At 40.0% G+C, this 121,961-nt stretch overlaps 3 protein-coding genes across 5 annotated transcripts; all 3 read left to right on the forward strand.

The window, feature by feature from the left end:
* Positions 1-32,572: 32,572 nt before the first annotated feature.
* RAP1B (RAP1B, member of RAS oncogene family) lies at positions 32,573-63,805 on the forward strand. 2 transcript variants are annotated; one of them, XM_030445777.1, is made up of 8 exons: positions 32,573-32,737; positions 50,533-50,617; positions 52,006-52,074; positions 54,841-54,897; positions 56,338-56,478; positions 59,275-59,418; positions 61,193-61,308; positions 62,564-63,805. In XM_030445777.1, exons 2-7 carry the CDS (start codon positions 50,561-50,563, stop codon positions 61,277-61,279), a joined length of 555 nt encoding a protein of 184 aa, XP_030301637.1. In that variant the 5' UTR covers positions 32,573-32,737; positions 50,533-50,560; the 3' UTR covers positions 61,280-61,308; positions 62,564-63,805. The 2 variants fall into 2 exon arrangements, with proteins under 2 accessions (XP_030301637.1, XP_030301645.1); XM_030445785.1 differs by lacking the exon at positions 32,573-32,737 and adding an exon at positions 33,260-33,352.
* Positions 63,806-69,617: 5,812 nt separating this feature from the next.
* NUP107 (nucleoporin 107) lies at positions 69,618-100,159 on the forward strand. The gene is made up of 28 exons (XM_030450464.1): positions 69,618-69,729; positions 71,058-71,143; positions 72,379-72,468; positions 76,752-76,867; positions 77,423-77,558; positions 78,098-78,201; positions 80,073-80,200; positions 80,505-80,553; positions 81,883-81,954; positions 82,419-82,507; positions 83,401-83,479; positions 84,420-84,533; positions 86,634-86,724; positions 87,790-87,866; positions 88,378-88,437; positions 89,890-90,035; positions 90,143-90,191; positions 91,277-91,346; positions 91,769-91,887; positions 94,031-94,069; positions 94,437-94,587; positions 95,626-95,732; positions 96,724-96,826; positions 97,000-97,160; positions 97,368-97,493; positions 98,182-98,295; positions 98,567-98,734; positions 99,828-100,159. Exons 1-28 carry the CDS (start codon positions 69,722-69,724, stop codon positions 99,933-99,935), a joined length of 2,760 nt encoding a protein of 919 aa, XP_030306324.1. The 5' UTR covers positions 69,618-69,721; the 3' UTR covers positions 99,936-100,159.
* A 1,128-nt stretch (positions 100,160-101,287) lies between these two features.
* SLC35E3 (solute carrier family 35 member E3) lies at positions 101,288-107,930 on the forward strand. Of its 2 annotated transcripts, XM_030469142.1 has the most exons (5): positions 101,288-101,725; positions 101,900-102,010; positions 103,811-103,969; positions 104,918-105,000; positions 105,455-105,923. In XM_030469142.1, exons 1-5 carry the CDS (start codon positions 101,336-101,338, stop codon positions 105,639-105,641), a joined length of 930 nt encoding a protein of 309 aa, XP_030325002.1. In that variant the 5' UTR covers positions 101,288-101,335; the 3' UTR covers positions 105,642-105,923. The 2 variants fall into 2 exon arrangements, with proteins under 2 accessions (XP_030325002.1, XP_030325003.1); XM_030469143.1 differs by lacking the exons at positions 104,918-105,000; positions 105,455-105,923 and adding an exon at positions 105,936-107,930.
* The last annotated feature ends 14,031 nt before the right edge of the window (positions 107,931-121,961 follow it).

Here is a 121,961-nt window from a genome sequence, read left to right on the forward strand (position 1 = left end):
GTTAACCCTCACCTAATTCAACACAGTAACAGTTCTGGAAATTGAACAGGGGTCCTAATCCAGAGTGAAGAGTACAGAGCAAGATGCTCTACAGCCTAGGAAACAGGTTTTGCTTTAGCACATGATGTATGAGAGTCTCTCAAACGTACACTTGATACTTGCATGCCATAATGGTAATGGGACTAAAAGCATAAGTGAGGGTTACAAGATAATCCCTGACATAATTTTACTAATGCCACACACTCATTTTTTCTGACTCTTGAGGCTGTCATATAACTAAGTATTAAAAACTACTGGGGGATTCCTTGTGATTCAGCTTTAAAAGCTGGTTTATGAATCTTGTGAGCTGACAAGCTTAAAAGGCCAGTTGTTCCTTGACATGTAAACAACATTTTAACAACAATAAGCAGCAAATCATCTCATCTTCAGATAATTCCCATGCATTTACTATTGCTCAATTGATGTGAGTTTTGTTAGCAAAAAAACCAACTACTTGCCATGGTGTATTCCTTTCCAACCATTCATATTGTGGTTCCTGCTGTTCTTCTTCATTATTTTTATCCTCTATGGGCCATGCACCACTTTGCTGAATCCAACGTCTTTTTCTTAAAAGCCAGTTTTTCTTGCTAAGTTGTTAATTTTTTCCCTGCTGGCTTTGATGTCTTTATTCAGTTTCCCAGTGCATCTTCAGAACGCAGATTCATTTCAGGCTTTTATTTCTGTTGATGCCTGCTCTTTAATTTACTACTACATATACCAGCAATTTACAACTGTCTGATTTCTTTAATTTGAATTTTTCACACAATAATAAACAAGACACAAAGTCGATGTCGTGCTAGCAACCTTATGTGAAAAAAACACCCCAAAACAACAAAAAAAAGGGAATGTACAAAACAACATCTTCAGTTGTTTTGTGATTCTAGGCCTTCATGGCATTTTTGGTCTTCTAATCTAAAGGGAAGGACAAAGATATGCAAATTACAAACAACAACAAGAGTAACCCTGAAGGAGAATGCAGTGTATTTGAAAACATAATTGAGTTTAGCAATGAAGCTAATACGCTCACTTTTTTTCAAAAGGTATTCTAAATTTCAAGCCAGAATGCCCAAAGCCATTTGAAAATCCCTTTCAAGAATTGTTTGAAGGTGAAGTGCTCTATTGGGGTAAAAAAAACCAAGCCAACCATGCAGCCCTTGCACAGAGCCAGTGTTACACACTTCATGGGAGCTACAGGAGGGGGAGATGGAGGAGAAAAAGGTAGAGCATGGAGGAAGGAGAAAACAAAGGTTTACAGAATTATCCTGTGGCCTCTTAGATGCCCCCCAGAGTACAGGCTGCATCCCACTGTTCCTATTTTATTTCTTTATAGGGCACAAAAGTATAATGTCTTTGTAGCTCCCCTTTAAGCCCTTGCACTCCTGAAGTTAACCTTCCCATAAAGCTCTGACATAAAGAATCATTCTGCTCAGATCACAAGGAACAGGCTTCTATAAAGACAATTTTTGTCTACATGGTTAAAACAACAGACAGAGAATTTAGCATGGTTAATTCACAATGAGAAAACCTGAACATACTTCTTACAGAAAAAAAATGTCAGAAACCATTCTCCTTGTCAAGTTCAGAAAACTACCAGTTCTGTGTGATCCTTTCTAAGTTCAAAGCACTGGGTTTTTTTAGTAAATAAGATGAGGAGGAAATAATGAAAGGAGTTTCCCCCAAGGAAATCTATTCCCCAGTTCTTAAAAAGTTTGAACATATTGGAACCTTAGGGAGATGAAAGCATTTTCCATTACTTTTGGTGCTTTTCTTCTTGTTTTTTGTTTGGGGTTTTTGTTGTTAGGGGAGAGGGGAGGTGCTGAGGTTTTTTTCTTTTGAAATTTCTTACTATTTTTGCAGAATGAAGCATGGCAAGAAAGACAGGAACAGATCCTTCAGATCCATAAACCAGCTCTTTCTCTGGCTGACACCAGACTTTTCCTTTCACAATGTTTTGAAAGGTTTCCTACCATTTTCAGTGGTGTGGTGTGATGTGATGTGGTGTGCTATGGTACCTCGTGCTATCCTCACACCGGGCCCTCATTCAGCTGCTTCAGGGCTTTGTAGGTGTTTTGTACCTGAAAGAAAATTCAGCACAAAAAAGAGCTAAGAGAAGTAGTCTCAGTTATGTCCCATTTTTTAAAAAATATATTTTCTTCTGAAATACCCTGGAAATCTTTATGTAGAGCATATATCAGGCAGGAATATGCATTGGGATATCCTCTAGTCCATCACACTGCCCACAGTAGGATGTACCAAACCTATGCCACTTCTCACCAATGTTTTACCAGCTTTCTCTTAAAGATCTCTAGAAAAGAGATCTGCTTCTTGGCACATATACTGTCGTTCTTCACTATCCTTACCATTAATGATCTTCACTAATACCCAAATTGCATCTTGCACTTGCATTATCCCCCCTAGCACATTTTTTTTGCTCTTATCTGACATGAACACAGAGGTCAGACCATTTCCCATCCTCTCCCTGTCAGGCCTCAATGCATCTCAAAAAATGTGTTTGAAGGCTGACATCTTGTCACTCCTTTCTCTTGACATCTCCACAGAAAATAAACTTGGTTCTTCCTGCCTTTCCTCTGTGTCTCTGCCCTCATGATTATTTCTTGAGCTCTGAGCATTCTTGCTGCTTTTCTTATGAAACTCTGCCATTAGTCCCCCCCTCCTCTGAAGTAAGATATTAAAAAAATGGATTCTGTATGGATGAGAAAAAGATTACACCCTTGTCAGCCCCTGCCTCTGCAACTTAGTATGGAATATCATCATGGAAAAGCAGTTGAAACAAATAGTGTTTAAGGGTCTGTTAAGCTCAGCTTTCAGGAAATTGCAAGTTGGCCTCATTGTGTCATTTGCAAGCATTAACAGGCATTAAGGCTAACACCACACACACGAGGTATATGTGAAAACACACCCAGAGGGAGGGAAAGTTATAGATGCTGATGGATCCAGACGTGGAGTTCCCCTTACCATCCTAAGGGCCTCCATCCCAGCCTCCCGCTGCTAAAGGTCATTTGCCTTCCTCACACAGGAAAAAAAGGGATCTAGAAAATCCACAGTGAGAGGGAGAAAGCGCTGAGCTGCTGTAACTCGATCGGTGTCGCTGCAAAGTGATGCTTGAATAGCAGGATTGGATCTTCATTCTTTCCTTCTTTTACACAACTCAATCTGGTTCACACTCAATTAGCACTAAGTTTGCTGGAGACGAACTTTCAGTGTTAATCTCCCAAGAGACTGGTCAGTAGCTTTAATAACAAGAAACCTTGTGCTGTGTAGCTGCTCAGGGCTTCTCTTGTGTGGTGTTTAGGATTCCATTCAAGAGCAGTTCCCCTTTGTCTGCTGCCTTCATAAATAATGGATACATCTTGCATTAGAGATTAGCAAACATTGATAAGCTTCCTTTTTTGCATGTGCAAGGTTTGGCAGCTTTTGAAATATTGATATAGTTGTGTAATTTAGTGCACCTATTATATTTTTAAGCAAAAATTAAAAGAACAAAAACAGAAACAGAAACAAAGTGAAACATAGCATAAAAAATGCAGAGAGGAGGAAGATGATGGTAAACCCAAAAAAGCAGATCTGCCAGGCTGGAAAACATCAGAAAACATGATCCTGCCATTTTTATAGTTGTTTTAATAACTGTGTTACTGAATTTTGTAATACTGTTTTAAGAAGACTCTACAGAGATTGCTGTAGGTTTCAAAGCAATTGCAGTAGGAGGTTATGAGAAGCCTTCAGGAAATGCTGCCAAGGTACTGCACCATCTAAAAGGAAGAACAGAGTGCTGGAAACTTTTCAAATCTGATTGAGAATAGACAAAAGTAGACAAATTTTCAAAGCCATCTTTATTCATTTCATTTATTTTATTTTTAATGTTAAAGTTACATCTTTTATCTGAAAACACTTTCATGCTTAGCATTAGTGTTCGGTTTTGGAAAAAAACACAGATAAATCACCGCATGTTTTGGTAGGAACAAGCTTTATCAAGACTGGTGACTTCTGTTTTTCTTCTTGTCTGCATGCTACAGAGTTTAACTATCTAAGCAGTGGCATTGTACTTGTTATTGTGGTTCTTTATATGCAATGAAATCCTATTTCCAGCTCCCTGGCCCTTCCCTTCCGCATATCCCACAGACAAGACGCTTAAGTGCAGTTTATTACAGGGAGAAGTTAACCAGTAATTTCATTGTGCTCCGTGGCTAGGATTCTGAAATGCAAGCTGCCTAGCCAAAAAAAAAAAAAAAAAAAGGTGGACAAAAATTGAAAGACTGCATTAAATAACCATAACAGCTACAGGGTCTGATAATACATCCAGTTATGGCAAAATCATTGCTTTCATGCTGTGGCCAGCTTGCCATTATCCAGAGCTACGGGAGAGGAGGAGAGGAATAAAGGTCTGAAATAACCAAGCTAATGGAAAATTGCAGGCAGTATGGTACAGAGCAACTTGGTGCCAAGGCATTTGAATGGTTTGCTGTGAAGTCAGCCAGGATGGCTGGTGCCACATTAGTGCTAATATGCTCTTCTGGAGCATGTTGATTCCTTCAGGACCACACAAATGTGGCCTTCTGTCCACACTCCATGTTGCAGGGATGCTCAGAGATGGATGAGGAGCACAATGCAGTTGTATTCAGGGCTCTGCAGGAGTTAGCTCAGGTCCAGATGGACTTAATACCTCTAGCTCTGTGCCAGACGTGCTAAACTGAGGCTGGCTTCATGCAAAGCCACCTTGAGCCATGGGGTGCTTGAACACCCAATTTGCCTCTGTGCAGACCAAGCTTCATTCTGATGGGATTAAATGGTTCTGTGTAAAAAATGTACAAAATTGGCCAGGCTTCCTCAGAGACAAATTTACTCCAGGTATGCTACAGCTGTCTGTGCAACACTGCCTAAACTACTGACTCTGGCCAGATCCAAACTCTGTTATCAAAATATAATTTAGCCTGGAACCACCGATCACTGAGAATAGACTCATTTAGAGACAGATCATCTGAAGCATGCAAAAGATAAGAGATATACACAAAGATTCTCCCCATTTCAGTAAGAAATCAAAAGCTGCTAACAGTCTCAAACATTTTAGTCCAGGCTACTTGGTGAAAAAGAAGGATGGAGTCCCTGCCCTTAGCTTCCCCAACAGCAGGGATTGGCAGGGTGAGGAACTCCTAAATTGTGAAATAGAAATTGCAGAACTGATCATTTAGCAGACAGGGAGTGAAAACAACAGGACTGAATTAAAGAGGTCTGAAAAATTCAGCCCTCATGACCACACAGGGATCCTATGGAAATGATCAAGGAGGAAAAGCTATTTGGAAAGCAGAGAGCAGGGGACTGGTACTCTATATCCATATGGATTAACTATGGCATGACTGACTAGAATTGCTTTTTTAAATTACCCATTTAACAGCACTAGGGATGTGAAAAGGGCAAGAGAGACTGACCATGTTGGGGTTTTTTGACTCTGAAGCAGACTTTTGGACTGGAAGAGGATCAGAACAAGCTCTTTACTCTTCTAAGATTTATCAGGTTACCAGCAATGCACCCAAAAGTGGCTGAGCCTCTCCTCACACCATAAATATGTTATGGAGGAAAATACAAAGAGAAATTTCAGTATTTGGAGCAGTTTATGTTCTTCTATGAGTTGCCATTTGATTCCTCTTTGCCTCCAACTTTTCCAATGAGAAAATGAAGAATAATCCACATAAATCTTTAAAAGCTTAGAAACAAGGATACCAAGTCAGGGATCATCATCACAGCCACATATCCTGTCTCTAACAGTGGGCAGCAGTAAAGGCCTAGGAGAGAATTTAGGAACAAAGCAAGTACATGATGATGTTCCCAGAATATCTATTGAACACACAGCAATTAGTGGTTCAGAGGATTCCTGAACCAGACGTGGTGATTTTGCATTTAATAGTCCCCAATGGATTCATCTTTCATGAAATTGTCTAGTCACTCTGGAACCCATGCTAATTTTACTCATCTACAGCATTTTGTGGTTAAGGGGATGGTCATACCTCAGCATTCTGCCCTCTATTTTGTTGCTTAAGGTTCTCAGTTTTGATATTTGGATGAGATATTTCAGGAAATATTTCAAGAATTGACAAAACTAGGGTTGATCTTTGTCCTTGAGATGAAGAGAGGAGATGTGATCCTCTTTCAGAAGATCAGACAAATGTACCTCTATCTTTAAACAGAACCCCCCCCCAACTGAGCACAACAGTAGCATATGTTTTTACACAGTGAAAGTACTTGTCTCAGGTTTTAGGTGCAAGGTTTTTGGCAAGCACAGTTTAATCCATTAGAAAAGTTCTCAAGAAGTAATCTAAACTTGGCTGTACAGTGGAACTGTGAAGATGTATTGCTTTCTGATAAGTATTGAACTGAATTTATGCTGCAGTGTGTTTAGCCATATTCACTCCCGTGGAGTTTCATAAGCAGCATCTTCTATTTTCCACCCTTCCTTCTTACCAAAGGAGACAGTTCCCTGTGTAACTCTGCATCACGTTCAAAGGAATTCACAACAGAAGTGTGAATTCTATTGTGTACTGAGAAAAAAAAAGATCCTATGTGCCATAAGGTAATGGAGCATATCTAAAATAATACAGCACAAGCATTAAGCTCAGCAAGAAAAATTCTGTTCTGTCACCACTAGCTTATTGCCAGCAAATGAAGCTGAAAAATTTGGCCAAGCATACTTCTGTATTTTCTTCACGCCTGGTTGTTGTGTTCAAACAAAGGCCTTCTCTTTTCCACACAATATAAGTGGTCCTTGTTCAAATCTAGAGTTCATAACTTCAGAATTTCTTTTCCTAAGCAAATCATTTTATTGCTGTTTCTAGTGCTAGTGAGAAGAAGAAATAAAAAAGAAGTTTTGCTGAAGCATTTAGGATTCTAATTAGTGAGATGCTAATACAGACAGAAAGAGGAGAAACACTTGAGCAGTGAGATGACTTTGGACAGCCTGGCTGACAGCAGCCACTGCATCCTCCTGGAGGTGCAGAAATCCCACTTTGACCTGACATCAGCTGGGAATTGCCACAGAGCCAGGTGCTGAGATTGGGACAGAAAGCTCTGGAAGAGAGAAGGAGATCTGAGATACCCACAAGGATGTGTCGTTTGATTACGTATACATGGATGAGATTATGTTGGGCCAAAGGTGGACAGGGAGAAGGGAAGACCAGGGAAAATTTGCCCACAGGATCTGTACAGAAACCTGGAAAGGGGAAAGAAAGAACTTCAAACAAAAAAATGTTAGAGAGGAGCTGGGAAGAGCAGAAGGAGAAATCAGTGTGATGGGAGACATTCAGTATGACATGACCCAGCATGGGACTAAATTGGGACAGAAAATAGTGGGAAAGGAATGCAAAATCCTTTCTGAACACCCAAATGCCTTCTCTGAAGATGTGGGTCAAGAAATATAATAGTAAATGAAAGGGTCAAAACCTCATACTTTTGATTCTAATATGTGCAAGTATCTTCCCCTGTACAGAAGTCTGTCTTTCCAGTTTATTGCTGTTTGCTGCAGCTTTTGCAGTAGAGGGAGGGTGAGATCTGCTTTCTCCTGAGGACACCAAGGGCCCAAAACAGCGGTGGCACACACTGGAGAAAGGACAGGACGGCTCCATAGATAACAATGATCCAGCAAGCAGGAATTTGCTGAGGAAGAGTGGGCAACCACAGCAGAGGGATGTCGTTCAGCTGACTGACTGATTCTCAATGAGGCAAAACAAGGTGGGAGCTGCAAACAGCCATGGGGCCTCCAGTTCTCTGGAGGAAGAACCAGAACATCCCATGCCTCTGTGAAGCAAACACTGAAAGGAGAAAAAATGTCTTCAACTGCTGCACCCCCATGGATCCCACCTAAGTTCCTGCACCCCAGGACTGAGTGGATAAAGATTTTGCCCTGAGGAATGGCCAAAAGATGTTCTTCAGCCACTACTATGTCATGCTGTGCTGTTTGTTGTAAACTCACATTCAAAACAGAGCTGGACTTTTGAACTGGAGGCCCCTGGGGAGGCAGAGCTATGTACCATTACTAAATTTAGATGCTTCTGAAGTGGAAAATGGCAAAATGTTTTGCAAATAGCAAACTTTTCAGGATGTGGTGCACAAGAACTCTTCCATGCAGCCTGGCTGCTACGAACAGATGATTGGAAAATGGGCAATCATTAATCTCCTTCTGGAAAGACATATAGATTCCTGAACTGTTCACAGATGATTTCAGATACATCCAAAATGAACGGCCTGATTTTTCTTCCTGGCTCCAGTCACACAGAGCATTTCACACTTGACTCTTCTGCCTAGGAATTGCTGTTCCCCAAGGAGGCATTTGAAGCCTCTACAGAAACAGATGAGTCAATGTAAAAGCTGCTGCATTTCCTGACAATATTTGGAAAGGGTGTTGTTAGCCTGTATTTGGTACTTTTTTTTTTTTTTTAATAAGCTTTCTAGGTATTATAAAAGCCTATAATCTACTATGGTCAAATAATTGTGGTATTCATGGCCTTTATCACCATCAGCTCAGTTCAGAGTATTTAATTATACTTCAGACAGAACCCACCGTTCTGTACAGTCTTCAAAGTCATTATTTCAACAACAACACACAGCCTCCTCCTCAAATAAGTTATTATTCCTTAATGTTGGGATACATAGTGTTACTTAGGATGCCTTGCTGCTTTGTGTCTTGTGGCGTGTTTACAAAGTTCTGTAAGAAATCTGGCTTCAGATGTCTTGACTCTTCTGCAAAAGCTCATCCACTGCACTGCATCACAACATCTGTTTCATGTAAGCTCCCTGAAGTTCACTGGGACGCAGCATGATGAGCAGCAACTGAGGGTTGGCTTGGCTGGTGGAGGCAAGCAAAGGTTCATCTGTAGAACCTTTCTGACAAGCACTGAGGTCACAAGTGATATGTGTATTTCCATGGATATTCAAAACAGCAAGTCCAAGGGGCTCCTGGGATCTACAAACTGGAATAGATAAAGAGAAACAGAAAAAGCCCAGAGCTATGTTTCCTCCTTCAGTTTTTATTCATTAATAGAGCAGCCAGATGCAGTGAAATAAAATGTGTGTGCATAGACCAGAATGCTTTACTGTTTAGATAGCAAAATTATTTAATAACAAGAGGTAAAATACTATAAAAATTTGCATTTTGCCTCTTTAATGTGGGAGATATTATGCAGACTGGTGGCTTAGAGTATAACTAGGATAATACGGTTGCCTGAATTATGAGACAATATAATTTAAGAGAAAATGTAATTCTGTTGCAACACCACCTCTTGGTTTAAGTTGCACAGCAGGCCAAGGATTTCCTAAGACAAATTTGATTACCACTACAGAGGTTTTTTTCTCTTATTTTTAGTTGCCTGGTTACAGAGTTTGTAAGCATATATTACAGGGTTAGCCCATTCGCAAGGTGTCTTAAATATGTTAGGCCTGAAACTATAGCCTTAGCTGGGTACCAGAGGCCCAAAGGTTTCTTTCAGGAGACTCTGATATGCATCAGTTTCCAAGAAAACCTACAGATTAAGATAATTTTTGGCATACAAAAAGGTCCAGGAGAGATCCAGTCGGACAATGACCCAGTGTTTCTCCATGGATTAGTCATTAGGCTTCTTTGTGATTCAATACTCTTGATAGCTCTAATATGCAAACTAAAAGTATATTTCCTTCATTTCTATAAAGAATTTTAGGATCTACAAAATAGCAGAGTTGTATGACAGAGCAAAGGACTATTAATCCTAAGTAACTCTACTGCTGTATCTAAATTAATATACCTATATTCTATGATTCATAGATTTGCTCTCTTTTTAGTAGTAGTTTACACAGGTTTTGAGAGGCTTTTATATGACTTGAAGAATTTTCTGATGTCAGTTTCTAGAATTTTAAAGTATTTACCTGCCTCAGGACTCAGGAGCCATGCTATCTGCTCCTCTCCTGCATGGCTGCAGAGGTAACTTTGAAACTGTGATGGCATCATCAGCCAGTGTGGTAATGGCTTCCTGAGGCTGCAAACAGTCTGAATTTAGCATAATAAATCACCTGTTCATATTCCAGGTGACTCTACATACACTCTGAATCTGTGGCTAGGGTATTAAATTGTCAAAGAAAAACCAGGCAGTGCCTTTTTTACATGAAGTATTTCACCTTCTCCAGCCTCTTCTCTCCATCACTTTGTTTCCTCTTTTTCTGTCCTACCATGACCTCTCTGAATCTGCCCTTTTTTCAACCCTCCACGAGCAAATTAATTGGATTAAGTGATTCCTCCCTCAGCCACCATGGAAGGAAGCAGGGTGTAAGAGGTTCTGTCTGCAGCTCTCCAGACATGCAGGAGGCAGAACTGGGCAGCCCAAGGACCAACTGGGGTGCTGGGACCAGCCGAGTCCCATCACCAAACTGCTGAAGCCACCAAAAAGCAGCCTCTGTCCTTTGAACAAATGGAAGAGAAAGAAGGTGCTGAATAAACATCAGCAGAGCTAAGACCCAAGGAGCAGAGCCCAGCCAAATGAGAGGTGTAATGTAATAAACTCCTCCTCTGACATAACCTGTCTTGAGAAAAATCACCTCTTAGTTTCACTGTCAGCTTCACCAGCAGTCAGCTCTCAACCAGTCATCACTGATTATCCAACCTGCTATTGGTAACTCCTAAGACAGCTCTGTGCAAGCCCAGGTCAGGTCTAGAAACAGTTTGAGCCCTTCTTGTAGTACTGTGCCTGCTCATGCTATAGCCTAATAGAGCTGGTTTGTGTCGCTCTTTTTATCTTCAAGCCAAGCATTCACCTCTGTCTTCCCTGCCTGCGTTTTGCTAGATAATTAGCAGCTGTGTGAACCATACTAATGGGATGAAGCTGGGCAGGGAGAACTGGGAGCAAAGATTAGGGTCCCATTCTTTCACCTTAGAAACAGCATTTAATTTCAGAGGAGCCCATGAGTGTTGTCATGGCACTTGGGGATTGTTTTTGTGTGTTGGGTTCCACTATATGGTAGCTTACCTAGAGCTTCTTTTAATTTGCTGACATTTTCAGTGATGCTGCTAAACTATAAATTCTCAGATTCCTGAACTTTGCTCCTGTTTTATGGTTTGAGCGCGTTTTATTGACTGATAATGGTTTTATAATAAGAGAATTGTTTCATTCATTAGCAGTGCAGTGACTGCTGGAGGTCAGTGCCCAGCATAGATTACTTAATCCAAACTGCCCAGATACTTAAATCAACCATGCATTTTAGCTGTTTCAGATGAAGACTGTTTTCATTGAACTGGTTTCTATCAATTTGCACTGCCCCCTGATAGCTGCTACATCAGTTTCTGCAATTAGTTACTGCAAATTTGTATATTTGAAATTTTTAAATACGAAAGGTGGCTGACACTGGTGCTGTTTGCATTGCCAATGCCCAGTGGGAAAACGAGTGTATACCAAGAAGAAGAGAGGGGACCTTATAGCAGTGAGCTCCTGCAATATGAAATGTCATCTGATGTAGTGAAAGGCCCCAAAGCCACACATCAATCACACAGTGAGCAACAAACCCTGCATGGACAAAACATGCATGGACCACCCCAGCTAACCCATGTTCCTCAGAAGCACCTCCCTTGCATTCTCCTGGAGCTCTCTGTCACAAAGTTAACACAGCTGCCATGCATTTAGCAGACGCACTACAGGTTGCAATGAGTAGTTGACATGAAATGCTAGCTGCAAGGAGTAAGACTAAGAAGAAGTGAGGCTGCCCACCAGAACTCTCTCTACCAAAACACCTCCAATGGACAAGCTGCTCCTCCCCCACTAGCACAGCAAATGGGCAGCTTTTCCATGGACAGTGACCAGATATTGCTGGGTTTTTTTAGCCACTCATTTCTGCCCTCACAATATTCCCTCAGCGTGACTCTATGTGGCCACTCTGTGACCACCAGATCAAATGACCAAGGTGGGCTAACAGGAGTCTTCTTGGATTTTCTGACACGATTCATTGCGCTCCTCCAACAGGAGCTTCACCAGCACCAGTACTACCGTAGTGCAAAGGAGACAAGAAGCTGCAATTTAATGAAAGCCATTGCTGACAGCAAAGGAAACATTTGTGGAGCCACCACATCCACACCGACTGTGAAAGGACTGAGCCTGGTACTTGTCTCTCTCTGCTAGCTGCCAACAGAGCATAGGAGACCTCCTCAGGCTGAACACCTAACTTTGAGATGGTTATAGTCAAATTAAAAACCTCCATGCAAAACCTCTGTGGGTCTTTGGTGTGAAAGATCACATCCTGATATCTTGTTTGCTAAGCATTTTTCAGACTAACAGACATTTAATTTCTGATCTTGGTGCCTCCTCACTACCTACTCTTTTTTTTTTTTCTCCCCATCCTTTCCAGTTGTATTTTGACCTTTACATATGCTTTTGCTTCTTTTCCACTTTCTTTCATGTTTTTTATCTTTTCTCTTTTTCTCCTCTGGTTTCAGCTCTACATTTCCGTGCTTTGTTTTCACTGTGCTGCAGCCCCGTGGGCTGTCACAGGAACACCTCCATACATAATCAGCTCCTGTGCTCTTCATCATACTGTTGGGCAGAGATCTAAATGCCTTCTCAGTTCTCCCCCTACAACTCCATGGCCATGGTTGCCTTGGTTGCCCCTTCCCCTTTGTGCTGATGTGGCCCCAGTGCCTGCCAGCTCCATGATTTGGTGGCTCTTCAAACGTCTGCATTCCTCAAATAATAAATTTGGAGTTGGCAAGTCCAAAGCCAAGCATCAGCAGGTGGGTGAGCTTGTGATCTCAGGCTGATGTCACTGAATTTGGGGAGCTGCATGTGCCAGAACCGCCCTTGGGCCCTCGGCACCAAAACCTCTGGAAGATAGAATTAGAAATAATTCTGAGAATTGAAGCAAGGGGTGGCTGGGGAGGAGGGGATAGGAGGAACAGGCATGTTCCTTGGTGTTTGCCAAGAGACAGCTTGCTGTTCAATCTGGTTTATAACCATTAGCTTATAAAGAGGTACTTCTCAGCTCTGCTGTGCAGTAACACCAAAGAGTCGATGCTCTCCAAGTTGTCAAAGGCTCATGCACAGCCTGCAGTAATCAAACAATGCACTTGCTACGTTTCTTCCAGGTATTGCCAGACATAAAAAATATCCCAGATTGTTTAGTTCCATTAAAGAAAGCAATTACACTTCCTTCGTTCAGCTGGACTGGCAGGCCAGTGCCACTGTAAAGGAAATTCATCTCCAGGACCTGGTAATGACAGAGCTGGCTCCCCCATACAATAAAGCTTACAGCAGCACCATTAGCTGCAGTACCTTTTGTTGCATTCTGCTTACACAGTACAATATTGGGTAACTTGATATTTCGCCAAGTGACACTAAAATTCAGGTTCAGAAGAAAGCTGATTGATTGTCATCTTTTGTGAAAACATTACGTGAGCATTTTATATCCCTAAGTCACCTGATGTAAATCAGGTCTGTATATAAAAAGCTATTAATCTACCCTCAGACCTTGCTAGGGCTATAATTTTCACATAATTTTGCTTTGATTGTTGTTCAACCTTTTATGTGTGACTGTGATAAACATACTCCCTTGGAATTACTCCATTTAAAAACATATTTCCATGATCGGCTTGCTCTTCTTAGCCCTTCTTGACCCCCACTTGGTAATTTCTTCTAAGTCATTTTTATCATGTTTTATCATTACAAGGCTTCTTAATAGGCCAGTCTAGCCTTTCCTTCTCACTGCATGAAACACTGCTGCTGGAGCTTGATTTGCATGACCTAAATGATTTCTGCAATCACTGCTCTCCAGTTGTTTGTCCTGGAGGGACAGTGAAGGATTATACTCTTTTAAAAGCATTTCTGTTTAGCAAATATCTCATTTGCAATAAGACATCAGCATTTACCACATTCATAATGCAGCTTGTCCTGCTAATAAATTTCATTTCTGTTTCAATTTTCTTGCTTTGCAGAAGACCAGAGAGAAAGATTGTGTAAGATCCAAGAGCAGGTAATAATTCCTTACCCATTAGCCCTCCAACTGCAGAGCTGAAAGCTCATACAAAACAGTTAATCAGCAGTTTGCACCATCCATCCTATCACAAGGACCCCACATAAGGTCCATCATATCCCTCTGCATAAAAAGGGAGTAAGATCACCCTGCTGAAGTACTGAAGTTCTGCCCCTCACACTACCATTCCTTTCTGCCTCAGTTTCCCTTAATCTAAAAATATCTTTTTTTAATAATAAAAAAAAAAATTAAAGCCAGACACTTTTAGTCCCAAAAATACTTTGAAACTAAAAGATAATATTTCTTCTATTCGAGGGACTGTCAAAAAATAAGAATTTCATAATGGAGTTTAATCACTCCTAGCTCAAGCCTGGTTTGGGAAATGAGGTGAGGTGAAGGGATGGTGTTTCAAGCCTTTTCCAGATGCTCGACCAAATGGGCTGTTCTCAGCACCAACAGCTGATGTAGGGAATACTCCCTGGGCCAGGAGCTATTAAGCTCATTTCCTTTGCTGCCACTACACAGATGCACTGAGGAAGAATTAGGGGAGAGGAAGAAGGGCCTGAAGTTTCCCCATCATGCTGCATCTATGAAATACAAGGGGCATGATTTTCTTCATAACAGTAAGCTAAATGAAACTTTGAGCTGATTAATGACTGTGGCTGAAAAAGAACCAATAGTGAAAGCATTTATAAGTCACTCTGTACTTTCCAGTCCAGCAAAGGGTTCTTAAACAAACTACTTGATGCTGTGGTTGCTGCTAAAGGGAGGTATTCATCTTGCACTATTGATTTTGTTTATTCATAATACAGCTCTTCACAATAACCACCAATGTCATGTCAAAAAGCAGCAATAATGGAATTCCACATTTTGAAACAGCCTATGTCTTTCTTAAGGCAGGGTATGTCTGTGTCATGTTTCTGTAATGCCTAGGACATTGATATCAGACCCATTAGACCTCATCATAGTACAAGGGGTAATTACTTTATAATTATTGTGAGAACAATATAACTCAATAAAACATCCTTTTCTCAGCTTCCATATCTGGACTATGCAACAGCATCCAGCTCCATAGTTCTTTAATAAAACATGTCTGTTTCTGGCAAAGGGTCAGAATCACAGAATGGTTTGGGTCAGAAGAGACCCTAAAGATCCTCTAGTTCCAACATCCCTACTGTGGGCAGGGACCCTTAGACCAGGTTGCTCAGAGCTACGTTCTTTTGGGAAACGTGGGGTTTTTCCTTCCAATCTGTCAGTGACTCCGAAACCCTCAAGCCCACCAGCAACCCAGAATATTGCTGCTGGGAGCAGAGCACACTTTTCTCTGCACTGCAGGCCTGCCCTTTGTAGGGGATAAAAAAGCAGCTGAGCCAGCAGACACTTGTTGAATTCTGAGCATTCTCCATCACCCACCACAAGCAGTGAAGGCAGCTCGGCTGCTGGCTGGAGCAGGAGCAACACAGAAGGCATATTAACAGAATATACCCTCAGGCATCTTACCAGGTTACACAAACACTTACACACAAGTACATACACACAGAGAAATAACAATGGCCCAAGAGAGATAAAAGCAATTTAAAAGGTTTCCAACTTGCAGCACCACGGCAAGTATGGAGACAGACAGCTCCCTAAAATGTGGCAAATGGCCATAACTGGAAGTCTCACTGTTAGGAGTCTGTTTCTCTGCTGAATTTGGATGAAAAGGAGAATCACCAAGTCTGTTTTTGAAAAGAGCAGAATCCCTTATCGAGCCAATAACACTCTCAGAGCAGGTGAGGCTCATGGTGCATTGATACAGCTCACGCAACATCAGGCAACATGAGGTGTCATTTACAAAAAAATGAATACTTGGCAGATAACTTTGGGCCCGTCGCCTGAAGCAGAAAAAACAATCAATACACATTGGCAATATTTACCCACTTACACTTCTGCCAAATGTGAATTTGCAGGAATGTATCAGCTGTTTTGAACTCATCTTTGACTTTGTCTCTTCACAGATGATTGTGGGCTGAAACTAGAATAATCCACATTATAGAGAAAGAGATGTGGCAGGAATGCAGAGGGTCACCCCTATTATTTGTTCTTACTGTACGAGTCACAGCTGAAAAAATTAGGTCAGATACAATTTCCAAAGGGATTAAGTGAGGTAGATCAGATTGATAGCAGAATCTCTGGAAAAATTCACTATGCAAAGCTTGATCATCTTTTTGCCTGGAATAAAACCTAGATTTAAAAAAAAAAAAAATGAGAACAGAAATTCTGGATTTTAAAAGACAGAGACTACATCTAGGATATTATCTGTTTCCAGCTCTATCTCTCCCCTTCTCCCTCCCTTAAGAGCAGTGGCTCTTGATGTACCCTCCCAGAAATAAAGACTGAGACACCACTAGTTACATGTTGTGTTGCAAGTTGTTGGTAAAGAAGAACAAGTACAAGATAGAAGAGCCTCCTATGGAAATAAAAACTAGGATAAATGTGACTTCTGCTCATTTAACTTGATTCATGTATCACTATCTAAGTGCTATGAAATTTTCACTGGAAAACAATAATAATTCCAAATATAAATCCTAATTAAGAGCAGCAAAAACATCCCTCTAAGTCTAAGTAATGATACAACTCATCCAGATTCTGTCTTCAACCCTGACAGTGGAAGATGTTATTCATGGAGAGCATGTGAGTCTACATCTTGCAGACCCCTCTTCTCAGACTCCCAACAAGCAGAATTGCTTTTCGAGGGATGTCAGATGGTACATTGCTGACTAGTGCTGTTAGCACATTTGCTGACTTTTTATCTGCTAATTTGTCTTGTCTTTTTTGTCCTGCAGATATTATCTGCCTCCCCAGCCATCACTTGTGTAACACAACAGAGCCTTTCCACTCTCCATGCCAGGTCTTTGCAAGGAAGGCCCAGCTGACTCAGAGGGACAGACCTTGAGCTATGAATGTCAACAAGTGGGTCCCTTCCTGGAACAACATCTTCCTTCTTTTTCTGTAAAGGCCAAGAAATATCTTGGAACTGAAGAGCTGGTTTCTGTGGGAGAGAAAAGTCAGGAGAGGAAAGTGAGCAATTTGCAACTCACCAACAGAAATAGGGCTCTCCTATGGTCATACAAAATTTTAAAAAAATTAAGCAAGAAGCCTGAGATATGGACTAAATCAAAGGGAAAGCCAACTATTGTTCTAGGGCTTTTGCTAGCATTTCTAATTGTGGAAAGAAATGAGAAAACTGTCAAGTGGAATCTCTTTGATATGACTGCATTAAAGGATAATTTCCATTCCCCAGATGCATGATCTAACTGCTAATGAAAGGTGTGTCCTGAAGGACAGAATTTGGACTTATGTGAATCTAATGACCCCAACATCTTTAGCTGGATTCTCAAATACCCCTTTGTTCTGCAAAGTGCTTCACTGTGCTGTTTATGTGAAAGAAGCTGTACAAAAAAATGAGTCAGATTAAATGCTCTGGGGCCAGATTTCATCTGACCTTGCCATGATACTCTGGTAAAAAATTAAAGGAGGATCTTGTACAGGGTGTAGAGACTAATTTATTTCTTTTTACTACATGAAGCAGCTGGTCTGCTCCCTCACTGGGAAGGAAACAGGGTCTCGGATCTAACTTCCCTCTGCAATGGAAGAGATACAGAGAAGTGGGGACAATCTGCATATTTCCCTCATGTAGTAAAGGTAGGGAAGAATAGTGCCCAAACTGTAGCCTTACCTTATCTAGCTTATAAAAGGACTGTGGCCCTTCCAAAAACTGTGTCTGCAGGGCAGAGCTGCTTACAGACCAGTGTTGAAAGGTGTATATAGTAGGTCGATATAAATGTACAAAGCTGGAAAAAGAATTCTAAGTAAAACAAAGCTTTTAATGAATCACAAAGCTAGGTGATGAATTCTGAATAATTAAGAGCTTAATTTCTCTTAAAATGCAGGTGTGCTTATTTTTTAAATCCCCTGCAATTGTACTGATATCACCTTATACTCCATCTACTTCTTAATGACAAATCTGCTTAGGTCCCTGGACTAAGCTCAAGACAAACAGAGTCACAGACACCAGGTCTAGGAGGATCTGGAGTTCACATGGAAAAACTGCTGCTAGGTAGGAGCTCTGTTCAGCAACAGTGCAAAAGAGAGTGGGAGAATAATACTAAAACAGACTATGATCCCGAGGGAATAGAAAGTATTTCGGGATATTTGTTTATCTTATTGGTAGAACTCTTTAAACGTGGATGGTAGAGAAAGAGATATGTTTTCTACAGCTCCATTAACAAATTAAGGTTCTGGTTTATGTGAACATTCATTAAGGACTGCTAACCTGTAGGTAGGGCCAGATTCTATCAGATGCAAACCTGATGAGGACTGAAGTAAGAGCTCCGTGCCCCCAACTCCTCATGCCCACTACCAGCCAGCTTTAAAGCAGCTTTGAAACTACTGACTGTATCTCAGGAGCAGAGCAGGAGTGACCATAAGGCCAGGCAGAAGGAAATGCTGTAGCACAGCACACCCTGTAGCTGCTGGCTCTGAGCCAGCTGGGCTACTGAAGCTAGCTCATGCCTGGCTTTGGGGGCCCAGCCTGGGAAACCATCTGCTGTGCCTTGCCTGGGCACTGAGCAAAGAACCCAAGTGGACCTCCATGGCCTTATGGCCACCACAGCAATATCCCTGGACAAGTCTTGCACAGTGCCCTGGGTCTTGCTAGAGAGGTCCTGGTAGGATCTCTAGCAGGACAGCAGGAGCAAAGGTCTCAGCAGCCTCATCTTGCAGTGAACCAGTGAGAGGCAGATGTGTGGCATTAAATCCTGAAACTAACTCAGGCATCAGATCAGGCCCAAGGCTGATCGAGTGCCTCTCATCTGGCCACGGAGAGGCTTGGAAAATTGGAAAAAAATTGGACAATTTTAAATGTCCAAAATTGATTAGAGTGCCAGATGAGGATCTATAGATTGCCCCTCAGTTTTGCCTTTGCCCTTCCCCATAACTCTGTATCTTGCATGATGCTTTTACTGACAACTGTAACAGAGATGTAGGCGAAACACATCTCAACTCTTATATATTAGAAGCCACCACTCTTTGTTTGTGAATGCTTTCCCACGCCTTTCAGTTGAGAAAACCACATAAGAAGCCACATATGATATCAAGTTTAAACACGAAGGGTCATGGACTTTTTTTTTCGAGAACAGCTTTGAAAACTCTTTGTAACATAAATGAAGTATAATGCAATGAGGTAGATGACACTGGGCTGTTTGCTTTACAAGATGTATGTGCAGTATGACAGGAAATGTGAGTACAAGGATGGGAAAAGAACAGAAAAGAAGCAGTGAAAATCTTATACACAAAAAACCATCCAGGAACTGGACAGAAGAAAATGTGAAAAAAGAGGTGGATTGGGAATCTTGCAGGACACAACCAGCAACACCAATCTAGTGAAGTGCTATAAATAAGACATGGAATCAAGGAATTCAAAGGGAAAAGATATAGTCCACAAAGAAAGATAGAGAAACTGATGTGTCTTTTTCTGTGACTTGTCTTCATGCTGACAAAACTGCAACTATTTAGTGCACAGCATTAGTGGCAAATCTTACTCTGAGTGTTCAAGTAAGTTCAGACAGGTAGCCAGATTTCAGCTTAACTGCAGTTGAACAACTTCCAAAACACACAGAGACAACAGTCCAGAGATTAGTATCAAAGCCACCAGGTATTCTCCAACATTCCCAGGGCAGCAGTTCTGGGTGCTGGCAGTATATGCGAGGAATGGAGCACAGAAAGCATCAGGGTTCAGTACTTGGTCATCTGCCTGTATGATGTCTCCCTTCTGTGTCAAAGGTAGAACACAGGACCAGACAGATTGCTGGTCTGATCTTGTAGGGCATTTTTTGTTTGCTTTTGCTCTTAAGTCCTTTCAGAAACATTATACTGGGTGACAGAGCAAACTTCCATTTAAGCTCACTACCCCACTTTCTGCTGTGGTGTTCCATGCTATAAATGCACTGAGGACAGTCAGGAAAGCTTCTGTTGCACTTGAGAAAAAGATATGCAGGATGGTCACAGGCCATGTTGCCAAGGTGTTTCCTGGTCCAGAGGAATCCTTTCAGCAGACTGATTGTAGGGAAAACCTCATGGGTCTAATACATAACACATGGACTGGAGAAACTCAGAAGAAGAAATTCTAGATTACTGTGACAGGACAGGAGAAAGGGATAAAGTTTTCATTCCTTGAAATCCAACAGCCAGTTTCTTGTACACCTTTGGGCTATTAGTATAAATCTGGAAATTCCTGCTCTGCAGACAAGAGCTTCTGGTTAATAAATGTGCCATTTTCACATAAGGCTTTTCTCTTAGAATTGATGAGCATCTTTGATTCTCATGTTAATTCTTTATCAGCCAGTAGGAAAGGAGCCAGCACCATTTTACACTTGGCCCACAGGTTCCAGTGTGAGTAAAGAGTACTCATCATCTCCTACCATTGCACCCAGTAATTACCCTCAGGATAATTAGCATATGTATCCTAGAGATCTTCATCAAAAGCCCTTTTTCTATTGTGGACTATAACTATTAGGTTGGATCTCTGGCTGCTATGAACTGGCATAACACCCTTAATGAATATCTTCTTCTCCCTCCAAGCTGAGAAGAAGCCTTAGGAATAGATTTTTTTAAGGGATATTCAAGGCAGCTGTGAGCAGAAGATCTGAGTCTCTTAAAATCTGATTATGCATTCCTTGTGAACTCAGAGCTCTGAAAGTTTTAGCTTGGTCGTAAATATGAGATCATCCCCTCGATTTGTTAAAAAGGAGGAATATGTGTTGTGTTGAATGCAGCTATAATTAAACTGCTAAACTTTGCACTGATAGAAATATTTTTTTAAAGACTGAACAAATGACTTTCAGACCTTAAAGCCTCAGAGCCAATCTATGATGCAAAAGTGCTTGGTCAGCCATCCTTCTCGGTTTAATCAGCGTAATTATATAAAGGGTTGCTTTGTATCATTTACACAAGTTTGAATATCATCATCTTGCAACCGAAATACCAGTGGCACTTCATGCATCTATCTCAGCTGGAGAACAGACAAGGTAATTACTATTATTCCTGTTTCTCTGCTTGTTGTAGCTATGGCCTGTTTTGTGTTTGCTGCTGAAAGATGACTACAGCCTATTGTGGCAGCAGACCTGTGCACAACTTGGGGAGATGAGAGTGGGAAAAAGTCACATCCCCAGTGAAAAAAAGCCCCAGGATAAAATGTCTGTAACGCTGATTGCTTCTCAATGAGCTGTTCAGAGGAGTGGAAGAAGGCTGGGACTGAAGTCTAGCTATTTATCTCTTCCTACAGCAGATCTGTGAGTGTTCACTCTGGGAAGAGCAGAGGCCTCAGGAGCCATCAGTGTTCACCAACCACAGCATCAGAGCAGAAGCATTTACACCTTGCTGTGGCAATCAGTTGTCTTTGTACAGTAACTTCTGCCTACAGATGAATGTTCACAACATGCATCTCTCAACTTGTGGGGAATCTGATAGTAATTATCTGCTAACGGGCTTTCTGTACCTTGTAATGTTTCTTTGGATTAAAGGAAGGTATGGATTTTAATTATAAGGACAATTCCAACCAGCTGCTTTTTCAGGCATCCATAATCCACTGCTGTTATTTTGGTTAATGTTCTCTCTGCAAGTAAGTACCACTAACAATAACTAGCATGTAGTTAGAATCCTCTTATGACCTTTCTCATAACATACGTTTATACACAACTGTAATTATTACTATTACATAGCCATATCTAATACTTATATAGGCTATAGGTATGTGTAAGTATATGCATTATATTGTTGAATCAGTGTGTGTTGGATAAAAAAAATGGCATCTATTAGTGTATATGTATGTACTTTTAAACATACATGCACGCAGGAGAGGTGGATATTGTGACATAAATTATAATATTTTGAGTCACATTTGAATGAAAACTTGAGAAATACAAAAAAAATAGCTATGTTAGTTCAAATTTAATTCCCTGGAGATGAGAGAGGATCTTAATAAAAGCAGTGTGTAAAAACATAGCCTAAACATAAACACTGATGGAAAGATAGATATTACAGAATCACAGAATCACAGAATAGTCATGGTTGGAAAGGACCTCTGAGATATTCAATCACTATACACATTGTTAGTGATAAATTATTTCTGAGGAGAGATTAACATAAAACCACTCAAAAAGGAAAAAAAATATAAATCAACACTCAAATTATATATTCTTTTCTTTCCCTCATAGAATTACTTTGATTTTTACTGTATTCAGATAGATCTCAACATCCAAGAACTGCCATCAGGCCACTTGTTATTCATGGGGAAATATAATAGAGCTTGTCTTTCAGTAAATGAAACAGGAACATCTGACATTGCCAGTATAATGTCAACACCTTCTCTTTCATTTGCATGCAATTTATCTGGAAGTATGGGAAGGTCCCAGAAAACCAATCTTGCCCTAGTTTTACACAGCAGAAATAGATGATGTTCACTGGAAAAGTGGCCTCACTTCTTTGGGACAGACCTTCTGGCTGGAGTTTACAAGCACCCCAAGACTTCTACTTTGCTGAGCTTCCAGTTGGATATATATCCTTTTTCTGTGCTGGCAGTTCCATGAGCTGTGATCTCCTGGTGTAGTGACACAGGGTGCACAGCCCCTGCACTTGAGCAGGGAGGGAACTGGAAGACATTTATATGAAGATATGCAGGAGGACAAAATGGTGGGTGTGCAGAAAAGAGCAGACACACACTGCAGACACAAAGCTGAGAGGCAATGAGTGTGATCTTCAGAGAACTCACTGCCAGCAATACACAGAGAGGACAATTTGAGGACAACCACAAGGTTTCGTGCTCTGGTGTTGTGGGTGGCCCTGTAAATTTCAAAAAACTCCTTGCTCCCTAGATGTGTCCTCTTGCCACAACTGCAAGCATGAGGGTGGCAGATTGTTTAGAGAAGCTGCTTCATCAGGGAGTGAAGCCCTGTTGAGTGCTGCATCTTCCCAGTGTCACCCCCAGCTGCTAGCAGCTGCTGCTGGCACTTGGCAATATCGAGGTAGAAATAAATGTCCTGGACTGTCTTGGGATGAGTTATTCAACTACAAAAGAAAGCAGGTAACCCCCTAGCCTATAAAGCCACAATGAATATGTTGACATTTAACTACTGTGACTTAATCAAGATTTGCAAATATGTTGGAATGACTAAGTGATACACTCACTGCCAATTAGAACAAGGGGATGACACAGCACTGAGTTGATAGTAGCCCAAGATATTTCTTGATAATCTGAAAACCACACCTTTCTACTCCTGATGCTCGGGGCAAATTATTTCTGTAGGCTAATACAATTAGAGATATCCTTCTGAATGATGTTTATCTAACTCTGCTTTCTTCACAGTAAAGGCTGTTAATGCAGCAGTTGAGCAACTCCAGGAAGGCACAGTTATCCTGAGATAATCAGGAGCCTGAGGGCTCAGAGGCAGTCATCTGTGTTCTCTGCCCCAATTTCATTGGTATATTAAATTAAAAAAAAAATTCTGTATGTTAATACATCATGAAGGTCAAATATTTCATTTCAAAGAAGCAAGGAAATTCAAAAATAGGATTCCCAGAGCAATCCTAACCATATGTTTACATGTATATAGGTAGGGTACATTTTCCCAAATATTACTGTTGTCACTCAGAATCTATTAGAAACATGGACAAATTACAAGGAAATGGATGGCTGAACTATTTGCCTTCACGTATGGGTTTATATAGTGTGTGGGTATGTGAATAACCAATCAGTTCAGTTTCACTTTGGACACATATTTAACAATATTCTCTGATAAATTTTGTCATTTGTGTATATGTACACAATTATATATGTGCATATATAGGAGAGTGGAATTATGGCTGATATGTCCATCTTACAAAGGAATGGAAATATTTCTGTGTAACTACACGGAATCTATTTTATGTGATACTGATACCGAACCACAGGGCACTGGGCATATAATATATTTTTAACTGTCCTTTAGGGAAATGACAGTTTCCATACAGGTTCAGCTGGCAAGCTTTTTACCACTGATAAAATCTAAAAGCGAATGGGGTTGAGATTTATTAGTGTTGGGTTCCTAATTATGGGCCAAACCTCATTGGGAATGTATTAACAAACCTGAAATGAGCTGGAAAAAAGCTGACAGGCATCTATATGACAGAATGGTTCATAACCCTGCTGTGAATAGGTAGCTTACACAGCATTCAAAAATTACATCTCCTGAGTGGAACTTGGTCAAGTACATGCCTAGCTTTTCAACATGGGTGTCACTAATGTGTGTGTGTGACAAGGAGGTATGACTGATGGTCCTCCTTACCTGCAACCTGAAAGAGCAACCTAATCACACTGGCTAGAGGAGTACTAATTCCAAGATTGGAAAACGCTGAGAATTCCTGTCCCAGTGAATTGATGACACTTGGTGTTCTCTCTACATTAAATGATGTGGGCAGCTCTGTTCACTTTCTGGAATTCCTGTGTCCTTATACTACAATGCCCACTACAATGCAGCCTTCACAAGCAGCCTACGAGATGGACAGAATGTTCCTGGGAACTAAAATACAGTGTTATGCCTGAAACAGGGCAGATCCAGGGAGAGCAGGACATGGGGCAACCTGGGAAAGCCCAAAATGGCTCAGAACTTCTGTTAAAGGAAGGATTCTCTCCTGAGGGCTTTTCCTTCACTACTGAATGCCCAAAGACAGAAAAAAAAATGCTTAAATGATAAAAAGCTATTCATAAGAACTGGCTGTAATATGACCACTATCTCCAAGGCATTGCTCTTTCTCTGAATCCACTGTATCAATGTATCAAAACTGCTAAATAACATGGTGTTAACCTAAGAGTGTTTTCAGGAAGAAAAACCCCACAGTTCTCTCTTTTTATATCACCAAAGGAACATAAAGACTAAATGCTGATCTCTGAGAACAAATTTCAGTATTGTAGTGGATGAAAGGAAATGTAAAGACTATCTTGAAGTTGATTGTATCACACAACCCCACCCCAGCACTAACTTGCAATCTTTAAACTGCTGTATTAAAGCAAAAAGGGAGACAAGATAAAAGATAAAGAGGAGAAGAAGAAGGGGGGAGGGAAAGCTTCTCTTTTGTAAAATAATGGAATTATATATACTAAAGCTTATACAAAGTTATAGGAGTTAGATAGCATAAAATTGATAAATGCAATTCATTGTGTCCTCACTAGAGTCTGAAACTCCTGAAATTTGTTCATATTATCAGGAAAAGAAACAAGGAGAAAATAAAAGAAATAAAGAAATAAAGAATATAATATAAATATAAAAGAAATGAAAAATATAGAAAACAACAAGAGTTAGGAAAAGGAGGGTGCAAAAACTCAAGCAGCAGTACCATTAAGAAAACACACAAATTCTTTTATGTTATATCATCAAAATCATGTCCCTCTTCCTTCTTTCACTTGAACTGAGTATGGGAATGCTGCATGGAACCAGCTGCACAAAGAGCAGAGGCAGTGCAGGATCACCTTAGCATGTGAAACACAGCACCAGGGCAACAGCAGTATCACCTTCACACCAGGAAATGCAACACCAGGGCAACCATCCCATCCCATCCCTGTCTTTGGTAGTGATTCACAGGGCTCCTCTTCACTCCATCTCCTCTGAATGTTAAAACACTGTCTCGAGCTCAAATTAGAATAAATTTTATACTGCTTGAGGTTGTAACAGAAGATTCTGTACAGTGAATGCAGAGGTAGTTTTAAAGGCTTGGGACCTTGAAGTGATTCTGAATTTGTAAGAAAGGTATGGAGAGGACAGCATTTTCATTTCAAATCCTTATTTTTATTTATAAATAAAATGAATGTAACAACACACACCTCATAGAAACAGGATATTATGACTATGAAATCTTCAAGTTGAAGTTCAGCAGAACTGCACAGTACAGCAGTAGTAAAATGAAAGAGTTCATAAAATAAACCTATTTCACAAAGAATCTATTCAGAACCTCAGGCCAGTAAAAGAACAAGATGAGATTTGATCCTTGAGTCCTTCTGTACTTGACAGCAGGAATGGGCAAACAGGTTGTAGCTGATAAACATCCCTGAGAGATGGGGTAAAGTGAACCAAACAATCTGCAAAGAGTATGGTGAGAGGGAGGGAGAGGAGGTAGAGTGGGGCAGAAACACACAGCTCCACCCATATGACCCAAAAAGTGTCTGAACTTCCAGATCAGAGTGTGAGGCACGGCCTGTGGCAGATGTAGGAATTTACTTGGAGATGACTTAAATATATGCACTCATCCAAAATCAGCAAGCTTGTAAACATTTTCCTGTTTTTAAATCGGGTATTTGGGGGCTACAAAGTTTCAGTAAAATCCTACCTTCTGAGAAAAATGCCCAGTTGGATTAGTAGTAAACACTTTATTGAAACCTTTTGTTTGAGGAGTTGGCCATTCCTGGGCTTGTTAAGGAATAAGAAAAACAAAGAATTTTTGGCTAGCTTTAAAAAGCAAGGAATATGTGTATTCCTTGGTGTAAGCTTCAACAATCCTCATTAAGACACCTCTCCTAATGGTAGCTGCAGCAACTGCTTCCATGGCCAGAGGAAAGATATGGCAGAACATGGCCACATCTACAAAGAAAGCTAAGGAGAAAATGATCTAGCAAAGTTATGAAATACATTCTCCCTTCTGTGCTGTACATTTTGTTCTTCTAGCCAAACTAAGTACCAAAACTAATGAACTGCTAATGTAACTAATGACTTCTCTGTGAATGCTTTTAGCCCATTGTGTTGATTAAGGGTTGATTCTGAAGTGGACAGAAATGAAGGGAAGCAAAGAAAAATCATATCTATATCTGTATTTCAGTGTAAATTGGCATGTTAATTGGGATGTAATTCTGCTGCTGGGGAAGCAGGACAAAAAACACTGAGTATTTTTAAACCTGGCACCATTAAATATACTTGCTCCTCTCTTAATATTGACATAAACCAGAAATGAACGTATCTTTTAAATGCAAGTATTGCTAAATGTTGCACATCCTCAAGGGTTGAATTTAAGGCCTGGTATAAAGCTCATTAAAATCAACAGTGAGTTTTCCTCTGTCTCCATCAGAGTCTGAAGCTGGACAGAAATGAGTATTCTAGAAAAGTATAGCAATGAAAAAGAAAAAAAATAAACATCAAAGAACAAAGCAAAGGTACAATAGTTAAAATGTTGGTACTGACATTCAGTGTAATTATGAACACTCTTTTCCCAAGTCACAGTTCTGTGCTTTTATGTTCTGGTAAAAAGAGTCAAAAGTACCTTTTTTCCATATACTTGGTTAGGACTACCACTACTGTCCTTGTGCTGCCTTTGGTCAAGCTACTCTCCTCTCCTCAATGCATTATTCTAAAATATCTAATAGCAGGGTGAAGAAGGATGTTCTCAGGAGTGCAGAATTATAAATGGGGGAAACTAAATGTTACTTTAAACCTTTATATGGCCATGGTATTCACATGAACTGTGAATGCATCAGTCATCATCAGTTAACTGGGGCTGCACCTACTCCTTTTATGGGCGACTGAAGAACTCTCCAGGTTTCACAGAAGATGGTGATTCAGAGGGCAGTAGTAACCTCCTCTGGCATCATGTACTGCTAAAAGTGTTCTCCTGGGAAAGCAGAGAGGTAAAACTTCTGAAGCTGTAAAATCGTGGAAACATGTGCCTTTTTTTTATTTTCTAGGGTTTTTTTAAGAGAAGCGTTCAGTCATATCTTGGCCAGATTCTGCTCCAGGTAATCACATTCCCTCACTAGTTCCAATTGGATACATTATTCTTCATTTGCTCTCTTAAAACCCTTATGTTCCTGTGACAATCTTGTTCCTTATCTCATCAGTTGGTTGTCCAATGCAATTTGAAAGATCTTTTAAACACAGGGAAAATTAAAGGAGGCTTTTCTTTTTACCGTTTAATTTTTTAAATTTTTTTTTTTTTTTTTTTGTAAGGAGTTTGAATTCCAGAGCTCAGGGCATTTTCCAGAATCTCCCTGCAATTCAAGAGAACTGTGCTTTCACAACAGCCATGTTGTGAAACAGCTGTTCCTGGCTTTATCTAACTACAGTGATAATAGTCTCTTAAAGACAGGAGAAAATAGATTAAAAACTGAGACCCTTGTAAATAAATGTTGAGTTTACAATTTAAGTGGCAGCAATGTCCACTGCAGGCTTTTTTCCCAGCTTAGAAAAACAAAGGCAAATTTTGGTCCTCAAAGCAGTTATACTGGGGTGGGAATAGAGACAAATCACAAGATAAAAGGAGGAATATACTATATGAACAAATAGTAGGATTTGGGCCAACAGGCAGGGAAAAGGGTTAGGTCAGTAGGAGATACTGGTAGATAAATTGGAGGAGTCATGGAAGATCCCTAAGAGATGGGAAAAAGCATTGATTCAAGATAGGCTGGAGGGAAAGAGGAGCAGAAAAGGTACTGGGGATTTTCATCAACAGTGAAACAAACACACAGAAAGTGTAAAAGATTTGGGGAAAAAATACTCGAGTTAAGTTTCAGTCAAGTTTGTGATTACAGCCCTGTTTAAACAACTTTGATTAGTAAATGGCAATACATCAAGAAGATGCAACAAAGAATGATTAAGATGCAGAATTTGCACATAGGAAGTTATGTCAGAAATTAAGATGGTGAACTGGTTAGGGTTGATAATTATCAGTGTAAAAATCTCAGGCTGAAGCTGCATCAACAGATGCAAAGACATGGAGAAACTGCATTGAGTTTGCAGTGGAAGACACGTCTGTGAAATGTCTGAAGGAGCTATTCAGGCAAGTATTCACACACTATGTGACTAAAGGATAATGATAAAGGTATGTCACATGTCTGTCTTAAAAATAACAGATATTTTTCTTTAGTGTTGGAGATGTTCTTTCCTTATTGATTGCACATTCTAGTAAACATTTTCTTGCTGGAACAACTGAGTCTCCAAGCTAAGGATCAACTCCTTTTAGTCAATTTACCAGAAAAGCCAAGAACTTTGCTTCCTCTCTGGATGCAAAGCATCTTCCTAGATTAACCAAATTATTTTTTTTTTTTTTTTTTTTTTCCCTTCAGGAAAAATTTCTAGAAAAGTTCACAGCTAGCTGGCATGCAGCCAGCACAGCATTCCCTGGCACCACACACCCATTAAGCTACAGAGAGTTTGCTGGCACAAGCCAGCTCTGCATTCTGTCCCAGAGATAGCTGTACTTCAGCAGTATTGAAACTGCAAGACACATAGAGCCACATTCTTTGCTCCAACACCCATGCAGCCCCAGTGAAAACAATGCAAGCAAAACTGGAAAAAATTATAGGGAGGTGACCAAATGCCACCCTGTCATGCTTTTATTAAAGCATCACTTAAAAAATATTCCTTTGTTTGCTACTAACTCCTCTTTGCCCCCCACTAATTCCACAGAACTTTTTAACAAGATCGGTCAGTATTTTCCTCCTCTTCTTCCATCAGAGGATATCTTCTATGTTCCCTTGTAGCTGTTCCTCATAACAGCCACGACCTTATCAGACAGCTCACTGTATTAGTGATGAGTGGGCTGAATTAGCTCCAGCTAAGCACCAGTCATTGAAACAAGAGGTTTTTGAAGTACAGACAGGCAACTGCTAAAACGGGAGACAGAACTTATAACCCAAAGGAGAAGTAGTGCTTTGGAATGATCTATTTGTCATTAGGGTTTATGGGCACAGGCAGGTCTCTCCTGGCTTTTTTTTGTTCTGTGAGCAGGCAGCTGGATACTTGACCTCCTTCTTTTAAAAACTCCAGATCAATGCTGGGCACAGGCAAGCCCACTAAGCAGGAAAGCTGATGCAGCTCTCTTGTTCCTCTTCAACACAACAGCACTATGGGCCCATCTCTCCCATTTCTTCCATATTCCTGGCTCTCTGAGGAGTTGTTCTCTCTCAAGGACAATTCTGGACTGCCACAGTGGCTTGAGAGACCACCAAGGAGCAGCAGGGGCACATCTGAAACATTTAACAAGCTGAGCAGAACAAGTCAAGTGGAGTTTGGGGTGAGTGTGCTCAACAAGCACACCCATTTCTACTCGCCAGTCACACTGATATGAGTAAAGCTGGTTTAAGAATTGCACTGAGGATTAGCTAGATGATTCATTGGAAAACCCAAACTTAAGGGCCTGATCTACATTTGAAGTATGTGGGTGAGAGAGCTGGGAAAAGGGAACGCTCCATCTCTTTCTCAAAGTGGGTTCCCATTGTCTATTTCTTCTAGTTTCATTGACCAATCTCCAAGCATGTCTATATTAAATAAACCATAGGTGTATATACACTTCTTTTAAAATACCGAGTTTCAGGTTCCCCTGTATGAAACTCAAAACTCAAAACATAAGATCTGCTCACCCGAGATTCGCTTGGACCCCCAAAGGCCCCTTCTTGTTTTCTCCTGGTAGAGCAAAGAGCTGTATTTGCCCCACTGTCTAGAAAACACAGGGCAATTAAAGGCACACTGTAAAATATTATTACATTAATGGCACACATCTCTTCCCGGAATAACGCTTGTTATTTGTGATTAATCTGGTTGACTGAAGAAAGTTGTGACAGCAGAGGATGTATCTTACATTTGTTCTTTTCCTCTGTACAATGAGTATTTCTGGGAGCTGATAATAATGCCCACTGACAGGAAAAAGAGACACATTTTTCTGTCTGATGAGCAAACGTACCATACAGCTCATAACTGCATGAGATGCTCTTATAATTTTTACTTGGGAGACTGTGTTTTATGTATTTTGACATCTCTCATTAATGATTTTTGCCCTGCATAGGATGCTTTATGAGAAAGCAGTAGTAACAACTTGAGCTCTCTTGCATTACCCATCACTTACAGGGATTCATCATCAAAGTACTACACAAGGGTTTAAGCTGTACAGTACGGAGAGATGTCTGGACTTTGAAAGAGATTTTAGGATGCTGAGGATTCAGATGTAACACTCTAAAGAAAAATATTTTTGAAATGCATCACTTTCTGGATGCATTGAATCTAGATGAAGTTTCTCTTAGCAAGGGCACTTATTTTCTCCAGTCATTTGTTGTATTTGATCTAAGATCTCCCACACATTCATTTGAAGCTGTATTGTCTCCAAACATTTATAGTAAGAAACTCTCCATCATACGACTCATAGAAATGTAATCTCTTTTCTATTTTGTTTTTTTTTTTTTTGGATCCCTGTTCTATCTCTGTGCTACAAACAGCAAGCCTCTGCTTCCTCCACACCCACTCTCCTTGCCAGAAGCCTCACTGCAACTTCCTGTCAGTTTTACACACTCTGCTGTGGACTTCCTCTGAGCAAAAGTTTTATCTGAACACACCACATTAACTATTTGCTTACTAAGTGTTTCCTAGAAACATAAATGCTCATTTATTTTTAACCTTTATCAGTTGAATCCTTTGTAACTGGAAAATATTAGTTACACTCAGGGAAAAAAAAACACAAAAGAAGAAAAAAAAAACAACCCAAGTGACTTAGACTTATTCAGGACAAAGTGAGAGAAAATTTAAGAAATAATGTAATTATTTGCAGGGAATGGGTATCCTGCTTCTGATCATCAGGGCTATGGATAGGCTGCCCACATCCAGAACCACAATAATCCACAGAAAACAGTACGTTGCACTCCTAAAACATCCTCAATCAATGGATCTCAAACGCCTTTCGGAAATGGAACACTGCCCTGGCATTTACATTCCCAGCTCCTGATGTTCTGAGTCAGCTTAAAGCAACCATAATGTGCTTTCAGGCCACCTTTGAACTGTAACTAACCCATGGCTTCTGTTCAGGGCTTACAAGAACTCTGGCAGAGAGGGACCACGTTATCCCAATGAGAACTTTGGAAGCCAAGGACCGAGTTATCCTGATGGACATGCTCCTGGGGAGCATAAACTGCCTCCAGAATGCCTGACAGGGCTTGAGGCAGAGCAGAGGTCACACGCCTGGTACTCGAAGGTGACCCTCCGGCTTTTAGCACTCTTTTCCAGCCCCTGCCCACCAAAACGGCGTTATTTTGTTCGTGCTCCATCCCCAGGAAATATCAACACCAGAGCGGGACCGTGTAGATGACGACGGTCCCCAAGTCCTGCCCCCCCCTCCCAACACCCGGCCCGGGGAAAGGCCTCCCCATCTCCCTCCCTGGTGGTCACCACAGGCGGGGCCGCAGATCCCCCCCGCCTCACGGGGGCTTCCACTCAGGGCAGCGCCGCCGGAGCGGCCGCCATCCCTCCCGCGATGCTGCCCTCGGTCGCTCCGCACCGGGGCTGCGTACCCGCGGTTGGGTGACGGTGTCAGTGCTCCGGGGAGGCCACGCCGCCCCCACGCCACCACCATGGGGCCCGCCGGGCCGGGGAGGGGAGGCGAGGGGAGGCGGGGAGGGGGACAGGGGGATGGGCGGCCGCTGGGCGCCGCGGGGCCCGGCCCTGCGCCTGCGCAAGGGGGAGAGGAGCGGCGGGGTCAGCCCTTCCCTCCCCTCCCCTTCGCGCCGCCCCCGCCCCTGCCGCGCCAGAGCGAGGCTGGGCGTGCGGCGTCACGGCGACGGCCTCAAGCCGCGCCCCGGCAGAGGCAGCGAGAGGCAGCGCAGCGGAGAGGAGCTGGGCGGCGGGCGGAGCGCAGCGGGCTCGGCCGGCGAGGCGGCGGGGAGCGGAGGCGCTGTCCGGTAGGTCGTGGCGGAGGGTCGGCGGGGCCGGGCCGCTGTGTCGGTGGGGTGGGGAGCGGTGTGTCTGGTACAGGTGGCGCGGCGGGGCGGGGACGGGCCGGTGGGGGCGGCGGCGATGGGGGTGAGGCGGGGGGAGAGGCGGCGGCGGGGAGCGGCGGGCTGTGAGGGAAGGGGCAGGAGCCTGAAACATGGCGGAGGAGGAACTGGGAGCCGCCGCCTCGTCCGGCCTGAGGCGCGGGGGACACTGCGGGGGGGTGGGGAGGGTAGAGCGGGGCGGTGAGGGGCAGTCGCTGCCAGCCGGGCCCAGGGCCCGGCCCTGCCCTTGGCCACCGCCGCTACCTTCCCCCCCTCCCCTCCCTTCCCTGCCCTCCCCTCCCGCCGGTCCCCGGAGCAGAAGTTGGAGCGGAAGCGGAAAGTTGTAACCCCCGCTGCTCGGGGGCCGCGACGTGGGGCCCGGCCGGGTGCGGGGAGGGGCGGGTAACGCCCGGGTTCGGCCCCGCCGCGGGCGGGGAAGGGGACGGTCCCCGGCAGCCGCCGTCGTTGTCAGCGGGAAGTCCGAGCCGGAGCCCCACCTAGTCCGGTCGTCGGAGGGAAGCTGCTCGCTCTTTCCGGCCGGTGTGTGGGGGCGAAGCGAGGGGGGGAAGCGGGACACGAACCGGGTGCGGTCGGCGGGTTGGCCGGCCGGTCTCCCCTCTGACCGCCGGTACTTGATCCTGGGTTAACCACGGGAGGGGACGAGCCCGCAACGTCGTGGTCAGCGAGTTCCCCTCCTGCTTGTCACAAAATAAAACAGGAAAAAAGGGGATGACAAGGATGCTCGTCTCGCTTAAACACCCCCGCAGATAACGCACCCGTGTCAAAGCAAATGGCAGGATTTTTGACTGAGAGTTTTCCTGCGCCAGAGCCGTCTAAATAATTTGTCTGAGATGTCTTGTACCCTTCTGCGTTGTGTCGGTGAAGAAGTGGTGGGAGGAAAGCAAAGTTTGCAGAGGGGAAAATAAACCCAAACCCTAGTGGGTTTGTGCTGACCTCGGATTACTAAAAGAGGATAACAGACCATGCTTTCCTGAAAAAAAAAAAAAAATCAGCGTGCTTCTGTTCCCTTTCCATCTTAAAAGGGAGGGGTTGTCCTTTTCAGGAGTTATAAAAAAAACACAGCCTTTTTTTAGGCTGCTTTGGAGTATGAGGTAGTGCAGTTCTAACAGGGTATTTCAGAGGTGCCCATCTTGAAAATCACACGGGTCCTGTGTGTGTCCTTGCATTTAGATGTTTTGATTAGTGTAATTTGTTATTTCCAGCATATGACAGCTACATCTTACCCCAGCATGACATGTGTAGACAGTGTGTGACAAACGGTTGTTCAGTGTTCTTTCATGGTTAAATATACATTGAAATTGCTATTACAGAAGGAAAAAAGGCAAGAAACTCTTTTCATTAACTGTAATTAAAAGGCAGAGAAAAAATCATGTTGTCTAATTCAATAACCATTAAAAGCCAAGTTCATTTTCTTTTGGAAAGAGTCCCTTCTCCTCTATAACTTGAAAAAATAAATTATCTTTTGGATGACTTGCCTCTGTGTTAAAATTGCAAGCTTTAGGAAAAATAAACAAAACAACAAACTTGCTACAGTCAGGTGTTTTCACTTTCTTAATTTATTGCATCTTGTTTTGTTCAGAGCCAGTCCTATAGACTTCATTCTATCTAAAAATGAGCTGAGTGAATAGTAAAAATTGCCTTGGCTGTTCATATCAAAGGCTTTGTAAATAAACATTCTAGTCATATGAAGAGTTTTATTCCTTGGTACCTGCCTATTTTCAGGGATGCTTCTTGTAGTAGTGTCAAGTACTTCAAGTTCAGCTTGCAGCCGTAGTCTAAAGCTTTATGGTTATCTGTAGCTAAATAACTGAGCTTTAGTTGCACTGCACAGTATAAATGTCATGTATCTCTTTTGCAGTAAAGCTCATAATACTTGGAGCACCTGTCTGGGAGTGAAATAATTTGCAGAGCAGAATGGAAAGACTCTAAGTGTAAAAACAGAACTTGTATATGAGGGGAAAAAAACACCTAGTCTTTTTATTGTCTGTAACTGTGTCTCATGCTTCTATTACTACATATGTGCACCAGATAAGTTTTGGAGTGGAACTAAAGTTGTGCTGTTTTGTTCCAAAGAGCTGCTGTAGGACAGTTCATCAAAAATAAATCTGAAGTGAGCCATGACAGTTCCCTTTGTGCTGTGCCACTTTTGCAGAGTAAAACTGGCTGCCTTTTTAATTGAGCGCCTTTCTGGAGCAGAGGCAAACAGATGGAAATCTAGGTGAGGGCCTGCAAAAGGAGAAAGAGATTACTTGTATGGCTGAGGAAGGAAGTGTGCTGAAGACGACGCTGAAGCTTATGATCTAACAGTGAATGTGACTGGGAACTCAGTTCCCACCTTTCCTTTGGAATGTGGGAAGTGCAAGAGTCACAGAAGTACTTGAGTGCTTGATGCTTACTGCCATAGAGCCAACCCTGTTGTCCACAGAGCTCTGCTAGATGCTCTGAGTTAGATATGGGGAGGTGTTGCTAAAGGGTAAGAGTATCTTCTAGATGAGAGCAGGCACGCTGTTGACCTTGGGTGTATGGTAAGAGGGTAGGCAGGTCTATTAATTGGCCTAAGTAATACTTGGATGCTTTGGGGTACCTAGCTGACACTTAGGAGTGTTCTGCAGGGTAAGCTCAATGTGTTGCAAATTCTAATCAAGATTGCTCTCTTAATAAACAGACCACTAAGCCTATCCCTGCAGAACAGAAGTTCATGTCTAGCTTGTTGTTGTTGTAAGCACTGCCTCAGAAGGAGTGCAAGAGCAGACTGAAGTGCACAGTGTGACATCGGTGTGTTGAATCCCTGCTGAGTTGGGGCAGGCTTCTGCTGTGTTCTATTACATCTAGGTCAGGTAAAGGGATATTTTAGACAGCCTCCTTGTTCAGAGTGACTGAAGGAATATCTCCAGTAACCACACCTTCCTATTTGAAGGGCAACTTTGTTTTCCTGCTCGGATGCTGTTAAGGTGGTCCAAATCTATTCTTCTTGAATAAAGCAAGGAAGAAGGAAGTTTCTTTGCTGCTTGAATGCTGTTGATAGGGGACCTGTTTTCAGGTTTGACCGAGTGTTCAAAATTGTTCAGCAGTTGGCTGCCAAGGAGCTTTGGTATCTCACTTAAGGCATCACTTTCTCCTTAGGACCTGTCAGCCATGAGAAACAGAGTGGCACAGATGTAGTAGAAGCAATGTTCAGAGGAAGCTGTGGCAGTCTGTAGTAGGCAAGCACTTGTTGGAGAAAGTCAAAGAGTTTGTCTGCTGGCACAAACCATTTCTTCATGGAGCAGGTGAATGAGGCTAACTTCAAAAGCAGCAGCAGGTTCTGGCTTACAGCTCTCATCTCTTGAGCTTTAGAATGCCTAAAGCAGCACTGGACACAAAAGCAAAAGGGTTTTTTTAATTATTGTGTGTGTCTGTTTATGTATGCTGCTGTGAACTCCTGATGTGCTGCCTTTTCCTCTCCTCTAGCAGAAAGGAAAGGGAGAAGGAAGGTTGTAAACGCGAGGTTGGAAACCTGCCTATTAGGCAACTTTTGAAATATCAAGTGATTTGGGGGCCCTCTAGCTATTCAGTATGCTCTTTTCAAGAGCAGTATTTTAACAGTAATTTTTATTATTGAACCAATACAGTGAAAGTTACTTTAAGACCATACAGGAATGTGTATAGCAGAGTTAAATGAACTTTTTAGAGCTGAACCAGGAAGAGGAGGACAGCATCTTGTTCACTGTCCCACTTAGCTTTCTAGCTGTTAATCTAAGGACTTGGTGTTATTTGAAGTCAGTCCTTGATATGCAGCTAGGAGACGAGACTGCCAAATCCAGAACACATGGTTAGATCATTCTTGACCAAGGGAGGAAGGCCAGACCATAGTGCAGGAGTGGGACAGCCTAGTGCTTCAGAGAAGCAGCATCTCATGTTTCTCTGCAGCCTGAGATTCTCTTCAGGGAATGCTTAATTTCTTAGATCACTTTGTATCATTCCTGCAGCTGTTGCAACACAGGAAGGTATCCTAATTCTGAATGGTTTGACCAGGTCTTCTGAAAAAAGGATATTCTGCGCAACTGTTAATAATTCATGAAATAATTTCAATATAATTTTTAATTGTAGAGCTGTGAGAAACTTTATATCATTAAGTTTCTGGACAGTACTGAAGAACTTGAACAGAAAAATGGTTTATTTTCATAACTTCATAAGGCAAACTTAAAACAAGAAACTGTAGTTACAACTTTTTTTTTCCATAGAAACTTTAAGGATGCTCTTTGCATCAAAATTTATTGACACTGGGGTGAGCGTTATTCTTTCTTTAATTGCAACGTTTTAACGTCCTGATTTCATTAAGTAATCTGCATTAAAGGAAAAGATGTAGTTCAACAATATTTTCTTTCATGTGGCTTTGTTTGTAACTTAATGCAATGGTCAAAGTGTTTTCTGTAAAAGCATTCACTATCACATCTCAAATGATGTATGTTGGCTGGTCCCCTCTTCAGTTAATCTAAAATAACGTGTGAACACAGTCCCTGCAACTACTTCTTTTTGTTTCTCTATTAGTTTTCTTCCCTTTTGAAGTCTTGCCCTATTTTTTCCACTCCCAGTCTGTTTCTGCAACCTATTTGTGCCTTTTTTTTTTCATATCTGCAGTGAAGGGAAATTTCTTAAAAACAGTCTTCATATGTCAGAAAGAAGCAAAAAGAGTACATCCATGTGTTTGAAAAAGTATGTTAAAAACTGCAAATATATGCAACTTACCTGTGTGAAGTTTAATTGGGGAAGTGCAGGAGGCAGAAGGAGGAGGACCTTTATGTTGCTAGGTGTGGCACTTCAGCACTACTGAAATCAAAGTGTTTTTCAGTAGTCGCAGGGCCAGACCAGCTACTTGTGTTTTTTCCAGAGGTTTCATGTAGGGTCAGTATTTTTTATTTAAGATGAAGCTAGTATGTTGAGCAGTTTTTGGACTGCATCAAAAGCCAGACAGTACTCATAGTGTGAAGTTATACAACTCTTGCTTGGAATTAATAAAACTTGCCTAACATCTGGTGTGATATTTCCCCCAGAAGTGATTCATTAGAAGACTGGTGGAAAGTTGTTTTTTTTTTATCTATTTTGTCTTTCCTGAATGTGGAGAAGGCTAAACTGGAACATGGAATGCTAGTTATCTATTAAGTGGAAGTTATCAAAGAATCTTACTTTCTGCAATACAGTATTTCAGACTAGATTATTTCTTTATAATGTGACATTTATGGTTGAGATTGAGCTATGCATGGCTGTGTGTCCAGGCTAATGTGCTTAGTTAAGTGTGGGGGCAGCCCAGCAACATACAGTGCAGGAACATCTTTCATTAATCATGGCAACATGAAGTGGTTAAAGTGAATTCTTAGATGTTGTAAGATGCAGTCAGTAACCTCCTGACTTTCATTGGGAAGCTACTAACAAAATGATATTCTGAAAGCTTAATTTACAATATGACCCATAAGCATAGCCTAGTTGTCTTCATGTCACTACTTTTTTGAATACAATATTGTAGAAGGATTTTCTTGAGGTTGAGAGGGTGTATAAATTAATACTGCATATGAAATCTTGACTCTTAAGCTTCTAAAATTATATTTATATAGTTAGTGTGTATAAGGTTATAATGTACTGTCTTTCTGTGACTTTTCTGGCTTGTTTAAAATTTAGAATTGATGGGCAGTAAGCATTCTGTGAGTGTGGTAGGTTAATTCCCATTCAGGGAACAGTCCTTTTTCTGTTTAGTGCCTACTTCTTTATATTGGTGCAAGTACACAGAAAATGCTGTTTTCATGGATCTTATGATGAGCAACATCAGAAATGAGTTCTTGGCAAATGCCAATTCACTTGCAGAGTTCTTACACATATCATACCAATCCATTGATTAATTTGCAAGGTTGCTTTTATTCAGTGAATACTGTTGGTGTAAAACTTAAATTTTGGGATGTCCTGAAGTTGTGTTCTTAGTGGGATGTGAAATACTGTGTTCAAAATCCTACTTCTGCTGACATTAGTTATTTCAGAATATGCCATGCTTTTAGAAATTGATGTCAAATCATCATCTTAGTGCTTGGTGGAACATAAGAGACTGTAATAGTCATGTGACATCAAGAGGGAGCAGTGTAAGAGGCAAGAATAGCTGACTGTCACACTGGAGAATCACTTTTTCATTTTTATGATGCATCTTTTTTGACTTAAATAGCAGATTAGGTGAGATGTCACCAAAGAAGAGACACCCTGTTACTTGATATAGATCGTTCAGGGCACTGAGTAAGCTTGGGGACCAGTAGAGAGAAGTCTTTGATAATGTAATAAACAGGCATTCATAGCTGTAATTTAACAGGATGCTTGGCCTTTAGGATTCTTCTGGTAAATTTTCTACTTGCTTTTTATATCTTAATACTAGAAAGAAACAAGCATTTCTGAATTATACCAGTTTCTGCTCATTGTATGTTCTTACATTTTATTATTACCTTTTCACCTTTGCTTATATTTGAACAACTCCACTGCTTTTTTTAGATGATGTTTTTTTTTTTCTGATCTCCCTAAACATTTTATTTCAGGAAACGCCCTAGGCTAAATTGAGGTTCAGCCAGAGATTTTGCATAGAAAATTCGAGTGGTGTAGCTGAAGATCTGCAAAAACTGAGTAGCTGAAAACAAGGTTTTACAATTAAGTGCCTTAGGCCAATGTGAGTCCTAGAGTTTGGCAACCTTTTGATCTGTGTATTGCTTTTTATCAAACTCTTAAGAGTAATCTCATGTTAAAAGTGCTTCATCTATGTGAGTAGGAATTAGAGTGGGAAAAGAAGAATATTTCCTGTGAAGCCTAGAAAGAAAAGATCAAGTAGGTTGTATAGTTTTATCGGTGATGAACAAAGAAGTCCTGATGCTATCTCTTCCCTTTCTGCTAGAGATCTGGGTCCTGTCTAGCCAGGAAACTGTTGGAGAAGTAACATTAAGTGCACATTAGTTTGTACTTAACAGTAACCAATATTTTGAGCAGTGTGCAGTCTTGCTGAGAGTACATCCTGCTTCTAGCCAAAAGCAAGGTCTTAAGATGCAGTTTGCACATAGTTTTTTTCAAAGATACCAACTTTAAAATGCTTGTATTGTACTGTAAGTCTTCCATTACTTATTTTGGAGTATGTTTTAAATGGAATTTGCTTCTGTAAGTTTCACAGAGAGAAGCTGAAACCTTTTTTCCAAGCGGAATCAGCTGTGGTAGTAGAAGTGAAAATAAGGAACCGTTCACAGCCTTATCTATAGAAGGTTGCAGTCATGGATCCAGAGAACACACTGGGTAAACTGGGAGCACTCTAAGCAATGTGGTAATAAAAGACTGGTTTCATGAAGGATAAACTTCCTCCACTGGAACAGCCATTGTAGACTGCAGAGTTAGTCTTCCACTCAGGCCTTGCCTAAAATACATAGTTTGGTTTGAGGTGCATATATTTAAGGTGCATATACTTGCTGGAAGTAAAGCTGCTCTTCACTAAAAAGTTAGGATATAGAGGTAACACTTCAGCAAGTGCTGTGGTGATTGTTGTAGTCTAAATAACAGATGACTCTTAGAAGATCAGACATGCAGATTTGTATTTGGAAAGGTATTCTCATCCAAAACTCTAGAGCTGATTTTAAATTTCAGTATGCATTGGACTTCTGCTACCTTATCAAAGTATGTGTTTGATTTGACTTAATAGCAAAGTGTGTCATAGTACAACAGGTTTCTCTAGAAAATAGCAAGCTTTGAAGATGCAGAGGAACCAAAAATATGGTCTAAACAACAACTAGAATGATCTTTAGAAGATTCAAATAGATTCTTGTGGAAACTTGTTTAATCAAGTAAATGCTCATTAATTTGGTAACTCACTACTAAAGATCTACTCTATATAGTAGAAAGTGTGGGGAGGAGTGTTCCTTTTAACCAGACTCATTTGGTTAAAATTATTCAGGTTTTGTGTAGGAGTCTTGTTTGAGCTCAGGCTTGCAACTATGAATTGCTTACCTTTAGGTTCCTTCTCTTGACTGTCAGATTTTTGCCTCTCTTGGAGACTTCTGACCCATTAAATGAGACTTTCTTGGGGGTTTAGGATGCGTCAGCAGCTCACAGAGGAGATGCAGAGCTACAGCAGGTCACAGCTTGGTATAAAATAAGCCAGCATTTGTTTTAGTGATTTTTGTTTGTTTTTGTTTAAAATACCCTCATCTGAAGCTTGTGACAACTTAGCAGTTGTCTCAGAAGTGACTGAGTTGTATGTGCGTCTGCATTTGGGCAGAGGTGTTGGGGTCATCTTCTGCAGTTGTCATCTTCTTGTCAGAACGTGTTTGTCGGCTGACTGTACCCTGAGAAGCTACCATCACTAGATACCAAATGCTGTAGCCTCACTGCCAGAAATGGAATAGGATGTTCTGCCCAAGTTTCTGCCACTTAAGTGTGTCAAACCTTTTAAAAACCCACTTTCATCAGTGGATCCAGATACTGAAAAGTAGCAGTTAAGGTTGCACCTCCATTACTCCAGAGGTAGCAAAACCAGGTGACAGAAGATGGTACTTACTGTTTGGTGTTGGTGTATGCTTTTTTCAACTTAAGCTCAAGACAGGTGTCTCAAACTTTAACAAAAGAACTGTTTGTGAATTTATGTATAATTTAAGTGACTTTGAGTGACATTTGCAGCCCACATTCAAAAGCTGTGTTTCTATTAGGGAAGTATTGATTGGGAGGTCAAAGCAGACATGACTTGCAATTACTTGGGATTTGGCTCATATGGTTCATTTATCATGGAAGAGCAAATTTTATTCCTGTTAATAAATGCTAATAGCTAGTATTCTCAATTTGCATAGAATCAGTGTCCTTTTAACAGATAAAATTTTGAATCTTAATTAAAATGGTGTATGGGCATCTGTAAGACTGCACTCAGGCTACCAACCTGATTTTTAATGGAATTACTGTAAATCATACTAAGGAAGGATACTTTATATGTAAAGGGCCAGTCTTACATGGCCAGTAGGAAAAGATCTGCTAATGAAGGAAATCCATATTTTTGTACCTTGACAATGTGTTGGTAATCTAAACAAGCCTGAACTGAAACAAAAGTTTTAACAGTGAAGATAATGAAAACAGTGAAAACAATGCTACTTTTTCATGCAAGCTCTGACGTTGCGAGGAGCTGTGTATGATATATGAGTTACAGAGAACAGTAGACAGGAAAGGCAAAAAAATCCAGTGGTACCAGTATTCCAGTTGAACTGAGCATTGCCTTATGTTGGTAGAAGGAAACCTGATTCAAGGCTTCACTGCTTCAGCAGCCAGTGTCACAACCAGAGGAGAGAGCTGGGGTTGCCAGATGTTAAGCACATAACACATGGAATTTGAGGCTAAGTCTTCTTTCTGCAACAGAAGTTAAGCTGCCCTTTTCCAAAGAAGAGTATCTTAAGCCAACTGGCAAGTTTATTCTTCAAGTAACTTTCAAACTGCACGAGTGTGTTTTTACAAGAAAAGTATCTTGACTCTGAAAATTTCCATGCCTTACTTGTAGTCCTGCTTGTTTTTAACTTTTTTTTTTTTTTTTTTAGCTTGAGAGGTAGAATTTACCACAACAGTTATGGGGAGAAATAAATGCTTTTTAATCACAGGGATGCATATCAGGTAAAGCCTGTTGGGTATACCATGATGTGACAATCCAATAATGGATAAAATTTTGGAGCTAAATCCTTCCCTGTTATGACAGTAGAGCCAAACCCACAGCAGTAAATTGCTGACTCAGGTCTCAAAACTTTGTGTATGGTTGAATATTTAGCTTATGCCTAGCAAAATACCATCATGTGGCAATAATGTATTCCCTTAATTTAATGTACTTGTACTAGAATTTTTTTAAATGTATGTATTCTTTCTGTTGTCTGCTTGGGTTTTCATTGCAAGCATAAAAAGCATTTGCAATTCAGTTCCTCCAGGAATTCCAAGATCATAGTTATAGCTGGGTGTTTGACTGGTAGAACATGCACAAACTTACATAGGGGAGAAAATGAAAAATCAGGAAGAACATTCACCAAAAAGAAGAATAAATTTGATAAATTTTATGAAGGCTAATTGAGGCTTAAATTGACCCTGTAGCTTACATTTTATAAGGAACTCTAAATTTGTATTGACTTATTTGATTTTTTGCTCAGAGTTGAAACTTGAACTCAGTAAGAGCTGAAGCATAGTGTATTTTTTTGTAGCTTAAGAATGTTCATTACATCACTTGCTTTGAAATGACCTTGTTTACTTTTGTAAAAACTACTGCAAGCTGCACATGCTTGTTAGACCCTTACATTAGGAAGCTTTTATCTGGAGATATCTCGAATCAAGCAGGCTAGTTTTCATCTTCAGAATATCCATGAAGTTTAAGATCTAGCTGGGAGTTAACTTTGACTTCAGGAAAAACATATTTTATTCAGTTATACTAATGATGGAACTAGTCTCACAAGGTAAGCTCATGGTAGCTGCTTTGCAGGCATTGTTGCTGTGGGCAGTTCAAGGAGCAACTTTACACTGGGTGCCCTGTTGGTGCTGCAGTAACTTTTGTTCTCAGGTCTCTGCCTCTGTCTCAGGTGATTAGTTATGATTTCATGTCACTGGATAAGCTTAATTACCCAGACACCTTTTTGAAAATCCTCTGAAGATTCTCTGGCATCAGTTAAAATATTTGGACATAATTGAAGAAATATTTTTGTCCAAGAAAACTTACTGTATTGGTGCCCAGAAGAACCAACTGACAGTATACTGACAGTATACTTGTTTGTCAAGACAAAAAGCTATAAAAAACAGGTAAAAACTAGAAATAAGAATTGCTTTTAGGTTTGTTTACATAACAGTTGATTGACTTCTGAAGAGTCTGCATTAGTAATGAAATAGCTCTGCTTCCAGGAGTCTTGCTTATAGAGTTCTTTGATGAGACTCGATCAGCTTTTCAATGTATCTTGTCTTCAGAATTGATTTCTGATTAATGTTTTCTGTAAATAAGTGTCAAAGACAGCTCTGGAGTATTTTAATTTCTCTCTTACATACTGCTTATCCTGTTTAGTAAGGATTATATCTAAGTTGCTTTAGTTCCTAAAATGTATAAAATTTGGAGAAATGAACAGGCTTCTACTTTGGGTTGTATTGTCAAGGTCCTACTCAGGCAATGAAATTATTCTGGGGGAAAACCAACAAAAACAATAACAAAAAAACCCCAAACAAACAAACAAAAAAACCCAAACAACCCCAAAAAAACCAAAACAACCAAAAAAACCCAAAGCCAGACCGAACCAAACAAAAAAGAAACCCAAACTCCTTGGAGCTGAGGGTTAAGAATTTCGGGCTTCCCCTTATGTGTAAGTATTTGGGGAATATTAAGAGAAGTACACATCCCTGTAGAAGAGTTTCTGAACCAAGAAACTCAAAACTTTGTGGAATCTGGATGGTGCAGACTGTTAGAAAGATTTAGGTTTGGCCAGCTGAGGCTGCTTCAGTAGGTGGGAAACATCTTGTCTGGGAAGACTTAATCCTCTGACCTTGGTTGGTCTTGTGACTTAACTTGAGCTATTTTTCCAGGTGTCTTAAACATTGCCACCTTGTTCCATCTCAGGGCTGTTAAGCCTCCTCTGAGAAGCTGGGTTTTTTACCTTGGCTTTTTTCCTCTCAGCTGCTAATTATAAGCAGGTAAACCAGTTGGTTAATTTGCTTCATCTGTGATACTGATGTTTGAAACTTTTTTTTTTTCTCATGCAAACTGTTGAGGTTAATTTAGGAGTTCTATTCCCAAGGTGATTCTAACAAAGTGTCTCTTCCTAAGAGATAAATGTGCTGGGGCAGAAGCATTATGAAAATTTTAGTGAACACACTGCATCTTCACAATGCAACCAGAATGTCAGGGTCTGAACAAGAATCATGGTGTCTGTAAAGTGCTGAATAATCATGATCCGTTCTGAAAATGATAATGTCACTGGGAGGGGCTGTTTGTTTAATTCCATACCTGAACAGCTAGTTCACATAAGCAAGTCTCAGGGATGTCTTCTAATAGTGATTCTATTTAGTTCATCTCTTTGGCCTGGGGCTGAGCTGCAGTTAACAGCTTGATTTCATTTCATATCACTTGGAAAGACTGAATTACTAGCTTTCCCATTCCTCAAGTAAGACAGTTGAATCAAGAATCATAATTTGAAGCTGAAGGAGTTGAAAGAAAACTATATTCTACATAAACAAAGCCACCACTTTCATAGCTGTCATATCAAGCCCAATTACAGTGGCATTTGAACTTTCCTGATTTTTTGATAGTTTGATTGCTTTTTAGGACATTTTATAAGCAGTAAGTTTGCTGTTTCTTCATTGACTGCTGAAGTAGGTTTTCTTATTCCTCAACTTTCTCAGCATCATCACTTTACTTTGCCTTCTCTTGGAGACATCCTTCAAGAAGTTGTTCAAGAAAATGTCTAGGAGGCACTTTTCCCCAGTTTATCTGAGAATGGCAGAAGCAGAAAGCAAGTTTCATGCTCACAGACCTTGTTAGATGTCAAGCTTTTAAGATACTTCATTTCCAGTGAGTTGTCTTGGGTCATCTTTCTTCCTTCTGTTCAGATGAATTTATTCAAGTACCTGCTCCTCCTTCAAAGAGAATCTTTATTGGAAGAAGAGTCCATGTGCATATAAAGCTCTTACCCCTCTAGCTTATCAAGTACTTTAATTTTAAGAAGCATTCCATAAAGAAGTAGAATTAAGCAGCTACATTAGTACACTACAGTAATGCATTAATACATGAATTAATTAGAAAAAGTAGTCTGAACAGACTGGTGAGAGTCTGCCCAGGCACAGTGGTTTTATGGACTGTTAAGTTTCAGGAGGCAGGCAAGGCAGCTGCTCAAGTGCTGCTTGCAGTTAATGGAGGCAATCTCAAACTGAGCTCTGTACTTTCAAGAGATTGTATGCTTGGGACCTCATTGGCATCTGTTTTATGTGAAAATTTGATCTCTAAGAAGAGTAGCTTCCCTCATTTTTTCTCTTCTGTGCTAAATCTTGCATTAGACATATCCAGAGTTCACAGTTATGTCAGATATCTGTGCATATAAATACTTGACCCAGCTGTTCAAAGCCAATGCCCGTCCCAGTTATGAGGAAAAAAAAAACAACCTTCCTTTGTGGATGCTTCTTGTTCTCTAGTGCCTGCATAGAGATCTCAGTTGGCAGTATTTTCCTACCTGAAGATGTATGAGCAGAAAAATAAGAAAGCAAACTTTTCATTGCTCTCACTTCTTGCGAGTTTGCTGCTTTAAAGGTAGCCAGGCTTCAAAACAAAACTTATTAAAACAGACTCCACTAGATGAAGAGGGATTCAAACCATTTACTTAATTTTTTTTGTAGGAATAAGTTTAAGCTTACTTGTATCTAATGGTTGGGTGATTCTCATCAACTGTCTGAATCTAGGGAGGGAGTAGGCGTTGCTTATCTGTTACTCAGTTCTCATAGTCTACTCATTTCTTTTGTGGTTTTTTGAATATATCCATTTTACAGCTCTGAGACTGGGTGATCTAGGAAGTACAAACTCTCAAAGGATCCTTTTTCTCCCTTTCCAGTTAATGCAATTGCTTTCTGGTAGCTTCAGAAGCAAAGGGTATCATCAAAATGACTGGCTAGTGCAGACTGCTGAAAATTATTCCTGAGGTGCTACATTGAGGTCTTGTCTTGAATGTAAAAATGGTTTCTTAATTACACATTCTTCCAAAGGTCTTCTAGTAATTTCTTTTTTTGAGGGGTGGGAGTGGATGATATGTGAAATGGAAGGCACAGACTTTATAAAGAGGTGTTGAGTGCACTACATCCAGTATCTGTTGTAGAATGGCTAGAAAAGTGGGTTGTTGGTTTTTTTTCAGGCAGAAAAGGAAATCTAACAAAAGCTTAAGTTTCCATCTCAGGTTTTTTAGTTTGCATCTCTTTCAACAGCTGAACTTTAATGTCTTGCTTTGCGCTTTGTGGTTTCTGTTGTTTCAAATGATGTCAGGTAACTGAAAGATAAGGTGACTTAAACCTCTTCTTTTATACTTTGTCTTCTTCCTCCTCCACATCCACTTGTTTGTCATCAGTGAATCAAAAGGAAATTGTTCTGGCAGTGGATGGAGCTGAACACAATAGTGGTTCTAGAGTCAGGTCTTGTGTCCGTCTAAAAAGTAACGTAAGAGACAGATTGATGTTTAGAATGCAAGCAGCCTGTACAACATGTGATAAAGGAATAATAGATTTGAGCTAGAGTAGAGGCAGGTCAGGCTAGTTGAGAATCACAGAAAAGTCAAGTTCAGACGGGATCAGAGCCCTCACTCAGTGTTGGACACACTTGTAGCCATCAGGCATACTGGTGAGTGGCAAAGTGTGTGCTAGGCTTTTACACCAAATAGTGTGTCAGACCAGAGCAGCTCCCAGCTTCACAGGCTGAACTTCCAAATATTTAATATTTAAGGATGAACTTCCAAGTCTGGATGCTGAAAGAAGATTTGGCTTGCATTAAGTTCCTGAATCCCTGTTTGAGAATCAAAATGGAATTTGAAGTCTTTCACTAGAAGTAAGTTGTTAGCTTCTTATTTCAGGATTTAGAATTCTCTTTGAGGGGTAGTAGGTAATGCAGGAGAAAAGTTACAAATGACTCAACATACTAGGTAAAACAGATACTCAGTAGCTTCTGCTTAAGTTCTGTTATTTCAGAATTACTGTCAGCTTTTGTTATTGGAATATCCATATTTAGGCTGAAGACTGAAAAATTCAGCTTAAACACTTCCAAGACAGTAAAATTGCTGCAGTTCACCCAGATTACTGTTCTAGGATTTCCTCTACACCCACCAAGTTTATGCCATTCTAGTAACACCCTTCAGAAAATAAAGGCATAACTGAATGTTTGTTTTAAAGAGAGGACAGGTAAAGTAGTTACAGACTTAACTTGTCCTGAGTTTGGAAGGTGTGTTTCAATGCAGTTAGAGAATCCTTTTTTCTACCATGTGCAGAAAGTCTGGATAATTTATGGGTTTGTGGATCTAATTGAACATTTACAGTGGTGCCGAAGAGATTAAAGTGGTGGTGTGTATGGTTCTAGTGGCCCGTGTTTGCAAAAAAGTCTTTATAGGGAAGGAAACAGTTTTTAATGTCAGGAGTGAAAAGATGTGTTCTATTAGACGTGAAAGTCCCTGAAGAGTCTCAAAAGCCATGGGTAAGGGAAGCCTGTGGAGGAATCTGCAGGCATCAGGTCAATATTATTTGCTTATGGCTTTCTCCTAGCGTTCCTAATGCTTGCTTAAGGTTCAAGAAATGGCTTGGGTAAGTGAAAGATGGCTCATTCAGTGTTTGCAAGATGAAAATGAAATAGGACCTGGCCTGTTGATTTCTCAAGATGCTTCTGACAATGTGGAGTTAATCAGTGATGGTAAAGATGGACACTAACATAGAGGTGCTCTAATTTTCATGTCAATCATCTTAGTATTTTGTGGGGTGTTTAGCACCCAAAGATGCTATGTGATTAGTGCAGATGAGAGGGGGCTTTCTTACCTTGCTTCTGCTTGCTTTGCACAAGTTGCCTGTGTTGGAGTCCCTGCACTTCCCTTCTTACCCAAGCCCCGAATTACTCATGGGCTGGGGAGGCTTTCATCTTCCTGAGGGGGCAGAGAGGGGAGCAAACGAGTCATTTAATATAAAGTGCTAGAGGAGAGGAATGGAGATTTCCCTCCCAGGGTAGCTTAGCACAGTTTCTAGCAGGAATATTAAAAGGCGTGTTTTCTTGAGCAGTATGATCCAAAGATGTGTCTCAAAATCTGTAGTTTTGTTCTGGTTTTGCTTGGTCAGTTCTCAGCCAAGATGATACAGCAGATCTGGCAGACTGAATGGAACAGGGGAACTGTTCTAGCTTGTGGGAGAGGAGTGGGCTCAGGAATATTTTAGTTGCCTCCAGTTATTCATGAAACTACAATGATTATAAGTGTTCTTAGGTATCTAGCAAAATACTAATCAACTTTCAGACTTGAGCAGGGATTTTTTTGAAAACTGAGTGAAAAGACTTGCTGTTCTTTTTGAGAAATGTTTGTTTGCTGGGAAGAGTCAGGCTTAATTCTCTTGTAATAAGTCTGTCTCTGTGATTCTTTATCATGTGTTTCAGAAGGAGAAAATGGATTCTATTTCCTCTCTGATTATTGTTTCTTATAATCAGCAACTGTTAACTTTACATGGTAGGGTTTATTGAGTATTTCTTTGTGAGAACAGTAATGAGGTAGTGGAAATACTGTATCGGATGGTTTGCAGCATTTTATTGTAGCTGCATTGAGCTGATATCTTGAAAATGACCAAATTAAAAAAGTAACTGAATCATTTTACCAGATCCTGCTTATTAGTGAACTGGATTTTGGTGTCACGGTTGTACTTTCAGCATTGAGATCAAACTTTGGGTCAGTAGATACAATCTCTGGATGTTGTTTGGAGTAAATGACAATACAAATAAAGAGATGCTGTTGCCTAAGGAAGTTTTCTGTGTGTTTCTTTTGGTTTTTTGATATTTTTTTTTTGTCAGCATCCTGACAAAAGGATTTCAGAGTTCTTCAGAGAAGACTGGATAGCACAGATACATCTCATGCATGCCAGCTCTTATGAGCGAAATAATTTACACTTTGTGTATATATAGGAAATCACAAAAACTTGTGTGATAGGTAATAAATTTGGGGGATAGATGAGAGGATGTGGTAGCTGTGAAATTTGAGGCACATTTTTAGAATGACTGTACCAGTGCCACAGGTAACAAACACTAGCAGCTCTTTACCCAATAAACCTCTTCAGTAATCTGAATGTAATGGTTGTAAAACTGCAAGCACTTAAGGCATCTGTGTGGCTCTTGGGAATAATGGTTTTAATCTGTTGTTGCAAAACATAGTGCAAGCAGATTCTTGTGAGTGAATAAAAGATCTTGGGAAACCTGTGAACTACCTTAATGCTTGCTGTGACCTTAGCTGAGAGGTGCTACAGGGTTGTTTGCATGATTAGAAGAGATTTTGTAGGCTACTGGAAAATATTGACATGAGCACACCTCATTGAATGATACATTGTAATCCAAGTAATTAGTCTATCAATTGGAGTAAATTAATTTCTGCTTCTTCTTGATTGTAAGTAAAGGAGATTAATCCATCCTGAGGCTTCTGAGGAAGTGGTTCATAGGTATGAACAGTTCTTCCAGATACTTGTGCACTTTCTTTGAGACACCTCTGATATTTTTGTAAGATTATGATACTGAGCTTGTTAATACAGAGTCTTAATATGTTCTTGCCTTTCTAAATTGCTGTTTCATGGGATATAAAAATCTCATTTTTTAAAAACTTAACCAAATCTGTGCTATCTTGACTATGTAATTAGGCTAGATAACACACAAATAATGATTCAAGTGTTAAAATCCAAGTAACAAGAAAACTTTGGAGGTACTTATTTTTTGTGCTAGATGAAAAAGTAGCATAGTTCATCAGTTACCAAGTCTTGAATAAATGTCCATAGTTTCTATATTGTGTAATAACTAAAGTGACCTCCTACTTAGGTTGTGCCTAGTTATAATAATGATATATCTCTTGCATTTATCAGTTGATTTCAGTATTTAACTATTCATTTCTATGCCATCTTAGAGTGTAATAATGCTAAAATAGTCCTGTTGATCAAAATGGTGAATAATTTATTGTGTATTTTAGGTATTGAGGGTGATTTATCTCTTGCATCATGCGTGAATACAAGCTAGTGGTTCTTGGTTCTGGAGGTGTTGGAAAGTCTGCTCTGGTAAGTACTCTGTGAAGCAGCTCAAGTACATTTCCTTAGGCTTCTGTGTCTTTTTTTTTTTTTTTTTTCTCTAATACACTCTCTAGTAACCTGTAATTTTTTATGTAAATGTGTGCAAATAAACATAGCTGTAAGGACTGACTGCTGAGGGTTCCTGATTAGAAGAGGTACCTCCTTTACTGGGTGTATCTGCATACACTCTCAGGTGCTGATATTTTTGGATGGAGTCAGTTGATGGTGTCTGGTCAGATCTATGTCTGTGTAACAGTGAAGTGCAGAGCCACAACATTGTGAAAACGTCTGGCTTCACGGGGAAACCCACCTGAAGATTTCTGAGAAATCAAGCTGCTTCATGAAACTGTCACAACGAACTGGTTTGCCTGTGTCTGGCTTTTGTAACTCCTGTCTCTAGAGGGGTCCTCAGGGTGCTGTTTGCTTAATGTTTGATAGTGGTCAGTAAAGCATTTATTTTTTTAATGCAAATATAAATATATATTTGCATGTTTACAGGAAGTTTAGCATTGCATCTTTCCCTGCAAGTAGGTGTGTAGCTGCAGCAGGAATATGATTGTAAACCAAAGAGCTCATGCCTTTTGGTTAAACCATTTCAGAAAAGTTTAGTCTCCTGTAGATTAGTACTGAAAAAGTTCACAGAATAAGATGTTCCCAGCCCATCTAAAAACTTGACATCTTTCAGTTTAATTGTGCATTTTGCTATAAAATAAGGACTAGAGGTCCACTTAACAGGTAAATACTCTTACAAAGCAGTTCCTAAAGGAAAACTAGAATGACAAATCGTCTTAGATTCTGGAAGAACTTGTTCCTTCACCTCTGAATTCTTTATCTTACTGCAGCATTTCTGGATTTGAACCTCTCTTCTCTGACTTGGCCATTGAGTCTTAAAGTTCCACTTGACTTGTGCTAAAATCGTCCTACGTGCTAGGTACATAGGAGTTTCCTACTGAGTCTAGTTAAGTCTAGTAACTGCTGGCAGTTGTTTTTTGACTAGTTCCTGTGCTGGCACATAGGTAGCATAAGATGCAGTAGTTCTAAATGCAAGTGTAAAAGCCATTATCCTATTCAACTGAAAACTAATAAAGATTCCAAGAGTTAAACCTTAAATCAGTGGATGCTTGAATTCTTATGCTCTGAACAAGAGTGGATAAAGGCAGGTGTAGCATTGCTTTGTCTAACAATACTTAGTTAACTAGGCATAGTTTTTATGAAACTGTATGTATATTATTCATACATCTACCTTCTTGTTTCTTATGCCATCCAGTTAATTTTTCTTCAGCAAATGTAATGGATAACTGAGTTATAAGTAATTTGTGTACAGTTTACAAAATGTCACTGAACTAGAGGATTCTTACAAAACTTTTGTGTTGCAGACTGTACAGTTTGTTCAAGGAATATTTGTCGAAAAATACGATCCCACGATAGAAGACTCCTACAGAAAGGTATGTGCAGAAGACCTCTTGTAGTGTTAACAAAACTGCAATACATGCAGTAAAATATTTGAGTCATTGCTTGAAAAAGGGTCATGCTATGTAATATGAGGTAACTTAACAAGTTAACAAGTCTGAAATATAAAGAAGCTCTTAAAGTCTGTGTAAAAGGAATAATTCAATACTAAGTTTTTGATGTTTAAGCATAATATCTTGCTATTCAGTAAAAAATGGTAATTTTATTGTCTGAATTGGGAGCATTGCTTTAAAAACAAAAAAACCCCACTTATTTTTTACTATATTTATTATTTGTTACTCTGTGTTAGTATCTATAGGTAGATCTGGGTTTCTGTGTTGGAGGTTCTAAGCTTCTTTATTACTGGGAAACAACCGAAACCAACTTAATGCTCACCTTTGGAACACTGGAGGTCACATACTGTATTTGTAGAAATTTAACTGATGTCTTGGTACACTTTCATTAGCTGAGATGTTCTTATTAATAAAATATAATAATAAAAATATACATCAGCCTGTCATGAAGGAACAAACACAGTGGCCTGTTAGTTTCTTTCTTCAGTGTAACAGGCTGAAAGGTCGGACTGCTTGCATCATCTTGAGTCTCCATATTGCTCACTCTTCAGTTTCAGCTGAGACCATGATTAATATTTCAGGCTACACCTGGACTGCTACCAGAAGAGAACCATTTGGTGAAGCAGATTTTCAGCTGTATCAGTCTCTTAATCCGTCTTTTCCATTTTAGCTGAATTTCTTTTCAGATGCATTGATGTTCTGACGCAGCCTGTCATGAGGCTACATAAATGCCAGTGTCTTTACAAGGGAGTCAAAATGCACAAACTCTAGGGAGTGGGCAGAAACTGCTAAATCTCTTTCAGCACTGGGCTACATTTATATTTGAAGAGGCTGCACTAACAGCCATTGCAACCTGTAGTTACCAGAATCTCTTCTGAACAGAAGATGAATTAATGAGAGCAAAATTATAACTTCACACTTGTGTTCTTTGACCTCCTAGAAGTCTATATGCTGGAAAAGTCCTGGTCATTCTTAAGTACCTGGGCTTCCAGCCAAATCTACAACTTTCATTAGAGAGGCAACAGCAACAAATTCTATATAGCTACCTTGTGCTAGAGGAGCAGGGATTTTGGATCCTATCCTGATAATTGGTGCAGACCTTTGCTGGGTCAGTCCCAGTAAATTACTCCAAGAATATTCACAAGCTGTACTTAAGTGAAATATTTCCTCTGTTATATATTTACATTATATCATACTAGATTCATGATGTTTGCTAGGTGAATTTTTCCTAATACTGTTTCCATGGAGCCTGAAAAAGCAGTGTCATCTCAAGAAATTTTGCTAATTAATTTTTTTTTTTTTTAAGCAAAGATCTTACAGTATTCTTTTCAGGTTTGGTCCTGAAATGACTAGGAATAGTTCTGTGTAGACTTTTCAGATCAGTCAGATTGTTAAGTCTGGACAAGACTTGATGCATTTATTTTCTTCCCCTCATTGCTAGTTACAATTCTAATTCACTGGTTGACATGGGTGACTTTAAAATGCATTGGCTTGGTGGTTGCAGTTATGTGTAATTATTCTTAAATCTAATTTTATAATATTTAAGATAGAGAAGATGTGAAGAATTGAATGTTTGTCTGGAACTAAATAATTTGATTATGAAGTCTTGAAACTTGACATCTTGGTTTACTCCCCAAAAATTTTTTTCATAAAGAGAATAGGTGCTTTTTAATCAGCTGAATAACTTTGTCAGCAATACGTGTAAAATAATGTCTATTAAAGAAATTGCCATCCTTAGGAGACATGGGGGAGATGTGAGAGGATTAGAAATTTTGAGCCACAGAAGCTTAAATCTAGTAACAAAAGAAAAGCTCAAAATTACAGTAGTGATATATATAGTAGTGATATATATAGTAGTGATATATACAGTAGTGATATATATATATATTGAGAGTACAGGACACCAAGTGCTTTCTGAGGCCTGATCTGTTAACTATGAGTTTTACATGCAAATGGAAGCAAGGGAAGTGTTACCAATACCAATAGCTTGAAAGAAAATAAAAAAATTGGTAGCTTGCTTGAGAGCATTTCCATGTCCTTTGCCCTCAAGGTCTCTGTTTTTTGTTCTGTTTTTTTGTTTTGGTTTGGTTTTTTAAATGAGGTAGAAACTAGCTAGAGGAAACAGATAAAGAAGCTGAAGAAGCTGATCTGGATTCTTAAACCTTCTATTTTTAAGTTTTTTCTAGGATGGATCACTTCCCTTATTTCCTCACTAGAGGCTTGTTTTGGGGACACCACTCTCAGAGAGTTGCTTGGTTTATTGTTTGCTGTGTACTACTTACTGTCTTGTTGATCTAAATTACTATTAAGTGAGCATTAGTATGCCAGTCCAACTTTCTGACTTTCACCTGTAATTTTCTTTCAGTCTGTGAATGATCCCTGAAATAAGCAGAAATCAGTTATTCTAGTTGCTGATAACTGCCATTACAGATTTAGTAGCCTCATTTTAATAATCAAAAATCCCTAATCACTTTGCAGAGTGGTACTTGGCTGCTGACTCTGCTTTTGAAAATGTCACTCGGGCTCTTTGAAAGCCTTCTTCCCACTACTTTCAAAGTGTGTATCAGTACAAACTTAAGTCATTATGTTGCATTATGCATTTGCATATACTATCACACAATTCCTGATGTCTTTGGAGGGGAAAGTTGTAAAAGGAAAAAGTCTAACCACATCTTTCTCTCTTGACAGCAAGTTGAAGTAGATGCACAACAGTGTATGCTTGAAATCTTAGATACTGCAGGAACGGTATGTAAAACCAACTTTACAGATGTACAGTGTTAAAACCATTGAAAGCTGTAGGGATATAAACGATGACTTTTCCTTCCTCGTTCTCTAAAGAGTAACTGTAGTCATTGCATTGGGTTAAAGGATATTCTTTACCATACTAGTATTTTAACACTTTATTTATATTTTTATTTACTGCAGCAGAAAATGAATTGCAAGTTTCCTGTGAGCTCATGTTCTGTCATGGGGGAACCATGAGACTGAGAATTTTACAAGGTTGTGCTGAGGTTTTAAGTTCATGTTGCCCAGAGGAAGATTTATGCCCGATGGTTACTTGGGTTTGATTTCTGTTGCTGTAGAGAATATGTGCTTTCTTCTCCTCTCCTTTTTCTTTAGTGTGTGAGAGATACTCTGACATTGGGATAAAAAGTAATGTTATTTTAGTCAGCTTGTGTGAAATCAAAGCACACGGGGTTTATGCTGACCCTTTGCATACTGGTCTGGTTTTTCTGATTGTTCCAAAATGTACTGAAAGCAGTAATTTCCTTCATTGATTCCAGTGAGTGCAAGCTCAAGACCCTTGGAGTGTAGCATGTGTTCCCTGAACTGTAATACTGCTCTGGCCCATTAATAATTGATTTACATTTTATATTGGAGTAAGGCAACATAAAACTACAGAAAGATGGAGTGGCTGTTCTCTCAAAATAAATTCCACTTTTCATGTGGCATACAGCAAGGGTCTTGGTGAGTGTTTGATCAGGTACAAGGTCACCAATGTTGGTGACTAGTCACCAATGTTGGTGACTAATCACCAATGCAAGAAGTCCAAATGCTGTTCCACAGTCACACTGGTGAGTTTTCAAAGAGGGAGAAGTCCTAATGCTGCTGTGCAGGGTACCAGTGAGTCCCTCATGTGCAGTACCATAGCTGTCACCAAACCTAGGAAATGTGACTAAGCTAGTGAGCATCTCCATTGACTCACTCTAGTTGAAAATGAAAGTAGAATGTAACACAGGAAAGTGCCTAGGCTACAAAATGGAGGCTGAAAAGAGATGCATTTACTTTGCAGTGTGTTTTAAACAATGCTCAGGAGGTGTGACAAAGTTGTTGTGTATTTGTGAGGATATTGTGATTTCTGTAATTTTACACAGTGTACCTTCTACTGTATCTCCTGTGTTTTGAAATTAGTTTGTGATATTTTTTTTCCCCAGCATATAGCCCTTGACAATATTTGGACATTGATCAGTCACCTCAGATAATGTTCCAAATCACATTTACTTAAAACCACTTCACTTTACTGTAATGCTTACAATCAAACAGTAAAATATCTGTCAGTTTGAAAAGGGGAGAAGGGCATCAATGCACCATACTTGTGATTCATTTGTGAGCTGACATGTATGGCAGTTTATGCAAAGAAAATGCAAATTGAATGCAACATCTGTCTTTTTTTTTTAATTACAGGAACAGTTTACAGCAATGAGAGACCTATACATGAAAAATGGACAAGGTTTTGCATTAGTATATTCCATCACAGCACAGTCCACGTTTAATGATTTACAGGATCTCAGAGAACAGATTCTTCGAGTCAAAGACACTGATGATGTAAGGACCTCTAAAAATGCTAAATACTTACATTTACAGTTTTCATTATATATTTTGTATTATATTAGAATAGCTTCCAAGTTTTATGAGCCCAGAGTTGTGGTGAATGGTGTTAAATCCAGTTGGTGGCTAGTCACAAGCAGTGTTCCTCAGGGCTCAGTTTCGGGACTCATTGTTTAACATCTTCATCACTGATCTGAATTAGAGGATTGAGTGCACCCTCAGTAAGTTTCCAGTGATACTAAGTTGGGCAGCAGTATTTGATCTGCCTGAGGGTAGGAATGTTCTACAGAGGGATCTGGACATGTTGGATCAATGGGCCCAAGCCAGTTGTATGAGGTTCAACAAGGCCAAGTCCTGGGTCTTGCACTTCAGTCACAACAACCCCAGGCAATGCTACAGGTTTGGAGAAGAGTGGCTGAAAACCTGCCTGGCAGAAAAGAACCTGGGTGTGCTGTTTGAAGCCAGCTGAATGTGAGCCAGCAGTGTACCCAGGTGGCCAAGAAGGCCAACAGCATCCTGGCTTTTATCAGAAAGTATCTTGGACAGCAGGACTAGGGAGGTCATCATTTCTCATTGCACTAGTGAGGCTACACCTTGAATGCTGTGTTCAGTTTTGGGCCCCTCACTACAAGAAGGACATTGGAATTGCTGGTGTGTGTCCAGTGAAGAGCTGGATCGGGTCTCGTGAAGGGTCTGGATCACAGTTCTTCTGAGGAACATGCGAGTGAAGTGGAGTTGTTTGGTCTGAAAAAGAGGAGGCTGAGGGTAGACTTTACTGCTCTCTACAACTACCTTAAAGGAGGGTGTGGTGAGGTGGGGTTTGGTCTCTTCTCCCCTCTAAACGAGAAATAGGTTGAGAGGAAATGACCTCAAGTTGGGTTGATTGTTGGACTTGATGATATTAGAAGTCTTTTCCAACCTTTATGAATCTGTGAAATCAGCCAGCAGGATGCATAGTACAGAAAAGCAATTCCTAAGGAAAACTGGAGACAATGTAACTTGTCATGTGGCACATGGAAATTGCCTTTTTTGATATCTTCCTTTAAAATTTTTAAAACTGTGTATCACCTTCTTCACTAGGACAGCAGAAAACATTTCTAAAGCAACTCTATTCTTATCTCAATTGCTAACAGTTCAAGTTTGATAAAAAAATAGTTTTTCCTTTCAATATGTCTACTGTTTAGGCTGTTTTAAAAGCATGATATTCAAAGCTCTTACAGAAGACCATTGGCTTTAAACTTGCATGTTATGTAGCTTTCATCTATTATGTGTCTTCTTGCAAGTACATTTGATTGTGCTGTTTCTACACAGCTTCAATATACACCTTTTAGCATTATTAAAGCTGTGATGTGAGGATGAAGTATACCAGTTTATAACTGATTAAATAAAGACTTACTATGATGGTAGGTAGTTAATACTTAGTCCCTTAATAAACAAAAGAGTGGTATTTCAAATGTGAAACAGTAGTAAACTGTGCTTTTAAGAGAAACACCTTGTATGTTGTAGCCATCAGACATAAAATCTTCCTTTGAAAAAACTAAGCAATTAACAGTTTTTAAGTGTGCTCATCTCATTTAAACTGCTCATGCAAACTTTGATACCTTCATTACTGCATGCACTGCATACACTTCTGTCAGCAGGCACAGAATGTATTAAATATTTCAGTTTCAGGGAAATTCATTGTGACCATCATAATACAAACCACTTTGCACCTTCTTACACATAAACACGTGCAGGTCTAGAGGTGATTTGTTACCCATTGTCACCAATGTATCTTGAGAGGGTTGTACTCAAGTTGCATGTGCTTCTCCCATCCAGAACCTACCAAATTATAGGTATAACTTAATACCATTAGCCTTTTGTTTAGTATCAAGTTAATTTTGTACACTGAAACCAAGATAAATGAGAATTTCAAATGTTGTCACACTTATGTGGCATATTTATGCTGATTTGCATAAGCTTGCTTTGGTACTATTTTGATAGTATTTTGTTGGAATTTTATCTCTTTAGAACACTTCCCTCCATCTTTAAAGTCATTCCATAGTATGAGGAGAAAGGTAATGAGTTTCAAGTTGCAACTTTTGTTCTCACAAAATATGCATAAAGGTTTTCCTATGCCAAAGCTTAGGTATGGGGAAATTAAAAGGTCAAAATATTATAAACCTTTTCTTAGCATGTGAATTCATAAGAAAAAAAAAAAACAAAAAACCCAAACAAACCAAACAAACAAACAAACAAAAACCCACCAAAAAACCACAACTAGGTATGATGGCCTTTTCTTACCACAAAGGTAGATTCAGCATTTTTCTAGTTAGTAATTTTGGTAAGCTTGCATGGTTTTCCTCTGTGTGAATCATCTTACTCTAAGAAGAATTGCACTGGAAGCAGAGGAATGGAGAAAGAAGCTTTAGCTTCCTTCATCATGTTAACCAGTATAGGCTACTTTTTCCAGGATTTCTGAACATGTGAGAATCTTTTACCAAGTTTTTCAGTAGACTTCTCGATATCTTAAACATCTAAAAATGAAATTTTGTTAGGTCTTTTAGAAATGTGACATTTTCTCCATTGGCAGTGTACCAAATCCTCCAACCATCCCCACCCTGCTAAGGAGGAGGCATAAAATGCAGTCACTTTGATTTAAAGATGAAAGTCTCACACAACTGTTACACCAGAGCTTGATTATTCTGGAGGTCAGAATCCTCTAAGAATTCCAATAGGGCTTTAGGTGTTCATTTACATTGTGCCTTTCCAAAATTTTGATTAATTCTTTGCTGGTATAAATTTTCATTTTAGGTGCCTATGATTCTGGTTGGCAATAAGTGTGACTTGGAAGACGAGAGAGTTGTGGGAAAGGAACAAGGTCAGAACCTAGCAAGGCAATGGAATAACTGTGCATTCTTAGAGTCTTCTGCAAAATCAAAGATAAATGTTAATGAGGTAAGGCACACTAACTATGGGGGGAGAGGGAACAGGGATGGAACACTGTTCTGGTAACCAAACATTACTGTTTGTCAAGAAAAACTAATGAAATTATGAATAACATTCACTATAATGGACAAAACTGTAGAAAGCTACTGTGAGATCTTGTGAGTGTTTCTATTAAGGGATGTGGTTAGCTTTGACTTGGGACTTTTAAAAGTTATATTAATTTAGTATAATTAGTTTTTAAATTACATTCATATGAATTTGGGATAAATACTTTTTTCATTTTTCATTCCCCTGTTGATATCTCTATCCACTGAGAGTGCACTGCTAGACTACTTTTTTCTTTTAAAGACCTTTAAGTGAGGTAACTTACATCAATTAGTTTTAAGGACTTTTTTGGTATTAAATAATTTGAGATGGTAAGGACAAAAACTCTTAAGGGTTTTGTCCAAATTAGCAGCTGAATAGAGAAGAGACCTAAATAAGTGCTCTGTAAAGAAAAAGGGAAGCAAAAGCTTCTCTACTATCTAGTTATGTATTTATTTAGCAGGGGCAAGGTGACTGATCAAACGTGCATTTTTGAGACTTGCCATAATACAGGCCTTCTTATCCAGTGAGAGTGCCAGCATAAAGAAAGGGATGCAAGGATTTTCTAGAAAAAGAAGCTACATCAGTCTTTACATTCCCGGAACAGCTTGAATATTATGATACAACCTGCAATTCATTTTTTCTTCTGGAAAATACTGTTGGCAGCATCAGTCAATTTGAAAGTGCCTCTGTACAAGTCTTGGTTGAGTGTGGTGCTTTTAAGCACAGCTGATTTTAAAAATGAGTAATACGTGATTAGTAGGGAATTTCTGGAAACTATTCAGTTTTTCTTAAACGTAAATTAATCAACTTAACCATTTAAAAGTCACATGTTTAATAAACTAGAACTTCATCAAATAATAAAAGCCCTTGCTAGACTGATTGCTGCTTTGCAGCAAGTGCTTAGGAAACTGCTAAGATGGAAATAGCATGAGGACTTCCATGATTTAGGAGATGCAGAAATTGTTGGAAAAATGTCAGTTATGAACAAAACAGATGCTGTTTAATTGTAGTTTGCAGACTTGTCTTAAATTAGCCCTTCAACAAAATCATGTTCTAATTAGAATTCTAGGAGATTCAAAGTGTGAGGGTCTGATACGTGAGTTACTTTTCTAGGAAATGTTATGGTTATGCCATGCTGTAGTCCTAGAGAGGCTGCTGAATTAATTCTCCAGACTTTATTTTTAAAGGATTTGGAAAAGTGTGATCTCATTCAAATACAAGAGGCTACTACAGAATATGCACTGGGCTTGAGTTACCTTGAAAATGTGGAGTCAAAATGGAAATCTCTTCAAAATTATATCTTTATCCCCCTAAAGGGATAAAGATTTTTTTCCATTCTGACTCCACAGCTGTGGCCTGTTGACTCCAGTGCTAAATTGTCCATTAACAGCATATAGTAGTTGGTCATTGTGATGTACATCATCCTTGCTCAGATAAATCTGACCCAGAGATTAAACAGCTGAAGATTATAGATGCCTTTTCAGCTTGTTTCAATGAAATTAGAAAAGCCAATGAGCTCAAACCCATGATGAATAGGTACAAATTAAGTATAAAAGTTAATTTTCTGGCTTGGTGATAACTAAATATTTACAGCGGGTTGAGTATGTGGTTAGGTGATTATATGTGAATGTTCAAGACTTAAGGTTCTGAGAGAAGCCTCTTAATTCCATTAACCAACCAATTTTTATATTCTCAGATCTTTTATGACCTTGTGCGACAAATTAACAGAAAAACTCCAGTGCCTGGAAAAGCACGCAAAAAGTCATCGTGTCTGCTACTTTAATACATAGCTGTACTGTAGCTCTGAGCCAGGTAAACCTTTTAAAGTTCTCTGTGTATTATGGCTATTAAAACCAAACAAAACCAAAAAGAAACCTAAACAACTGTGGTAGTTGTTGCTGCAGAAAATCCTTGAAAACTGTTTACATTATTATAGAAACTTAAGTTTTTTATTTTGCAGTTTTAAAATTAGAATTACAAATATGTACAAGACACACTGTTCACACTAGGATAAATTTTTTTCAAGTCTTAAGGTGTTGGTAGAGCTCAAATTAAGGCTGTCTGTGCCGATACTTTAAAAATTTAACTTTTGGAAAGGGGGTTCTTTTTTAAAGGGTGATAGAATATGCTGCAAGAGCTCAATTATCAGGAATGCACACTGTAAAATATTGCAGTTTGCATGCTAAAATGGCACTCCTGCTTCTAACTCCTGCATATATTTGCATGATGCTTTACAAATGCTGCTGAAGGCTCAACAAGCTCCAGCCTGCTCTTTAGGAAGCTTTTTTAGAAGTTAGTCAGCAGGCATGAATCCTTTTCTGCTACTTGTTCTTGGGCCAGTCTTCTCCTCCTTTCTACCTCTGAGTCTTAGTATGGACAGAGGTGTCTCTTGATTGGCCTGACATTGTGCAAGTTGCCTGTTCAGCCCAGTTCCCTTTAGTTTTACTGGACATAGAGTGGTTTGGTTGCTTCAGTGCTATAATCCATCATTTTGTCATCTGATAGACCTATTTAATATGCTGGAGGATCTTGGTAGGACATTTTGCTGTCATAAATTACAGGCTTTTGTTAATAGTCAGGTAGTGCCATGCTTCATTCTTTTTTGATATTGATATTAAATTGTACTTAATTTGAAAAACTTGAAGCAGTTAAAAACAAAACTGAGAGCGTTCCAAAAGCTGAGGATGGTGGAAATGGGTGCTGTGTTTCCTTAACAGGGATTTCAGTTCAGGAGCTTTGGTCACTACAAATGTGTTTGTGTTTTTAAAGCCTAAAAGCACTTTTAAAGGACTGAAGCTATCATACTGTAAGCAAAACTAGTCCCACCCATCCACTACTACATCCACAGCTCAGTTTGGATTAGCATATGTATCCCAGTTCAGTTTTACTGGTTGAGATAGTTATTTCTATGTGTACAATAGAAACAATTTTTGTGGAGGAGGCACAATACTATTATTTTCCCAAACTCTTTGCCAGAAGCTTTGCTAGTTCCTTCTTCAATGGTCTTAACTAAAGAGCAATGACAAATAGTTGTTACTAATCCTGACCTCTCATTTTGTTGTTACAGGTCTGAAGAACTGTTGCCCAATTCAACAGTGCCAGCATTCCAACTTTATTAAACCTACCAACATCTTAAATGGACTTTCCTGTGGTGGTACCCTTTAAGAAATGGATGAAAGCTACTACATCAGTTTGCACATTCTAATCACTTTCCAGTGTCACGAGAGATTTTTACTTATAAATATTCTAAGTGTATGCAACTGGTAAAACCAGAGCCTACATCCAGTATTACTGATAAGAGACATTGTTCATCAACCAATGTTGTACATGTATGAAAACTGTGTACTGTATACTTCAACAATCCCCACTTTCTATTGGAGAGTACAATAATGTAAATCCTAAAAGCACCACTATTTTAGCATAATAAAAGAAAGTCCAAAGAGCTCCTATATAGACTACTCCAGATAACTTTGCTTCATCGGTATTTGTAGCTTATTGTAACTTTTTTAAAGAAATACAGGATCATCATCATCATCGTATTGTACAAAAGCGCTTTGATTAACACAACAGCTATATAGTTTTTTAATTTTAGGAAAAACCTGTGGAGACAGTGATCTAGTCTTTAAGAGTCCTTTCAGTATAACGTCTGACTAAAGACATGGCCTTTAATATCTGTTGGGAAGGAAATGTCCAGACTTTTCAACCTTTTATTGTATGTTTCCTTTTCCTTGTTTACATAGGGAACAATGTTTATAGTTGTGTGTACAGTGGGGGTCTACAACAAGAAGTGTATATTTTAAAACGATTTTTTAATGATTTAACAATTTTTTGTAAATCATTCTTGGGCTTCTGCAGCTGTAGATTCTCACTGTGAATTCCCTTGCTTGCTCATGCATAAGTGTATTTGCAATACCAAATATACAGGTTTAGTAATTTTGCCTGTTAGTGATTGTTTTACATGTGTAACGTTTTGGTTGAGATGTTAAATGGTGGAAGAGTACTGTGGATGTGAATGTGGGAAGTAATTTTAATCATGTGTAATTGGTCACAGGGCCTAAGTTGCAGTAATTAACTTTTGCTGATTTATTTAACAATGCCTTGTTGCTTTGTATGCATTAACGTTTGGGTGTAAAGATTGTGTGTATATCCAACAGGGAGCCACAGTATTTAAATTGACCAACCTAATGTTACAACTGCTTTGAGGTGGCCAAATGTAAACTAAAAGCCTTAATTAAAGTGGTGCAATTTTGTATGACTTAGCATCAGTAGTTCAATAAATTTGGATTGCCATGCAAGGGCTTGCATTACAGTTATATACTACTTGAATGTTTTGTGTTTTAGTAGTGCTAGTAAATGTTGGTTTTTACATGTCTCTTGAACAGTGCAGATTCACACATTTTAGGCTGAAAGGGAACTGTTACAACTTTGTCTTCTGACAAATACATGCCGCAGATATTTCTTCTGATAGCATCCCATGTGCTAGGATGGATGAATTTCTGACTAAATGAAATTCCATTTACAGTTTAGACTTAGAATATTCTAAGTCCTAACACGTAAGGGAGTCTCTATACAGAAAAATACCTGTCTTCAGAGGTTAGAGTATCAGTGGCTGTTTTGGGAACTTGAAAATACATTGCCAGCTCTTTTCCTTCTTTCCAAATTGACTTAGTGTAGCTTAAAAAAAATATCTGTTTGGCTTCAGAGAAGTCTGCAGAAGAGCATTCTTGCAGTATTGAGTGTTTTGCAGACTTTAAATATCTGCTAACACTGGACTGTGAAGTGGAATGTGTGGACTTTGAATTATTTCCTGGTCTTGGCTTTGCTGCTGAAAATTAATGTCACGCTCAAATACTTGGTGTACCTCCTGTGTCTCTGGCACAGAATTATCAGAGCTTCCTCTAAACCAGCCCTGCAAATTCAGTCAGATGAGGTTAGCTACTACCAGTGAGCTTTGAAATGGTTGGCATTGCCCAAAGTGAATTAAGGAGCCCACCTGATCCTTCCTGCTGGTAATTTCTTCAGTCATCACCATTGTTTAATGGAGGTAATACACTCTTTCACTATGCAGAGTTAGAGTTAAGCTGAAATTCCTTTTAATTTATCATTGGAAACCAGAACATGTGGTTAACGATTCCCATAAATAACTCTCTCAGCACTCTCTGCATCCTGATTGGTCCCCAGAGTAGGTGAGACTGGAGCACTGGATGCTCTAGTTCTTTTTTTCCTCCTTGATGAGCTAATCAGTATTTTTCCTCCCTTCACTTTCAACCTCTGCTTATTCAGGTCTTATAACACTTTTATGTCCCAGTTGTCCTTTTATCTGTGTTCTTTTTAATGTGTTTCTTTTCCAGGCAGCTCTACAGATGGCATTGGGTGGGAGGGAGAGAAAATGCTTTGATAACGTCAGAGAGGATGCCCTGGTCTGGTCTCAGTGTCCAACCAAAGAGTACAGATTACAAGGAACATCAGGCTTTGTCCTGAAAGCTCTGTGCTGAAGCATTCTTGGTTGCTCTGTGAAACAGTAAATGTACAGTTCCTCAGCACTGGAGGTAATCAGTTTGATCAAACCCCAGGAAAGCAAAATTTTTACAGACTCCAGGCTTTAACATCTAAAAAACTGTGCTTAACAAGTGAAACTTTCTCCCCCTATATTTAGAATTTAGGGCAGATTTGTAAAATCAATATACCATAACCCAGGTAATATCTAAACCCCGTTATTTTTCTCCTTGAAAGCCTAGGCAGGCTTCAAGGGAGCAGTGTCCTGGTTGTTGAAGGGAAGATGCATGACAAAATGATGCTGAGGAAGTAATGGACACGAAGTTTAAGGAAAACACATGAAGTAATTTTCTTCATATCTAAGTAACTGCAGCATAAGAAGCTGTTTCTGCTGAGGAAGAGAACGTCCAGTTCCCCACAGGAATTGGAACTATGCAAGCAGTTACCAGTTCTAGAAAAGAATCCTGTCTGCTGAAATTTCTGAACAAACATTTACATATCTTCAGGATAACTGCTTTGTGTACTACCAACACTTAAGAAGTTCACACTTGAACTACTTGTACAGAAGCAGAATGCTTCTCGTAAAGCTGTGGCTGAAAACATGCATAATTCATGTCTTCAGAATGAATGCAGTAATTTTCCAAACTCAGTGTTGATACACATGCATACCTGTTTGTAAAGTTAGCTTATGCTTACAGTCACAGGTTGTGACTGCTCTATTTCCACCCTAATCTGCAATTGGTATATGTCAGTATTTAAATGTCTGAGCTTTCTATGGAAAAAGTCATGTTTATGTCCTGAAATTATATATAAAGTATTATTTAATTGCACATTTCCTATTAGGGCTCTTTCCTGTCAGTACAAATTTATTTCTTATATGTTACCTTGTTACTAATGCCCTTCTTAACTCAAATTTTTCTGTAAAATGGATGTCTACTTGCTGAACTTACAAGACTATTTTATTTTGAGACTTTGTGGGTTGTTTTCAGGGGTCCTAACAACCACTGCAAGCTCAAACTATTACTGCTTTTCTGTGTAAGAGAACATAACTTGTGGAAAAGTATTTCAGTTAGATATAATTTCATAACATGCACTGATGATGCCATGCTAGAAGATGGAGGTGGGAGGAGAATCCTGCTGGAATATGGATTAAACTGTGGCTTTCTCCTTTTCTGGTGTGGTTAGAGTTGCTGTTTCTTCATGGATGAACACTGAAGGTGAGGGTTTTCTACTCTTAAAATCTTTCGAGGTCCCTTCCAACCCCAAGGATTCCATGAAAATGATGGACAAACCATAGATGAATTAGACTTGATAGTTTTTTCCCCAACGTTTTCTGATCTTTGCCAGTTTGGGGAGTAAAAGGGATATATTTTGCCACAGTGCTGTGCTAGTTCTAGAAACACTTCAGTTTAACAAATAGAAATAACAAAGTTATTTCTAGATGGTCAAAAACAATTTATATACAGCTGTCTCTAGCAATTCTTGAACTGTAAAATGAAGGTGCAGCCACACTTAAGCGTAGACAAAACTTTGTCCAGTTTTAAACTGCTGTCCCAACAGCATTAGGTTATTCTTCAGCTCATAGCTTTTATTTTGCCTGTGTATGGGGAGACTAAAAGCAAAGAAGTTGTTGCTCAAATATGAAACAAAATGCAGTTGCCTGTAGATCTCCTTTAAGGTACCAATAGAGAAGAAGAAGAGCTTTTACTCCAATTAGTCTCTTATTTCTGAGTCTAAAGCCATCTTATGTTTTTCTCTGAAAGGTTTATGATCAACCTGAAGATTCCTTGAACCTAATAAAACTTTTCTGTTCTATAAAGTAAAACTCTGGAACCATACTTTTATTTTTCATAAATCTTGCATTCTTGGTATGAATCTGTAACTGAAGTTTTGTGGTCTTGATTTTGTTCTCAGTGTTACAATATCTGGGTTTTAAACAGCTAACTGTGGATTTGGCTTCTTTTTTCTGTGTTTGGGTTTGTCAGTGGTTTGTTGTTTTTTTTCTAAATACCCTCCAAAGCAATTTATTTTCAGAATTTTGACTCATCAAGCAGAGGGTGGCTTCCTGTTTTCAATGAGATGTTCTTTGGGGAGAGATTTGTGAATGGAGAAAGGAATGTCTTCATCATTCCACTGTACTCACTTCAGCTTCAAAAAGTACTATTTCTGCCAAACAACAAGTTCTACTACAGCTTCATTGTTTTAAGAAAGTTCACTGTCACCAGGATTTGATTTTTATTTAATTTTTTTTTTTAGGTTGTGGGTGGGGTGAACTACCTAATATGAAATACATTGTCATTTCTAATTAATTCATGTAGTGTCTTCAGTATTACAAACTTCTGGAGAAGAACCTTTCTGCAATCTTGTATACTGGGTGACTTTATTATAGAGTGACTGAATTATAATAGAAGTTACAGTTCCTTCTCTGGTCAGTATACTTTACCTTTTCATACTGTGTGGCATTTTTACCTTCTCCTTTTAATTCCAGCAAGGAGTCAGTAGCATCACTCTCGTACTAAGTACAAAAAGCTACGTGTGAAATCTCAGCTCTCAAAAGTTGGGTTTACTGCTTGTAACATGCCCAGTGCAGCAAAGACCCCCAGCACTATTGTCATTATTTTCAGACACAAATAAAATGGCTGGTACAAATATGTCTCTTTCTTTTTTCTTTCAAACAAAATAGAGGTTTTAGCTGAGCTTCCCCAATAGGAATAAGCATGGGAATTGGTTTGTTTAGGGTGAGACCCCTGCCAGAAAGCATTAATTTGAGAGTCAACACAGGTGTTGCAATATTAAACAAGCACAAAAAAAGTTAAAAGTTCAGCTGGTTTGGTTTGGGTTTTTTTTTTTTTTTTTTAAGTTTCCTTGCATTTAAATGTAAAAAACTTTAAAATTTCCCACTTCCAGGAGTGTTTCATCTAACAAAAGATGGGCTAAAATATAAGCTTTCTTCCTATGTTGCACTGAGGCAAATTATATTGCAAGTTCAACCTTTTCTTTGTATTGAATGCAGCTGTGCTGCTATCACACAGTGACCAAGAGCTGTGTGGTGCTCTTGGTTTTTTTGATAGCTCTGGATGAAGACTACAGTTTTGTACATGCAGATACTACTTCTGCAACTTAGCAATGTATTAGGATAATTCATTTGATTTGGGAGCTGTCTATATTAAAACACTTTGTCAAGGTAATTTGAGTTTTGAGTTACTGAACTTGCTTTTCATCTAGCATATCCTGAACTTTAACCTAGTAAATCCTCTAATCCCACTGTCTTCACAGGAGGCTATTATGGAGCAGAAGAATCTCTGGCATTGGCAATTAACCTGCCATGTTTCTGATGGTTGTGCTGGCTGCCAAGTTGTCTTTGCTTATCCTGCCTCTTAAACATGGAACGTTGCCACCTCTCATGATATCCTGGCAACATGGCTGCAGTTAAGACATCAGTACTTTTAGAACTACTAGAGATCAGTAGTTTTAGTTATGAATTGAAATACAGAGTTCTTTATATCAATGACTGAAAAAAAGTGCATTCCATTCTGCTTCTTGGAAGTGTAAGATGTTTGTCTAAGATTTCCCCCCCCCTTTTTTTTTTTGTTTCCCTCTCTTTACGTCCTGTTAGATAAGCACAGTGAGATGTTGCCTGAAAACACACCTCCAGGTGTTTGTCCTGTCCTACCCCTTCTCCCCATTCTGGAGCCAACTTATGCTGCAAAGGTGCTTCCCCAGCAAAAATCTGACCAAATATTTGATCAAAGCTTCTCCACTTTCTTCTTGTGAAAATTGTGAGGTTGGGCTCTTCAGCAGCTTCAGTGAGAGGCCAAGCTGGGCTGCCCTGGCATTTGCTCAACATCTTAAGAGAGCTCTGGGACTTTACATCATGTCTTCCAATTCCACTGCCTCTTGCAGCTGTTTTCAGATTTATCTCTCCGTATAAGGAATTCAAATGCCCCATTTGTTTGAAGTAGCCCCAAACACAGCTGAGTACTTCCAAGTGTATGAACTACTGCCAGTAGCTCTCATTTGTACTGAGAGGGTACTAACAGTATTTTAATCATGCTTTCCTGTTTAAAAGTATGCAAAATGTATTTTGGGGAGAAAGACAAGAGGTAGTTTTGTTAACTTCCTTCGTTTGTCCTGAGAAGAGGGTGAGCGCTGAGTTACCCAAGGTAGTTACTACAACTCATGGTACCAACAGCCTGAGCTAACAGAGGGGGAAGCGGCAGAGAAACCCCAAGTTTGTGAACGGCGGCGAACAGCCTCATCTCGGTAAATCCAAGGGCAGGAGGCACGGTGCTCCAGCTGAATGCATCGGTATTTTGAGAATTGCATTCTTCTGTGTGGAAGGGAATTATTGTTTTGTTTTGTTTTGTTTTTAGGCTTTGTCGCTGTCATCCCTCGGCCCAAGGAGTGGCAGAGGGCAGCAGCCTTCAACCTGCTGCCCCCCGGCAGAGCAGGAGCGGCTCCCTCACAGCCATGGCATAACCCACCTCCGGCCGTCTCAAGGGGGTCACCCGCCCCCTCCACCCCGGTACGGGTCCCCTCCGGACTGGAAACCTCTCAGCGCCCTGCCCCGTCCCCCGCAGGCTGGGTCCCTGTGCAGCGCAGGCGCGATGCAGTGCGGTGGCCCCGCCTGGCCCGGGCGGAAGGTCGCCCCTCTCCTTCCGGGCCGCCGGGCTGGAGCTGGTGGAGGCGGGAACACTCGAGCCCGGGCTGCGCCGGGACTGAGGCCGCCATGGAGAGGTGGGAGAGGCGGGAGAGGCAGGAGATGCAGGGGGGCTGCTGTGGGGGGCGGGCGGTGCTGTCCTGGGGGAGAGCGGCCCCCGCCCGAGGGTGCGGTGGGAGATGCGGTGGGAGATGCGGAGGGAAGCGGTGTGTACGCGCAGTGCTGGCGGGGATACCCGGGGCAAAGCTGTGCCGGGTTCTGAAGGGAATCGAAGGCCAGCGGGAGCTTTAAATCTGTCTGGTTTCTTACGGGATGTATTTGTAATTTAAGCGTGAGTTGTTAGTTGCGCAGGAGGGGGTGAGCAGGGCCTTTGCAGGGTGCTCCCCAGCCAGGCCTGCCTGGGCTTTACTCCCGGCCTTTACTCTCGGCAGTCTCTCCTTTGCCTTTTACAGATGTCAAGGGGTTTTTTTTTCCCCCATTCTGCAAGAAATGAACTTTCTCAGTCCATGGTCATTTTTGTGTCTGCAGGAAAAAAAAAAATCAAATCGTGAAATCATATTCTTTCAATTTATTTTTTTCTATTCAGAATTCCTGCTCGTAGTTACTCATAGAATCATAGAATTGGCTGGGTTAGAAGGGACCTCAGAGATCATCGAGTCCAACCCTTGAACCACCATTGCGGTTGCTAGACCATGGCACTGAGTGCCACATCCAGTCTCTTTTTAAATATCTCCAGGGATGGAGAATCCACTACTTCCCTGGGCAGCCCATTCCAATGTCTGATCACTCTCTCCGTAAAGAAATTCTTTCTAATATCTAACCTAAACTTCCCCTGGCACAACTTAAGACCGTGCCCTCTTGTCTTGTTGAAAGTCATCTGGCAAAAGAGACCAACCCCACCTGGCTACACCCTCCTTTCAGGGAGTTGTAGAGAGCGATGAGGTCTCCCCTGAGCCTCCTCTTCTCCAGGCTGAACAGCCCCAGCTCCCTCAGCCTCTCCTCATAGGGTCACCAGCCTGGTGCTCTCCTTTGGACCTGCTCCAGGACCTCGATATTCTTCCTGAACTGGGGGGCCCAGAACTGGACACAGTACTCGAGGTGTGGCCTCACCAGTGCTGAGTACATCTTGCTAGCTGTGGGGCTTTGTTTTTGACATTATTTTGATTTTATTTAAGACAGTGTGGTATAGGAGGAACAAAGTGTGGGTTTCCAGACAAGCTCATTTTCCTGAGCAGATGAGCAGTACCAAGTGTCCTGTCGAGGAAACTGGACGTCAGTACTAGAATTAGAGGTGGCTTACTTTTTTTTAAGTTTCCCAGTCATATAATTACTTAAAGCAATAGAAGTCTTTTATGTTCTGCTTGGGCTCACTTGCTTACTTTGTGCTTATATTGCTGTTCTATAGAAATGGTTTTGGAGACATGCCATCCCCCTGCGACACAGAGATTGCCAGACCTGGAAGGAAGCAAAGCTCTCAGAAAAGAGTTTCTAGTATCCTTTTTCTGTGAAGATTTTTTATCTTCTCTTTAATCGTTGCTTGCTGTGTTCACAAGGTGCATATATTTTTACCACAGCTTTGATTTTGAGCTTGTTGAGAATGGGTTTCAAATATGCAGCAATTTGCTCATTGTTTTATACCCATTTAAAGTGAGGAATGTATGAATATAATGTGGAATTGTTAACTGATTTGTTAGGTGTTTTGAAGTCAGCATTTTGCTATTGAACTTTCACCTTTTCCCCTTCTGTAGCTCTTTTTCTGTATGGAATTTTCACACGTCAAGGACAAAAGTTAAAAACTGTGATTGCAATATCTCAAAACTACTGAGGGGGTATATTTATGACTGGCTGAAAGTGTGACTACAAAATCTGGATGAGTTTTGTTTAGAAAAATACCATGTTTTCAGCAACACATTACATTGGTCTTTACAGAATAACACAGGGCTAAGGCAAAATCATAGAATTGGCTGGGTTGGAAGGGACCTCAGAGATCATTGAGTCCAACCCTTGAACCACCGTTGCGGTTGCTAGACTATGGCACTGAGTGCAATTCTCTGCCTTTGCATGGGATTGTATTTCCTCTGAATGAAATCTTCTCTTTCCCCTTCTTTTCCCCCAACTGTACTCTCAAACCATATCAAAGCTGTTGTAGGGGTGGCTCAGAACAAATTATTCAGTAGACTTCAGGGAAACTAAAAGGTTGTCAAAACACTTGACTGTATTTAGATTGATTTTTAGGTTTGTGAGTTGAACATGATTGCAGAGATGTGGCATTACCTATCTCCTAAACTTGTGTCATGGCCTGTGTGTAGCAGGGTGTTTTACAGGTTTTTGTGGGCTTGTGAACTCATCATGTTAATGTCAGAGTAGAAAACTTTGAGCCACAGCTGACTCCATCCCCTAGTTTTTTTGAAAAATGAAGTTTTCTCCATTATATCTTAATTTTGTGGTTTTATGTTCCTTTGCATGTAACATGTTATCAGACTATTGTGATTATTCAGTGTATCTTAACTTTCCATCCACAATAATTGCACAGACAATTTTAAGTTTCCACAACATTTTTTCCCCCACTTACTTACAGGGGCTTTCTGGTTTAGTCTGCAAGGCGTGCAATCCTGGTAATATTTGACCTACAGCAAAATATTTTTCCTTTCTAGGTATTCACAGTAACTTTGAATAGAGTTGAAAGATTGTCCAGTAGCCTGTTCCTTAACTTGTTTATTAATCAGTTCTTACATCCCTGGATGACACTATTGGAAACATGACACCCAGAGGACAGTTGATTTCCCGAACTCCTGGTTCTTTACTTCGCCAGCCAGGTAAAAATACTTTCTTTAGTATTTAGGCAGAGAGATTCCATGCTCAGGGTTCATAATTGTGAACAGTGCATAATGAGAAAGCCATGGACACACTGTAATGCATCCAGTGAAGAGCCACACGTTCTATTAGGGGATTGGAGTGTCTGTTGTATGTGGAGGTACTGGGATTGTTTATCCTGGGAAAGGGAAGTCTTGTCAGTGTGCATGGGAGGGAGTAAAGAGGTAGCCAGGCTCATCTTGGTGGTGCTCAGTGAAAAGACAAGAGGCAATAGTCACAGCAAGAAATGCAGGAAATTCTGTCTGAGTATAAGAAAAAGTTTTTTACAGTAAGGGTGATTGAGCACTAGAACTGGTTGCCTAGACAGTCTGTAGAGCCTCCATCCTTGGAGATAACCAAAGCTGACTGGGCAAGGTCCTGAGGAACCTTTATAACTGGCATGGCTTTGGGCAAGGGGTTGGAGCAGGTGGTCTTCAGGGGTTCCTTCCAAACTGAACTTGGTGATTCTTTAGTTCTGCAGTTGAACACTTTTATATTTATGGAGAAAAACACCTCGCAGCAATCAACGTGCATGTCTATATGCTATATACTTTTGCTATTGTATGCCAATGGATTTTCACCTTTCAATTTTTAGAGGATATTTGGCATAATTTTCTTTGCTTGGCACAAGTGTATATCCAGTATCATTTCAGTTTCTCTCAAGAACCATGCTGAAACTGATACTTGCCTTACTAGTCAGTAATTAATTTTTTTCATTTTTTTTTTTTTTTCCCACAACCATCTTTTGGTTCTGCAATAGCTTTTTATTCTTCCAGATTGTCTGGTGTGTAGTGTTTCTTCAGTTATTTATCCATCTTTGGTTTTGCGGCAGGTAAATTCTGTTGCTGATATTTCTACCAGGTGCATTTATTGGTTGCATCAGTGAATTATTTCCCTCTCCACTAGCAGAAGAAATTGAGTAGCTCACTTCACAGAAGTGGGAAAAGGCTGTGGAACCACACGTGGTGGATAGGGTCAGGTTTCCCTGAAATCTTCTGATCTTGGCTATTATATTTTGCATCAACTGACACATATTAGAGACATATTAGTGTCAGGACAGTGCAAAGATAGTTCCAGAGAGGCTGATTTTTCATGATTTCTCAGGGTTCCTGAGAAAGAGAAGTTCTGTGGAGCCCTTGCTTGTTCTTGTTTACTGTAATATCTAGTGGCTTCTGTGTAGGAATCCAGCAGCAAAGACAAATGCTGTTAGTATCAGCCACCTTCTTGAGCACAAGCTCTTTGTGTGTCAGTGTTGGCATCTCTCTTGGTGGAACTGCAAGTTGTTCTTAGTGTTGACAACACTACACATACTGCAAAAGGATCTAACCTCTTCAAGCCTCTCTCACTGGTTGTGGCTGAAATACACATGTCCATTCCTCAGTTCCATGCCATAGTCCATACCAGGGCTTACCTCCCTTTTCCTTGTCACAATCTCTTCCTTTAGTCTCTTTTTTGTCATCATTTCAGACATATAAGGGATTTCTCTTATTCATCAGCATCTAGCCCGTGTGTTTTCCATCATGCTCCCAGAGGATGGTGGCATCTTCTGCTCCACATCCTCCTTTCAGGAATTCTTGGAGATGGATGCTGTACTACTTGTTTTAAGAGATAAGCATTGTCTGTCATACTGTGATGGTCAGAGAGCACTTCAAAACCAAGTAGCTCTTTTTTCTCACTTTTATCTTCAGATTAGAATGTTTATACCATCTTGACCATTATCTGTCTTCAGTTCTTAATTTCAGATAGTGCATCTGTCTAACAGCTTGACATGATTTTGTCATTATGAAGTCTCTGGTTTGTCTATTTTCATGAAGCTCAGCAGTACATAATCTCAGTGTGAGGTAGTGCACAGTTTTCTTTTCCAGCATCTGCCCCAAAATTTATGTCGAGTGAAAGTAGGGATCACAGATGCAAAATACTCTGATCAGTAGTACAGAGATGTAACATCAGAAAAGATATTAATAGACAACATATTCTTTGTTAACATAACTTTTTTGGTTTTGAACTTTAGAAGGAGGTTTCTTAATATTGATTCTCTCTGCAAATTTCCCTACATGTGGCTGACAGTTATCCAAATGTGTGGCTGTGATTTGTGATAAGCTTTCTTCAACAGCAGGTAGTCCTTACAGGTTTGCTTTTTTATATTCCTGCACTATCTAATCCAAAGACTGATACATGTCATTACAGCTCTGCGTTTCTCCTTTGTATTCTTCTGTTTTACCCCTGCTGCTGCACTGTACAGATTTTCTGATAGCCCCAAGTGTCATCTGCAACATAGGCTGGAGCTACTTTCCTTTCAAATTGTCTGAAAATTCTGCAACAAGCAAAGCATCATTTTTTTCACTCGTGTTTCTGTTCCCATTGTGCAGTCCCATTCCTGTAGTGGAACACTGAAAGTGTTTTATCAAGGGTATCTCTTACCTCCTTTCCTGAGGAGACTTCTTTTGCTTCCTAGGATGTCAGTTACTCCTAATTGTAGGGTTTGGGTATTAGAAACTGTATTTGAATGTTATTCAACATCCTTCTTTTCTGCCACCCTGTAAATACCTAACCCTTGAATGCATTGTACCATCTGGATGCGTAGCAGTTGTTTTTAGGTTTCATGGAGTAGAGGAGAATGATGAGCCATTAGCATTTCAAATGCTCTGATCTGCAACTTCAGAGTCAGGCTGTTAATGTTAGTAGTCATAATTCTAGTTCAGATTGATCTGACTCTTTGATCTTCAGTATGCCTCACTGTCATGTCTCAAGAGTGTAGAGAAAAATTATTTGTGGTGATTCAAGATACGTGCCAGTTCACATTGGCACAGAAGTTCAAGTTGTTCTTCAACTTCCTTCATCTGTCTGAAACTTACATGTGGAAAATCAAATCTACCTATTGATACAGAGCTGTTAAGGGTCCTTGTGCCTGTTTGCAAAAATGACCTTACCCTCTTATAACTTGAGGCTGTCAGAGATCTAACCAGATACATTCTTGGCAGTCTTCAGGACTTGGAACATTCCAAGAAAGTTCTATTTACCTCAGGCACTGGAGGGAAAAAAAAAATAAAGGAAAAAAGTGCCATAGGAATGTAGGATCATCTGCTTCCAAACTGGATGGAGTCTCATGGAGAAACTGAACGTGTTCTTTATTTTATGATTGTATATGTTGTTGTAGGCATCTTTGATACCTCTGATTCCAGCAGTCTTTAAGTCCAAAAGGGAACTTTAAGGACCTCGATATGGACTGAAGCTGTCTTGGAGCTGCTGTTGAGAGTTGTACAGGCACTTCTTGCTCCAAATTTGCTCACAAAAAATTGTGTCTTTCCCTCATTACCACTACTGACATTGCTCTTGATTTGGCTGTCAATGTCTTGACACAACCAGTTGTTTTAGATGGCTCCCCAGCCTGTTTGTGATTGACAATGGGACCAAAGCAGCTACTGTCTTGATGTGAGGTCTGTGGTCCTTGGGCTATGTGAAGGGCTGTTGTGGTGGAGCTCCCTGTTGTCATAGGATTTGGCGTTTATCATCTTGCAAAGCAATGTCTGGTTTTAGTGTGGGTCATATATTCCTGGGAACAGTAGGCACTGCACTGACATGCAGGAGTATCTGGAGCAGATGTAGTGCTTTGGTAGAGCAACTTTTGGTTGCCATTTGCTTTAAGAGTTTGGAGACCAGCTGCCAAGAAAGAGTGGTGGAAGATTTATTGGTATTTATGCTCAGTAGGATTATACCACTGACTTCTTTAGTAACTAAAGGTGTGTCACATAATCAGTGAATATATACACTTGCATTCAACTTGGCCTCAAACTTCTGTCTGGAGTGCTGCTGCACCTGAGGAAGAACTGATGATACAGTTTCTCCTTATGTTTATACATGCCCTACTAGAAAAAACTGGGCTTCAGTGTGCTCCAGACTTGGTCAGCAGTGTTTTTATATAACCCTAGCATAACTGGGTGTGTAATTGTTAAGTTCTATTATTGATAACTAACTTTCTTATTTCCAAGTGTTGTTGGGCCCAAGACTCGTTTTTCTTATATAGTTGGCACTTGTGAGTTTGGTACAAGCCCTCTGATAGGAGGAGAATGAAGATGGACAGGAGCAAGTTACTTCCCCATCAGATTGGTTCATCTGTTTCCTGTGTAACTGAGTAGGATTTCATAAATATTTCCATCTCTGTTACAAAATTTCCTTCAGCACTCCTTGATAGAGTGTAGTAATCTTAAATACTTGTTCTTTTCAGAAAAAGCTCTCTGTATTTCAGGCACTGCACTAAATCGAAGCTCCATGAAGCTGTCAGATATGTCTGCCATCCTGGGAACAGGAGGGAAATCTCCTCTGATTCTACAGACTTCAGGACTTTTGGGCAATCTTTCAGTGGTAAGATCATTCAAGTACTTTTTTCTCTTTTGTTCCTGTGAAACTTAGAAGAAACTACAAGTTTACAGTTTTCAAGGGCAAACTGGGTGACACAAGCTTGCTACCACTGCTATTGCTTCTTGCTACTGGTAGTATTTATCACTGTGGTGTTCTTTGAGATGATGCAGTGAGGATTAATAGTGTTTTAAGGACTTGGTAAATACACCATGTGCATTAAGCTAGTCCTTATAACTTTAGCTTGTGACTACAAAAGCCTTTGTTTACAAATTCTTCAAAGATAATTGTTCTGTGTCAGCAAGTTAAATCTTCAGGAGTTTTCTTATTTTATTGCTCTGCAGTATTGGAATTCACTTGGATGTTAAAGCTTGGGCTTTAAAGAACAAGTTGTTATGATGAATTTCAGGCATAGTTGCAACTTACCTAAAGACAGCTGTATCACTATTGCTTTTTTAGAACTACTCTGTTTATAACATTCATGTAGCATGAAAAAACTTGGATCTATACTTATAATAAAGTTGAGATGGCTCTTTTTTGTCTTTGTTCTTGTGGTTTTAGTTGGATGAAAGTAGCTGGACAATGGCACTCTCACCTCAGCAGACAGGAATGTTTGTCAATCTGGACATGTCCAACATGACAGAAGATGTCACTATGAGTGCTGTACTGTTGCGTGAGGATGATCCTGGGGAAGCTGGTGAGAAATCTCAAGTTTTCATAATAATTCACCACATCTTTTAATTGTGAGATACAGGGTTTTTTTTTCTTGTGTTATTTTGCTAATATTTCCTTGTCAAAACCAGTCTAGTTAAAGTTCAGAAAGTTTATGTCTTCCAGTTAATCTAGTTTTGAGGGTTTGTGTCTTCTCTGAAACTTGATGGCACAAATGGGATGCTCTGGTAATGCAAGATGCAAACTGTATATAGTTTTGTGGGGATAAGCAGATTATTGCTTGTATTACTTTATTATTTTATTGTTAAAATTTTTGCAAATAACAGGTTTACAGCAAAGGTTCATAATGATTTGACTTACCACATAGCTCCTGTGTGCCTTAGTTGATAAGTTCTTCTGATTTTATGCAATAAAGGATACGAGTACTTCAGACATTTTCCACATGTAGATTTACAGAAGATAGGATGCATTGTCATCAGAAAGATGATTTTATTTTTTTTTACTGGGTTTTTTTACCAAATCATATCTGACTAATATGGCTGTTTCTTCTTAAATCTGTTCTAGCTACTATGAGCATGTACTCAGATTTTCTGCATTCCTTCCTGAAGCACACATCAACTACCATTTTTGATCTTGTGGATGAGTATGAAAATATTTGTAACAGTCAGGTAAGTAGTTGGCTTTGTTTCTTATTTACTTCATGTCACAATCCCTTCCCTATGTAATAGTACTGCTATTTTTCTTTAAGCAGAAGTCACAGGGGTTAGCATAGGTACTTTAAGTCTTCCATCCGATTGCCCACGTGTGAGTCACTGAACAGTAGCACTGGATAGCATCTCTCTTTCCTCAGACACTACTTTGGCATAAGAACACCCATTGTGTAGCTTGCTGAGCACTAAAAATGTCATTTGGCTGCCATTCCACTGCAAGTGTCAAGTGACAACAAAAATAAGCAGATGCATAGATGTTTTTGTTAATGATAATCTGGACTAAAAAGTACATTTTTCTCTTAGGTATAAATAAATAAAATCATTATATTATGACGCTTTATGAATTTTTTGCTGCATTACTAACAAGCTGGCAGTGGAGGTCTCAAGGTTAGATTTAAGGTGTCTCTGCTTTTAGACAGTTTTTTATTTGATTGGCTGTTGTCTGACAGTTTGGGATCAGCAGGGATTGACAGTTTGAAAGAAAGAAATTACAATGCTTCTACTGATAAGTGTTGATCACAAGAGAGACAGGTGGACAGGATATTTTTTTTTTTTTTAAAGAGACTTCATACCTGAGTCTGTTTAAAAAATGTGTTTGTTCTGTGCAAATTTTATTTTGAGGCTGAGGTGGAGAATGCTGAGCTCTTTAGTGAGGTGTGTACCACAAGTGTGATCCCAAATGTGAAGCAGACAGGAGAAGGAAATCAAATGTCAACATGATTGCTTTGTGAGATGGTGAACTTCTGAACTGAAATGGAAAAGAAAGTCTCTTCCATTCTTCCTGTTTGAGAATAGGGATACCATCTACCAAGATCATGGAATATCAAGTGGTTGTTTTGAGCCAAGTGGGATTGAGGGGAGTTGAGTGGATGTTGCCAAGGACCTACAAAAGCAGCATGAAGGATGCTGCTCCAAGACTTGGGTTAGGTGTTGCTACTGGGACTTGGGATAGGAGTAGATTGTGGGACAGCCCTGAGCTCTCATGCTGCCTCTCAGCTGCACCTTGAGGTCAGCCTAGTGACTCCTGTCAGCCATGAAGTCTTCATCTTTTCTGGGAGGCTGTAGAAGGGAGTGGAAGATCATGTTCCTCTCTTGCATTGTGATGGTACACTTCATTCTTTTGTCCAAATCTGTTGTTCACCTCTCACTTGAAAAACTGATGAATATATTGATGGGATACACCTAAAATGTAACAAGTCTGGGGCTGTGAGTTCTCAGAAGTAGTAGCTACTGATGGAGAAGACTTGATTGTCTAATTTTTCTTCATAATAAATAAAGGAAAATACAATGTAGTTTTGTTTTTGTGATACTGCAGATTGTGTGGTAACCAACAGTTTGGGTTTCTTCATTCAACAGAGCTAGAAAGGAAAGGGTACCTTTCAGGCTCTGCTAAATGCAAAAATGTTTCTCATAAATACCAATAGGGCTGGCTTTGTTTGGTATTGATGTATATGGAAAAAATGTTGAGGCTTGTGGTGGTTTGTTCTTTGGCTAGTTTTAGTTTTTTTCTGGATTGCCTTTTTCCTTCCCAGTCTTTTGGTGCTCTTTTGGTGCCTTTTAGTTAATCAGCATAAGCTGGTTTTATCCTGGGTTTGTACAGTGCAAGGCAAAACAAAGCTACTCTCTTGGTTTATGACCTGTAGGCTGTGTTAATATTATTTTTGTTAATAATTAGGAGAATTTAAGGTGTGGACTACCATCTATTTTGAAGATATGGTAATGAAACTTAATTGTTGAAAGCATTCAGGGTAATGAAAAAATTGCTGCAATGGCTTAGAAAAAATACTGTGATGGGAAATATTAATTATGTATAAATTTATTTACCTCAGGTGAATATTCTGGGGAAAATAGTTTATCGGGCAACACCTGGACAGCAGAAGTTTTCAAAAACTGCCAGTGTCTTGTGGCTTCTCAAGCAAGAGATGGTAACTTGGAGGCTGTTGTCCTCACTTTATAGGTAATTCCTTTATGTGACTTCACTGAGCTGCATTTCTTGGATATGGTTTTTATGAGTTCATAAATATGGAATGAAGCTATTAAACACCTATTGGTAATTATGGAAGTAGGTGCTAATATATATATGTATTTCTTACCCATTTACAGGAATTTAAGTTGTATGTGGGTTTATTCTTATTACCTTGGCAACTTTTAGTGCTGTTTTAAAAATATTTTTGTAAAGATTTTAAGTGCTTTCTTGTATGCAGTCTGCTGAATTTTCTCAACTTTATTTTAATCATTAATAGTTTGCATTTTATTTCTAGAGACAGAATACAGTCTGCATTGGAAGATGAAACGGGGTTTGATATCACAGTAAGCTCAGACTTTTTGGGTTGTTGGTTTTTTAAGTGATAAAGTAAGCTAAGTCAAAGCTAGATGCTTGTGGTTTGTTTTTACAGTCTCAGTATTGCATCCAGTCAAAATTCAAAGGTGAAAGAATGTAAACAAAAATTGAACTGGTTTGATTTTTGTCAAGACAAATAATAATTTATTTTATATATTGTGAAAAGTGAATCTAAATATTCAGTTCAAAAGAGAAAAAACTAATGTAAAAAATATCATACACTATACTTTGGTTTATTTCCTTAAGTATTCCACATATACTTGGAAAATCCACTAAAAATAGCTATTTATTTTTTTTAAAAGCTGCATCAGTAGCAATAATATTCCCATAAGTAAGAGATAATTTTGTTTTGCCTAAAAGAAGAACATGTTATCTCAAGCTGTCCTGCCTTTGCAATCCTGATTCCAATTTATCTTAAGAGAAATCCAAGTTTTTCAGTATTCTTGTTTCAGTGGTAGTCTCCTTGTCTCTGTCAATACAGTGCTTCCAGCATTTGCTGCCAGAATATGCTTAGGAAGACAAAACAAGAAGTGAAGTGACTCCACCTTTTTGAAATTTATGATTGCAGTTGTTTTTTTCTCAGTCATGAAATAGCTTCCTCTAAGATTCCCACTGCTAAGTTGTCACTATCAAATTAAACACTGTTGTGCCAAACCCCAGTCTCTCTTGTGGTTTTTAGGAAACTATCTTCTCTTTTTAGAACTGTAAAATGGTTTGGGTTGGAAGGGTCCTCTGAAGGTCATCTCTAGCCCAACCCCCCCTGCAGTGAGCAGGGACATATTTTACTAGATAATGTTGCTCAGAGCCCCATCCAATCTGAACTTTTTGTTGCAGGCATAATGAAAGGTAAATTAAAGCAGGAGAGAAGATAGATCACAGTTCTGGGGTTGATTTTTTTAGTTGTTGTTTTTTCACTTCTTCATGTGAAGTGTGCATCATGTGGTCTTGGAAAACATAATCTCTTTTATGTACACTGTAATAAATGGGGTTGAGGGTAGTATGAGTGCAGTCAGTGAAATCAGTGGGTCTGCTATGCCTAGAGTGGTCTTTCTGTGGCCATACATTTGTGAATTATTATCTGAATCCCATTTCTACAGGTTTTAGTGTAACTACATGTAAAAGATCATCCATTTAAAGCAATGTAGAGTGTCATCCATTCTTCAAAAAGGTGTAAGGGAGACATAGCATACTGAACTTGTAGAAAATTTAAGTTACTCTGTGTTGAGTTTAGTATTGAGAGTTTTGCAGCAATTTTTCTTTTCCAGGAAGAAGAAATAATCTTTTTTTTTCTCAAACAGGTTTTAACATCTAGTGAAAAGACAAGTGTAGACAACTTGTTTCAGAAAGATTCACTTGTTCGACAAAGCCAGGTATGACAGAAAGTTTTTAAAGAATAAGAATAGATCAGTAGACATCAAATGTTTATAGCACTAATGTTCTAAGCACTTTATTAAGCTCTAGATTCACTGAAATGTGTTATTCTTTGTATAGGTAAAAATAATATTCTTTAGTTTCTAAAGATCAGAAATGTTTTTCAGGCTAGCTTGGATGGGATGGAAGCCTTAGAGCAATTCCCATTTAGAGCATCTGTTACTGTTGATTGTGATTAATAAACTGTTAAGTATCACTGTAGTAACTGCAGCATCTAGTGAGTAAAAGATTGAGTGACTAAATCTTCATATTCAGTATTTAAAATTAAAGTGGAATAGTCTTCAGCATGTGTATACCTTTAATGACTATGTAGGTAATTAGTACATCTAAAGATGAGAGGATAGCAGTTAAAATATTATTTGTTACGTATTTGTTTTTTAAAGGCAAATTAATTTTATTCCAGCTGGTGGTAGACTGGCTAGAGAGCATTGCCAAGGATGAAATTGGAGACTTCTCTGATAATATTGAATTTTATGCAAAATCTGTATATTGGTGAGTTCAGCTTTTCTTTGATTTTAGACATACTCTAAGCAAGATCCACAGAAGCAGAAACAGTCTCAAAAAGGAGTGGATTTTTAAAAGTTACTCAGTTAATTCACTTCTTTAAATTCTTATATTCAAAAATTGAGATTTTATTCCTATTCACCTGCTTTTCGCAGGCAAGAACGCTTTCAACTGAAAAAATAAATCAAAGCCATTTCATTTAACCTTAACCTGGATGCAGTTTTGGTTTTTCATAGTAAGGCACAATAGGAAATGATCACCTGATGATCAGCCTCTTATTCACACTAGATAAAACCATTCTAAATGTATTACTCAGGTTGTCGCTTCTTTGGCTTTAATTTTTGCCCGAGACATTCTTGTCATCACTTTCTGTCATTGATGCTTCACCAGAAGCCATTATTGTCATCTTTATTATCAATGATGGCTTTTATGGCAAAAAAACCCCAAAGCCTGTCTTTGACTCTAGATCCCTAGAATAATAAACAGATGCCTGTTTTTAATGTCCACTGGATACAGGCTTTTGGAATTGTGTTGATCCTAAGTTGAATTTCTGTCTCAGACTGACTTTATAGAGAATGCTAATGGGAAAATTTGCTCATGCAGCAGTCAATTCATAGTTAAATATATGAATGGCTGAAAATAAAGAATACTTTTGGAAGAAATCAAAGCTATGTGAATTGATTCTTACATTGTGCTTCTTGTGAAATGTTACATTTTCACAACAGTAACACAGTCCGTTGATAAACCAACCAAACCTAGTGTGTATTTACTACAGCCATGTTCCATGTAAACAAAAATATCTTTCAGTATTTGTGTCATATTAAAAGATGCTTGCTAAAAGAACCCTAACATTTTTCTCAAAAGCATTTCACTACTTTCAGGGAGAACACACTTCATACCCTAAAGCAGCGACAGTTAAGTACTTACATTGGGAGTTCTCGAGCTCTAGTAACAGAGTTGGTAAGTATTACTTTAAAACAAGATTTGGCTTCAGAATGGGTTGGAGAGCATATATATGCTATTTTCACATTTTTAGATAGTTGTACTATCTAAAAATTGCAAAACATTTGTGTTGGGAAAGATGAAAATTAGTAAACTGTGAGGCAAGATACCTCTGGAGTGCCTTTTGGGATATGTGAACTTCTGTTTTCTTACAACAGTCACTTCCAGCACACCCTCACCCCCACATCCACCATCACAAGTACCTGTGGTCTATTTGGTGTTGTAAATGGCTTTATTAGTACTACTTATGTCTGAAACAAACTCTTGTTCCTAACCAGAAAAGCTTGTAAAAGTGTTTGGAAGCTCTTGCAGATAAGGGCGTGCTATCTTTATACAGTAGCTAGTATAAAGAAGCCAAGTCTTGATGGGATTTCTTGAGACCTACTATAATTAAAGCTAATAGCAGGGGAATCCAGGAAAGGAAAGACTGTCCAGTAGAAGGAGGTAGTGACCTGTGTCAGTGTCAGCAAAGCAGTGGTAGAAGATCAGTTGAGTTGAGGAGTGGTCTGAGGTACTGATTGGCTTGGGAGAAATCTGTTTGGATTAAATAGTACAGCTGTTGGGAAAAGCTTTCTCAGTTAGAAGGTGGAGGAGGTGAAGCAATTTGGTGGGTAGAGAGGCAGAATGGGAAAGGATGTTTGAAGGTAAGACGAGCTGAAGGATGGGAAGTTCAGGGCAGAAACCAAAAGTGGTGGAATAAACAAAAAAATTACAGTGGTTCTTTCTGAACAGTGACAGAACAGAAAGAAAAATGACAGAGGAAGGAGAAGTATCACTCTTGTACAGATTGTTATGCCAACTTGAAAAAATTACTCTAAATTATAAAACAGGGCAGAAAATCATCAGAAGAGGCATTGAGGCATTGTCTGAGTGGGTGGTGATGATTTTTTTCTTGCAGGATCCAGATGCTCCTATAAGACAGAAACTGCCTCTTGATGATTTGGACCAGGAAGATGATGCGAGGTTATTAAAGTATCTCTTCACTCTCATCAGAGCAGGAATGACAGATGAAGTAAGATGCAGAAAGTTATAGTATCTTCTCAGCTAAGTAGTTTAACTGAGTTGAAATCTTACTACTGTAGTCTGTGAAAAGCTGTGCACTAAAATGTCTGCTTAAGTTTGGCTTGTAGTGATTTTTTTTCATTTCTTTCATCAAGTGATAGACTGCTAAATTAGTTTTAATAAAATCTCCCATTTAATTTAAGTAATTTTGGGTGTCGAATAGATGTTATGGAAAAAATGGATTTTGGTTGTATTTTTATTGTAGTGGCTTGTTATTAAATACAGCCAAACACAGTTCATAGTACTTCCCAGTTGCATCTGTAGGTTAGGATACTGGCTTCCTTCTAGATACATTACAGTGGAATGTACTTGGAATTTTAAGTAGAGAGGTTTGATGTATGCTTTTCTTAGAAATAGCATTAAATTAAGCAAACTTTACTTATAGTGTTCCCTTGGATATATAATCTGAGTGGAATTGAGGAGAGAGTCAGGGCTCCTTTTATCACCTTGTACAAACAGTTGCAGTGGCACATTTGGAGGTGTGTCTCAGGACTGAAAAGTGGGGACCAGCACACAAGCTCCGTAGGGTAGTGCTGCCATCAGAAAAAATGTGAAGTTATTTACAATGGCTACTTTTATTAGTTAAAATAACTTTCCTTTCATGCTTTCAGTGTTTAGTTTCTTACCTTTATTCTTCAGCAGTGAAAACTCTGGTAGACTTTATCCAAGTATTCTAGAAAGCTTGTTATTATCCTCCATTAACTCTTGCTGTAAGTCTGCTTGTTGCCCACCTTAAAGAATATATATGTGTTTACTTTGCATTTATCCTCAGATGGGTGGCACCCAAGCAGTTTCTGTCCTGAAGCTGTTCTGAATAACTATCCCCACTTGTGAAGTGTCCTTCATGATTTAATAATGTAAATGCATGTGGGGTTCTCTAAAGGCTGCAAACTGATTTGCCTTACACTAACCAGGCTCTCTGTATATAATGACATTTGAGTAATGGGGGGCAAAGTGGGGGCTTGAGATTCTTGTGCTCAAGACCTTAGATTAAGGAATATGGTTGCTTGCTAGTACTGTGTTCCACATCTATTAATTTTCTGATAGTATGGGCACATGAGGATGTTGCTGCAGGGCAATATGCATACCCATTTGCTGCATCAGTTGTTCTGCAGTCACTGCTGGGATGTGCTACTGTTTGATAAGCATTAAGTGGGTTATTTGTTAAAGAAAGGGTGAGTTACAATACTTCGGCTTTACTCTGAATTAGGAACAAACCTCTGTCTGTTTACAGGAGGTAATACACAGCAGGTAAGATCTTGGTTGTCTGTCTTTAGTGTTTGTCACCATTCCCCAAATGACTGAATGTCTGCAGCCTTCCAGTGTGGAAAGAGCAGAACTTGGCTAAACAAACCAAGACTGCATATTGCAGTTTCTCTCACTGTTCGTATTGTTTTGTCAGTCCTGGAACAGTACCAGCCAGACATAATTAGACCATCTTTAGCTGACTTCTTTGTTTTTTTTCCTCTTTTTTTTTTTTCTGGCAGGAGTGTCGAATTGGAAAAATTATAGGACTTTTTTTTTGGGGGGGGGGGAGGGCAGTTTCAGTTCTATTTTCCATGCTAATCAAAAGAACTTTGAATTAAACCTGTTTGTGGTAGTGCACAGACTCTTTAATATCATTAAGGGAAAGGTGGGATTGCTATTTGTGGTAGTGCATGAGGGGTTTGGAAAGCTAAGTCAGCTGGAAACATAGATGAGTGGGTGAAGAGGTGGGTTATACATCTAAGCATCAAGATGACACCTAAAACTAAACTTACCAGAAGGTTGTGTAGCAGCATTTTAAGTTAGCAAAGATGAGACTGTAGCATGTTGCTCACTTTGCTACAAATGCTGGCTGAAAAACTAAAATGCTTAGTGAAGAGAACACTAATGACAGTTTATTTACTTTGAAATCTTACAGTTGTAATTAGTTTAAGGTTCTTTATTCTTTTGCATAGTAGAACCTCCACATAAATTAACTATTTTAGTAATGTTCAAATTTTTAAAGAAGAAGCTGGTTTTTTTCCTACCATGAAGTCTATTGCTGAGAAAATCCATTATTTTTCAGGCACAGCGCTTATGCAAACGATGTGGTCAGGCCTGGAGAGCAGCAACTTTGGAAGGATGGAAATTGTATCATGATCCTAACATAAATGGAGGTAAGTGCATGTAAAAATAAGGCAGATGGCTTTCTTTTAGTATGTCTGTGGCAAAGAGAGAGCTTTTTCTTTTCACCTTAAGAGCTTTATTTTTGTGTCTATAAAATATTCTGTCATGCCTGTTGAGCCTGTAAAAGTTAACATGAAATTATTTTAGTTTGTGATACTGAAAATCAAGCATAATTGCTAGGAAATAGGTCTTCCCCACCTCTGTAATGCTTAGGACTGTATTTTCTCAACATCTGACTTGTGTCATTTGCAAACATTTTGTTGCTTGCAAACTCGAAGTTGGGCTCTATATCCAGATTCAGAAGGTAAAGTAGAACTAGAGTTCAGCAAATGTAAATACGAGAGAAAGCTATGCTTTTAAAATAGTTGAAAGTTGTTATATTACATTTCTCCCTGTCTCTGGAGTTTCTTGCACATTATCCCATTGATAACACAGTACCTTGCTTCTCTTCATGCTCAGGGCATTGCAGGATTTAACAAAGAATTTAAGAAGGTTATTAAGTGCTGTGCATAGCTGGGTTTGGAAGGCATAATGCTTTCCTGATTTTCAAATCCTAATAGCCTGCTGGGTTTTTTTTCCTCTTCATGGTTTGCCAGTGTCTTAGCTTAAGTTTTGAGTGTACCCACCTAGGCTGCTGCATTGGTTTTAATTCTGTGGTCCATACACTTATGAAGATTGGTTGCTTGTAGAATGGTAGCCCTGAAGCAGTGACCTTTTTTTATAAGTTTGTATTCCTTAAAATATAAAAATTCCTCTTTTCTCCTTAACTTGTGTTTTCCACAATGTAAACACCTTAGATCTGGTTAAAAATATTATTTTCTTCAAAGCTAAATAGCAGCTGAGCTATCAAAATGCTGTGACTTTAACATGTGCATTTACCAACCTTCCCAGAAAAGCCTCCTTGCAGTCCAGCCAAAAGAATCAAAATACATTAGAAAGAATTCCAAACAGATTGAAATTGGGTTAATAACAGAAAATAGGCTTTACCTTGTTACTGTTTTGGTTTTTTTATTAGCAACTTTTTTTCCCTTTTTTAAATTACACTTTGCATTTAGGAAAAGAGCTGGAGCCTGTTCAAGGGAATCCATATAGGTGCATTTGGAAAGTAAGTTGTTGGCGTATGGCTGAAGAGGTAAGATAATGCTTATTTACCTGATATTAACATATAAATTAGAACATTTCTGAATTCTGTAATGTGATTTCAAGTAAACTTCACTGTTCTGTGTTTGCTGCTTTTAGGATTTGCAATTAACATTTCTAAGAAGGCTTCTGAAATAATGTGTTTGTCTTGTAGTGAGAAATCCACATAAACAACACCAATTTTTCAGGCTCATTAGGTTGAAAGTGAAACTGCTGGTACTAACTTTGTCTTTCATCTTGATTTAATTGAATGGGAAAGGAAAAACATTGCTTTCTTTGCAGGTCAATGCAAATATTTCAGCTAAGTCACAAGGGGATGCCAGTGAGGAGAAGTCACTTGCTGTTCTTATTTTGGCTCCTGATGTGTCCTGTGATTTTTACACCTTGCTTGGAAACTGTTAGATGAAACATTTTAGAATTAATGAATATCTGTAAAATGCAAAGCAACTAGAACACATATACTTTGTAATTAAAAATTGTTTCTTTTCTACTGTTTATTTTAGGAACAATTTAATAGATATGAGAGAGCAATCTATGCAGCACTGAGTGGAAACCTCAAACAGGTATGTGAAGCCTCCTACTTCAGTGGTGTTTGGCAGCTGGGCATTTTCTTTCTCATAGAATCATAGAATTAGCCGGGTTGGAAGGGACATGTGACAGTTTATCATCATGTTTATCTCATGTGACAGTTTATCATCAGAAATACTGCAGTTACTGGTTATGGTACTTTTGAAGGTTGTAAACAGGACAAAAGCAAATATTGCTGATTTAGCAGACATGGTTTTGTAGGATTGACATGCCTTCATAAAATATACTTGATAGACTTCTCTTAATATTATTCATGCTTTCAGTACAAACAGTTCTAGTCTTGTTGCTCTAGTTCTTCTCTAGTTTAGTACTATTTAAGAGCGTGTATGGTCACTTTCCTGCTGATGTACAGTATCCTAAGAGTCAAGTTGGTGTATCCAAAGATTATTTTGTAACTGAATTTCATTATCAGTCAGTTTTATGCTCTATACAATGCTCACTTTTATCTTTAAGTATTTCTTGCCTTTTATTAGTTTTAATCCTCCAGATGCTTATGTGCTCTTCTCCTCCTAACTAGTAATTTTAATTTTTTCTTACCATTTTTAAAAACAAGGACATTGCAGACTATCTGGAAAGTTTTCTTGCTGTTATAGTAATTAGTGGTAAGCTCCTACTTGAGGAGCTTGATTTTCTGCACACCTTCCTTCTTGGTATGATGTAGCAGAAATAAAGATAATTGATAAAACAAGCAGAGGGGGATTTTAGGAATCTTTTCAGGTTTTAGACACTGAAATTTAAACTTCTTTCCTCTATAGGAAAGGAAATGAGGCCTATCAGGAAAAACCCTCTTTCCTATCAGGAAAAAGAGGCATTGCAAAATTAGACAAACTTATAGAACAGAAGTTACTTACCTTCTTGTGACAGAGTAAAGATTCAGTAAAAGTTGAGTAATATTAAAATTACTGTAAGAGTTAAGTGTTTCATGAAACACAGTATTTTCTCTGGAACTTGTCTCAGGGTTTCAGTGAGGAAAAAGCCTAGAAATACTCAGATAAGAACTGGATTATCAAGTTCTTGATCTCACCACAGCAGCACTACTCCCTTCATCCTTCCCTCCACCACTCACTACTGCACTGTGATTTGTGCAACTGTGACATAAGCCAGTAAGACAAAGTGATCATGCTGAAAATGATAGCAGAAAATTGGATAATCTTCATTTGAGGTGTTACAGGAGTGGTGTCAGAGTGCCTCTGGAAGTTGTACAGCATGGTTTCTGTTGGCTGCCTTTGACAGAAAATAATCAAGGAGCTGGAGCATTATTCAGTGAAAAGATTTTTTGTATCCTGCTTGGATGAAGGGAAGGCTGCTGTTCAAGATGGTCATCTTTGGTGCCAGGAAATCTGATTCTAAATTACAGTTGCTCTGTTCAGATTCTGATAGTTCTCCATCCCTTAATAATTCCTGCTCTGTATTTTTTTAATGTATAGATTCTTCCTGTTTGTGATACCTGGGAAGATACTGTTTGGGCATATTTCAGGGTCATGGTGGACACACTTGTTGAGCAGGAAATACGAACCACAGTAATAACTACAGAGGAGATGGAAGACCTCCCTAGAGATTATTTAGAAACAAAGTAAGTTTTAAGTCAAGTGATGCTCCTAAACTCAATAAAGCATACTGTGTGATCTGTTTGGAATATTCAAGGTAATGTGTTTTGTTTTTTCCTCTCTTAATTTGAAGCTGGACTTCAGAAAAAGTGTTTGAAGAACTTCAGGCAACAGACAAAAAGGTATCTATTAATTACAGTGTTTCTTCTCATGGTTTTTAATTTTTAACTATTCACCAGATTCTACTTTTACTACACTATTTACAAAGGACTCAAATACACGCAGTTCAAACTTTGAATAAAATCCTACAGCATAATGTATAAAGAAAGCAAACTTATAAATAAAGCAAAAACTGTACCAGACACTGCCAAACTAGCTGGGTGTGCTAAAGAAATAGCTGACTGCCAAGTGTTGTGAGAATCACCTATTTAACACTTTGGTAAAATGTGCAGAATTTGATACCATGCCCTTTTCTTTATAGGAGGTTTCAGTTTTCTTTGTAGGAGGTTTGTGTGCATACTTCAAAGAGGGTTTTCAAAACTTGAAAGTGTATTTGCTTTAGGAGACTATTTCTTTTTTACTTTTTTAACGCCCAGAATACCTCTTTCATTCAAGATGGAAGAAGTAATTTATATGTAATTTTTGAAAATTTTAATTTTAAATTACACTCTGATTTGATGGAATGGGCATATATCATTTATCATATTGCTAAGATAAAGACATGCTGAAAGACAGCTAACAAATTGATGCAGTCAGCCATAAATGCACCCAGCTGCCTTCGCCTTTCTCAAGGCAGGGAGAGTCCTCACTGGGCAGCAACTTTACAGGTGCATTCGAATTGTATTTCATGCCTTAATTCCTGTATCATTAAAAAAGTATCTCTTCCTTCTCAAGATAGTTTCAAGTGCCTTTTCTTTGAAGAATGAAACACATTGCTGGTTCTTCGGTGACTCTAGAATCTATTCTCTGTAACATTATTACTTATTCTACTCTTCCAAGCAAAAAGCCCTTAGGCTTGGATTTCATCCATGAAAGAATTAACTTCACAGATCCATATTTTGGGTCTTTCTTTCAGTTTGCCAATATTCTTGTAATTTGAGATTGAGATAGCAAGTGCCTTTTCTCCTGCTCTTTATGCAAAATACCCTTTTGAAATAGGAAACTGCCTTTCCCTAAGGAGTTTTTGCTTTATTTATAAGTTTGCTTTCTTTATACATTATACTATAGGATTTTATTCAAAGTTTGAACTTTGATTTTCTTTCCCCAGAGGGTTATAGAAGAGAATCAAGAACACTATCACGTGATTCAGAAATTCATTATACTGGGAGATGTGGATGGTGAGCTTTTCTCTAATGATTTTCAAGTGTCAACTGACTACATTAGTTCCAGTGACCTTTCCAGAAACTTTTGTGTGAATGGTTTTTAGAGTAACCAGTAACCAAACTCCACCTAAAAGCTAAACTGTTGGGACTTTCTGGAGTATGACATAGAAAGTTGTTTTCTAAGAAGTCATGAAATCATGTAAATGCATCAAAATATGTTGCTGTAACTTTTTCTGAGAAATAACAAGATGCATTTAGCAGATATTTAAGCCAAACTACTAAATCCTTCCCAGACCCTTGCAGTTTTCTTTTGTTGCGCTTTTGAGCTAAATGACATTTTTTAGGATAAATACATAGTTTTGAAACATATCTTAGGTGTTTTCCCTCAGAATTTCCCCATGATATGGCTAACAGCAGCATTTCCCGGGGGGCTGTAGGTTTGATGGAAGAATTCAGCAGGTGGCTTTCCAAAGACAGAAGTGTGCTCCCGGGACATCTCCTTCGTTTCATGACGCATCTTATTCTGTTTTACCGCACCTTGGGTCTGCAAACCAAGGTGAGTTCACTTGTGTTGGATTTGTTGTCATAGCAGATTTGGTGTCAATAGCTAGTCTGAAAAGCTCTTAGAAATCATAGAATCATAGAACTGGATGGGTTGGAAGGGACCTCAGAGATCATCAAGTCCAACCCTTGATCCACTACCGCTGCAGTTACCAGACCATGGCACTGAGTGCCACATCCACTCTCTTTTTAAATATCTCCAGGGATGGAGAATCCACTACTTCCCTGGGCAGCCCATTCCAATGCCTGATCTCCCTCTCAGTAAAGAAATTCTTTCTAATGTCCAACCTAAACCTCCCCTGGCACAACTTGAGACCGTACCCTCTTGTCTTGCTGAGAGTTGCCTGGGAAAAAAGACCAACCCCCCCCCTGGCTCCAACCTCCTTTCAGGGAGTTGTAGAGAGTGATGAGGTCTCCTCTGAGCCTCCTCTTCTCCAGGCTGAACAGCCCCAGCTCCCTCAGCCTCTCCTCATAGGATCTGTGCTCGAGTCCTTTCACCAGCCTGGTTGCCCTCCTTTGGACCTGCTCCAGGACCTCAATCTCCTTCCTAAACTGAGGGGCCCAGAACTGGACACAGTACTCGAGGTGTGGCCTCACCAGTGCTGAGTACAGGGGCAAATGCTTGTGCATAGATGTATAAATTGCATGCAGTTATAGTAAATTACTGCCAGGCTGATGAGGAGCTGCATGCTTAAGTAGTGTATTTTTTGATCTTGGAGCCTAAATACAACAGCCAGAATTCACCTCTCCAGTTCAGGTTGAAAAATATTTTTTGAGGATGATGTGTTCTACTCCTAAGCCCTTTATTGACAAAGACCTGACTCAAGCTTGAATATTATTCCTTGCATCCAAGGTGTTTTGAGTATAACCTGTTCTTATACACAGTACCTCATGATTTCAGCTTGTAAGTGTTTTTGCCTGAGGTAATTGGTACTGTCTAAAACTTTAGTATTTTCTCAAGATACATACTTAGTGTAGGCCTCTAGTGAGCAACCTGGTCTATGCTGAATACGTAGATGAGCCACATAGCTGCAATGGCTTTTTTCTGAGGCAGTCACAAGTTACTAGAAGCTCTGCCTTTTCTACTATTTTAAAATTTAGAAGCACTTATGGATCAGATACATTTCTGCATGTAATTTGTTCTGGCAAAAGCACTTGTGTTTTTGTTAGATGGTTTAAATACAGCTCTGAGTTACTATTTTTTTTCATTCCTCTAGTCATTGCTTCATTCATTTATTTTGAAGTCTGATGGCATGTACCTAATTAAAAGGAACATGTGTGTCTGTAATTATTTAGCCAGGCTCAAAACTTTATGTAGTATGTCTTTAAGCTGAAGTATGGTAGAATTAGTCATTAACATATGTTTAAAAGAGGAGAAAAAAAAAAAAATCCAGTTTACTTCAATTCCACTGTGGGATTCTTGATTACAGCCTCTTCAATTTTGGAGTAGGTGAATGTACTACAAAATTACTCAGTCAGCACTCACCAGACCTCAGGGGGAAGAGGCAGTTGTTCAAGCTTTTATGATTTTCTTTATCTGATATTTGAAAACAAATCATATAGGGATATGTCTAGGTGAAGTTCTCTGATTTCATTTACAGGTATAAAACTAAAATAATGATAGTTATTCACAGTAGCAAACACTTTAGTCTTAGCCAAATCAGTCTCAGATGCTCAGGAGAGATTTTAGTTGTTTAGCATGGGCTGTAACAGATGAGCCAGGTGGTGTACATACATAGGAACATCAGAATTTTCTGTAATACAGCAGAGCATGTAGCACACTGCAGTAGTCATCTTGTTCACCTGACACTTTATTTATTTATTTTCAAAATATGGTAAAGTGGGAAGATTTGGAAGACAATTTTTAGAGTAACTTACTAGTTAGACCAAAAAGTTTATTTTTCGGTTCCTGAAAAAAAAAGAATCCTTGAAATCTTTGAATCAGAAGACCTATGTTTTGAAACACTGTCCAAGAGAAACAGTTTTTCCAGCCAAGCCTGTTTGAATGTGTAGATTAGTCAAGCAGACCTAAGTAAATATCCTTGTATGTGTGCAATAGTGATAGCCTGTAAAGTATATTTTGGTTTTTTTTCCACATGATCTGATTTAACACTGAATTTGTATTTGTTTGCAATAAGGAGGAAGTTTCTGTTGAAGTCCTGAAGACCTACATTCAGGTAAGCTTTCAAAAATATAGCTTGCTTTCTCTGATGTAATTTAGACGTAAAGGAGGAAGGAAAGGGTATTTAAGGTTAGGGGATGGAAAGAGCTGTGACGCAGTTAATGCTCTATTCTCAAGAGACACATGGAAGCTTGCCTAATATGCAGAGTTTCTGTCAGCAGTGCTTAAATGAGAGATGTTAAATGAGAGACAGTTCTATTGATCCTTGTTTAGAAGCTGAGAAGCGGGATCTTCCTGTAGGAGAACAAAATACCTAGAAATCAGTTACAGATTTATGTTTTTATCTAAGTGTAACCACACCGATGTGTTAACACAGAGGAATGTGCTACATTTTTACTAAACATTTGCTTTGTGTTCTGCAGCGGATGATAACTGAGAAGCACACGGATTTAGTGGCCTTTTATGTTAGCCACTTGCCCCCTGAGCTAGCTGTTGCTCAGTATGCTTTATTTCTTGAAGATGTTACTGAAAGTGATCAACGCCACCACTGTCTTGAATTAGCAAAAGATGCAGGTGAGATGTGCTCATATTGTAATTATTGCTTTATATCCTGGGTTACTTTGTCTCTTAGTAGTTTTTGATGCAAGACCTAACTATGAGGATCGTATAGTTCCCTTCCTGTGCATCTGTTTCAATTAAATAAAATTAATTTGCTGATATACCTATACTGAAATAGGTATATTTTGGGTTTTAAATAACCTGGAATTGCAGGGGTTTTTCTGAGTTAAAATAAATAGCACTTTTGCTCCTGAATTTTGTCCAAACACAGCAGGAAGTAAGTTCCAACTGCCTGTCTCAAAGACATGCTCTGAGGGTTGACATGATTGTATTATTTCAGAAAACTATAAAAATGGATACCTGTTCATGGATTTAGCAAGGTTATGAGTATCTCTTTTGTGTTCGTGTCCTATTCATATTGCTCTTTGTTAGCCACAGTGGGTTGCTTGCATTAATTGTAAGCTTTCTTCCAGGCACGTATACATCAAATTAAAAGGGAATACAATGAAGCAGCACCCTGTCCATTGTTTGACAATGACTCTGTGCCACTCAAAATCCACAGAGAAATGGATTTAGTGCAGACTTTGGTGTCAAACTTTTCTTCAACCTTCTTTTAGTAATTTTCTTTTAAAAACTTTGCTAAGGTTTCAAAAATAAAACATTCTGCTTTGGCATCTGTAAAAGAAGAATTGAGAGCTTTTCCTTGAAGTTTCATGTCGAATCATAGTCTTGCCATCAGAGCTGTAGGAATTAGTGGTCATAGCAAATATATCTGTATGGTGGCTCACAGTACAGACTAAAAACCTTGTCTTACTCTTTTTGCCATGATTCCTGTTCTCTGTTAGCTCAAATATCATTGATCTAAAATACCTCTAAATTTAGAGGCATACCTCTAAAATGAGGTATCTCAAAAGCTTATCATTAGTCTAACAATGTGAGTGTGAACAGACTGATAAAAACTACCAGTAGTAAGAACAACAGCTGGAGTCTGAAATTAATTTTGTGGCAAGTTTAAATTCATGAATGCTCTTAAATGTTTCTGTCTTCACCCAGGTCTGGATGTTGCAGCCATAACCAAAACTGTTGTTGAAAACATCCGCAAGAAGGATGCTGGGGAATTCAGCCACCATGACCATATGCTGGATGCAGGCACAACAGAGGCAAGTGTATTTTGTAGGGCAGACATTCTAGTTTGCAACCATCTACAGAGGCTTACACCATATGTGATCCATATCTCTCTTCAGATGATGGTGGAAATTGCCTTGTAAAAAGCCTGTGAGGCAAACTCACCTCCCAGCTGACCAGTTATTGAAGAACTGAATTGCACAAAGTTGTAACTTATATTTCTGCATCTCCTTTATCCTCTGGGCTGTGGTGTATGGTGCTCAGCAGCACGTCAGTATGTGAGCAATAATGAAAAGAAAGGCCATGAAATGACCATAACAAATCATGTTGTAGATGACAGCAAGATACTATTGTAGCTTCTCAGAATTATGACGATTAATACTTTGGATCTCAGACCTTCCTATGTGCTGAAGTGACACATTCTAGCTATGACAGGTGTTGTCTTTACTGATAGTTTCATTGTCATCACTATTGAGTGTTGGTTTGATCCAACACAGTATTTTAGTGACAGTGAGGCACTGTTAAGAGTTTGCATTCAAAATACTGTTTAGAAAGCCACTGACAGTTTTCAAACTTGTGTCAGCTTTTTGGCTGTTCAGTACAAAGCTGAAGCTCTCTAAGCCAAATAGTTTATTTCATGCAAGAATAGTACAGCTGTGGTTGCAGGATATTGGAACCCCTGAAGATTGTAGCAAGAGCTCCATACAGCATGTCTGTACAGTGTATTCTTCACCACCCATCTTCTTCAAACTTGAATCCATAAAAAAAGAATTTGAGAGCTGATGCTCAACCGTTGATCTGAATGTCTTAGGAATACTTAGAAATTAATTTTGAATGATTCTAAATGGCAGAGTTTGTTTTCTAAGCCTTTGGTGCTAAAGTTGTGAATGAAGCAATCCTTGTTAGCATGTCCTAATGTTATCCAAAGATCTCTAGAAGCTTGTGTATTTCACTGACTGGATTTGCTGTGTCTAACATCAGCTGTATGCTTGAAATTTCATTGAGTCTGTATGTTGGTTTTTCCAGGCAGATCGGCTGAAAATAGATGTAATTGACTGGCTCGTCTTTGATCCTGCACAGAGGGCAGAAGCACTTAAGCAAAGCAATGCAATCATGAGGAAGTTCTTGGGTACTAAACTTTACAAATACACTTTTTAAATGTTGTTTTTGTTTGCATTGGCTGTTGGCACTGTATTTGCTATAACTTGGAATCCAGTCTCTTAAAAAGCATGGGTTTGTCAGTTTGTAAAAATAAATTATGGAAATTGCCGAGCTGTTGATACTCAGTTCACCTTTTCATAGCATCCAAGAAACATGAAGCTGCAAAGGATGTGTTTGTGAAGATCCCCCAAGACTCTATAGCAGAAATATATAACCAGTGGGAAGAACAGGGAATGGATACTCCACTTCCAGCAGAGGATGACAATGCTATACGGGAACATCTGTGTATTCGTGCATATTTGGTGAGTTTCAGATATGTTGTATTCCAAGTTATTATTTACAATTATTATTATTTATGTAAGGGTGAGTGTGCCTTGGTGGTGAAACCTTAAGCTTTGTCCATTTGATTTAACTCCTGATTTCTGGATACGTTGTAGCTGTGCACTTTATTAGATGCTTGTAATTATATGAGCTAACTATGTCCAAACACTGATTCCAATGCCATCCAGGAAGCCCATGAAACCTTTAATGAGTGGTTTAAACACATGAACTCAGCTCCACAGAAGCCTTCTTTGTTACCACAAGCAAGTTTCACTGAAAAGGTGGCCCATGAACATAAAGAAAAGAAGTATGAGGTAGGTAAAAGTTGAAGTTATTTACCATAAACATTTTATTTTCTCACTTAGGGGGCAGTCTTAGCTTAATGAAACAGAGTAGAGAACTGCTGATTCTTATTGCATAAGAACTGTATTATAAAATACTCCATATTGAGGGAGTACAAGACAGTAGAACAGAAATGGCACAGCCCAATAGATTCTCATGCTTTTTGCTATGACTCAGCTTTATATACAGTATTGTAATGAAGCAGTAATTATTCAATTGATTGTCAGGGTTATTAATAAATGTACTTGATTTTGCTGCTAAGTTCTTTTAATTCTTGTATTTGTCATGTTTTGTTCTTTGAAAGATGCTGCAGTTCTGTTTCTTTTGCCGAAAGTTCTGTTTTTTGCATGCATGGCCACTACGAATACACTGCATTCACATTTCAGTACCTGTTTTATAAAGCAGAATAATGGCAGAATAAGTTTAGGATTGTCTTCCTCTCATAGCTTTGCTTCTGAACAACCTGTCTGACTGGACAGGGAATTCAGCAAGGATGGAAATAGCTCTTAGGAGCAGGCTTTTAAGTTTTGGCAACTGGATGAAGATTCTAATTTGAATTAGAGCTGTGCTGGCTGTTGCATGCTAGGTGAAGAGTCTGTGTTAATATAACCTTGGAAATTATCCTGGTTTTCAGTCGTTTATTTTTTGTCTCTTTCCCAGATGGACTATGGTATTTGGAAGGGCCTCTTGGATGCACTGACAGCTGATGTGAAGGAGAAAATGTACAATGTGTTGCTGTTTGTTGATGGAGGGTGGATGGTCGATGTTAGAGAGGTATTTATAAATTTTTATAGCATGGCATAAGCACTGGGTTTCCAGTTTGATGTGCTTTTGTCTGGCCAAATTCACCCTGACCTTGCTGTGACTGCTTACAGGTTGCTTCCCTTCCCTCAGTTACCATATAAATTGGATCTAGCTGCCCAGTCAGGGCTGGTTAGCCCAGTTTTTTGCCTCTGACGCCATTAATTACCTGGTTATGCTGAGCTGTCTGTTAAAGGTAGATGTTCATAACACTAATTTATTATTATTATTTTGCTCTGGTAAGGATGCTGAGGATGACCCTGAGAGGACACACCAGATGATTCTGTTGAGGAAGCTGTGCCTGCCAATGATGTGCTTCTTACTGCACACGGTGTTACACAGCACTGGGCAGTATCAGGAGTGTCTACGACTGGCTGACATGATTGCTTCTGAGCGACATAAGCTCTATACAGTGAGTTTCTGAGAGCTGCAGACAGCTTGGCTTCCATTTAAAAGCTCTGTGGGCGGGCTGTGGAAAAAGCTGCCATATAGAGAGGAAGATGCCATATGTTCTTTAACACCAGAAGTTTCTTTATCTCTTCCCGTTCACTGCAGTAGGAAAGGGTTTCCTTGTGTGCTGGCTTAAGGAATCAAAGAGTTAACTCTGACACCGTGAAGATGATGCCAATGTTTTGACATGCAGTTCTGAGTGAAAAAAATAGCAGTTCTGAGTACAAAAATGATGGGATCCTTTCAGTTGGAAAGGCTCTTTTAAGACCATGAAATTCCACCATTAACCTGGCATTGCCAAGTCCACCACTAAACCATGTCCCTAAGCACCACATCCACATGTCCTTTAAGTATCTCCAGGGATGGTGAATGTTCCAGTACTTGACAGCCCCCTTCAGTGAAGAAATTTTTCCTAATATCCAGTCTAGTGCAGTTACTAATTTTTGCCCCGGGGTTACTGAATTAAAATAAGTTGAACTATAGAATTGTAATTGATTTTTTTTTTTTTTCCATTACATTTCAGAACATTGTATAAGTAGGTTTTGTTTTGGAGCACTTGGTTTACCTAACCTTCTGTCCCTCCATATCCTGAAAAACAACCTCAAAAGGTTTTATCACTTAAAAAAAATAAAATAAAATCCAGTCCAAAAAGCCTAAACCACAACTCTCCCCCTCCAAAACCAACAAGGATTATAAATCAGAAAAGAAACGTCAGGGCTAAGAAAAATACTGTGATACTTTCCCTTTTATTGGCTTAAAATCTCTGCCAACAATAATAGGAAAATTAAATTTGGCTGCTTACCAGTAATCTTTGTAGTAGTTCTGAGACAGAGATATCTTGAGACTACCTTCAGGTTTTGTATATTGCTTCTATCCTGCAGTCTTTTACTAAATGCCATTCTGAAATGTCTGGTGTTTACACAGATTTAAGTCTTTCCTTAGAAAGGAAAAAAAGAAGAAAAAAAAATTAACTTTGTTAATCACCATTTAATTTGATATCATCTGGTATTTATTGCAAAGAAATATAAATTCATTATGTCTTTTTTTATTATTAGGTATTTTCAAAAGAAGAACTCCGAAAGCTTCTACAGAAGCTGAGGGAATCTTCTCTGATGCTTCTGGACCAGGATCTTGATCCTTTGGGGTATGAAATTCAGTCATAGGATTTCATACAGATACTTGCAAGAACTTCTAAACATGGACATTCTGGTTATGAAAAAAAAAACAAAACCATGACTCAGTTAAACTGTTCTGATCTGTGGGGGAGGAGGGAGACCCCAGCCCTCAGATTTCAACTTGAAAAATTCTGACCAACTTCTAAGAGGGTATTTGTTATACAGCCTTTTTCTTACTGACGGGTGGTTTTTTTCCTAATAAAAGTGTCTCACAAACAGAAAATGTTCATTCATTCTAATCTAAAATGTCATTATGTAAATACAATGATTGTATGAACCTCCCTTAAGCATTTTTGCTACGTGCTGAGGAGCTGCCCCTCGACAAGAAACATCACTCGGCAAGGGAAAGTGCAGGGGGAAGTCAGACTGCAGGAGGCAGTGTGTCTGTGTGTCTGTCTGTGTGTCTGTCTGTGTTGTAAAGCAGGGAGCAGAAAGCGGATGCAGGGAGCTGGAGGAGAGCAGCAGCAGAGGAAGAAACGGTGAAGAAAGAGCTGCTGCCAGCCCTCCAGGAGAGGAGGAAGGGCTTGTGGTGTTCCAAGGAACACGCTGGAGTGATTGAAAGGCTGAGGTAATCCTGAGCTGGAGGAAAGATGATCAGACCTTGAAACTCACACGTTTAAGATGTTATGATTGATTTATAAACCTTGTCTTGGCCGTGTTTACATCTTAAGCACACGTTGAACTGCTTGACCCTTAACTGGAGTGTGGAGGGCAGGGGTGTGGTGCTGGGCTTCAGCTCCTTCACTCTGACACTTGACAAAGGATGTCATTCAGGCTATACCTGTGTGTACATGTGTTTTCCACGTGTGCTTATAGAAATCCCCAGCCCTGTTGCCGGGCAGGTATTTGCCTCATGGAGCCAAGGTGCGTTGCAGCCTGTCCCGCAGGATGGTCGGGCAGGGGTTCGTCTCCCGGTCCACGTTATCCCTAAACCTCGGGTTCGGGATTTACACTGGCATTTTAGCAACGACACAGCATACGTGAAGCCTTTCTCTTCTGAAAGCCCGGCAGTAGCTCTTCACTCTCCCCCTTTCTGCGCCTTTCCCCCAGCTCCCTGCATCTCCCCTCCCCTCCCGCAGCTCCGCTCTACCCTTGCGCCTTCTTCCTGCGGAGCTCCTGTTCCCGGGAGCGGTCGGTCGATCCTCCACCTCCGGCCTCACTGGTGCATTCTCCGGTTTACCCTCTGCCTCTCTCTGCCGCTGCCTTTCCCCGGTACCGCCCCGGCACCGCTGCGGGGGGCGGGACCGCAGCTCCGCCTCAGGGGCGGGCGGGGCCACCGGAAGGCGCGGGCCCACGTGTCCCGGCGGAGGAAACGGGGGAGGTGGCGGTGGTGGCAGCGGGGTCGCGGCCGGTGTGCTGGGAGCCGGCGGGCTGCCTCGGTCCCCGCCATGGGCTGGCTGCCGGCGCAGGGCCGTCTGGCGGCGGGGCTGCTGGTGAACCTGGCCGCCTCCATCTGCATCGTCTTCCTGAACAAGTGGCTGTACGTGCGGCTTGGCTTCCCCAACCTCAGCCTCACCCTGGTGCACTTCGCCATCACCTGGCTCGGCCTCTACCTGTGCCAGGCTTTCGGCGCCTTCTCCCCCAAGAGCCTGCAGGCTTCGCAGGTGATGCCTTTGGCCCTCAGCTTCTGCGGCTTCGTCGTCTTCACCAACCTCTCCCTGCAGAGCAACACCATCGGCACCTACCAGCTGGCCAAGGCCATGACCACGCCGGTCATCGTGGTCATCCAGAGCCTGGCTTACGGCAAGACTTTCCCTCTCCGGATCAAGCTCACCTTGGTGAGGAGGCTGAGGGGAGCGGGGGAGGGGCGGGCGTCGCCTCAGGATCCCCGTGTCAGGATCTCAGGTATCCCCGCTCCCATCCCCTTCCCTCCTCCCGCCCGTCCTGAGGCGACGCCGAGGGCAGGGACCTGGCCTGAACTCCCTTCCCTTCCCTCGCCTTCTCCTCCACAGGTTCCCATCACGCTGGGCGTCTTCCTCAACTCCTACTACGACGTGAAGTTCAGCCTCCTGGGGATGGCGTTCGCCACCTTGGGCGTCCTGGTGACCTCCCTCTACCAAGTGGTGGGTAATGGCAGGGGTGAGGGGTAGGAGGGTAGTGGGGATTGTTCGTCAAGTTGCTTTCCCTCGGTTAGGTCACCTTGAAGCAGCACCCTGCCTTCCAGGAAGCCCCCCCATACTCCGTGATTTATTAAAAAAATTTAAAAAACCACACGACAAAATACCCACCCTAAATTATGATGGTCCACCACAACCCTTGGTAAATTAAGGGACTGCTCATCCTTTAGGCTGTCATCTTTAACGTGGCCATCAGCATCCTTTCAAGGGGTGAAGATCACTTTCTTGGTAGCACTCTGTTTTTTTAGGGAGCACAGGTTTTCTCCTTGCTGAAGCAAGTGCCTTGCGTTTGAGCCTTTCCCTAGAAAGGACATTTTCCAGTCCTTCAATCAATCCTGTGGTTTATTCCCAAGCTATTTACATTTTATCAGCATTTTCCTTCAATTTCGACTGTACACAGTCTAAGGTGATTTTGTAGAGGGTGCATTAATATGTAGGTACAGTATAACCTTCCTCACTGATTATATTTGAAAAAATAGGTATATTTGAGTCTTGCCTTTGCTCCTTCTGCTGTCACATTGTACTAGCTGCTCACAACCAGTACATTACCAGCCACGACCATAAAAACCTCCTAAACTGGAGTCCTCTGTCATGGTGACATGATAGTCATCATAAATATAAACGTGAATTTCTTTGTACATGTACTCTTTGACCTGTAGTGTGCAAAATGATAAGTTAATAGTTGTCCTGTTTCAGACAGGAGGAGAGAGATGCTGCATGATAACTTGAAGTGTTGGAGTACCTGAGAAATTATTCTGTAGTTAAAAAAAAAACAAAAAAACAACCCTTAGCAAGTTTATATGCTGGGATCCATGTTGCAAAATAATTCATAAGTATGCAGAATTATATAAAGAAAGTCTTTTTCCTTGTAACATCTGTCTTCATAACCATAGATATAAGATTTTTCTTAAAGCATGCTACATTGAAAATCCAAGTTGTAGTCAATTACAGTCAGTATTGAAATGAAATCCAGCACATTTGGAATACACTGTCAAAAGAAAGCCAAGCATTTACTGGTTATGGTAGCTTGTGTGTAAGGGAAAATTAGAAGAAAGAATCATAGAATCATAGAACTGGCTGGGTTGGAAGGGACCTCAGAGATCACCAAGTCCAACCCTTGATCCACTACTGCTGCAGTTACCAGACCATGGCACTGAGTGCCACATCCAGTCTCTTTTTAAATATCTCCAGGGAAGGAGAATCCACTACTTCCCTGGGCAGCCCATTCCAATGTCTGATCACCCTCTCCATAAAGAAATTCTTTCTAATATCCAACCTAAACCTCCCCCGGCACAACTTGAGACCATGAAAGGAGCAAAAGCAAAGCAGATCTCTGCTTAGGCAAAGGTGCTTGGATCATAGAATCTGGAATTATTTTGAAAATAAAAGACTTGGTATTTTCTTCCCAACTTTGCTACTTTTTTTTTTTGTTCTTCTGAAGTATAATACTTTACCCCCAGCCTATGGGAAAAATGAGGTTTAGGTACTTGGGTGGGATTCAGTGCCACTGCAGATGATTTTCTCCTCACCTGGCTTGTGTGCTTGCAAGAGGCTGTCACTTAGGCCTCTAGCTAGACACAGTTAGGAGACGATCCTTAACAATCTGTTCACGTAGCATTTACCACATGATGCTCCCTCTGTGTTAGTAGCCAGCTTGCTTTTGCTCAGGTTTTCAATTTATGTTTTTGTGTTTTGTTATTTTTTTTTTTCTTTCTCATGTTTAACCTCCCTCTCTTTTGGTTTTAGTGGGTAGGAGCTAAGCAGCATGAGTTGCAGGTAAACTCTATGCAGTTGCTGTACTATCAGGCACCAATGTCCTCAGCTATGTTGTTGTTCATCATACCCTTCTTTGAGCCAGTCTTTGGAGAAGGGGGAATATTTGGGCCCTGGACGCTCTCTGCTGTGGTAAGGCTTTTATTGACTTTATTTACATAAATAATAATCAATGGTGTAGTTAAATTGGAGAGTAAGATCTGTTTCTTTCTGAAATGGGTTTCTGTACAGTCCTTGTCTATGAGGAGACAAGGGGCATGTGCAAGAGAAAAAAAACAACAAACCTTGTTGTGTCTGCCCAGCTTCCTCTTAGAGGTCTCTATCAATTGATTTACCTCCTTATTCTTGTTTCTGTTTAGAGGGCATCTGAACAACAGGAAAATCTGACAAAATCCAGAAGCTTCCCCTAGTGTATTAAATTAAAAATATGTAAGTGCCCGAGTTCCAGCTCTTACTGTCCACTCAGATAGAGATAGTCAGCATGCTCACTTGTGACACTCTTAACTCCTCTTCTGTGGGAAGTTGCCAACATTGGTTGTTCTCTAGAAGTGGTGGCTTATTTTCAACAAGAAGGCTGTAATTTCTACCTTTATCCTTGTGTCCAAAAAAGACCCAGTGGCATATTCTTACCACTGCTGATCATGCAGCTCAGTGATGGGTCCTTTCTCCTAGCACTCCAGCTTATCAAATGGGATAGCAAGTACTCATCCTAATAAAATTTGCCACTTTTCCAAAATAGTTCTTGCTGTGACCATAAATAAGACCGTTTTCTCAAAGGTAAAGGATGCAACCTCTGGGCGTATGAGTAGCCAGATTTTCCAAGTCTCTCTTAGCTGTTTGCTGAGAGTAAAGGAGAAGGGGCTGTGGTTACATCAGTGTGCATGGACATGGTACCCTCAGCTGCTGATACACAGCAGCAGTGTTGGTGCCCATTTGAAGCTGTTTCCCTGTTTGTTCTCCATCCCTTTTACTTGCCTGAAACTCTGCATTCAGAAGTAAAGGAATCTGAAGAAATATGGAATGTACCTACAAATGCCCCAAAAGTGTGTGGTATTGCTGACTGTGTCCATTAATCCACAGATAATGGTACTGCTGTCTGGAATAATAGCGTTTATGGTAAACTTGTCTATTTACTGGATCATTGGGAATACGTCACCTGTCACATATCCTTTGTCACCTTAGTTCTCCTGTTTCCCAGATGCATTGTGTTGGGTGTTCATTCAGATTGATTTACTGTGGGAAACCTGTTAGGTAACCTGCCTGTTAATCTTGAGTGGTGAGGCTGGAAAAGCACCTTCCTGTCTTGGCATATTTTGTTTCTTGGGTTGGGGTTTCTATAGGTGATGGTGGTTAAATTACTGTCTTAACTTACTGACCTTCAAAGAATATTTACCCAGACTTTGGCTACCTGGGGGAAGTGCTGGCAGGCCAGTTGGTGTGCAGTGTACAAAGGGTGCAAAGCTTTAGGTGGAGGTTGGTTCTCACAGCCACAGAGATGTGGGGAAGTTGCCTGAAGTTGAAGGTGACATTATCACTGCATGTTTGGAAGTTCCCAGGTGTTTCTTTTTTACAAAAGTAGGAAACTGATGTTTGCTGTTTTCCTTAACAGATGTCTAGGTATAACATGTTCGGACATTTCAAATTCTGCATCACCCTCCTGGGAGGGTGCCTCTTGTTTAAGGATCCACTGTCTGTTAATCAAGGCCTTGGGATTCTGTGCACGTTGTTTGGCATTTTAGCTTACACCCACTTCAAGCTTAGTGAGCAGGAAAGCAGTAAGAGTAAGTTGGTGCAGCGCCCATGAAGCAAGGTTTTCTGGAGATTAATAATATTGTGAAGGAAAACAAGTATTTAAATATGTGTTGATTCTAGAATGTACTAAATTGCCTCATTTATTTAGATCAATCGTTTATGTTTAACTGCCAGGGTTGTTATTCTGTAACTGAACCAAACAATCTGAATTATGTAAAATGCTGGGGTTTTGCCATCTCAGTCCGTTCTGCTGTTTTCATTAAATTTAAATGGTAACTTCAAAGAGAAAAAGGCACACTTCAAATTGCTGTGGAAATGGTACTGAAATAATTACATTTTTGCATAGCAAATGAGATGGTGGTGGCTCCAGTTATAAAACAGAAAGAGAAGAAGAAAAGGAATCCTGTCTTTGTGATAATGCCAGTATTGCTGTTGTGAAGAAACTTGGAGGCACCTTTGGTATGTGGTGATGCTTCCTCCTTCTTGTCTGGTGAATGATGAAGAGGAAACATACTGTGTTCAGGAGTTTTAAAAACAGCTGCCAACTCATTCCTATGTCTGTTTGCTTGCTTATGAATGTTTGGCTTCAACAGTGGTGAATTTTGGCTGAAGAAAATAGATAAAACTACAGGTGGAAAGAGGCTTGAGGAGACAATGGGATGGCTTGGAGCCACAGGCCAAACTATAGAAAAGTAGGAAATCAGGTCTAAACAGTTAATCTTAAATTTTTCTTTTGGTCTTACAGAACATGAAGTCATTCATATTTTAGAAAATTCTGCTACTGCTTTATAATTTTCTTCATGCCAACAAGAAATCTTGTAAATACCCATGAGCCTAATAAAATCTCTGATTTTGTGGTAACAGCCAAACATTTTGCAGCCCCTGCACACAAACACCCATTCTAAAAATGTTGTCAAAGAAATCTTCAGGAAGTTCATGGTAGGTGATGGATGTGAGGATGGATGTGCCCTGTTCTCTCTCCTGCCTTCAGCCCCACTTCCCTCACCTTTCCCTGAGCTTTACCTTCAGTGGGACCTCTTGTTATTTCAGGGTGAGGCCCAGGGTCAGTGCCAAGTAGGCAGAGTTCCCTCAACAAGACAGTTCCTGGAAACTTAGCACAGTGACAGAAGAGTGTGAGGCAGGACCTACTTCTGCTTTATTCAGGAACATTTTGAAAATTATTTTATGGCAGTATCAAGCACTGTCTTTTACAACACATTACGAGAAGTTGAGTACTGTTCTATTAAAAAAAAAAAAAAAAAAAGAAAAAAAAAAGAGAAAAATAACTTCCAGTAAACTTGGTAAGAACATACGTTCACTGGATTTGCAGGGTTAGAATTTATTTTCAGTATCTTAATCCTTACATTTTGGGGTTTGTTTTATCTTCATCTACCTCTAGCAGATTTAAGGAGGGGAATGATGAACAAAAGCAGGTATTTAAGTTTTACAACCACCAACAGAAATTATACCTAGTTCCTCTAGGCTTTTTTACAATAGAGCTAATAAGTCTTTGTGTAAGAAGCAATGCAAATCTTCTCAAGCTTAAAAATTATTTATTCTGTTACAGAGCTTTTGATTTAAGAAAAATTTATTTTTCTGTGTAACCTAAGTTTACACTGTAATACTCTATATCATTTCAGAGTTAGAAATACCTGGATAACTTCACATCTTTACCAACTGTGTCTTAGACATTGTACGTGTCCAACGATGATTTTTTTTTTTTTTTAATAAATATATATATATGTTTTTATAAATCTATAATTAGTTTAAAAACACAGCCTGGACTACTGAAAGACATGTTCAGGCAGGACACCTCTGGATGCATGGCTTTCAGTGCATACAGTGAGAAAGCCATTTGCATTAATTCGTGCTGTGCACAAGTTCTTCTAAAATGTAGATAGAGTGCAAAGACTCGTGCAGTGAGAGAACAGCTGAATTAGAAGCCTGTATGACAACAGGACTTGGGAGGGGACTGATGTAGATATGAAGAATGAACAAAGCAGCCATGTCTGAAAATACAAAAGAACCCTTAAGGACAGGAGCAGATACGCAAGAGAAGGTTAACAGTATGATTAAAACCATACATTATAAACACAGTCTGTTGCTGGAATGTGTAAATTGTGGAGGTCACTTAAGTGACATGATTTTTTTTTCATATGTTCAAGAACTCTCCTGTGGCATTTACCTGTTGTATCTAACAAATAAAGTACCTTGAACTTTGTCATATGGTTCAAAATATTCAATCTGGGAGGCCTGTGTGATTGTGGGATAAATAGAGCTTTGTATGTATTGTTTCTTTGGGTACCATCTGTAGGGTGGGAATAAATTTTTAACCACTTGACTGATATCTTCTTATTGCAGGGGATAAGAGTTGGTCCCTATTTTCTTCTTCTGCTTGAGCTGGACACACTTGTGGGGTCTGGGTGTGTGTAATACAAAATGGTGCAACTTGGATTTCTCTCTATAGAAGTATTTCAAGGAGTTTGCATGTTTTGGGGCTGAACTCATGAAAATGAATGAAGCTGCATGACTTCCCTGTGCCAATACAAGGACCCCCATGTATGCATACACATGCACACCCACTGGCAACCTGCCCACGGTGCTTTCTTTCACCCCTGTCTCTTTCCACCCACCTAAATCTTTTCTGAGTGCTCCAGGCTATGGATATTCTCTGTCCTGCACAAAGGTTCCCAGTGTTAAGCTTCCTTGGTGTCATTTTTTTCCCTATGCTAAAGCTGTGCATGCTTCCCCCAGTGCTCAGATCTCTTCCCCCACCCCTTGGGAGGGAAGTCCCAGTGCTCTCCCAGTGGGGGTACCGGGAGGAGGCAGCAAAGCGAAGGTAACTGTTAGGATGATAGAGTTAGGGGAGCTGGCAGCAGCCAACTCCTTCCTTCAGAGGCTGTAAGTCAAATTCTTATGTTAGGGGGACTGAATCTTTCTTCAGAAGATTGTATAACAACTAAGAGAAGGAAAGGATAAGAGAAAATTAATTTTGGGTGATTTTACTGCAAGCACTGCATGTGGTAACATGCTCGGCCCAGCTTAAATCCTGAGGTTGAGGTGGAGTTGTATAAAAACTACTGATACATACCTGATGAGAAACTTGCTTATTCTAGTTAATATATCACTTTATCATGCTTGCTTGATAATTACAGGTATTTCATTCAGTTTTGGCTTTCATGAAAGGGAAATCAGAGACTTGGCATCTTTAACAACCTGTGGTCACCACCCGGTATGTGCTGTTGGAACTGGAGCTGTGCTACACAAACCAATAGTGGTTACTTTTTGGTTTTGTTTTTACTGCATCTTCTACGTTTGGCTAAACTGTGACTGGTTGTTAAGTTGTCTTTGCTAGTCTAGTCCCTGAGAACACCTTGGAACAACCTACAGAAGGTTTTTTCATTTTCCCCACAGGAATAAAAAGTATGCCTTCACTTTGAAGAAACTCAGTTAAAAGCTACCTTTAGCTTGGGTAACTCAGCACTTGCTCGAGTTTGCATCTGGTTTTGTAGGACTTGCTAAGTTCTTGCAGGCTCTGGGACACTGTGCCAGAGGATTTTTCCTGTTGCTGGAAACTCCTCTCTGAGGCTGGAGGTGAGTGGTTTGCTGTTGTTGCATATATGAAAAGGAGGTTTGTCTTGGGAAGTCTACATCCAAGACAGAGCTGCAATTCAGGAGGAATGTGTCCTCTCTCTGTCTTCCTTCAGTAAATGGATGCCACTGATGGCCCAGGGTTAAAACAACATTAAAGCTATGTTTTAGCTACCCATAGTTTTTATTAAACTTTTAAAAACACCCTGGTGGTAGTCAATACCAGTTAGGTACTAAGGTAAAAAATATCACTTTTACAATGTGTTAATAGGAGCTTCAGAAGGGTGTTTTCATAGAATCATAGAACTGGCTGGGTTGTAAGGGACCTCAGAGATCATCAAGTCCAACCCTTGAACCACCGTTGCAGTTACCAGACCATGGCACTGAGTGCCACATCCAGTCTCTTTTTAAATATCTCCAGGGACGGAGAATCCACTACTTCCCTGGGCAGCCCATTCCAATGTCTGATCACTCTCTCTGTAAAGAAATTATTTCTAATGTCCAACCTAAACCTCCCCTGGCACAACTTAAGACCGTGCTCTCTTGTCTTGCTGAGAGTTCCCTGGGAAAAGAGACCAACCCCCACCTGGCTACACCCTCCTTTCAGGGAGTTGTAGGGAGTGATGAGGTCTCCCCTGAGCCTCCTCTTCTCCAGGCTGAACACCCCCAGCTCTCTCAGCCTCTCCTCATAGGATCTGTGCTCGAGTCCCTTCACCAGCCTGGTTGCCCTCCTTTGGACCCGCTCCAGGACCTCGATATCCTTCCTGAACTGGGGGGCCCAGAACTGGACACAGTACTTGAGGTGTGGCCTCACCAGTGCTGAGTACAGGGGCAGAATCACTTCCTTGGACCTGCTGGCCACACTGTTCCTGATACAGGCCAGGATGCCATTGGCCTTCTTGGCCACCTGGGCACACTGCTGGCTCATGTTCAGCTTCCTGTCAATCCAGACTCCCAGGTCCCTTTCTGCCTGGCTGCTCTCAGCCACTCTGTGCCCAGCCTGGAGCTCCCCATGGGGTTGTTTTGGCCAAATGTTTTATAACATTTTGGAGTACAACTAATGTCTAACCCCTGTCTAATTTGTCACATCATCTGCAAAATCTATCAAAAGGTAATGATGGATTTTGTAACTGTCTGTATATTTCTATACAGTTGGTCTGCTGAGAGAGGGGGCCTTCCTCTTGACCATTACTGCTACTAAACACTGACATATTGCTAATATATTTAGTGATTTAGAAACATCCAGCCTGAAATTCACCATTGTACTTAGGAAGAGGAAAAAGACTCACTGATAGGTGGAGAGAGGGTTTCTATCTTCTTGCTTTTAGCAGCAAGTGTGAGGCTTGCAGCTTGAGGGAATTGGGAAAGCAGGCCTGAGTGTCCCTCAAATCACCTTTCAGAAGTTTTTTCTTCCAAGATAGGTTTTTTGCTCCCAGTTACACTATCAGTGTCTTACCTGGATTTTAAAAGAAGCAAAGTTTGGCTTGCAAACTAGCATGTGTTTGCTTGTCTTAAGGGATTTTTTTTCCTCTTAAAATTTTATGCTAGCCATTTGCAACCCAACTTCTCTGTTTAATAAGAAAACAAACAAACAAACAAACCCAACCAAACAAAAAGGATTGTCAAATAAATGAAAGGTAGGCTGAATATATAGTGATGGTATGTTTTGTGCTAGAATTTCACCCATATAACTGTAAAGACACAGCTCTGTTTATCTCTTATAATATATATATATCTTATAATATCTAATAATGTTTACTGCTATAATCAGGTAGATGCACACAAGCACCAGCTTTCTGCACCATACAAATTCACTCTCTCCTGCTGATGCTTCCTGATCACAGCCTCAGCCTTCCATCTGACAGCTCAGGCACTGCAAAGATGATTGGGAAGTCAGCCACAGAAGGTGAAGAACATGAAGTGAAAAAATACCAGCAGGAGCTGATATATTCTTGGGTAATGAGGAATCCTATTCTAAGACACAGAGATATCTTACCAAAAGTCCTGTGCTAAGCAGTGGGGAGAGGTGTGGTTTTCTCTCCCAGCAGGTAATGCAAAGAATGCAATAGCTGAATTGTATGAATTCTTGCTATGCTGCAGTAATTGACAGATGAAGTTTACACTAGCTTTCAATAATATAAAAATTGAAAACAAAAATGCCATGCAAAAAAAATTTAATATAAAATAGCTGCATTCAGAGAGTGTAAAATATTTGCCAGACTTGTCCCACAGTGATGCTTTGACCTTCCTGAGAGAAGGGAGCTATTGTTCTACCTCCCCTTCACTGGGCTTGGTGAAGGAGTGTTTGTGTTCTGAAAGCTTGTCTGCTTTTTTTCAGCTGTCTCACTTGGTCCAATGAAAACATCACCTCTCCCTGCTGAGCTCCTCTCGCTGAACTTACTGTTCCTACTTGGATCCAACTGGCTTGGATCATGCTCCTGTCTTGCTCTGGTAGCTGAGAGGTCTGAGGGAACATGGTCCATCCCCTCCTGTAACTGCAGTGTCCAGTCAGCCCAGCCCTAAGGGTCATAGTTACAATCTGCAGGACAATAAGAAATAAAGAAAGGGGGAATGTGATCCCTTTTCATTGTTTTAGTTGCAAGGCAGTTACTAATCCTTTCAAACTTGAGTCTTTGCCATTTCCCCTTACTAGGTGCATAGGAAAGCTCCCTTTCCTGTTTCAGTCTGCCTTTCCTGTATAATTATGCTGTATTTTAGATTATCCTGGAATTGAAACAAATTTTATTCACTGCTCACATAAATGTGTTGACCTTACCCAGTGTTGCTTCTTTTTTTACCTGGGACTCTTGACAGCCTTCCAATCCAGAGGAAAAAAAAAATCCTTAAAATATAAGAGGAGTCAGTTTAACCTGAATTAAGAGGTAATTTGCCAGCTCAGGAGTTGCCTGTGCCTGCTCATCTATCTGCACTAGCTCATACATTGATAGTCACAGTATCCTTGCTGCCCTGATAGTGAAAAGGCAGGAACAGACATGAAGAGCTTAAATGTAATGAAAGTAAATTACATATTTAGAAGCAAGTAGCAAGGATGATCCAAAGGTTGTTTGTTCATTAGGACTGCAAAGATACAGGTGCAGAAAATTGCCCAGTGGCTTCACTGGGATATAAATGCAAGCCTTTCATTTGAAGGCACATGGAGGGAGCTCCAAGAAGTCCAGCAGAACTGTGTGCGTAACCAGCTCATGCAGCTGCAGACTGGCAGTGTCTGAGAAGAGCAGGATTATTTTTGGAACTGTAGACGGCTGTGTCACATCCAGGAAGTGCAGGGAGGAGACCTCTGCTTGAAGCATGGCATAAGAATGTAATTTTTAATGACCTTAGCACAGAAAACGGTTGTATTTTTTTAGTTCCTTTAAAAAAAGGAAAGGCTGAGAAGCCAACTTGTTTGTGGGAGCTGTGTTCTGATCTGGCAAAGCACATGAAGAAATCGTGGCTACTGGGAACGCAGAGACAACTGAGAGGAATATACTGCACATATACAGTTAGGCAGGTTTTAAATATAAGGTCTAAGTTTAGATGTTTAACTCCATGATTAGTCATCTGAATAGTACAGCCAGATTTGTCAGTATGAACTTCTTCCCTTCTAGCTGTACTTAGTGGAGAATGGCATGTGCTTAACATTTCCAGAAATGAAGCTGCATAGTTGACAAGTATGACATTTTGGTCTCCAACTAAATTAGGTATGCCATTTATCCAGGAAACTGAGTTCTTGTTCTGCTTCCTTACTTGCTTGGTGACATTTTTAATCCTCCTTACTCTCTGGGGAAAAATAAATCATTTGCACACTATTCTTTTCTGTTTTATAACTAGAATGACTGAATAGGTTTTGTTTTACAATACCCTGAAGTTGCATGTTTTAAACTTTGATGAAGATCTTGTAATTTATCTAAGCATGCACATGGTGATTCCACTCAAGATTTTCTCTCTGAGCAGAAGGGAAAAAAGGCACCAGGGTTATGCAGCATCAGCTGGTGTGAAATAGAGCGTTTCTCTCCAAGGAGTGGAAGGGAAATGTTAAGATCTTCTGGGATCCAGAGTGGTTTACTTTGTAAATGCATTGCTTGTGGTGGTTAATCAAAAACTGTTACTTGTTCATCCAGCTGAGAGGAGAAACTAACAGCAATGTTGATTATGTCTTCCAGGCAATGATGTTGTATTTCTGAAAACACACTGTGTCACTTTTCTGAGTGGCAAGATGATTTTTCTGATTAGGATTGACAATGTATCAATGTTTTTTTAGCTAGTATGATTCCCCACAGACCCACTTCTTCAGCTACAGTTTGTGTAAGACTTTGGTCTACAGGTAGGGAAAAAAAAAAAAAAAAGCCTGAGGGGAGAGAAATGTAGGTTTGTTTCCCAAGCAAAGCCTGATAAAGACTTTTCCAAGTCTTCCTTTTCTAAAGGCTATGTTGATTCATGGATAGCTTTGCATTTATCAGGAGTAGACATAAAACCCTTCATTCTGTACCTCTAAACCCACAGTCTCACCAAGGTCCAGCCAACAGCAGTGGGTGGACACATGGGGGGTTTGCAATGAGTTGGGGTTTCTCAGCACCTACAGTAAGTTGTCTTTCTGGAACTAGATGCAAGATTACAGAACCAGCTGTACTTGGGTGCCATTCAAACCTCATCTTGGACGCTGAAGAGAGAAAATAAAATACAGGTAGTGTGAAAATGAGAAACTTTTGGAAAGAAGCAGATTTGGTGATAGACATGTGCTTAGCACACACTGCATGAGATGGCAGTCAGTGGAGTGGGATGTTACTGCTTGCTGAAAGGCACATGTCCTGCTCCTCCCCATTATCAAACCTTGGACACTTGCTTTGCCCGTGGTCTGTCTCAGCTTGGAGGTTCATCTGAGCCCCTGCGAGGCAGAATACCCGGGACTGGCTCAGACAGCAAGGGAAGCCCTTGGTGGGCAGGCAGGGAAGTTGCAGTGCTGAGCCAAGGGAGGAGAGTGACACCACACGGCTACAGAGAGGGCTGCGGGCAGCGGGGTGGGGAGGAGGCACCTCCATCAAATACCACGTCTGCATACCCAGCCTCGGAAGGGAGGTTTTGAAGCAGAAGGTTTCACACATACATAAAACCGCAAGAGAGCCCCGATTTCATGTACAGACACCATCACCTCTGCCAGAAGCCCTCAAAGAGTTGTCTCAAGTGCTCCCTAACATATTTATGTGCCTATAAGTGGTCTTGAAGTCTGGGAGGCTGCCTGCCTCTGCAGCCTTCCATGGACTGGCAACTCATTTGCCTTGTCCCCTGTATGCAGGGAAGATCTTTGGGAGGATTGTGTGCCGGTCCTATTTTTCAGTGTGCTGTATTTAGCTGAACCAGTCCATGCTACATCAGCTATTTCTGTTTCCATGAAGACATCTTTACTCATTTGAAAGCCCATAATAATTCACAGGGCATCACACAAATCAGCAATCATTGAGATACTGTTTTTAAAGGCTGGTTGATTTTCTAGTCACTTACTTGTCCCTAAGCAAGCCATCATTTGTATATCTTGTAGGTAAGTATCCTCAGTGTTTTTATTGAGTGTAAAAGTATGATAAGCAGTCCCCTAAACTCCAGAGTTTCCTTTTAAAAATGGATGTAAATCAATATATACAAAGATATTTAAAGAAATTATTTTTAGGATGTGACATCGTGATTGACAAACAGGATTTAACATTTCAGGGATAGGAATGACTGAAGTGAAAGAAACTTCAGGAAAGACTTTTCTGCACAAGTAGCTTGACAGGATTGGGATCTAGCAGAAGCCAGAAACACAGGGCTCTAAAGAGGCATTGCTTGCACTGAAAATCAGAACCAAAACCAAGTAAAAATGGAGAGCTGAAATGTGTATGTATAGAAAAAAACACAACGTTTCATCTGCTGTGCTGCAGTCACCCTTTTGGTCTTGCAGGAAGCAGTGGTCAAAAAGAGCTCTTGACTCTTATTCCATGTGCACATGCTCACTGACAGTGATGTGAGACACTCCTGCTCTCCAGCTACTTGGGGTTCTGCTTTTCCCGAGGAAAGGACATCCCAGAGGTCCTTTCCCATCTGTGTCAGCAAAGAGCAATGTGCTCCCCTGCTGTGCTGCCCCCTGGATGCAATCATTTGAGTAAAAATTGAACAACGTGGACGGTGAACTGAACCCACAGAGGTGTGGGTAGTGGATCCCTGTGACTTCCCTCTGAGTTACTGTGTTGCAGGGGCAGTAACTTCCTCTAAACACGTACCATCAACAGCAGAGGGAAGTGATGTCTTGAGCTGGAGCGGCTTTATTTGCTAGAACTGCTTGATGAAAGCTGTAATACCCACAGGAAATGGTGCCTCCTAGTAGGTAAAGAAATATCAAGATCGTAAGTTTGAAACTGCATGGGGAAAAAGTTTGAAAGTGATGGAAAGATAACCCCCAAGATGAAAGAGGGTCTCACTAACTCTTCTATCAAAAAGAAAAAGTTGGCACAGTAAAATGAGGGCATTTGCTGTCACAAAGGGAAATACTAAATATGCATCTGGGACATGCTCTCTGCAGATTCCCAGATGTACATTTCCAAAGAAGCTTTCACAGAAGAACAGGTTCAGCTTGAACTACAGAGCAAATGAGCTATAAAAATGAACAGCCTGCAAACTACCATCAGAAATGTCTTCATCAGTAGAAACAGTCCAACTCATCTTGCAAAAAAATCGTTCAGCTTCTTTGTAACACATGAAAGCTGGCAAGGGATAGCTAAAGTAACTATCAGTACTAATGTGTACTCTTCTCCCTAAGCAACACCTGGGGGAAGCTTCTGGGAATTTGGACCCAGTTCTATCACTGGAGATACTGCAGGGCCTTATCAATTCAGGTGCAATTAAAACTGCATATTGCAATTAACAGCAGGACATTCAAGGTGTGGTTACTTGATAAGGGAAAGGCCACTGGCTGCCTGCCTTCAGAAGGCATTATTTCCCCATTTCCATCTCCAGTTTTACTTCCATCTGTGTGTTCCTCCTGCTTTCCTTGTGATACCCCATATGCTCATGTGTCCACATGATAAGGGAAGCTGACATACTATCAGCAAATAAAAGTAAATAGGCTGCTGTTGAATCAGCTAAATCTGTGGTCAAATGAGCTAAAGCCAGCTCAAAGAAATACTTGGCTGGGAATGCACAGCTCCTGGCAAGGCCATTGTTTCAACAGGGCATTCAACGGGCTCAGGACATTCTTTCAGTGAGATATGTGATGGGTTTAGTTGCATCACCTAACAGTGCAAGGTGGGTAAGCCAATCCACCACCACACTGCTTCCAAAGAAAGTCACCATCAGAGTTTGCAGCCAGCAGTGAGGAGACAGAACAGGACACCTCTTTCACAGCTGTGTGCTCTGAAATCAGTCAGGCTCTCTGTAGGCTTCACCTTCAGTAGTGAAGCCTTCAGCTAGCTGAAGCAGATCCTAGCTTTTCCCCTGCTTACCTGTCTGCTACAATTTGGGTGATGTCTTGACCCTGTTCCTGTGTAACTACCCAGGGAGCTGATCTGCAGAAAAAATACATTATTTCTCAGGTGTGCCAGATTGCTTTTTTACACTTTATGCCATAGAAGCACAAATATCTGTGCCAGTATACTAGAAGGGGCAGCAAGAGCATGGGAATAGATCTCTGTGAAGCAACATGCTGACCAAGGAAGTGCATGCTAAATTTTCACTATCTCACCACAACCTTTTTAGTGTGACTGTGCAACTGAGTAAGTCCCACAGCTGACAGGATTCTTTGAGCAGTGCATCCATAATAGATATTGTGGCTGATTAGAGATCAAAAAGAGGGTAAGACAGGTCCCAGTCAGTGACTCTGCAGCTTTACCTACATCCCATCCAGTAAGAAAGAAGAAATTAACTATTGTGGCATTTCCTGCATTGAATGAGTTAAAAATCAGGATGGTCAATTATCTGCTAAAAAGGGATGGCCTGTATGGTACCAGACCTTCAGTTGATATTGAAGAAAACAAGTGTTGTCATGCATCTTCTTAAAACTGTATTTTTGGTGCTGAAAGCCACTGCACTGCATTTCTGGTTATGGTTGTGCATGTTTTACTTATGTGGGGAAACTGCAGCCTGACTCCTGGCAGCCGAGTCACAGTACAGCAATAACTTACAGACCCACAACAGTGGATTTGGAAATTTTCCCATGTGAATAACACTACTGTGATGTCTTTCTCTCAAAGTGTTCTACCATGCTGCTTCCCCTCTGGCCTTGGCTCATATCTGAACCACAGGGTGTTAAGATAAGTATGGTTGGTCAGAAGTCAAAGCCTGTGTATCTCCCTAGGTAAACAAATAAAAGGGCAGAAGATATATGGTTCTATGAAATGGGCAAGAAAAATGCACAGAATTGAAGCTATCACAGCTGAAAAGATTATTTTTAAATACGGGGGGTATATTACATTGTGCTAAGATGGACACTGTGAAACCAGTTGAATACTAAAAAGTCCATGCACTTGCCTTTTCTGTAAGATACAACTAGGATACTAACACTTCAACGGAACAAAAGGGAAGTACAGAACAGTATTTTCTATGGCTTCTTCATCTGCAGCCAGAGTTTAGTTTGTGTCCTGGCTTTCCAGAGGAATCAATGGGTTTGAACAAGTTTTTTCCATTTATTTGTAAGAGCCCTTCTCTGTGTGCAGTAGATGGCAAAAAACCCTTTTCTCCACTAGATGGCAAAACCACCACGAACCTTCACTGACAAACCTCACAAAATCAGCATGGTTTAAGGCTGAAGGCTTGTAAACAGAGGTAATGGTTTCAGACGGGCTCATGGATCCAGGGGAGGTGGTGGAAAAACAAGTTTAATGGCACAGAAAACCCTCAAAAATTCATATTGCATATGGATTGATACTTGCTCTTTCTCTCCCAAGCCCTGAACCTTGTGTTTCTGAGACAGAGACCGTGGATGTTACACTGATCTGTATCACCCATCAGTACTTAATAACAGGTTTCAGTTTGTAGGGCAGCTGGGGTGGGGGATTCCCCTTGGTTTTCCTGTTTCATACTTAATTAAAAAAAAAAATTATTCTGGTAACAAAAGCAACCCACATAGAAGTAGTACTTGTCTTGTTCAGTTTTCTGTAGTGCAGCTGAAACCATCAGAGTCCTCCTCAGGCTGAAACATGCCACATGCTGTACTGGGTGGATTTCAGGTGGAAGCTATAAAGAGCTGAAACTGTACAGTGAAAGAAGAAAGGCAGGACATTGAAACACTTTAAAAATTAGTAAACTCTTTTGTAATATGCTACTTTTCTGATCCAGTTCTACATTTTCACATGTAATTACCAAAAATTACAACACATGAGAGAGTATTTGGAGACTAGTTTGTAAGCTTTTCAAATGAAAGTATTTTTTTGATATAGAGAGAGTATATAAAATATATATTAAATCTGAAAAACAGCAAAGACATGGAGGGGAAAAGGAGACAAATAATATGAAAATACTGAGATAAAAACACTTTAGGGAACAAAATGGAGAAATATGAAGGTAAATGTGAAAAAACAAGCTCAATATAGTGCTGGTCATCCAAGCTACTGCATGACACCTGAAGCCCAGAATGCCAAAATCCCACTGTCTTGGGGTTTCTTATTGTATTGTAAAAGTGGAAAACCTATATGGGAGCTTTCCCTTTGGTTTCTGTGACTGTCATGTTCCAGGCATACAGCTTGGCATGAGCAGATTAATCATCAAGGCTGTTGCAGCAGAACTTCTCACAGCATCTCTGTGGGTCACAGGACTCCTTCCAGGAACACCCAGCTATCTTTTCATCCAGCTCAGTTTCCTAAAGTCATCTGGACCTTTGGAAGAGTCTAGGTGCTTACTCTTAACCCCTTGCACCTGGTTTTACAATCTTCCACAAAAGGAAGGATTTTTCTATGGTAGATTGCCACTGAAAGACAATTTTTTGCAGAGATCTTCAGATCTCTGAAATCTTTACTGACATTTGCCTGTTCTGTCACATAAGAAAAGTATCTCCTGCTTTAGTTTCCCTTGACAGTAGTAGACCATTAATTCTGAGAGATGAGGTTTACCCTCTACTTTCCCAGGCCTTCTGTAATGAACATCTGAATAGAAAAAAAGGAACTGTAGGTGAACTGTGAGTAGCTGCAGATGGGAAATCAATAAAACTGATGCACAGATGGAGCCTAAATACTGAGACTAAAGAGCTGCTTTCCATGTTTTTGTGAGAGCAGGGACAAACCTTCAGGATCCATGGGAGTAACAGGTCAAACAAGGCCATTGAGAACATCAATGAATAAACAGCTTTTATCACATCCTTAATATTCAATAATATGATTATGTCATACTGATAAGATACTTTGACAATCTTGTCATGTTGCTGCCAATGGAAAGCAACATGACTGGTTATGTTCTTTGTAGAGATGCAAGTACAGAGAAGACATATGTGTGGACTGGAGGAAATAAATCACATTATCAGCCATAAGAAAAAAAAAAATAAAGGATTCAAGTTCCGAGATATTTCAGAAATCTGCAAGCTCCAATTCCAACTACTACTAACAAGAAATCTGGGAAAGATCACTTAAGATCTGTGGCTTGCTGCAACTATACCATACCTAGGCATGTTAGGGCAATTAAAGGAGATATCTGTCTATGTCATGTGTAGATCTCCTTCCCTTTGAATCTGTTTTAAATATACTGCTTAAAACAAATAATTAAAAACAAACAAACAAAAACCCAAACAACTTTACTGCATATTCATTATGCTATGCAAACTTAAAAGAGCACAAGATCACATGCTTGGGGATGACTGCCTCTCCAGTATAGCCAGTTTTCTGTGTAAAGCTCAATATGTTTGAGATATAAAGCACTGTCTCACAGACTACTTTGCCAGGTAGGTAAAAGGAAAACTTGGTACAAGTTTCACCAATGAATCCATTTTCTACTCTGCCAACTTATCATTCTTGTACATATATGCACTGGTTTTCCATCTAGAAAACCTGCCTTTTCCTTCCATTTCTTTCCCATGAAAGAGTCTTCCAGTCCGACCAAGCACAGACACCATCCTGAAGTGGAGAGAAGAAGAGAAATGGATAACCACCTCTCTGGTGATGAAGTTAGGCAGTGATTTGGGTTTGCTTGTTCACAAAGGAAGCAGTACAGTGCATGCACACTCACTATAGGGAGCCCATGGATTCAGCCCTCTTCCTGGCTTGGATCTCAAGTGGAGTTTTGGTTGATTTGCTGTGATTCCAGACACTCCAGGCTCTCTGGGAATGTCAGTTTATGGGTTTCGTCAACAAAATGTCAGTTTTGGGTCAGAAAAGTCCGTATTGCTATAGTCACTGAAAGATGACATAACCAGCAAAGTTACAGCTCCCCTTCTAGTAGAACTGCACCAGTTCCCTTCCATATATTGTGCTGATGTTACCACTATTCCCTCAGTCCACAGAGAGAACCTCTTTGTTTTCTTGGCATGAATGTGTTCCTTCCTTAGCTGTTGTTGTTTCATGTTTGTGTTTAAATGAGTACTAATTTACAGGCAGGCAACTGGACAGTATAAAAACCTTCTTGCTTAGCAACAAGCAGTTGCATGCCAGCAATTAAGTGGTGAGGCAAAACTTCACCAGGATCCACCTGAATCGAGAGAGGACATAAAGGAAAATGTGGATTGGATAACCAGAAAAGCAACATGGTTCTTCAGAAGTATGACTTACCAAGGTATAAGAGTTTATTTCAGCAGGTATATTCATCCATGCCTGATTTGGGGGAGATTTCTTCTCAAAGAAATTCCTCTCCTCAGCAACTCCACTTCTAAAGTGAGGGTTTGAGTATACATTTAAGACTGAAAACATCGCCCTGTCTGTGATGGCAAGGGACTCTTGGGGGGAACTAGTCAAATAAACCTTCAAGGGTTCCAGCTGAGGCTACTAGTACTACATCTAGTAAACACTCCAGCCTACTTTCCTAGCTACTAGCATTGCTGTTTCACTAGATGTTAAAAGCTATGCTTTTGGAAGTCAATTTTGGGAGTGCTTTTTGGAAGCCAATTGATGCCAGCAGCCAGGCAACTTTGTAATTCACAAGCAAAATCAATTTCATTAGCAAAAAGAGTGCTGAGGCTTTTCTCAGTAGTGGATAGCTCTTTCTGCATCAAGTAAAACAGAGCAGTCAGTAAATGTTTCAACCAAACATCAAATTGTGGAGCAGACCATAAGAAGGTCTGCAAGGGAGGATGGTATAGCAGCTTGGTGGTGCAAAATCAAGGATATATTCCTTGTGTAACAGGCAGGCAGAAAGCAAGCACGGGAGCCTGCCGGGGGGATGAGGACAAATAGGTTAGAAAAGCTGGGACAGTTCTAGGAGATATCTGATCAGATGCATAGAATGGGTCTGAGGTGAGAAGCTGCTTGTGTCATGTAACACCCAGCTGGGTTTTGTTGTTAGTAACAAACACTTCAAGTAACTGCCAGACTGTTAAAATAAATTTTTGTCTTCCCCTCGTCTAACCCAAACTGCAGCCTGACTTTAGTAGTACTTCAGCCTGACCTCATTATCAGCAGTAGCTCTGTCCATGCATGGTGTCCCAAACAGATTGGGTTTGGACTGCATGCTGGGTTTGTTCTCAGCTTCGCCTACATCCAGGCTGTCCCTCATTATCTTTCAAGAGTGTTTCCTCAAGAGCTTCTGAAAGGCATCCTATCTCTCTGTGAGTCCTCTTAACCTGTGCACACCCCACACACATTTCTGGGCCACTCCCTTGAACAGAAATGTGGTTTGTGCC

This window comes from Calypte anna, chromosome 1 (genome assembly GCF_003957555.1).
Source record: "Calypte anna isolate BGI_N300 chromosome 1, bCalAnn1_v1.p, whole genome shotgun sequence".
Classification (NCBI taxonomy): Eukaryota; Metazoa; Chordata; class Aves; order Apodiformes; family Trochilidae; genus Calypte; species Calypte anna.

Excerpts from the sequence above, each read along its gene's own strand:
- RAP1B (XM_030445777.1), top strand. The coding sequence starts at position 50,561 with ATGCGTGAATACAAGCTAGTGGTTCTTGGTTCTGGAGGTGTTGGAAAG. Across the intron at positions 50,618-52,005 it reads GTGTTGGAAAGTCTGCTCTG|ACTGTACAGTTTGTTCAAGG; the intron begins GTAAGTACTCTG and ends TTTGTGTTGCAG. Across the intron at positions 54,898-56,337 it reads TCTTAGATACTGCAGGAACG|GAACAGTTTACAGCAATGAG; the intron begins GTATGTAAAACC and ends TTTTAATTACAG.
- NUP107 (XM_030450464.1), top strand. Across the intron at positions 87,867-88,377 it reads GTTGGCGTATGGCTGAAGAG|GAACAATTTAATAGATATGA; the intron begins GTAAGATAATGC and ends TGTTTATTTTAG. Across the intron at positions 97,161-97,367 it reads TGTGTATTCGTGCATATTTG|GAAGCCCATGAAACCTTTAA; the intron begins GTGAGTTTCAGA and ends AATGCCATCCAG.
- SLC35E3 (XM_030469142.1), top strand. The coding sequence starts at position 101,336 with ATGGGCTGGCTGCCGGCGCAGGGCCGTCTGGCGGCGGGGCTGCTGGTG. Across the intron at positions 103,970-104,917 it reads CCTGGACGCTCTCTGCTGTG|ATAATGGTACTGCTGTCTGG; the intron begins GTAAGGCTTTTA and ends ATTAATCCACAG. Across the intron at positions 105,001-105,454 it reads GGGAATACGTCACCTGTCAC|GTATAACATGTTCGGACATT; the intron begins ATATCCTTTGTC and ends ACAGATGTCTAG.